At 57.9% G+C, this 121902-nt stretch overlaps 12 protein-coding genes and 1 long non-coding RNA gene across 21 annotated transcripts; 7 read left to right on the top strand and 6 right to left on the bottom strand.

Annotated features, from left to right (window-relative positions):
- The first annotated feature begins 3629 nt into the window (after window positions 1-3629).
- ISYNA1 (inositol-3-phosphate synthase 1) lies at window positions 3630-9966 on the top strand. Its single transcript, XM_056512375.1, has 12 exons — window positions 3630-3750; window positions 4058-4216; window positions 5095-5219; window positions 5302-5463; window positions 6500-6629; window positions 6703-6896; window positions 6995-7144; window positions 7221-7436; window positions 7516-7680; window positions 7751-7864; window positions 8459-8676; window positions 9608-9966. The coding sequence occupies exons 1-12, from the start codon at window positions 3630-3632 to the stop codon at window positions 9813-9815; spliced, it is 1962 nt and encodes a 653-aa protein (XP_056368350.1). The 3' UTR covers window positions 9816-9966.
- A 266-nt stretch (window positions 9967-10232) lies between these two features.
- Window positions 10233-10919, bottom strand: LOC130264527 (uncharacterized). The gene is made up of 3 exons (XR_008842480.1): window positions 10567-10919; window positions 10382-10463; window positions 10233-10288 (listed from the first exon to the last, which is right to left on the bottom strand). It is a non-coding gene; the product is annotated as an uncharacterized LOC130264527 (long non-coding RNA).
- A 401-nt stretch (window positions 10920-11320) lies between these two features.
- SSBP4 (single stranded DNA binding protein 4) lies at window positions 11321-26402 on the bottom strand. Its single transcript, XM_056512768.1, is given in 18 exon segments — window positions 11321-12419; window positions 12727-12828; window positions 14062-14090; window positions 14624-14702; window positions 15283-15353; window positions 15774-15828; window positions 15922-15957; window positions 16072-16117; window positions 16204-16250; window positions 16252-16272; window positions 18362-18432; window positions 18533-18602; window positions 18706-18765; window positions 19029-19118; window positions 23449-23533; window positions 24318-24379; window positions 24499-24571; window positions 26256-26402. Coding segments are annotated over 18 exon segments (1083 nt in total). The 5' UTR covers window positions 26312-26402; the 3' UTR covers window positions 11321-12389.
- A 1543-nt stretch (window positions 26403-27945) lies between these two features.
- LOC130264524 (leucine-rich repeat-containing protein 25-like) lies at window positions 27946-30610 on the top strand. The gene is made up of 2 exons (XM_056512769.1): window positions 27946-28984; window positions 29380-30610. The coding sequence occupies exons 1-2, from the start codon at window positions 28146-28148 to the stop codon at window positions 29498-29500; spliced, it is 960 nt and encodes a 319-aa protein (XP_056368744.1). The 5' UTR covers window positions 27946-28145; the 3' UTR covers window positions 29501-30610.
- A 110-nt stretch (window positions 30611-30720) lies between these two features.
- GDF15 (growth differentiation factor 15) lies at window positions 30721-33971 on the bottom strand. Its single transcript, XM_056512765.1, has 2 exons — window positions 33647-33971; window positions 30721-32998 (listed from the first exon to the last, which is right to left on the bottom strand). The coding sequence occupies exons 1-2, from the start codon at window positions 33969-33971 to the stop codon at window positions 32202-32204; spliced, it is 1122 nt and encodes a 373-aa protein (XP_056368740.1). The 3' UTR covers window positions 30721-32201.
- A 10656-nt stretch (window positions 33972-44627) lies between these two features.
- PGPEP1 (pyroglutamyl-peptidase I) lies at window positions 44628-59448 on the bottom strand. 4 transcript variants are annotated; one of them, XM_056512773.1, is made up of 6 exons: window positions 59366-59448; window positions 56354-56406; window positions 49164-49226; window positions 48677-48793; window positions 47366-47598; window positions 44628-46159 (listed from the first exon to the last, which is right to left on the bottom strand). In XM_056512773.1, exons 3-6 carry the CDS (start codon window positions 49218-49220, stop codon window positions 45967-45969), a joined length of 600 nt encoding a protein of 199 aa, XP_056368748.1. In that variant the 5' UTR covers window positions 49221-49226; window positions 56354-56406; window positions 59366-59448; the 3' UTR covers window positions 44628-45966. The 4 variants fall into 4 exon arrangements, with proteins under 4 accessions (XP_056368748.1, XP_056368746.1, XP_056368747.1 ...); XM_056512771.1 differs by lacking the exon at window positions 59366-59448 and adding an exon at window positions 59039-59151; XM_056512772.1 differs by lacking the exons at window positions 49164-49226; window positions 59366-59448 and adding an exon at window positions 59039-59164.
- A 140-nt stretch (window positions 59449-59588) lies between these two features.
- Window positions 59589-67078, top strand: LSM4 (LSM4 homolog, U6 small nuclear RNA and mRNA degradation associated). 2 transcript variants are annotated; one of them, XM_056512775.1, is made up of 5 exons: window positions 59589-59678; window positions 59894-59935; window positions 60082-60180; window positions 63397-63580; window positions 65670-67078. In XM_056512775.1, the coding sequence occupies exons 1-5, from the start codon at window positions 59676-59678 to the stop codon at window positions 65756-65758; spliced, it is 417 nt and encodes a 138-aa protein (XP_056368750.1). In that variant the 5' UTR covers window positions 59589-59675; the 3' UTR covers window positions 65759-67078. The 2 variants fall into 2 exon arrangements, with proteins under 2 accessions (XP_056368750.1, XP_056368749.1); XM_056512774.1 differs by lacking the exon at window positions 65670-67078 and having other exon boundaries at window positions 63397-65623.
- A 4308-nt stretch (window positions 67079-71386) lies between these two features.
- JUND (JunD proto-oncogene, AP-1 transcription factor subunit) lies at window positions 71387-72986 on the top strand. Its single transcript, XM_056512762.1, has one exon. The coding sequence runs from the start codon at window positions 71546-71548 to the stop codon at window positions 72488-72490; it is 945 nt and encodes a 314-aa protein (XP_056368737.1). The 5' UTR covers window positions 71387-71545; the 3' UTR covers window positions 72491-72986.
- A 1595-nt stretch (window positions 72987-74581) lies between these two features.
- Window positions 74582-77355, top strand: LOC130264522 (mucin-2-like). Its single transcript, XM_056512766.1, has 4 exons — window positions 74582-74694; window positions 75754-76605; window positions 77004-77152; window positions 77247-77355. The coding sequence occupies exons 1-4, from the start codon at window positions 74637-74639 to the stop codon at window positions 77292-77294; spliced, it is 1107 nt and encodes a 368-aa protein (XP_056368741.1). The 5' UTR covers window positions 74582-74636; the 3' UTR covers window positions 77295-77355.
- A 3108-nt stretch (window positions 77356-80463) lies between these two features.
- Window positions 80464-87259, top strand: LOC130264518 (cAMP-specific 3',5'-cyclic phosphodiesterase 4C-like). Of its 4 annotated transcripts, none has more exons than XM_056512760.1 (15): window positions 80464-80717; window positions 82374-82562; window positions 82643-82679; window positions 82789-82853; window positions 82969-83018; window positions 83531-83643; window positions 83740-83833; window positions 84269-84447; window positions 84531-84629; window positions 84705-84869; window positions 84953-85052; window positions 85125-85279; window positions 85365-85487; window positions 85650-85832; window positions 85905-87258. In XM_056512760.1, exons 1-15 carry the CDS (start codon window positions 80569-80571, stop codon window positions 86418-86420), a joined length of 2217 nt encoding a protein of 738 aa, XP_056368735.1. In that variant the 5' UTR covers window positions 80464-80568; the 3' UTR covers window positions 86421-87258. The 4 variants fall into 4 exon arrangements, with proteins under 4 accessions (XP_056368735.1, XP_056368736.1, XP_056368732.1 ...); XM_056512757.1 differs by lacking the exon at window positions 80464-80717 and adding an exon at window positions 80975-81528 and having other exon boundaries at window positions 83528-83643; window positions 85905-87254; XM_056512758.1 differs by lacking the exon at window positions 80464-80717 and adding an exon at window positions 80975-81528 and having other exon boundaries at window positions 85905-87254.
- A 1677-nt stretch (window positions 87260-88936) lies between these two features.
- Window positions 88937-95982, top strand: RAB3A (RAB3A, member RAS oncogene family). The gene is made up of 5 exons (XM_056512655.1): window positions 88937-89032; window positions 91311-91538; window positions 93230-93348; window positions 93427-93551; window positions 93926-95982. The coding sequence occupies exons 2-5, from the start codon at window positions 91311-91313 to the stop codon at window positions 94114-94116; spliced, it is 663 nt and encodes a 220-aa protein (XP_056368630.1). The 5' UTR covers window positions 88937-89032; the 3' UTR covers window positions 94117-95982.
- A 2-nt stretch (window positions 95983-95984) lies between these two features.
- MPV17L2 (MPV17 mitochondrial inner membrane protein like 2) lies at window positions 95985-101690 on the bottom strand. 2 transcript variants are annotated; one of them, XM_056512653.1, is made up of 6 exons: window positions 101496-101690; window positions 100932-101103; window positions 99275-99445; window positions 97949-98025; window positions 97738-97866; window positions 95985-96975 (listed from the first exon to the last, which is right to left on the bottom strand). In XM_056512653.1, exons 1-6 carry the CDS (start codon window positions 101652-101654, stop codon window positions 96937-96939), a joined length of 747 nt encoding a protein of 248 aa, XP_056368628.1. In that variant the 5' UTR covers window positions 101655-101690; the 3' UTR covers window positions 95985-96936. The 2 variants fall into 2 exon arrangements, with proteins under 2 accessions (XP_056368628.1, XP_056368629.1); XM_056512654.1 differs by lacking the exon at window positions 101496-101690 and adding an exon at window positions 101378-101471.
- Window positions 101691-102140: 450 nt separating this feature from the next.
- DUS3L (dihydrouridine synthase 3 like) lies at window positions 102141-108639 on the bottom strand. Its single transcript, XM_056512652.1, has 13 exons — window positions 108588-108639; window positions 107922-108216; window positions 106434-107243; window positions 106024-106065; window positions 105785-105937; window positions 105577-105693; window positions 105214-105279; window positions 105032-105142; window positions 104290-104386; window positions 103110-103185; window positions 102645-102833; window positions 102431-102559; window positions 102141-102312 (listed from the first exon to the last, which is right to left on the bottom strand). The coding sequence occupies exons 1-13, from the start codon at window positions 108620-108622 to the stop codon at window positions 102240-102242; spliced, it is 2193 nt and encodes a 730-aa protein (XP_056368627.1). The 5' UTR covers window positions 108623-108639; the 3' UTR covers window positions 102141-102239.
- Between the last annotated feature and the right edge of the window lie 13263 nt (window positions 108640-121902).

Below are 121902 nucleotides of genomic sequence, written 5' to 3' on the forward strand. Positions count from 1 at the left end.
TTTTTTCTTTTTTTTTTTTCTTTTTTTTTTTTTTTTCTCCTTTCTAGAGACGACGAAGCTTAGGCAAAATTTTGTGCTTTTTGGGTTAATAGAAACCAGTTCTAGGTGATTTAAGTATGATCTTAACTTATTGATACTGTGTTTTACTTTGTAATATTGTACTGTGGATAAAAACTATATTGAGCCATGGAGTTGGAGTTTACAAAAGAGCTTTTCACTTTGCCAAAATGTTACAATTTCAAGGCAGCATAGTCTTCAGCTTTCCTAATCTTTTTTCTTAAGAGCTAGTGTCCTTTTTTTGTACACTAAAAAAGCTGAATGCTGATTTTGCAACATATAATAAATTCACTGTATTGGAAAACAAGCAGACAATAAGGTTGTGGATTTCTTTTCAGTGCTTCTCCCTGCAAGGAAACTCAAAAGGGAAAGGTGATAAATGGCTGGCGTGGAGCTTGGAAGCAGGAAACGGGAAGGAACCGGGTCACTTGAGTGAGCTAAAGTGTCAGAGCAGGGAGTAGGTAAGAAAGAGGAGAGGGAAGAGGTGCCTGGAGCTTGGGCCAGCTCCTTGGAACGCTGCTGGGACCAGCTGGGGGGGCTTCCCACTGCAGCACCCCCGGGGCGTTTGGAGGAAAAGCTGCTTTGGAAGCAGAGCTGGATGCTGCTGTGCCAGCCTGGAGCAGCAGGAGGCTCAGGGATGCTCAGGATCCACCCAGGGCTGTGCTGGAGCAGGAGGTGTGGGGATGAGCCTGGCACGGACCCTCTGGAGCTCCCAGCTGGCTGAATCATCCCGAAAAAGCTCGAGATGCAAACAGCACCTGGGCTGGGTCAGGGCTGGTTGCTCTGGCCCAGCATCCCTGGGGCTGGATGGAGCAGGCAAAATAAAATCCAGGATGAAACTAGTCAGGAGTGTAGTGGCCTTGGAGCAGCTGCCGTGTTCCTGCTGCCTCCCTGCCACAGGTGCTGCACTGCATTCCCTGTGTCCGTAATGTTCACTTGGCTAAGGGGCTGGATTCGGGATTGTCCCTCCAGAACAGCAAACTGTGGAGGTGACAATAATCCAGGGGACAAATAACGTTTTACAGAGTCTTGGTTTATTTTTTAAAAGATGTCCTTGTCCTTGCAGCACCCGGAGGAGACACCGGTGGGACTCAGCCACGGAGCAAGAGCTGAGCCCAGGCTCTTGCAAATCCCCAGATCCTCCAGTTTTAGTTTCAGACGTGGCTTTTGAGCCAAGCTCTGCACCCCAGGCCCCCTTCACCCTCTGTGAGTTTCCCCCGGGGCGCTGAGCGGATCCAAAGGCGGCTCCTGCCCGCGGGGCCGCTCGCACAGGAAGGGTCCCCATTCCCTCCCAGCTTTCCTGGGGAATTCCTCCCAACCGCTGGCAGCTCCGGCGCTGCCCGGGGTCACGCATTGAGCTCATTAACTCGGAGCTGCCCCAGTGGAAATTTACTGGCTGCGTTTGCTGTGCCAGAGCCAGCCGGGCTCCCGCCGCCGCCGCCTCCTTATCGGGACCGGGAGCGCCGCACCGGGAGCATCCCCGCGCTCCGTGTCCTCCCGGGCGGCAAAACCGAGCCGGCTGCAGCCTCAGGAGCAGCCCTGATAATGCACTGATAACTCAGGTCACGCTTGGGAAAAGTCACTTTGCACCGCGTCTTGCACAAACCGCCCCTAATTTGGGGTCACGCAGGCGTGGGAAGGCCCTGGCCAGGTTTTAGGAATGCTGGAAACACGGCGGCAGCACTGTGGGTTTTCCTCCCCCGTGGTTTTTTTCCTCTGTGGGTATTTTTCCCCTATGGATTTTTCCCCCCGTGGGTTTTTTCCCTGGGCACCTTTCGCTGCTCGTGGCTCGTTTACAGGAGGAAGCTCATTAGAATAATTTGTCCTCGCCACGGTCCGATGGCTCCGGTCCCTCTCCCAGAGCAGCTGCTGCACCTCCAGCGCCGGGCACGACCCCCAAAATCACCCAAAAACACTCAAAAACACCCCCTGCCCCCTCCCTTGCAGGCGTGGGTCCGACCTTGGGCACGCAGCGCCGGGAGGGCGATGGCACAGGGAGAGGGAGGAGGATGAGGAGCTGCCAGCAGGGATAATGAAGGGCCAGGGCCTGGGATTGTGTTACACGAGGGGAAAAAACCCAACTGCGGAGGAAGGAAAACGTGGCAAGGGAATGCTGAGGCTGTCGCAAGGCACAAATCTGGGGCTGGCGGTGGGGAGGGGGGGACAGAGACAGGACCCCCCAACCGAGCCCTTCCCAGCATCTCCGGCTCCTGAACCTGCTTAGAATGAAGCGCTGCGGAGTTCAGGAGCCCCCGGGGCGGGGGCTGCGTGGCCAAATCCGGGCTGGAGCGGGGGGTCTGCTGGAAGGGGGGGTGGGCACCATTGCTGGGGGAGCGCGGCCGGTCGCTATGGCTCCGCGGTGGCTCCGCTGGCCCCTCGCCAGCCCCCGGCAGCTGGGGAGCGAAGGCACTGGGCGGCCGGCCCGGGCTCCCGGCCCATGGACGCGTTGGGCGAGCGGGAACAAGGGAGCCCCGCTCATGCGGTGCCGAGCGTGGGAGGAGTGGGAAGGGAGTGGGGGGAAGGAACAATGGTGGGAGTTATGGGAGGGGGGCGAAAGAAAAAAAAAGGAAAAAAATAAGGAAAAAAAAAAAAAAAAGAGGAAAGCAGTGGAAAAATACCAGTTCTGGGCCCCTGGCAGCGCTGCCCGGACCCTCCCCGCCCCAGGATTATTGTACAAAGAAATGTTATTTTTGTTTCAATAATTTGCTGAGGCACTGGCATTCCAGCGCGGGGCTCGTTTTGTCCTCCAGCCCGGCACCAAGGGATCATTGTTCCTCCATGGCCAAGGGGCCGGACGCGGCCCCCCGGCACCGCCGTGCCCTCCACCGCCGCCTCTCCCCGCGGCCGCCGGGCCGCAGGTGCCCTCCGGGCTCGGTCCCGGTGGGTCCCGTCCCGCTGCGTGCCGGAGGGTGGGTGGCGGTGGCAGCGAGCCCCGAGGAGCGGGGTGGGTGGCGGAGGAGGGCAGAGCTGTCCTCGCCGTGTCTGCGGGGAGCGAGGGTGGGGAAGGGGCCGGGGCGTTGCTCCGGCTCCGGGGGCCCCTTTGAAGCGGGGCGGGCCATTGAAAGGCAGCGGGACCCCGGGGGCCGCCAGCGGGGGGGGCGGCCACGACCCCTTTTCTGCGCCGGCCCCGGGCACTCCCCGAGCTCCCCGGGCCCACACGGGGGGTGCGGCCTCACACAGGGGCCGGTGCCCCCCGGCAGCGCCCGCGGGGACCCGGGGTGGGCGCTGGGGGCGGAGGGGACACCGGGGCGGGGTGTCCGCCCTGGGGACTCCGGGCTGCCAGGGCTCCGTTCTAGGGGCTCCAGCGAGCCGTGACTTTTGGGGTGCCCACACCGCGGGTTCTGGGGTGTCCATGGCAGGGGATGTGGGGTGCCATGACCTTCGGGGTGTCCGTGCCGGCGGCTCCGTGATTTTGGGGAGCCCACCCAGGATAAGAGGGGCTGTGGGGTGCCGGGGTGCCCTGGCCGGGGGCAGCTCGGTGCCGGTGCCGGGCTGGCAGCCCCGAGGGAGCGGCGCCGTGGGAAGGCGCCCGCGGGTCCCGGGCGCAGGAAGCCGCCGGCTCGGGGCTGTCAATGGCCGGAAGGCGGCGGCGGGACCCCCGGTCCCGGCCCGGGACCGGCCCCGGCGACACTTCCCCTTCCCGGGTCAGCGGCCGCTTCCCCCTCCCGCCCGTCACCTCCCGCCGCCCCCCCGGTACGAGCGGCCGGCGCGGTGCGGGGAGCCCCGCACGTGCCCCGGGACCGGGGGTCGGGGTTCGGGGGGGTCCGGGGGGTCCGGGGCTGCCGGTGCCGGTGGGCACGTGCGGGGGGGCGGGGCCGGGCGGGGGCGGGGCCGGGGCGGGGCCGCGGAGCCGATTAAGCGGCGGGAGCCGGGGCGGCCGCAGCGCGATCGCATCGTCCCCGCGGGGCAGCACCGGACACCGGGCACGGAACACCGGGCACCGACACGGCGACAGCGGGCACGGAACACCGGGCACCGACACCGGGCATCGGGCACTGAGCACGGGACAGCGGCTGTCAGCACTGGGCACCGAGTACCGGGCACAGGGTATCGCCACCGGACAGCGGGCACCGGGCACAACCACTGGCACCGGGCACCGGCACCGATAGAGGCACAGACACCGGCTCCGGCTCCTGCGCGCCCGGCGCGGCCCGGCCCGGTGAGTGCCCCCGGAGAGGTTCGGGTTTGCGGGTCCGTGTCCCCCCGTGCCCCGGGCGGGGTCAGCTCTCGTCCCGGTGTCCCCCGCCCCCCGGGGTGCTGGGACACCCGCTGTCCCCAAATCCCCTTTCCCCTGGAGAGGGACAGCTGTCGTTCCCACGTCCGCTGTGCCACCCCGGGGTGCTGGGACAGCCCCTGTCCCCGTGTCCCCTCTGCCACCCCTGCGAGTTTTGGTCGCGATGTCCCCTGGGACAGCTCTAGGAGTGGGAACAGCCTGGTCCCCACGTCCCCTGCCCCATCTGTCACCCCAGGGTGTAGGGACCGCCCCTGTCACCAAATTCTCTGCATGCCTGAGAGCTGGGACAGCCCTTGTCCCCATGTCCCCTGCACGCTCTGCCACCCTCCTGGTCCCCGTGTCCCCCGTGCGCCACCCCAGGGTGCAGAGTTGTCCCCACGTCACCTGGAAGCGACCTCCTGTCACCCCCAGGGATCGAGGGAAGACACAGTTCCCAGGTCCCCTGCAAGCCGCATGTCCCCTGGGACCATCCCCTGTCCCCCACGCCTTCCTGTGCCACCCCCGGGGCGGGGACACCGGGGACAGTCCCCGCCTGCCCCGAGCAGGACCCTCGGCTCTCTGGGCCCTCTGTGAGGTCCCGGGGTGAGTCTGTCCCCCCCTAAACCCGCCCCTGTCCCGCGACACGGGTGGGAAGGAGCAGCAGCGACCGTCCCGGTGCCACCAGCACGCTGTGCAGGGCAGGGAGCCAAGGTCCCCACGGGCGGCACGGCCACGTCCCAGCAGGGCGGAGGGCCCGGGGGGGCCGGGGGGGTGGCCCGCAGTGCCAGGCCAGCGGCGCTGACACCCATTTCCTCCAATTGCAGCTCCAGGAACAATGGCAGAGCCGTTCCTCGTGGAGAGCCCCAACGTCACCTACAGCAAGGACTTCATCGAGGCCAAGTACACGTACAGCACCGTGCACGTCTGCAAGGAGAACGGCGTCACCAAGGTGGGCAGGGGCTCCGGGGGGCTGCCGAGGGGGGAGCTGCTCGTCCCCGCTGTCCCCAGCTGTCCCCTCTCTCTGTCCCCAGGTGCGGCCGTGCTCCACCCGCTTCACCTTCCGCACGGGCCGGCAGGTGCCGCGCCTGGGGGTGATGCTGGTGGGCTGGGGGGGCAACAACGGCACCACGGTGACAGCGGCCGTGCTGGCCAACAAGCTGGGGCTGTCCTGGATGACCAAGACTGGCCGCAAGGTGGGTGTCCCCAGCCAGGTGGGTGTCCCCAGAGTGACCTCAGCGAGGGGGTTCCCCCCGGTGTCCCCAGCCGGGTGGGTGTCCCCAGAGTGACCTCAGCGAGGGGGTTCCCCCCAGTGTCCCCAGCCGGGTGGGTGTCCCCAGAGTGACCTCAGCGAGGGGGTTCCCCCCAGTGTCCCCAGCAAGGTGGGTGTCCCCAGTGTGACCTCAGTGAGAGGGTTCCCCCCAGTGTCCCCAGCAAGGTGGGTGTCCCCAGAGTGACCTCCTACAAGGTGTGTGTCCCCAGAGAGATCCCAGTGAGGTCCCCAGTGTGACCTCAGTGAGGGGGTTCCCCCCAGTGTCCCCAGCAAGGTGGGTGTCCCCAGAGTGACCTCAGTGAGGGGGTTCCCCCCAGTGTCCCCAGCCAGGTGGGTGTCCCCAGAGTGACCTCAGCGAGGGGGTTCCCCCCAGTGTCCCCAGCAAGGTGGGTGTCCCCAGAGTGACCTCAGCGAGGGAGTTCCCCCCAGTGTCCCCAGCCAGGTGGGTGTCCCCAGAGTGACCTCCTACAAGGTGTGTGTCCCCAGAGAGATCCCAGTGAGGTCCCCAGTGTGACCTCAGTGAGGGGGTTCCCTTCAGTGTCACCCTTGCCAGATGGGTGTCCCCAGTGTGACCTCAGTGAGAGGGGTGTCCCCAGTGTCACCCCAGCAAGGGGGATGTCCCCAGCCTGATGCCAGCGAGGTCAGTGTCCCCAGCAGGGTCCCTACAAGAGCTGTGTCCCCAGTGTGACCCCAATGAAGAGGGTGTCCCCAGAGTGACCTCAGTGGGGTGGGTGTCCCCAGTGTGACCCCAGCGAGGTGGGTGTCCCCAGAAGGACCCCAGCAATGTCCTGGGACCTGGGGTCATCCCGCAGGGATGGGGACACCAAGCTCAGCTGCCCTGCACCCCAATCTCCTCCCTGCCCCTGCAGAGGGGCTCTGCAGCCCCAGCCCCCCACTCTGGGGGTTCTGCGACCCCTCCTTCCCCTGCCAGCGCCTCACCCTTGCCCGTCCCATCCCAGAAAGCAAATTATTACGGCTCGCTGCTCCAAGCCTCCACCGTGTGCCTGGGCACCGGCCCCTCCGGTGATGTCTACGTGCCCTTCCGGGACCTGCTGCCCATGGTGCACCCCAACGACATCGTTTTTGATGGTAGGTGGGGCGCGGGGGGACCCCACAGCGGCGCGGGGCTCCCCGAGCTCTTGGGTCACCCCGTGTCCCCCAGGCTGGGACATCTCCTCGCTGAACCTGGCCGAGGCCATGAGGAGGGCGGAGGTGCTGGAGTGGCCGCTGCAGGAGCAGCTCTGGCCGCACATGGAGAAGATGAAGCCCCGACCTTCCATCTACATCCCCGAATTCATCGCCGCCAACCAGGAGGAGCGGGCGGACAACGTCCTGCGCGGCTCCATGGCCGAGCAGGTCCTGGCGGGGCAGGGGAGGGGACAGGGGAGGGGACAAGGGAGGGGACAGCCACCGAGCTGACCCGTGTCCCCTCCTCCGCCTCGGCCGTGTCCCAGGTGGAGCAGATCCGCAGGGACATCCGAGACTTCAGGGAGAGCAGCGGCGTGGACAAAGTCATCGTCCTGTGGACGGCAAACACGGAGAGATTCTGCGACATCGTGCCGGGGCTCAACGACACCGCCGACAACCTGCTGAGGGCCATCGAGGTCAGGGGGCGGCCGAGGGGAGCGGGGGGTGACACCGCCGCCGCGGTGGCGCTGAGCTGTCCCCGCGTCCCCGCAGCGAGGCCTGGAGGTGTCCCCGTCCACGCTTTTCGCCGTGGCCAGCATCCTGGAGGGCTGCGCCTACATCAACGGGTCCCCGCAGAACACCTTCGTGCCCGGGGCCGTGGAACTGGCCGCCCAGCGCCGCGTCTTCATCGGCGGCGACGATTTCAAGTCGGGGCAGACCAAGCTCAAGTCGGTGCTGGTGGATTTCCTGGTGGGCGCCGGGCTCAAGGTATGCGGGGGGCTCAAGGAGGGGGTGTCCCCCCACGCAGGGGACAGGGAGTGACCTGCCCGTGCCCCCCCTGCCCCAGACCAAGTCCATCGTGAGCTACAACCACCTGGGCAACAACGACGGCAAGAACCTCTCGGCGCCGCAGCAGTTCCGCTCCAAGGAGATCTCCAAGAGCAACGTGGTGGACGACACGGTCCAGGCCAACCCCGTCCTCTACGGCCCCCAGGACAAGCCTGACCACTGCGTGAGTTGGGGGGCTCTGGGGGGGTCACTCAGGGGCGACAATGGGGGTGACAGGGGCGTGGCTTTGGCAGGTGGTGATCAAGTACGTGCCCTACGTTGGGGACAGCAAGCGGGCGCTGGATGAGTACACGTCCGAGATCATGATGGGCGGCACCAACACCATCGTCATCCACAACACCTGCGAGGTGCGCGCGGGGCCGCCGGGCTGTCCCCGGGCTGTCCCCGGGCTGTCCCCGGGGTGTCCCCAGGGTGTCCCCGGGCTGTCCCCAGGGTGTCGCTGGGTTGTCCCCGGGCTGTCCCCGGGGTGACCCTAGGGTGTCCCCGGGCTGTCCCCAGGGTGTCGCTAGGCTGTCCCCGGGCTGTCCCCGGGGTGTCCCCAGGGTGTCCCCGGGCTGTCCCCAGGCTGTCCCCGGGGTGTTCCCAGTGTGTCGCAGGGCTGTCCCCACGGTGTCCCCACGGTGTCCTCAGGGTGTCCCCACGGTGTCCCCGGGGTGTCGCTGGGGTGTCCTCGGGGTGTCTCCAGGGTGTCCCTGGGCCATCCCCACGGTGTCCCCAGGGTGTCCCCAAGGTGTCCCTGGGCTGTCCCCGGGGTGTCCCCGGGGTGTCCCCAGTGTGTCTCCAGGCTGTCCCCAGGGTGTCCCAGGCTGTCTCCGGGGTGTCCCCATGCTGTCTCCGGGGTGTCCCCAGGCTGTCCCCGGGGTGTCCCAGGGTGTCCCCACGGTGTCCCCAGGGTGTCCCCTCAGTGCCAGGGCGCCTCCTGACCCCCTGCCCGCCCGCAGGACTCGCTGCTGGCCAGCCCCATCATCCTGGACCTGGCCATCCTGACGGAGCTGTGCCAGCGCATCACGTTCTGCACGGAGGCCGACCCCGAGTTCCAGGGGTTCCACAGCGTCCTGTCCATCCTGGCGTTCCTCTGCAAGGCGCCGCTGGTGCCCGAGGGCAGCCCCGTGGTCAACGCGCTCTTCCGCCAGCGCAGCTGCATCGAGAACATCCTGAGGTACCCGAGGGCCCCAAGTGCCACCACCCCACAGTGACACCCACAGCCTAGAGGGGGGTCCCAGTGTCCAAATTCGGGGTGTCCTGGAGCTCAAGGCCTGGGGTGTCCGGTGCTGGCGGGTGGGTCCCAGTGTCACCAGTGGGTTCCAGTATGTGCTGGTGGGTCCCCATTTCCCACCTGTGGGGTGCCCAAGGGGAGCAAGGCCCCAGTGTTGGGGTGTCCCAACACACAGAGCCTGGTACCCAGTGCCCAGGGGGTCCTGCACCAGTGGCTCCCAGTACCGGATGGCCAAAACAAACTGGTCCCAGTGCCCAGCACCAGTGGGTCCCAGTAACCAAAGCTTGGGGTTCCCAGTGCCAGTGGCTCCCAAAGCTTGGGGTTCCCAGTGCTTGGGGTGCTCAATTCCAGTGTCCCCCAATTCCCAACGTTTATCACCAGCACATCCCAGTGCCTGGACCACCCACCCCATCCACTGCATGCCCAGTGCCCCCTCCCCACCCCCTAACCCTGTGTGTGCCCAGTGCCCCCTCCCCACCCCCTGACCCTGTGTGCACCCAGTGCCCCCTCCCCACCCCCCTGACCCCCTGAGCACCCAGTGCCCCCTCCCCACCCCCTGACCCTGTGTGTGCCCAGCACCCCCTCCCCACCCCCTGACCCCCTGAGCACCCAGTGCCCCCTCCCCACCCCCTGACCCTGTGTGTGCCCAGTGCCCCCTCCCCACCTCCTGACCCCCTGAGCACCCAGTGCCCCCTCCCCACCCCCTGACACCCTGTGTGTGCCCAGCGCCCCCTCCCCACCCCCTGACCCCTGAGCACCCAGCACCCCCTCCCCACCCCCTGACCCTGTGTGTGCCCAGCACCCCCTCCCCACCCCGACCCCCCCTGACCCCCCAGCACCCCCTCCCCACCCCCTGACCCCCGTGTGCCCCCAGGGCCTGCCTGGGGCTGCCCCCCCAGAACCACATGCTGCTGGAGCACAAGATGCAGCGGCCGGCGCCGAGCCCCAAGCGCGCCTGTCCCGGGGGCGCCGCCTGCCCCCTGCTCCCCAAGAAGAGCCCGGCAGCCCCCGCCCAGCTCAACGGGCACCCCTGCGCCCCCCGGGCCCCCCGAGCCCCCCTGCACATCGACGGCGCCGACTGACCCCCCCCCCACACCCAATTGGGGGGGTGGGTTTGGGGGGGGGGGGTGGTTCCTTTCCCCCCCCCCACCCCAATTATTGATGGCGACTCCAAACTGTGAAGCTTCGTACCCACCAATAAACCCGGAGCACAGCGCGACCCCCTCGACCCCCCCCGCCCGCTTTTTGGGGTCTCTTCGTTTGGGTTTTGGGGTTCCTCGCTTGGTTCTTGGCGTTTCGTGTGGTTTTTGGGGTGCCACAGGGAATCTCAGCTGGTTTTGGGGTTCCCCTCACCTGGTTTTGGGGTCCTCACACCTGGTTTTGGGGTTCTGTGAGGTCCTCCACCTGGTTTTGGGGTTCCTCGCTTGGTTCTTGGGGTTTTGTGTGGTTTTTGGGGTCCCACAGGAAATCTCACTTAGTTTTGGGGTTTTGGGGTTCCCCTCACCTGGTTTTGGGGTCCCCACACCTGGTTTTGGGGTTCTGTGAGGTCCTTCACCTGGTTTTGGGGTTCCCTCACCTGGTTTTGGGGTCCCCACACCTGGTTTTGGGGTTCTGTGAGGTCCTTCACCTGGTTTTGGGGTCCCCACACCTGGTTTTGGGGTTCCCCTCACTTGGTTCTTGGGGTCTCATGTGGTCTTTGGGGTCCCACAGGTGGTTCCTGGGAATCTCACCTGATTTTGGGGTCCCTTCATTTGATTCTTGGGGTTCCCCTCGTGTCATTCCCCTTCACCTGGTTTTGGGGGTCCCCACACCTGGTTTTGGGGGTCCCCACACCTGGTTTTGGGGTCCCTTCACTTAATTCTTGGGGTTCCCTCACTTGATTCTTGGGGTTCCCTCACTTGGTTCTCTGAGTTCCTTCACCTGGTTTTGGGGTCCCCCCACCCCCAGCGAGACCCAAATATCGCCGCCTTCTGAAAAAAAATCAAATTACATTTATTGATGCAGGGGGGAAGGTGTTGGAGGGGTCGTGGAGTGGTTTTTTTTTTTTTTTTCTTTTTTTTGTCATTTTAGGGCTTTTTTTTTTTTTTTTTTCTTTTTTTTGCTCTTTTTATATTTTTTCTTTATTTTTTTTTGTTCTTTTTTTTTTTGGGTGAGGGGGATTGTCCCCCTTTTCTTTTTTTTTTTTTTTTTTTTTTTTTTTTTGATAAGCAATGGGGAGGGGGGGATTAGAAATGAGGGGGGTCCCTACACAGAACGACTACGCCTATGGGGGGGGGGGGTCACCCCAATGGGGGCTGCCCCCCGTTTTTGGGGGGAGGGGGACACGAGGGGGGCCCCCCCGTTGTGGGGCTGTACAGGGGAGGGGGGGTCTGGGTGTGCAGCGGCATTTTTGGGGGGTCTCTTGAGGAGGGGGAGGGGTAAGGAGGGGCTTTGAGGTCTTTTTCTGTTACAAAAGAGGAAAAAAAAATCAGGAAAAAAAAAAACAAAAAAAAAAGAAAAAAAGAAAAAAAAAACAAAAATCAAAACCACACCAAAAAAAAAAAAAAAAAAAAAAATCCTTCATATTAAAGTGGTCCCTGGGGGGTCGGGGGGGCCCCGGTCTGGCGCTCGGGGGGGGCCGGGGGTCACAGTGCTGGCTGAGCACACAGACGGGGCTGGGGGGGCTGCTCGGCGCTGGGGGGGCGGGGGGCGCTCCACGGGGGGGTCACGGCTTGGCCCCACCCCCCCATCATTCCCCCTCCCCCAGCACAGCTCGGATTTTGGGGAGGGGGCTGTGCTGGTTCTGCCCCCCCCCCCTTTTCCAGGATTCAGTGGTTTGGGGGGGCACTGGGAGAACTGGGAGGGGGCGCACAGCTCAGTGAAACCCCCCCCCCAAAATTGGGGGAGGGAGGGATTGGCACCACCTGCCATGGAGGGGAGGGGGGGCACAATGCCATGAAACCCCCCCAAAAAAATCCCCCTCCCCAGGCTTGGTGGGAGGGCAAAACACCCCAAAAACCCCCTCAGCACCCCCCCAGTGCCAGACCCCCCTCCCAGCACCGACCCCGCGGGTGGGAATGGGGGGGGGGGTCCCCAGTGCTGGAGGAGGGGGGGACAAACGGGGTCCCAGTGCTGGGGGGGGCAATAAATGGGGTCCCAGCATTTTGGGGGGGTCAATCCCAATGCTCCCAGTTCAGGGGAGTGGGGAGGACTGGAAAAGGGGCTCCCAGTGCTGGAAAACTGGGGGGGGGGTCCCAGTGCTGGAAGGAGGAGGGGGGGGGGGGGGTCCCAGTTCTGGGGTGAGAAAGGGGGGGCAGCAAATAAGTCACGTGACTTATTTCTAATCATCATTATTATTCTTTTTTTTTTTTTTTTTTCTTTTCTCCCGCGCTTTTTTTTTTTTTTTGTTTTTTTGTTTTAGTGTTCATTTGGAAAAAAAAAAAAAAAAAAAAGAAAAATAATAAAAAGGAAGGGCAGGACAAAATTTTGAGGGGGGGGGCGCTGATAAAGGTGGGGGGGCGGGATTTGGGTGTGACGGGGAGGGGAGAGTGGGTGGGCTGATCATTAAAATTAATGAATTTTTTTTTTTTTTGTTTTGTTTTTTTTTTGGGGTTTTTTTTTTTTTTTCGGTGGTGGGTGAGGGCGTCTGGCTGTTTTCGGCGGCCTCGGCGCGGGGCTCACACGCTCATTGTCATGCTGGGCGAGTACTATAGAGAGAGCGGAGACACCACAGCGTTAGCCGGGGCTGCGGGGGGGTCCCGGGCGGGGGGCGCACACAGCGCTGCCCCCCCAGCGCCGCCCTCCTCCTCCTCCTCCTCCTCCTCCTCCTCCTCCTCATCCTCACACCTCGCTCGGCCAAGGCGCCGCCGCCGCCGCCGCCGGTGCTGACGCAATTTCGGGGGGTCTCCAGTGGGATTTGGTGGCCGAACCCCCCCGTCCCCGGCCCCCCCGGGCCCCCCGCCCTCTCCTCCTGCCCCCCCGGGGGTCCGCGGGGGTCCCCGCCGGGTCCCTTACGCTGTCGCTTTGGAAGGGATTTAGGAAATTGCTGCTCAGCTCGGCGTCGTCGCGAGGGGTCCCGGGGGGGTTGCTCAGGGCCCCCAAATTACTGGGGGAGCTCTGGAGGAAGGGGGGGAGACAGGAGTTAGTGTGGGGGGGGTAATAAATGGGGTGTCAGTATATGGGGGGGTTCCCAGGGGATTGGGGCGGGGGAGACCCAGTATATGGGGGGCAATAAATGGGGTCCCAGTAAATGGGGTGGTCTCAGGATATGGGGGAACACAAATAAATGGGGTCCCAATAAATGGAGTGATCCCAGGATATGGGGGAACCCAAATAAATGGGGTCCCAGTAAATGGTGGGGGGCACTAAATGGGGTCCCAATAAATGGGGTGGTCTCAGGATATGGGGGAACCAAATAAATGGGGTCCCAGTAAATGGCGGGGGGCAATAAATGGGGTCCCAATAAATGGGGTGGTTCCAGAGTATGGGGGAACACAAATAAATGGGGTCCCAATAAATGGAGTGATGCCAGAATATGGGGGAACCCAAATAAATGGGGTCCCAGTATATGCTGGGGGGCAATATATGAGGTCCCAATAAATGGTGGGGGGCAATAAATGGGGTCCCAGTACATGGGGTGGTCTCAGCACATGGGGGAACACAAATAAATGGGGTCCCAATAAATGAGGTTCCCTATTTATGGGTTGGGGGAATCCCAGTATATGGGGGGAAATAAATGGGGTCCCAACAAATGGTGGAGGGGGGAATAAGTAAGATCCAAATAAATGAGGTGGTCCTAGAACGTGGGGGAACCCAAATAAATGGGGTCCCAATAAATGGGGTGGTCTCAAGATATGGGGGAACCAAATAAATGGGGTCCTAGTAAATTGGGGGGGGCAATAAATGGGGTCCCAATAAATGGTGGGAGGGAATAAATGGGGTCCCAATAAATGGGGTGGTCTCAGGACATGGGGGACCCCAAATAAATGGGGTTCCAATAAATGGGGTGGTCCCAGAAAATGGGGGAGCCCAAATAAATGGGGTTCCAATAAATGGGGGGTGCCAGGACATGGGATACCCCCAGTCAATGGGGTCCCAGTACATGGTGGGGGGCAATAAATGGGGTCCCAGTAAATGGGGTGGTCCCAGAACATGGGGGAGCCCCAGTAAATGGGATCCCAATTTTTGTGGGGGGATCCCAGTGCCTGGAGGGTCCCCAGTAAATGGGGTCCCAGTGCATGGGGGGTCCCAGCTCGTTGAAAAGTCCCAATAAATGGAGTTCCCAGGATTTGGGGGTCTCCCAATAAATGGGGTCCCAGCACTGTGGGGGTCCCAGGGCCCCCAACTCACCTTTGGCAGCCCATCCATGTCCCCGGAGCCTGCCAGGATGACACGGGGCATTAGTGACCCCCAAAGCACCTGTCCCCCCAAACTCTGTGTGTCCCTAATCCATGTGTGACCCCAAAACTGTGTCCTCCATAATCCTGGTGTCCTTCCCAAACCATGTGTGTCCCCCAGTCCATCTGTGTCCCCTCAAGCTGTGTGTCCCCAAATCCATGTGTGTGTGTCCCCAAATCTGTGTGTCCCCTCAATCTGTGTGTCCTCAAATCCCTGTGTGTCCCCAAATCCCTGAGTGTGTCCCCTCAATCTGTGTGTCCCCAAATCCCTGAGTGTCCCCAAATCCCTGTGTGTCCCCAAATCCCTGAGTGTCCCCAATCCCTGAGTGTCCCCAAATCCCTGTGTGTCCCCTCAATCTGTGCCCCCAAATCCCTGCCTGTGTCCCCTGATCCATTCCCCTCCCATCCATGTGCCCCTCCTGCTGCACGAGCCCATCCAACAACAGATGGGGCTCAAATCCCACAGGATCTGGGATTTTGGGGGTGCAGGTGCTGTCCCCAGGGGTGTCACCCACCTAAGGATCCGTTCATGTGGTGCGGCTCCATCGCGCTCATGCCGCCCATGGGCCCCTCGGGTCCGGGCCCCATCGGGAACTGGGGGGAAGGAGGGGGTGAGCAATGGTGGGGGGATCCCCCTGACCCCAATCCCTGTCCCCAATCCCTGTCCCCAATCCCATCCCATCATCCCATTATCCCATCCCTGTACCCATCCCTGTACCCATCCCATCCCATTATCCCATCCCATCCCATTCCATCCCTGTATCCCATCCCATCTCATCCCATTATCCCATCCCTGTATCCCTGAATCCCATCCCTGTATCCCTGGATCACATCCCATCCCTGTATCCCATCCCTGTATCCCATCCCTGCATCCCATCCCTGTATCCCATCCCTGCATCCCTGTATCCCATCCCTGTATCCCATCCCTGTATCCCATCCCTGTATCCCATCCCTGCATCCCATCCCTGTATCCCATCCCATCCCATCCCATCCCATCCCATCCCATCCCATCCCATCCCATCCCATCCCATCCCATCCCATCCCATCCCATCCCATCCCATCCCATCCCATCCCATTATCCCATCCCTGTATCCCATCCCATTATCCCATTATCCCATCCCATTATCCCATTATCCCATCCCATTATCCCATCCCATCCCACCCCACGGCTCACGTTGGGCCGGCTCCCCGCGGGTCCGATGGGGTTCATCATGGTGTACATGTTCTCACTGGAGTTGGTGGAGTCTGGGGAGGGGGGGGACACGGCATGTGGGGGGTGAGGGTGGCCCTCCCAGATCCCACTGACACCCCCCAAATCACATGCACACCCCCAAATCCTACTGCCATTCACAAGTCCCACTCACACCACCCCAAATCCCACTCATACCACCCCAAATCTCATTCACAGCCCCAGATCCCACTCACATCATCCCAAATCCCACTCACACCTCCCCAAACCCCACTCACACCCCAAATCCCACTCACACCCCAAATCCCACTCACACCCTCCCCAAATCCCACTCATATCCCCCCAAACCCCACTCACACCCCCAAAACCCCACTCACACCCCCCCCAAATCCCACTCACACCCCAAATCCCACTCACACCCCTAAATCACATTCACACCACCCCAAATCCCACTCCCACCCCCAAACCCCACTCACCTCCGGGGCTGGGCAGGATGGGGGTGCCGGGGGGGCCGCCACCCCCAGGAGGGCCCTGGAAAGGAAAAGGAAAAAGGAAAGAGGTGGGTTGGGAGGTGGGGGGGTCAGAGGGTCCCCCCAAACCCCAATCGTGCACCCCAACACTCACCACGTAATTCCCAGGGGATGAGGAGGAGTAGGCGATCTGGGGGGGACAAAGTGGGGTCAGCATGGGGGGGGGAACACGGGGGCAGCACCCCCATAGGACCCCCCAGGAGGTTCTACCCCCTCCCACACCCCCCAAAATCCCAAAACTTACGGAGTTGGCGTTGGGGTTGGGCCAGGGCCCGCGGCCACCAGGACCCCTGGAAAGGCAATGGGGGCAGTGAGGGGGGGTCCTGAGGCTCCCCCCACCCTGGGGGGGTCATGGGGGTGGGCACGGGGGTCTTACATGTTCATGGTGGGCATTCCAGGGCCGGCCAGTGAGCTGGGGGGGGGGGCGCATCCCGCTGCCGTAGCTCTGCGGGGAGAGGGGGGACGGGGGGGGTCAGCGGGGCTGGGACACCCCAGAACTGTCCCCAAGCTGCACCCCTGTCCCCATCCTGCACCCATCCCTGTATCCCTGTCCCCATCCCTGTATCCCTGTCCCCATCCCTGTATCCCTGTCCCCATCCCTGTACCCCGTCCCCATCCCTGTATCCCTGTCCCCATCCCTGCACCCCTGTCCCCATCCTGCACCCCTGTCCCCATATCCCTGTTCCCACCCTGCACCCCTGTTCCCACCCTGTACCCCTGTCCCCATCCCTGCACCCCTGTCCCCATCCTGCACCCCTGTCCCCATCCCTGTACCCCTGTCCCCATATCCCTGCACCCCTGTCCCCATCCCTGTATCCCTGTCCCCATCCTGCACCCATCCCTGTACCCCTGTCCCAATCCTGCACCCCTGTCCCCATCCCTGTATCCCTGTCCCCATCCCTGTATCCCTGTCCCCATCCTGCACCCCTGTCCCCATCCCTGCACCCCTGTCCCCATATCCCTGTTCCCACCCTGCACCCCTGTTCCCACCCTGTATCCATCCCCATCCCTATACCCCTGTCCCCATCCCTGTACCCCTGTCCCCATCCTGCACCCCTGTCCCCATCCCTGTACCCCTGTCCCCATCCCTGTACCCCTGTCCCCATCCTGCACCCATCCCCATATCCCTGTCCCCATCCCTGTACCCCGTCCCCATCCCTGTCCCCATCCCTGTACCCCTGTCCCCATCCTGCACCCCTGTCCCCATCCCGGTATCCCTGTCCCCATCCCTGTACCCCTGTCCCCATCCCTGCATCCCTGTCCCCATCCTGCACCCCTGTCCCCATCCCTATACCCCTGTCCCCATCCTGCACCCCTGTCCCCATCCCTGTATCCCTGTCCCCATCCCTGTACCCCTGTCCCCATCCCTGTATCCCTGTCCCCATCCCTGTTGTCACCTCCCCGTCCCCAAAAGTCATCCCCATCTCCATATCCCCATTCCCAGTCCCCACCCCATCCCTACCCACATCTTGTTCCCAGCCCCATCCCTCTATCCCTGTCCCTGTTATCCCCACCCCTGTCCCCACCCACATCCTAATTCATGCTTCCCCATCCCAATCCCTGAATTCCCATTCCCATCCCTTTATCCCTGTACCCCATCCCTGTACCCCTCTATCTCTGTGTCCCCATTCCTTTCTCCCTGTACTCATCCCCATAACCTTGTCCCCCTGTCTCTGTAACCACTTCCACCCCTGTATTCCTGTCCCTGCCCCATCCCAGTACCCCATTATCCCAATATCCCAGTACCCCATTATCCCAATATCCCAGCACCCCATTATCCCAGCATCCCAGTACCCTTTTATCCCATTATCCCAGTCTCTCAGTACCCCATTATCCCAGTACCTCATGATCCCATTACCACAGTATCCCAGCACCCCATTACCCTATTATCCCAGTACCCCACTATCCCATTATCCCAGTATTCCCAACATCCCATCACCCCATTATCCCAGTATCCCAATACCCCAGTACCCACAGCACCCCATTATCCCAGCACCCCATTATCCTATTATCCCAGCACCCCAATATCCCATTATCCCAGCACCCCAATATCCCATTATCCCAGCACCCCATTATCCCCATTATCCCAGTACCCCAATATCCCCCAGTACCCCAGTAACCCATTATCCCAGTATCCCCCAGTACCCCATTATCCCAGTACCCCAATATCCCATTATCCCAGCACCCCAATATCCCCAGTACCCCAGTAACCCATTATCCCAGTATCCCCCAGTACCCCATTATCCCAGTACCCCAATATCCCAGCACCCCAGTACCCCCAGTACCCTAGAACCCCAGTACCCCAATATCCCAGTACCCCCAGTATCCCCCAGTACCCCATTATCCCAGTACCCCAGTACCCCCAGTATCCCAGTACCCCATTATCCCAGTACCCCAGTATCCCAGTACCCCAATATCCCAGCACCCCAATATCCCAGTATCCCCAGTATCCCCCAGTACCCCATTATCCCAGCACCCCATTATCCCAGTACCCCAATATCCCAGTATCCCCAGTATCCCCAGTACCCCAGTACCTGTGGCCCCATCCCGGCCATGCCTCGGGGGGGGTTCATGCGCTGCATCGGGCCCCCCATCCCAGGATGCCCTGCACAAATTGGGGAGGGGGAGCTGTGAGACCCCCCCACAGCCCCCCCCAAAAACCCACTCTGGGGTCAGGGGGAGGGGGGCAGGGACCCCCAGCTCACCCTGCGAGCGCGCAGCCGGGTCCATGGCGTTGGGCAGCAGCGGCTGGGAGCCAGGAACACCCACGGGGGGCTGCAGAGAGGGGGGACAGCAGGTCAGGGGGCTGCAGGGAGGGGTGGGGGGGGTCCTGCACCCCTTATTTTGGGGAGGGGGGTCCTGGCAGTGATCACCTCACCTGGTTGGGCATCCGGAGCGGGGGCCGGGGGCCACCGGGGTAGCGGGGGGACATGAAGGGCTGCAAGAGAGGAGAGGGGGGTTTGGGGGGTCAGTCAGGGCTGGGGGGGGTGTCACACTGGGGGGGCACCCACGGGAGCCTCGGAGAGAAACACAACAGGTTATGGGTGGGGGGTTTGGGGGGGCTGTGACCCCTGGGAGAGTCGGGGGAACATGGGAGGGGCTGTGCCATGGTGGGGGTGTAATCCTGCCCCACTCCCCCCAAAAACCACAGCCACGGGGTTCTGGGGTGTTGCACCCCCCAGGGACACGCGGGGGCGGTACCTGGAAGAAGGCGGGGGGCACGGGACCCCCGGACATGGCATCCCCGGGGGGCAGGTTCCCCATCACCGGGCTGGGCGCTGCCGCCGCGCTCTGCGGGGAGACACGGCTGAGAGAGGGGCTGGGGGGCCCATCCATCATCCATCCATCCATCCCTTCATCCATCAATCATCCATCCATCCCTTCATCCATCCATCCATCCATCCATCCATCCATCCATCCATCATCCATCCATCCATCCATCATCCATCCATCCATCCATCATCCATCATCCATCCATCATCCATCCATCATCCATCATCCATCCATCCATCCCTTCATCCATCCATCCATCATCCATCCATCCATCATCCATCCATCCATCCCTTCATCCATCCATCCATCATCCATCCATCATCCATCCACCATCCATCCATCATCCATCCATCCATCCATCATCCATCCATCATCCATCCATCCATCCATCATCCATCCATCCATCCATCCATCCATCATCCATCCATCATCCATCCATCCATCCATCATCTATCCATCCATCCATCCATCCATCCATCATCCATCCATCCATCCATCCATCCATCATCCATCCATTCATCCATCCGTCCATCATCCATCCATCCATCCATCCATCCATCCATCATCCATCCATCCATCCATCCCTTCATCCATCCATCATCCATCCATCCATCCATCCATCCATCATCCATCCATCATCCATCCATCATCCATCCATCCATCCATCCATCATCCATCCATTCATCCATCCATCCATCCATCCATCCATCCATCCATCCATCCATCATCCCTCCATCATCCATCCATCCATCCATCATCCATCCATCATCCATCCATCCATCCATCCATCCATCCATCCATCCATCCATCCCTTCATCCATCCATCATCCATCCATCCATCATCCATCCATCATCCATCCATCCATCCATCCATCATCCATCCATTCATCCATCCATCATCCATCCATCCATCCATCCATCCATCATCCATCCATCATCCATCCATCATCCATCCATCCATCCATCCATCATCCATCCATTCATCCATCCATCCATCCATCCATCCATCCATCCATCCATCATCCATCCATCATCCATCCATCATCCATCCATCCATCCATCCATCATCCATCCATCCATCCATCCATCCATCATCCATCCATCATCCATCCATCATCCATCCATCCATCCATCATCCATCCATCCATCCATCCATCCATCCCTCCATCCATCCATCCATCCCTTCCCCTGTCCCCCCACCCTCAGCACCGAGCTCGCCCCGCATTCCCCTCTCAGCACAATTGGGGGGGATCCCCGTGGCCCGGGGGGGGGTCGCGGGCAGGGGGCTCCCCCTCCCCGCTCCCCCTCCCCGCTCCCCGGCCCCGCTCCCCCTCCCCGCTCGCCGGCCCCGCTCGCCCCCGGCCCCGTCCGAGGGGAGCAGTTAAGGGAAGGAATGCGCCGCTTTTCCGGCTCGGCCCCTGCGCCACAACTGGTTTCAATTTGGAAACGAGGAGGAGGAGGAGGAGGAGGAGGAGGAGGAGGAGGAGGAAGGGGGGGACCCCGCGCTGCCCCCTCCAGCCGGGGGGCCCTGCGCCCCCCACCCCCAATCCCTGCGGGGGATGGGGGTCCCGCTGTGCCCGGAGGAGATTTGGGGACAGCGATGGGGATGGTGACACCCCGCGGCGCCGGGACACGGGTGACACCCAGCGCTGGTGACAGCGACAGCCAGATGGGGGCTGCACCCCATGGGGGTCCTGGGGGGGTCCCAGGCCATGTCCCCTCTTGGGGACCCCCCACTCCTGCCCCAGACACGGTGACAGTGACAGATCGAGGTCACTGCCGCCCCCCCAGCTGCAGCCCCACGGGGGTGACGGTGCTGCCCCCCCAAAACAGGGACCAAACGGGGCCCCCCCGTCCCCCCCATCACTCGGTGATGCGATGCAGAGTTGCCATGGCAACAGGTTGGGGAGATGCGGCTCCTCCTGCGGGCTCAAGGTCAGGAGGGAGAAAATTGGAGGGGGGGGGACACGTTGGGGGGCTGCTCACGCCAAGGGGGGACCCCAGACCCCGCTGTGGGGCAGCCAATACCCCTCCCCCAATTGCTGTGCACAGGCTGGACCCCCCCCCAATTTTATGGGGTCACCAGGATGCTCCTGGGGGGGGTCCTGATGTGTTTGAGGGGGACCTGGTGGGGAACATGAGGGGTCCTGGCTCCATGCTGGGACCCCCAGTTCAGCCCAGTTGGGCACTGGGATGGGTCCACGGCTGTGTGGGGCACCCCAGCGGGTGTTTTTGGGTGTGGGGGGGGATCGTGGGGCTCCCCCCCAGCGCTCCCCAGCTCTGCCAGGCAGCAGTGCCATGGCAACGTGGCCTGACCCGCGCCATGTCCCCGGCGTCACCGTCCCCGCGCCGGCAGCCTCATTAATTCCGGCATGGAAATCAGCTCAGCGCGGCGCCGGGGGCGGCGGGGGCGGTCCTGCTGCAGCCCCCGCGGCCCCGCGGGACCCCACGGGGCTGAGGGGTGTCCTGGGGGCCCTGAATCCACGGGGCCACGGATTGTCCTGCAGCCCACAATGTCCCGCCCCCACATCCCTGTGTCACCGTGTGCCCCACGGTGTCACCCTGCTGTGTCACCGTGTGTCTGTCCCACGGTGTCACCCTGCATCACCCGGTGTCCTGCAGCCCACAGTGTCCCCCCTCCTGTGTCACCGTGTGTCCCACAGTGTCACCCTGCACCTCCTGGCTTCCTGCAGCCCACAGTGTCCCCCCTCCTGTGTCACTGTGTGTCCCACGGTGTCACCCTGCAGCCCCCACAGTGTCCCCCTGCTGTGTCACTGTGTGTCCCACGGTGTCACCCTGCAGCCCCTCGGTGTCCTGCATCTCACAGGGGCATCCTACACATCACAGCCCCCCACATCCTGTGGGACTGCACATCCCACAGCATCCTGCACATCCCACGGTATTCCTGCAACATCCCACAGCATCCTGCACATCCCACATCATCCTGCACATCCCATGGTATTCCTGCACATCCCACATCATCCTGCACATCCCACAGCATCCTGCACATCCCACGGTATTCCTGCACATCCCACAGCATCCTGCACATCCCACAGCATCCTGCACATCCCATGGTATTCCTGCACATCCCACAGTATTCCTGCACATCCCACATCATCCTGCACATCCCACATCATCCTGCACATCCCACAGCATCCTGCACATCCCACGGTATTCCTGCAACATCCCACAACATCCTGCACATCCCACAGCATCCTGCACATCCCATGGTATTCCTGCACATCCCACAGCATCCTGCACATCCCATGGTATTCCTGCACATCCCACATCATCCTGCACATCCCACAGTATTCCTGCACATCCCACAGCATCCTGCACATCCCACAGCATCCTGCAAAATCCTGCATCATCCCACAGGATTCCTGCACATCCCACATTATTCCTGCATCACTGCACGGCCTCCTGCATCATCCCACAGCATCCCAGAGCACCCTGGGCTCCACAGCATCCCACATCCCACAGCACTGTGGATCCCACAGAACCCTGCATCACTCTTCATTCCACAGAATCCCACAGCATCCCAAAGCATCTCACAGCACCCTACAGCACCCTACAGCACCCTACAGCACCCTACAGCACCCTACAGCACCCTACAGCATCCTACAGCATCCCAAAGCATCCCACAGCATCCCACAAAATCCCAAAGCATCCCACAGCATCCTGTGGGGCAGGGATCCTGCACCATCCTACATCCCCTGGGCTCTGGATTCTGCATCATCCTGCATCCCACAGCACTGGGGACCCTGCAGCACCCCAGGGACCCCTCCCCATCCCAGGGCACGGTGTCCCCCCCGTGTCCCCCCCGTGTCCCCGCCCTGTCCCCTGGCAGGAGCAGGCCCAGGACACACTGGGGGCTGTTGACACCGTGCCAACGATTAAACCTCCAGAGCTGGAGCTGGGAAGGAGCAGAGCTGCTCTGGGGGGGGCTCCCCTCAGTGTGGGGGCTCCCCTCAGTGTGGGGGTCCCCACTGAGCCCCCAGTCCTGCAATGACCCCCCAGGACACCGTGTGGGGACAGGGGGACACCCCCAGCTGGACAGCAAGAGTCTGGTACTGTGCACTGGGGGAGATGAGGGGAGGTCCCTGTCCCCTGGGGGGGGGGGGTGACAGTGGGGGATGGGCACAGCAGGGCACGCTGGGGTCCCCAGCAGGGCGGGGGGGGGGACACACACTGAGCCAGCCCCCAGGGATTAACCCCCCCCCGCCACTGCCCCGTGAAATAGGTCACCCACAGATCCGGGGCTGGCAGCGGGGGGGTCCTGGCTGCGGGGGGAGAGGGGGGGACAGGAGGGGGACAGCGGCACACGGACCCCCCCCGGAGCACTCACGTAGTCATGGAAGGCTTTGGCCTCGCTGGAATGCTCGCAGGTCTCGCGGCGATCCGGGGCGGCACAGTACAGATCCCAAAACACGCTGGGGACGGGGGGAAAGGGGTGAGGACCCCCCCCCCCCAATTCACACCCCTCTCTGAGCAGCGGCAGTGCCACCCGTGGGGCGGGGGGGCTGCGGCCGTGTCCCCCCCTCCTCGGCCGGGGCCTCCCGGCTCCGGCTCCGCCGCCTGTTTTCCCTGGAAACGGTCGCTACGGCCGGAGCCCAAATTCCTGGGACTTTACATCAGGCAGCAGCAGCAGCAGCATCCCGGGCCGGGATGGGGAGGGGGGGGTCCCGTGCCCGCGCCCCCCGCCCTGGGTGTGGGACAGCACAGGGGCCGAGTCTGTTTCTGCGTGCCCCCCACCCCCAAATTTAGGGGGTGCTGGCTGCGTGCCAGCTTAACCCCCCTCCCTGTGTGTGTGTGTGTGTTCTCCCCAAATTATCAACTGATCACTCACTGCCCCCCCCCCCCCAGTGATGTCCACCTGCGGGGTGCCCCCCACATCCCCACTGCCCCCCTCGGGGGGCTCTGCTGGGCCCCCCAAGTGCGGGGGTCCAGCCCCGGGGCTGGGAGCCCCCCCCCAGCTCCACTCCCGGTGCCAAATTGGATCCATCTGGAGGAGCCGGGAGGGGGGGCCAGGATGGGAGGGAAAGGGGGGGGAGCCCCCAAATCGCTGATGGGAAAAGCAGAGGGATGGATTTATGGGGTACGAGGTGATGTGGTGGCAGAATCGGGGGGGGGGAGGCTCCTAGACCCTCTCCCAGCCTCTCTGCCGTGGGAATGGGGGGGTTCCCCCCTTTCCAACCCCCCCAGACCCCAACTCACCACCACCAGGAGTGCAGGAAGCCGGGGGGCTCCCCCAGCGTGATGTTCTTCTCCCATCGGATCTGCGGAGAGGGACACGGGGAGGGGGGGGGGGGGTCAGCAGCCCCCACCAGGGATGGGGGTCCAGGACCCCCCGTGGGGAGGATGGGGGGTCCCGGGGTGCTGCCCTCCCCCCCTTTACCTCCGACAAGAAAGTCTGGGCGGATTTCTGCGCCCCCACGTGCAGCAGGTACTCGTAGACGTAAAGCGCCAACCTGGGGGTGGGGACAGGATGGGGACAGGGACAGCGTGAGGGACCTGCCACCCCCACGGTGACACCCCGAGGGACGCGGGGAACAGCCAGGATTGAACCCCCCCACTCAATTAGTGCAGAATTAATGAGGAGGGCTCGATGTCACCTCCCCGCCAGGGACCCCACCGGTGACACCGGGTGACTCCCACCGGTGACACCGGGTGACACCGCACGCCCCCCCACGGCAACCGGCTCCCAGCGCGGGGGTGGCTCCAGGACAGGTGACACCTCCCACACAGGATGTGGCCCAGGGGCGAGTGCCACCACGGGTGTCCCCTGGCAGGGGACACTCACGGAACGCCCGGGGCTCCATCCGGGAGCAGCAACGGGACCTGCGGGGGGTCCAGCTCCGCGGGGACCGCGGTGGCCCCGGGGCACCGGGACACAGCAGGACGGGGACAGCCGGGAACGGCGGCTGACGGTGCTGGGGACCGGGGGTGGCAGTGCCCGCGCAGCATCAGCAGCCCCGGTGCCATTCCCGGTGCCCCAGGGGGTGGCACGGCCGGGAAGGGCTCACGGTACCCTCAGGGATGCGGCGAACCGGGCACGTCTCGGCTGCCGGTAGCCCCGGTGCCACCGCGGGTCACGGGGGATGGCAGTGCCCGGGGGGATCACCCGGCTCCCGGTGCCCCGGAGGATGGCACAGCCCGTTCCCGGTGCCCTGGAGGATGGCAGTGCCCGTTCCCGGTGCCCCGGAGGATGGCACAGCCCGGTTCCCGGTGCCCTGGAGGATGGCACAGCCCGTTCCCGGTGCCCCGGAGGATGGCACAGCCCGTTCCCGGTGCCCCGGAGGGTGGCACAGCCCGTTCCCGGTGCCCCGGAGGGTGGCACAGCCCGTTCCCGGTGCCCCGGAGGATGGCACAGCCCGGTTCCCGGCAGTCCCCCGGTGCGCTCGCGGGTCCCGGTGCCCCGGGGAATGGCACGGACCAGGGGCATCATCCCGGCTCCCGGTGCCCCGGGGGATGGCACGGTCGGGGAAGGGGCATCCCGGCTGCCGGTGCCTCCGGGGATGCCGCACACCGGGGGGATCATCCCGGGTCGCGGCGCTCCCGCAGCTCCCGGTGCCCCAAGATGTGGCAATAGCCGGGGGGCACATCCCGGCTCCCGTTAACCCCGGAGTGATCGCGGCTCCCGGTGCCCCGGGGGATGCCACGGACCCCGGCACACCGCAGCTCCCGGTGCCCCGGGGGTATCACGGACCGGGGGGATCATCCCGGGTCCCGGTACCCCGGGGAATGGCTCAGATCGGGGGGATCATCCGGCTCCCGATGCCCCCGCAGCTCCCGGTGCCCCGGGGGACAGCACGGACCAGGGGGATCATCCCGACTACGGGCGCCCCGGGGGATGCCGCGGATCGGGGGGGTCATCCCGACTACGGGCGCCCCGGGGGATGCCGCAGACCGGGGGGTTCACCCCGGCTCCCGGTGCCCGGCTGACCCCCGCCAGCTCCCGCTGCCCCGCGGCTGCCGGTGCTCCCCGGCGGGGCGGGGCCGGGGGGTCCGCCCGCCCCCCGATCTCCCCCCTCTTTTCCCGATCCCCCCCCCCCCACCTCCCTTCCCGTTCCGTCCCCGCTCCCCCGGCGCCCGCCCCGGCAAAAACTTCCGCGCCCCGGCCGTTCCCCCGCCGCCGCCCGGCGCCGCACTCACTTCTCGCGGGCCTGGCCGTCCGAGGGCACGCCGGAGCCCTTGCCCTTGGCGTACATGGCGCGGCGGCGGCTGTCAGCGGCCCCGGGCCCGGCCCCGCGCGGCCCCCGCCGCCCCCGCCGCCCCCGCCGCCATCCCGGCCCGGCCCGGCCCGGCCCCGCCGGCTGCGGCCGCGCGCCCGAGGGGGAGCTTGAAACCGCCGCGCCCCCCCCGCGCGGCTGTTCCGGCAGCGCCGCCACCACCCCCCCCGCGCCGCGCGCCGCGCTTAAAGGGGCGATGGCGGAGGGGGGATGGCGGTGGGGTCCGCGCTGGGGAGGGAGGGAGGGGACGGGAGAGGGGTGGTCGCGGGGAGGGGGATGAGGACGCGGGGGAGGCGAGGAGGGTCACGGGCACGGTGGGGGGATGCGGGTGTGACAGGGGGACGCGGACAGGAGGGGGTGGGCGAGGGGGATGTGGGGACACGGGGCCACGGAGGCGAGGATTGGGCACGGACACGGGGGGACGCGCTGACGGGGGGTGGGCATGGAGGGGCAAGGACACGGGAGGGGTGGGCATCCAGGGACGGGGACACCCGGGGGATCAGGGACACGAGGGGGTGAGTTAAAAGGGCAGTGACACGGGGGGACACGGACACGGTGGTCACGGAGGGACACGAGGGGGTGGACACGGACACGGGGGATGCAGGGGGTGGACATGTGCAGGGTGGACACGGACGCGAGGGGGTGGGCACGGAGGGACACGGGCACGAAAGGGTGGATACGGACATGAAGGGGTGGACACGGACACGAAGGGGTGGATGTGGGAGGGGGGACACAGGGGGACACGGGGGACACGGAGGGACACGGATGTGACAGGGTGGACACGGACGCGATGGGGTGGACTTAAAGGGGCAGTGACACGAGGGGATGGAGGCAGGATGGTCATGGAGGGACACGGATTTGAGAGGATGGACGTGGAGGGGACACGAGGGGGTGGCCACAGAGACGGGGCACGGGGGGACACGGATGGGACAGGTGGACATGGACACAGCGGGGTTGGGCATACACGGACACGGACACGAGGGGGACACACGGACACGACGGAGGACACAGGGACAGGAATGGGAGCGGGTAGTCGAGAAGGGACTCGGACACCAGGGGGCGGACACGGACACGGTGTGACACGGGGGGACACGGGGGGACACGGGGGGTGGACAAGGTGGGGGGACATGGACACCAGAGCGGTTTGGACATGGGGGGTGGGCACGAACACGATGCACTCGGGGCTGGTGGGACATTGAGTTACAGACGCGGGGAGGGGACACCCGGATGGCGACACCCATCCTGCCAGGGGACACCGACACAGCGTCCCCCGGATCCCACCCGGTCCCCGGGTCCCCTCACACCCGGGGGGGTCCCTGTGCTGCCAGGGGGGTCGAGTGTGAGTGTCCCTGTGTCCCCCACGCGTGTGTCCCCCACCCTTTGGGGGTCACCGGGGTCACCGTGACACTCACCCAGTGCCAGGGGGATCCTCAGCACCCCAAGAAAGGACTTTGGGGGGGGTCTGGCAGGGGTCAAGGGGTGCTGATTTGGGGGTGCTGCTCCCCCCTGCCCCACCGGGGCCGCCTACGCCCTGACAGGGTGACACGGGACAGCCGGACCCGCCTGTTCCTCTTCCCCACACCAGGCAGCAGCGGCCGGAGCGCAGGCGAGTCGGGCTGCGGTGGTTGGGAGAGGGAAGGGGGGGCAGGAAACGCCCCGTGGGACCCCCAGGACCTGCCCAGCCCTGGAACAGCGGCAGTGGGGCCGGGATTGGACTGGGCTGCACTGGTTTGCACTGGGAGGGGGGATCCGGTGGGAATGGGGGGGTCCTGACTCCCTTATCCCACCAGGGTCTCGCTGCAGTGGGGGGACCATGGGGCTCCCTGCGGCCCCGCTCGTGCTGCTGCTGCTGCTGCTGCGCCCTGTCACCCCCATGTCCACCGTGTCCCCCTGTTCGGCCTTGCTGCTGGACACTCCCGAGGACCTGGACCTGACCAACAGGAGCCGTGGATGCGCCGAGCTGGACTGGAGCCCGTTCCAGCGGCAGCGCCGGCTGGTGCTGAGGCACAACGGCATCGAGTCGCTGAGCCCCCGGGCCCGCCTGGGCCCCAGCACGGAGGAGCTGGACCTGGCGGAGAACCGGCTGCGGGAGCTGCCCCGCGGCTTCTTCGCCAACGCCACGGCGCTGCGGACCCTGCGGCTGGAGGGGAACCCCCTGCCCGCCCTGCCCGCCGCCGCCTTCCAGCCCTCGCTGCGCTCCCTGTCCGTGTCCTGCCGCTGCGACCTGCTGGGCACCGTCCTGGCTCCCTGTGCCCGCGCGGGGATCCTCTGCCACTGCTTCGCATCCCGGCAGCAGCGCTTCAACGTCACGGAGTTCCACGGCCGGGAATGCGGGTCCCGCGTGGGGCTGGTGGCCGGGCTGGCCGGGGCGGCCGCGGCCGTGGCCGTGCTGGTGGCCGTGGGCGCTGCCGTGGCTCGGTACCGGCGGAGGAGAACGGGAGCCGCGGTGGCCGGTGCGGGAAGGGGGAAGCAGGATCCCGCCGGGAACCTCCGGCAGCCCCGTTACATCAGCCGGGACACCGGGATCGGCGGCGCCGATGTCGCCGATGCTCCCGACTACGAGAACGTCTTCGTGAGCCGCGGCACGGCCCCGGCGGCAGCGCAGGGATGGGCGCAGGGATGGGCGCAGGGATGGCAGGAGCAGCGCTACAGGTGAGGGAATGGGCATTCCGGGAATGTTCCGTCCTCTCCCTGCTGAGCTGTGCCCTCGTGTGTTGTCCTGCTCCATCCCATCCCATCCCATCCCATCCCATCCCATCCCATCCCATCCCATCCCATCCCATCCCATCCCATCCCATCCCATCCCATCCCATCCCATCCCATCCCATCCCATCCCATCCCATCCCATCCCATCCCATCCCATCCCATCCCTGTATCCCTGTATCCCTGTATCCCATCCCATCCCATTATCCCATCCCATTATCCCATCCCATCCCATCCCATCATCCCTGTATCCCTGTATCCCTGTATCCCTGTATCCCTGTATCCCATCCCATCCCATCCCTGTATCCCTGTATCCCATCCCTGACATTCCCGCTGTCCCCCAGCCCGCAGGTCCCTCTGGATCAGGATTATTTCCTGGAGAGCGCGGCCGATCCCGGGGACCAGCCCATCTACGCCAACACCCTGTGCCCCACCGAGGACGTTTACATCATCCCTGACCAGTGAGGGGCTGGGGGACACTGGGAGGGCTGGGGGACACTGGGAGGGCTGGGGGACACTGGGAGGGCTGGGGGACACTCTCTGCCCCCCACTGATGCCCTTTCCCGGCTGTCCCCCAGCCCAGAGGGGACAGGGACCTTCCCCACCGCCCCGCAGGGTCACGCGCGGTTCCCCCACGCGCGTCCTGCGGGAACTTCTCTTGCAGGGGGATTTTCCTTTAACAGCCCCAGTCCCTCCTTCGCCCCAGTTCTCACCGTGGGGCGAGGGCTGAGCTGACATTTCCTCCCGGGGCTGCGGCCACCGACCGCGGGGACGCCTCGTGCGCCGCATCCGCCGGCAGCTGCCACCGAGCGGGGGCTGGGACACGCGTGGAGTCCCTGGGACGGGGACACGCGAGGGGTCCCTGGGGTGGGACACGCGAGGGGTCCCTGGGGCGGGGACACGCATGGGGTCCCCACAGACACGCGTGGGGTCCCTGGGGCGGGGACACAGGCGGAGTTCTTGGGGTGGTGACACGCGTGGGGTCCCTGGGGCTGGGACACAATCGGGGTCCTGGAGTGGGGGGGACACGCGCGGGGTCCCCACGGACACGCGCGGGGTCCCTGGGGTGGGACACACATGGGGTCCCCACAGACATGTGCGGGGTCCCTGGGGCGGGGACACAATCGGGGTCCTGGAGTGGGGACACGCGAGGGGTCCCTGGGGTGGGACACAATCGGGGTCCTGGAGTGGGGACACGCGCGGGGTCCCCACGGACACGCGCGGGGTCCCTGGGGTGGGACACACGTGGGGTCCCCACGGACACGCGCGGGAGGAGCCGGGGTTTGGGCTGATCACAGTCTCGGCTTTCTCGGCTTTTCTCTTCCCCTTTTGTGCCGGTGGGGAGCGCCGGGACGCGCTGCTGGTTGGGGACATCCGGTGCCACCTGCGCCCTCCTTTCCTGCCAAACCCGCCCCTTCGGGGAACAAAGAAAAAGCTTCTTTTATTCCTCCTGGTGAGACCCGGAGCCGTCGGGTGCCATGAGGACATAAAGACCCCATGGCTTGTCTGGATGTCCCCCCACCCAGCCCCTGGGAGGCTTCACTGTGTCCCATTAAATGGTTTAATTATCTCTAATTACCTGCATGGCTCGTGGTCTGTGGGGAGGCCTGGGCAGGACGTGGGGTTTTCTCTGGGGTTTTCCCTGGAGCTGCCACAGCCTGTGTCCCCAAAGTGGGGCAAGAGCCCTCAAGGATATGTCCCCAGAGCCTTTGTCCCCAGGGGACCAACACCCTCCAGGACAAATTCCCAAAACAGGGGGTCCTAAGGGACCTTCAGGGACAGGTTCCCAGAGCTCATGTCCCCAAAATTGGGGTCCCAAGGGACCAAGAGCCAGGTGTCTCCAGTCCCTGTCCCCAGAGAGGCCACCTCAGTCCCCAAACCCCACCCCAGAGCAGAGATCCCAAATCCCACCTCCCCCAAGCCCAGACACCCCCAGATCCCACTGGAAGAGGGGACAGAAAGGAGCTGTGACCAGCAGAGCCACCCCATGGAGCCACGAGGAGTCTCTTGGGGACACCACGTGTGCCACCAACCTCCAGGGGGGGTTCCCCCATTCCTTTGGTGCCCAGGGGGGTCCCAGGGCTGGAAATGGGGCAATGGTCACCCCCCAGCTGGATGTCCCCCCAGGGGTCAGAGCTGTGCCCAGAGCCCTTCCCAAGGACACAAACAACTCAAAGGTCTCTGGGAGCAGTGCCCAGGCATTACTCACATGCTGGCACTGGAAAAACCCTGAGGATTTACCAGCAAATCCACTTGGAGTCATCCCAGGGGAGCTGAGGGTCCCAGGAGCAGGGGTCCAGTCAGAGACCCCCAAAGTGTGCAGGAGGAGCAGCCAGAATCCCTGTTACAATCACTTTATTCATCATTATTACATCATTCTGGTTTTATAGAAATATATAAAATAGAAAAACAAAACAAAAAAAAACCTTCCTCTTTCCCCCCCAAAAAGGATATTTTGCTATAAAATATAATAAGTTAGAAATAAATAGCTGGATTGCATAAATAAGTCTCTGAGCAGAGAAGAGGGTTTGGAGTGGGATATGGACACATGGGCACAGACCCACCCTGGGCCATGGGGGTCTCTTGGGTGGGAAGGATCCACCTGCTAAAAATCCTAAAATATGGATTTAAATAAGAGAGGAGACAGAGGAATAAGTTATTGAGGGGGAAGTTCACAACTGGGGCAGAACTGGAGACCCCAGGGCTGAGCTGCACAGCAGAGCCAGGGCAGGAATGGAGTCACTTGGTGCCACAGAATCTGGATTTTGGGATGCTGATGCTGGAGACCCCCATGGCTGAGCTCGTGGTGGATCCAGGGCTGGGATGGACTCACTTGGTGCCACAGGATTTGGATTTTGGGATGCTGATGCTGGAGACCCCCATGGCTGAGCTCAGTGGTGGATCCAGGGCTGGGATGGACTCACTTAGTGCCACAGGATTTGGATTTTGGGATGCTGATGGTGCAGACCCCCATGGCTGAGCTCAGTGGTGGATCCAGGGCTGGGATGGACTCACTTGGTGCCACAGAATCTGGATTTTGGGATGCTGATGCTGGAGACCCCATGGCTGAGCTCGTGGTGGATCCAGGGCTGGGATGGACTCACTTGGTGCCACAGGATCTGGATTTTGGGATGCTGGAGCTGCCAGGAGTGGGGATGGTGGCACATCAGGCACAGTGGCACCTGGTGACCAGCATGTCCTCGAAGAGGCTGGACACCAGCCTGCCCTCGCTGTCCAGGTGCATCAGCACCATGGGGTCGTAGTCAGCAGGGACACAGCAGGGTGGAGGGGCAGCCTTGGACAGGGAGTGCACCCGGGATTGGATCTGGGCGTGCATGCTGGCCGGTTTGTAGTTGTGGGGGCAGGACCCCTCGCAGAACCTCATGTAGTAACTGCTGGGGGCGATCACCCAGTCGGACCAGCCGATGTCCTGGAAGGAAACCTTCAGCGACTTCAGGCAGCACTTCCCATCGCTCCTCCCACACTCCTCATCCAGCCCCCGAGCTCTCCTGGCTGCTCGAGCTGGTTCCTCCTGGGTTTCCACCTCCAGCACCGCCGTTTCCCCCCAGGAGGTGGCCAGGGCAGCAGAGATGTCGGTGGTGAAATCCAGCTCCAGGCTCAGCGTGGCCTCGGGTCCGGCCACCCAGGGCTGGATGGCTTCTGTCAGGTCCAGGCTCTGGGAATCCCCATCCAGCTCTTGGCTGCGCAGGAGTTGGGGGGTCCCCTGAGCCCCCTGCAGGGTGTAGATGGTGACCCGAGGTGGCAGCGAGGCGCCGGGCAGGGACAGCGAGTGCTTGAAGAGTTTCAGCTCCGCCCGCACCACGCGGAGCTGCCGGTGGAAATCCGCGGTGCGGGACAGCAGGAGGTGGTACCGGTAGGGACCGAGGGGCTCCCGGTGTCCCTGAGCGTCCCGGTGTCCTTGAGAGTCCTGATGTCGCTCAGGGATGTCCAACCAGCGCGACACTGCGGGGACAGAAGGGACAGCTGATGTAAGAAATAGCAATTCCCCATCAGCCCGGGCTCGGGATCGGCTCCTGCCCGGCAGCCGAGCCCTCGCTTCCAGGGAATCCCTCTCATCCTGAGGGATGCTGGAAATTCTTTGCTATGCTCGTCCTCAGAGCCACCACCCCCAGGGACCCCCTGGGACGTCCCAGGACCCCTTGGAGCACCCCCACCCACACCCCGACTGTCCCCTCCCAACCCAAGCAGCAGGAGGGGAATTATTTCCCTGAATCCGCCCCCCAGAGACAGATAAACCCCCAAACTGGAGCTCAAGCTGGGGAGAGAGGGATGGCACCTCCCTTCCTCGTTCTGCTCACCCCCAAATCCCTCCAGCCCCCCTCCGAGCCCCCCGAGCTGCCGCTGATCAAATCCTTCATCCCACCCCCTCTGATTTTTTGTGATTTTAAGCAAAACGCCTCCAGCGGTGGCTCCTCCCCACTTCCAGGGCAGAGGAAGGAGCAGGATAAGGATGAGCGTGGCCACCGTGCTGCATGCCCGGTCATGTCCCCGGGCAGCGGGGTGACATTCCCGAGTGCGGGACACGCTGGGACACTCGTGTATCCCGGGGGGATCAGGGTCGGGGGGTGACACCGAACCACGGCCACTTACAGGTGGGGGTCAGGCGGTGCAGCCGCCGGGTTCTGGACACGGATTCCTCCTCCTCCTCCTCCTCCCGGCTCCGGTTCCCCGCCAGCTCCGCCACTTTCTGCTGGTAGAGCCGCTGCGCTCTCTGGATGCTCTCCTGGTCCAGCTGGCGCCGGATGACGGGGGGAGCCGGCATTCCCAGCCGCTCCAGGATCTCTTTTTTGATGGTTTCCAGCTGGAACCTGTCCTGGTCCCACGTGTGGGGCCGGGAATCCACGGCGGAGAGGAGCAGCAGGAGCTGCAGGCAGGTGACGCCCCGCAGAGCGCTCGGCATCGCTCTCCCGAGCATCCTGCAGAAATCCGGCGGCTTCAGGGCAGGATTTGTTCCCAATTCCTGTGCAAAGGCTGGGCGCGCTGCTGCCGGCGGTGCTGCCAGAGGAATGAATGAAGAGGACCAGACCTGACTTTATAGAAGCCGAACTTTGCCCGCCCTCCGTCCCCCCTCCCCGGAGGGTGACGCCGGAGAGAACTCCCAGTAGGAAATTTCTCCTCTCCTCCCGGGATTTCCAACAGGAGCTCTGCCATGCTGCAGCCGGGTGATGTATAAAGTCGTTTGCAGCTGAGGAGATAAAAAACATGGAATAGTCCTTTTCAGGCACAATCATTTCCCTTCTACCTCCCGTTTTTATCCTGTGGATGGCAGGGCTCGGGGAGTGCCCCTCAGCTCCTCCAGCCGGCGGTGGTGATGGACGGGACGGCGAGCGCGGCGCAGCGCTGCAGGCAGCGTTCCAAGCACGCATTTCCCATCCTCGCATCCTCAGCCACCTCGCGTTTCGGCTGGTCCTTATCGCACGGGGCTGATCCGTCCTTTCCCAAAATCGCAGAGGAGCAGGGATAGGGCGGGGAGGAGGAGGAGGAGGAGGAGGAGGAGGCAGCTCGTGCCGGGAGCGTGGACAAGGATCCGCGCTGGACCTTGTCCCACCGAGGACAGGTGCGACAGGGGGGATGCGCTCATCCCGAGCCTTCTGAGGCAACCGTGGCCGGGGTTACGTCATCCCAAACGGGATGGAGCCGGGTGGCAAAAATCCAGCGGGGCCACGTGTGCCGGGCAGCACCGTGCCAGAGCGGGGCTGGGCAGGAGGAAATCCAGAGTGGGAACGAGCCCCGGGGGTCAGCACCGCGCTGCCCCTCTCCCGGCTTCTCCTCAGGGATGCTTAGACCAAAAAATAAACGTGATGAGGTTCGCATGAGGTCCTCCCGGGGCAGGCGAGGCCGTTCTCGAATGTCCCGAAGTTGATGCGAGCGCCGGGTGCTGAGCTGCGCTCCCGCCGGGGAAGAACGTGCGGTAATCCCGTGATTTACGGCTGCTTTATCCCCGCTCCTCCTCGGGACTCCAGCCTTGCCCCGGCTTTTCTCTCCCGGTTTCTCAGGGGGTTGCCTGAGGCAAAGCTGAGTGTTTCACCCTAAAGCAATGGAAAGGAGAAGTTTGTCAGGATGAGCAGGGTCGTGAGGAGGGGATTGAGCCAGCCCTGGCTCGGCTGCCCTGCTCTGGATCCTTGCAGAGGATGGGTGAGGAGGAGCAGGAATCCCCTCAGACCCCCTCCCCATTTCACTGCTTTTCCCTTCCCAGAGCATCCACCTTGGAAGGAAATCCCACAGGAGAACCTCCAGTTTATCTCTGGAGCTTCATCCCCTGTGGATTTGGGCACCATGAGTGGGACACTTCCCATCCCTCCAGCAGCTGGGCAGGGATGAACTCCCCTCCTGGAATTCCCACTGAGAATTCCCAGAGCCCCAAGCCTGCTGTGATCCCTCTCCCAGGGATTTTATCAGCTGGGGTGATTGCAATCCCCCAAATTCAGCAAAGAAAGGAGAGGGAGCATCAAGGGCAGCACCAGCACACCATTCCCTCCCTCCAGACATCTCCGTGCTCACATCAGGCACCAGCCCAGCCCCAGGGCGCCAAATGTGCTGATCCAGAGCCAAAACGGAGCCCTTGGCACATCTGAGTGCAGGAAGAGGCCCCGACCTCTCGGGTGACATTGAGCAAGACCCGGCAGAAACCCCGAAATCCCGAAGTTCTGCTTTTGCAATGGATTTTCTGCCCGTGGGCGCCAGCCCCGTATCCAGGAGTGACGCATTCCCGGAGCATCAAAGTTTGCTGGAGCCGGATGTTTTCCCCCAAAGGCGCCAGCAGTGGAAGTCAGAGATTTACAGTCCAGCAAGAGCCATAAAAGAGGGATTTTGGGAGCAGTGGTTTGATCCTGAGCGAGGATGATGAAATGTCCCGGCGTGTCCTCACCAGCCTGCAACGGGCGATTGCGCAGCCTCTGCATCCCACGTCCCCTCAGCTCTTCCTGGACACGTTCAGTGGTCAGCTCAGGTTAATCCTGTGCCTTTTCCCAGCAGGATGAAGGTTCCTCTCCAGTTTATTCATCCCATGTGGGTCCCTCACCTTGGCATGGATTTGGAGCAGGGATGCCCAGGGGATGGCTGTTCCCAGGGATGAGGAAAAGCTCAGGTTGTGCATTGCTGAGCCTGGAGAGGTGTGGAAATGTCCAAGGCTTGGGGTTCAGAGCACCCTGGGGCAGTGGAAAGTGTCCCTGCCCATGGCAGGGATGGGCTCTAAAGTCCCTTCCAACAAAACCATTCCATGATTCCAAATAAATTAAGTTTTCTCCTTCTCCAGATGCTGGTGGTGAGAGTGGTAAGGACACAGAGCAGGGGGCACCAGAGGGCTCAGGAAATTCCCCACAGCTGCAGAAACTTTGGGGGTTTTTTTGCAGAGTTCCTTATCACAAGTGGCAAGAGGGGAAGTGCTGCCTTCCAGATTTTAGGGCTATCAGTTCCTCACAGTTGTTGAGCAAAGGTTCCCCAAAAAGTGGCCCCTGGGAATTGGTGGCATCACCCTGGGACAGACAGAGTGGGATCAGGCTCTCCCCACATCCTACAGGACCTCAAAACCACTCAGGCTGAGCAAGTTGGGTGCTGCAGGGAGGATATTCCCCAGAAAAAAAGGGAATTCATGCTTTCCCATGGTGTTTTTTCAACCAAAGGATAGGAAGGGAAGAGCAGCCTGGCTGCTGCCACCACACGAAGTTCCAGGGCTTGGCCTCGAGGGAAGTTGGAGCCGGAGGCTCCAGGAATGATTTGGGATGAGAAATCCCTCAGGGTGGGGTTTGCTCCATCCCGTCTCATTTCTGGTCTGCAAAGGGGCACAGAGGGATGGGAGGCAGGGCTGCCCCTCCTCTGCCAGCCTGGGATGTTTGGGAAGCCTCACTCCACGTTTTCCCAGCGCTGTCATGATGAATCGGCCGAGTGGACGCTGCCGTGACCTTTGGATGTTTCTAAATCAAAGACACCCAGGATGGGTCAGGCAAGCAAAAAAAAAAAAAAAAAAAAAAAAAGCAGCTTTTGCCCTGTCACAGCAGGAATCACATTTTTCTCCCTTTGCTGCGAGTTTACAGCATCTCCCAAAAATGAGACTTCTGCTCCACTTGGACAAAGACATTCCTGGCTCGGCTGCACCCGCGGTCAACCATTAACTCGGGTTCCCAGCCCCCTCAGCCCAGGAAGTGCAGGAAATGCCTCTGGTCCCACCACCAAAAATGGAAATCTGGCTTGGGAAACCCTCACTCACGCCACAATCACCTTCCCCTCAGAGATGTTTCTGCCACCAGGATGTTCTCTGCTCCCCAAGGAGCATCTCTCCTGGATGGGCTCCCAGGGATTTCCAGGCTCTGTGCTGCCCTGAGGATGATTTTCAGTTTACTGACATTAAATAGAATCCCTTGAGAGCATCATGGAGTTGGATTTCCTGATCCTTGTGGGTTCCTTCCAGCTCAGGATATTCAGGATGGGGATATTCAGGGAACAAGCTCAGCCTGGGTAGGATTGATGTGGTGGTTGTTGAGAAGGAGCTTTTAAAAGCAGCTTTTCCATGGTGGAAACATCTTCCTGTTCAATCCCACCCTTCCAAAGTGCCAAAAGAGCCCATTCCCTTCATTTTTGGTGTGGATCCAGGAGGTAATCCCAGGCCAAGGATTTTGGGATGATGGTGCTGAGCCCAGGAATGAAGCTCAAGGCTTCAAGGGAGCCAAATCAGCTCTAAATCCTTCCTCCAAAAAGCTTTCCAACGCTGAGCAGGGGGGAAAAAATGGATGCAAGGAACCAAATCGAACCCAGGCACATCCCAGAGCAGCATCTCTTACCATGGACACAATAAAAGGGAAGGACAACCTAGAAAGTTCCTTAAAACAGCAGGATTTTAAGCGTGGATGCTTCAAATGATGGGGAAAAATAGATGAAGGAAACCAAACCCAACTTGGGCACATCCCAGAAAGATGCTACAAGAGAAAGACAACCCCAAAACCTCCTTGAAGAACCCGGATGATTTTTAAAGCACAATTTTGGACGAGGAACGAGGATGGAAGCTGCTGGAGAATTCGGGGAAGTCGCTGTCAGTCCGACCTCCAGGAGAAACAAATGCATTTTTTTGTGAAGCCGGAGACGGGAGAGGCTCCACGTGCCCATCAGGAGGGAATTAGTCACCGGAGCGTGACTCGGGAAAGGGTTGTGTACACAGGGCACGGCGCTCCCGCACCGAGCAGCACGGAGGGAATTTCCCCCCAGGCTGGAGCCGGGCTGCCGGCTGGGAAGTGGCCAAGAAAATCCCACCCCGCAGCAGAGAATATCCATCTGCACCTCCTGGAGCCGCGCAGGGAGGGGAAATCACGGTGAGGAGGCTTGGAGGGGGGAATTACCCAGCCAGAGCATCATCCCTGGAATGGGGAGCTCATCCTGGGAGTTCTGGGATCTCCTAGGAGGGTCCATGCTCGGGTACCCATTGCAGGGGGTGAGAGGTGGAGGATCCTGCGCTGGGATGGATCCTGCACTGGGATATGACTGGGATGTGTCCTGGGATGGATCCTGCTCTGGGACATGCCCACACACAGATCCTGCTCTGGGATGTGTCCTGGGACATGCCTTGGGATGGATCCTGCACTGGGATGTGCTCTGGGATGGATCCTGCTCTGGGATGTGCCCTGAGATGGATTCTGCCCCGAGACGTGCCCTGGGATTCGCCCACACACGGATCCTGCTCTGGTACGTGCCCTGGGACATGTCCACACATGGATCCTGCCCTGGGATGTGCCCTGGGACATGTCCACACATGGATCCTCCCCTGGGACATGCCCACACCGAGATCCCGCCCTGGGACAAGCCCTGGGATGGATCCTGCCCCGGGATGTGCCCTGGGATTTGCCCACACACGGATCCTGCTCTGGAACATCCCCTGGGACATGTCCACATATGGATCCTGCACTGGGACATGTCCTGGGATGGATTCTGCCCTGGGATATGCCCCGGGACATGCCCACACACAGATTCTGCCCTGGGACATGTCCTGGGATGGATTCTGCCCTGGGATTTGCCCACACACGGATCCTGCTCTGGGACATGCCCTGGGACATGTTCACATATGGACCCTGCACTGGGACATGTCCTGGGATGGATCCCGCCCTGGGACGTGCCCTGGGATGGACCCTGGGATGGATCCTGCCCCGGGACATGCCCACACACGCCTCACCCCAGGCAGCCAGGGCAGGAAATTCCAGCCATTCCCGTGCCCCAGAGCCGCAGCTGCGAGGTTCTGGGTGGAAGCTCTGGGGAGCCCTCCCGCAGCACCTTGGCTTTGATTCGCAAGCTGGGAAAACAGGGAGAGGGAGCAGCCTGCCAGATGGACGCTGCCCAAAAATCCCACCTCGTTTAGGAAGGGGCTGGAAAGCGGGAGGAGCTGGGGAGGAGGAAAGAATGGCAGTGGAGAAGAAGAATTAAAATCTTTGAGGAGCCAGTCCACCAAAGGGATCTTCTCCATAAATCGCTGCATCTCCACCAAGGAATCCAAGCAGGACACTCCTCACCACGGACAAAACCTGAAAATCTTGGATCTGTCCCCCCGGAGGGTTCTGTTTGTAAAATGACCTCATGAGCACATGACTTACCCGAGGATGACATCACCCCGGGAACACCGCAGGAAAAGCTTCTCACCTTATAAAGGGAATTAAAAGGGGAGTGAAGTCATCAGGGCTTGGTTCTGCGGAGCTCAAATCCTGGCTCACCTGTGAGGGATATCCCAAAGCTCCCGGTGCCTGGAGTGCTCTGGGTGTTGGTGGGTGGAATAAAAGCTCCATCTCCAAGAACAGGCTGGAGAGCTCAGCAGGATCACCATGGCAGCTCAGGAAAAAAAAAAAAAAAAAAAAAAAATCCTGGAATTAGGGCATAAAAAAGACAGAGAAAAAGCAGAGATTCCAGAGGAACAGTGAGTTTGTCCTTTCTGATCCCTGCTCCAGACAAAAACCACCTGGAGCAGGGGCACGGACCTCCCCGAGCCCCACTCTGCCAGGGTTTGGTTTTAATTACCTCGGGTAATGAATCCGACTCCATCCTGCTGTGCCTGGATCCCGTGGAGCTGCTGGCGAGGGGCGACACCAACACCAGCACGGGGCTGTGCTGCTGTCCCTTCCCCGGTGACACACAGGGAACTGGGAACCAGGAGAAGCCCCTGGGGAGGATCTCCAGGATCAAGCTGGAATTTCCAGCGTGCACCCTCCGGCTGTCCTGGATCACTCTGGATCCCTGCAGGGGTCACACCCTCCCCGTTTCCCGGATCGACCCGCAGCTGCGGAGGGGTGGCACCCTCGGCTGTCCCCGGGGGTGACACCGAGCACAGCGAGCACCATCTGCTGGCACCAGCCAGCCCAGTTTGCTCCCAGTCAGGACCAGTGGCAGCAGGAGAAAGGAGAGAAAAGCCTTAAAGCACAGAGTTTCCATCCCTGGAATCGGGTAAAAGTGTGGATGTGGCACTTGGGGACAGGATTTAGGGTGGCCAGGGCAGCGCTGGGGGAACAGCTTCATACCAAGCACCACCTTTAAAACCAACCAGGACACTCAGAATCAGAGTTAAACTCTTTTATTTCCTTTGAAACAGGGGTTTCAATCCTCGGTTACAAAGCCCAGTCTGGCAGTACAAGCTGGTCCCCGAGCCCACAGCCCCTCCGGGACTTTGGGGATTGTTGGGATTTACAAGGCACTGCAAGAACACACGCACGGGGTGGGGGTGGTGCCCCAAGAGCCCCGACAAGCACGAGGTGACACCTGAGACGCCCACACAGACACCGGTGGCTTCACAAGGGACACACAGACAGGCTGGACAAACACAGCAAATCCCTCAGGAACCGGGGCAGCCCCAGCAGAAGGGAGGATGGAACAGCAAATTCTGGTTTGGGCAGGCCCATGTGTGACAGCAAACCTGGGGAACTCAGTGCAGTCTCAGAGGAGCAGCCACGGATGAAAATGGGAATTCCCACCAATTCTGCCAAAATTTTTCCAGCCACACATCAGGCAAACCCATCCCCATCACCCCCACTCTGCTTCCCAACCGTGAGCCCAGCACAGGACAAGGCACTCCCTGATCAGAGTAAACATTTGTGATTGAAGAGGCTGGTGCAAGGGAAATCCTCAAGGTGGATTTTGAATTACCACGGAGTTTTCTGTAAGGGCAGTGAAAGTTTCATCTCCCATCTTCAATTCCTGTTTGTGGGGAGGCATTTCCTTCCCTACTTTTGTCTAAAATTAGACTGAGCAGAAGCAGGTCCCAGGTTTCAACAAATACCTCGAAGAATTAACAACGCCCTCAGCTCTGGAGCTTTGGCAGAATTTTCCTTTCAGCACATAAGACACTCATCAGACAGGAATACAAGTTTTTTTTTTATGAAAAAGTGCACTTTATACTGCAAAAAAAAAAAAAAAAAAAAAAATAGGGATTCTGGTGCAAAAATAACAATTCCATCTAGATCAAGATGAGTATTTATGGTATCAACAAGGGGGGGGGTTTTCTCCAAGTCAATAAATTCAGAAAGAGCCTTTGCAACTCTGAAATTCCTATAGTTAAAATAAAATTAAATCATTAAAAATATTATTGGATAAAGTATTAAAGTAAAAGGAGACAAGAGGGAGGAAGTTCCTTTGGGAAAGGATCTGTACAAATTCATTGCTGTGGGGTGAGATCTGGAAATCAGAATTAAAAAAAAAAAAACCCCTCAGAAAATACTTTTTATGCCTAAAGATCCTGATTTTCAGTCAGATTTTGGACACCAGCACTCCCTCCTGCAGCAGCTCTGTGTCTGAGCCTTGGCTGGAGTGAGAAATCCAGAAATTAAAAAGTTTGAGGAGTCACAAGGAATTAAATCACAACCCCCAAGGCCAGACTGTCATTGCTGCTGCAGCTCCTGGGGGAGCAGGGATTCACCAAATTCCCTCTTTTCCAAGGTTTTCCCATTTTTGGTTTCAAGAAGCTCCTCCTGCTGCAATTCCTAAAAAAATCCCTAAAAAAATTCCACCCACCAGGGCAAAGAGAGAAACCCCAGGATGGTTTGGGTTGGAAGGGACCTTAAAGATCACCCAGTGCCAACTGAATTCAGGATTATTTAAACATCAGGAGAAAATTCAGTGGATTTTGAACTTTTTTTAGACCTTTCCTTGGCAAAACCAACAAGACTGGGAGCCTGTGCTGTCCGAGCAGGGCTGGAATCTCCTGGATTTTTATTCCAGAGTTCTGGGATAATTCCATTTTCCAGCTGCTGAGGCACTGGAAGGTTCAATATTGCCAGCCTGGGACACAGGGGGGGTTGGATGCCACATCCACACCTGGCCCCAGGTGAGTTCAGCCACAAAACACCTTTTCCTGTGGGATTTTGCACAGCACAAATCCCCTGGAAGGGATAATTCACACACCCCTGGCTCCAAGGGAGTACTGATCCCAAATTTATCCCAAAGCAGAGCAACTTTTTAGTTTTTTTTTTTAAATTTTCATGATGTCTCAAACCCTGCAGCCTCATGTCACAACCACACCCCAAACCTCAAACCCTCTTTCCTGACTTTTCCATCCTTTCCCACCTGTCCCACAGTTTTGGGAGGTTGGGGAATGCTCCAGGTAAGGTGAACTGCCCTAAAAAAATTTCCAAGAACCTTTCAGGTTGGGAGGGAATCCCTAAAAAATCATCAAATCCCACAGGAATCCTTGAAGCCAAAAACCTTCCAAGCTCCTGGGAGAAAAAGGAAAAAAAAATTAATTCCTTTTTTCCTGGGGTTATAAATTCCCAAATTTTGAATTCACCTCTCTGACAGCAGCATCACCAAACTGAGACATTTATTAATCTCTGGAGCTCCTCAAAATTCCTCTGCAGCACTTTAGGGCTGATCAGTGACACCAGACCCAACCCAGCAGAACCTCCCTGATCCTCTCTCCCACACCAAAAATCCTCAGCCTCCTTTTCCCCCAAACCTTTATCCCCAGAGACAATTTTTAAAATTTCACCACATTTTTTTTTCCCCACATTACATGAGAATGAACACTCCACCTGAAGTTCCTGTGCTTTTACTCACTAGCACAAAGTTTTGGGGATTGGTAGCAGGTCTCCCAGTCAGTGCAAATTAGCAAGTTCTATTAAATGATGATGTGGAAAGCAAATAGGATTTAGCAAAAAATCAGGTTTTTTTTGCATCAGTTTGATGTCCTATTCCCAAGGAAAATAGGGATCTGTAGGAAAAGCTTTGTGAAAAAAAACAAAAAAGCTTAAAAAAAACCCCGACCCAACCCCAAAGTATTTAATTTAGGTCATATTAAATAAAATTAGTTTAATGCCATTTTCCCCAAGTTGGGCTACAAGAAATTTCTCTACCACCAAGACACCTTTTATAAACACAACCTCAGGCTAATTTCCCAAAACTCCCCCCTCCCAAAAAAAAAAAAAAAAAGAATATAAAATAAATTATGTTTTCTAAGGAACTGATCACGTGGAGCTTCCCAAAAACAGATTGGGAGGAAAAACAATGCTCAAAGCACTCCCAAAAAATGGGATTTTTAATGCTGACACACCCAAGGCAGCAGGCACAAAACTGGCTCTGGATTTTCAGCAGAGCACTCAGGAAAAGGAATTATTTTTTAGGATATTTTTAGGCTAGAACTCCCTGGGCTGAACAAAGTGTGGGAGGAGCTCTGCCCACGGACCTGCTGCTGTCTGTGCTCCCTGCTGATGGATCCTGAGGCACCAAACACACCCAGGGCACATCCAGGGGGTCTCTGAGCCTGCAGGTTTGGGATTTCTCACTCTGAACCCACCCAGCTCCTGCTCTGACCCCTCTGTGGGTCCCACCTTGTCCCTGCTGAGATTCCACACTCAGAATTTTGGTGTGGCCTCACCAATCTGTTGATTTTCCACTTCTATTTCATCCACAGCTGCATTATAGGTGGATTAAGATTTCCTGGGATTTACTCCATCACCAAACCTTGTGGGATATTCCTCTTCCCCAAGTTTAGCAGCTACAAAACACCCAGGACAAAAAAAAAAACAAAAAACTTCTCACCAACAAAGGAAGAATCCTATGGGGGTAAACAACTCAACTAATCACAAAATAAAATAAAAAAAAAACCACAAAACTGTGTCAAAGATTTCAACAAAATATTAAATAGAATAAATTACTAATCAGGAAATCTGACAAGTGCTACCTCAGATTCAATGGGAACAATATTTCACTTGAAGGCAAATTCCTCTGAGCAGGAAGTCCTGGAGGGTGAACAGAGAAGGAATTTCCTTTTTTTAATCCAAAAAAATCTTCCTGCTCAGGTGTCCTCAGCAGAGTCCTTGCAGCTGCAAAGTCTCTGTCCCATCTCAAGGGTTCCAAGGAGTGGTTTTGTCCTGTCACCAGATTCCTCCTGGCAAGCTCAGGGCAGCTCTCACTGAGAGTTACAATAGCAGAGCCAATCAGCACCAGAGAAATTCAAATTGTGGGGTTTCAAAACCTTTAAAATGCTGTTATATATATATTTATATCTATTTGTAAAAGCATCCATTCAAATCACAGATTTCTTCCTTCAATGGCCTCTCCCACGAGGCCTCAGCTCCTAAATTTGTGTCTGCTCCTGCTCCAACTTTCAGCTGGGTTTTTGCTGAAATCTCAAGAATTTGGCAGCAAAATCTCCACACAAGACCAGCATCACCCACTGCTGAGATGCTGCAGGTGCCCTTCCCCAAAATAACTCCTGGGAAAGCTCCCACAAGCAGCATCACTTTTACCCCCTCCCATTGGGAGGGGACAGCAAGAAAGAGCCTCAAATCCTCCCTCTGAGCACAATTCCTTCATTTCAAATCACTGCCTCTGCTTTCCAGGCACTGGGATTGGGTTGAAAATCTGGAAATATTTGATTTTGCAAGGGTGTCTTTCCACCTGCATTTTTTTTTGCCTCCACTCAACCAATTAGGAACTGGGATCTCAGTTGAGTATTACTCTCCTAACCTGGAACAAGAGGGAAAATCTGCAGCTCAGGAAGTTTTAAATTACTCAAGCTTCACCTCAAAAACAGCATTGAGCACCAAGAGCCCAGGATAAAGATCTGCAGTGGGGAAAGTGGCCCTCAGCAAAGCTCTTTACCCACTAATAATTGGTTTTAGACACACTTGGACTGAGGTGTTTGCTGCAGGAGGTCCATGATTGACTCCAGGGAGGGAGGTGGCCAAGAGAGAGGCAGGAAAAGAGATTTAGAAAGATTTAGGAGTCAGGCTCAACAATTAAAAAAAAAAAGAAAAAAATCCAGCTGGATTTGGGTTCCAAAAGGAACATCCCTTCTGCTGCAGCTACAGAGACCCTGTGGGTATCTGGAGGATGTGGAGTGAGGAATCAGTGCCTAAAATCAGTTTCCACTCCAGCCAAGCAATTTCAGGCTCCTCACAGCCACCAGACTCTGCTCTCCAAGACAATCCCACTCCATCCCAACTCCAGCTGCTCTCCCCACATCATCACCTTGAATTTGGGTCAAGAGAGGGGGGGAAACAAACCCAAAACCAACTGAAAGCAAACCTTCCAACTCAAGAATGAGCCAGGAGAGGGCTGGGTGAGCAATTCCCTGCAGCTGAAGGCTGAGTCCAGGTGAGGAATGTCCCAGGGAGGATCTGGCAGGTGAGGATCCATCCCCTGGAAACTCCTCCCTCAGGAATGAGGAGCTGCAGATGTTTTAGAGAAGAGATTTTTTCAATCCTTTGTTGCTCAGGCTGAAACTCACAGATTCAACAACAACAACAAAAAAAAAAGTTAATTTCTAGAAGTAGAATTTGTTGAATTTTCCTTTTTTTTTTTTTTTTTTTTTTTTTTGAGTCTCCAATTCTTGATCTGGAACATTTTTTTTTTTTTTTTTTTTGCTTTTTTTTCCCCTAATACTTCGGCAGCAGGGAAAAAAAAAATAAAAAATTTTGGAAGTGCAATACTAGGAGAGCTCCTGGGCAGGCTCAGTGTTCATGTTGACAATTGATTTTGTCTTCAGAATGCTCCAAAACATCCAGCATTTCCTCTATGATGGCCTGCAGGGCCCTGCCCAGCTGTTCTGCAGAATAAGGTTTTCCCAGAGGAGGCACGTGGACAAATGCTGACCTCCCATGGCTCTGGTACAAGGAGGTGTAGTAGGTGAAGTCACAGAGGTACCTGGAACACAAAACCAGAGATTATCAGCAAAAAAAAAAAAAAAGGATAAAAATAGATAAAAATGAGCTGTAGGTTCCCATCGTGGTGGCATCTTGGGATTTAGGGGAGTAACGTGGAATGCAAGGCAGGAATTGTGAGTCTGGGGTGGTTTGAATTAAATTTAGGATGAAAAATGTGATTTCTTTTTCTTTTTTTCCCTGAAAAAGCTTTTTTTCCACTGAAAACCAGGTGGTTTAGCCAGCCCTGAGATGTGAAAGGTGTGGGAGGCTCCAGACTCCAGGGGGATGTGGCTCCTGGGGAATGGTTGGACTGGATGACCTGAGAGGGCTTTTCCAGCTCCAGTGGTTCCATGGACAGTGAGTGGATTGCAGGAGCACAAAGGGGACAGGAGTGACACTGTCACAGCAGCTGTGGCTGTCCCTGGAGCCCTGGAAGTGCCCAAGGATAACCTGGATGGGGTTTGGGATGGTGGGAGGTCCCTGCCCCTGGCAGGGTGGGATGGGATGGACCCAAACCACTCTGGGATTCCCTGATCCCAAGGACAGGGTGACAGGATGGTGTCAACCAGGATTGCCTGAGGGATTCCAGGAGATTTGGGATGAGGGATGAAGGGACAGGACACAGGGAATGGCTCTAAACTGGGAAAGGGGAATTTGGGTGGGATATTGGGAATTGTTGCCTGGGAGGATTCAAGGCCAGGCTGGAAAGAGAAGCTCCAGGGAAACCTTGGAGCCACTTCCAGAGCCTGAAAGGGCTCCAGGAGAGCTGGAGAGGGATTTGGGATGAGGGATGAAGGGAAAGGACACAGGGAATGGCTCTAAACTGGGAAAGGGGAATCTGGGTGGGATACTGGGAATTGGGAATTGTTGCCTGGGAGGATTCAAGGCCAGGCTGGAAAGAGAAACTCCAGGGAAACCTTGGAGCCACTTCCAGAGCCTGAGGGGATCCAGGAGATTTGGGATGAGGGATGAAGGGACAGGACACAGGGAATGGCTCTAAACTGGGAAGGGGAATGTGGGTGGGATACTGGGATGGAACTCCCAGAGCAGCTGTGGCTGCCCCTGGATCCTTGGAAGAGCCCAGGGCCAGGTTTGAACAGGGTTTGAAACACCCTGAGATCCAACTGGAGAACCCCCCTAAGGCACCTCCCACCCCAAAGCACCGCAGGACTCCCCCGAGGCCACGCCCCCAGGGGTCACCCCGTACCTGCCAGCATCCTTGGAGATGGTGACAGTGACATCCAGCCCCAGGGCTGACACCCTGCTGCTGACAGCGTCCATGTCGATGATGGAGTCGATGCACTCGGGGCCGCCCTCCACGCAGCACTGCGAGCCCGGGCAGAAGCGGCAGTTGTCCAGCCCCTTGTAGCCCACGTTGTGGCCACACTTCTCCAGGGTGACAGTGGTGGCCATGCCTGACACTCCCACGTGCACCACCAGCTGCCAGGGAAAAGGGATGGGTTGGTTTGTGGGAAATATACAGTTTGATCCCTGTGGGATATTTTTAATTTGGGATATATCTCATAGATCTGTCCTGTTCAGTTGTGCAGCCCCTTGTAGCCACACTTCTCCAAGGTGACAGTGGTGGCCATGCCTGACACTCCCACATGAACTGCCAGGGAAATGGGATGGATTATTATGGGAAATGTGGAGTTTGATCCCTGTGGGATCTTTTTAATTTGGGATATCTCTGGTATCTGTGCTGGTCAGTTGTCCAGCCCCTTGTAGCCCACGTTGTGGCCACACTTCTCCAAGGTGACAGTGGTGGCCATGCCTGACACTCCCACATGAACTGCCAGGAAAAGGGATGGGTTACTGTGGGAAATTTGTAGTTTGATACTCGTGGGATCTTTTTAATTTGGGATATCTCTGATATCTGTGCTGTTCTGCTACTCCCTTCCCTTGTCCCAAAATTCAGTCCCTGAAGTGGCTCCATCTCAGCACCACCTTTGTCACTGTTCATGAAATCAGAGTCCTGTGGGTTTGGGGTCTGGGTGTGGCACTCATGGTGCTCAACCCACGGCTGGGCTCTGTGATCTCAGACCATTCTCAGCTATGATTTTGGGGTTCTCCCCACCCCAAACCACTCTGGGATTCCTCTCCACTCCCAGTGGAGCACAGAGGGGTCGCAGGAATTTTTCTGTGAGTACCAGAGGAGCATTTTTATCAACTCTTCTCCTTTCTCCCCCTCCTGAGCTGAACTGTGATTTCATCAGGGCAAAAAGGAGCCTTGGCACCTCCACAGCTGCTGGAGGAGCCCAGGTGGCACAGACAAACCACGAGCTGTCTAGACAGCCCTCAGCAGTGGCCCCTTCACACCCACTGCTCCTGGGAACTGGAGCACTCCAGAGCTGTAAAATCCTACAAAAAAATGTTCTCACCACAGAAGAGGAAAAAATCCAGCCAGGAACTACCAGGCTGAAGGAACACATTAAAAAGGAGATTTCACATGGTGCCCACTGCAGATCCCAACCCTTTGCTGGGTGTTTTTGTTTTTCTCCTCCCTTTACTCACTCACTTGGGGACTGTGCTTCTTCCACAAGGCAGGGATGAGCCTCTGCACGGTCTGGTACTCAACAGGGACCTCATAGACATGCAGATCCACATCATCCCCCAGCCCCAGCTTCTCCAGCTCCTAAAAACACCAGCAAAGCAAAACCAAGATGGTCAGGCACGAGATGAGCAGAGGATTTAATCCTGCAAGGTTTAATACCAGTTTACACCAGGTTGTGTAACCTCATAAACAGCACCTGCAGTGAGTTTACAGCAACCACTGTAAAAAAAAAAAAAAAACAAAAAAAAAAACCAACAAAACCAAACCCATGATGGGAACAAGAGGCATCTCTCCACCTGTGTGAAGGGTTTCACCCACAGAACCGTTTGTCTGGCTCTGATGTGTGTGTGACAAAGAAATCAACATTTAACTGACAATAGTTATCAGCAACACCCACACCCCCAAGGAAATCTTTGTTATTTATAGAGGGAGAGAGAGTCACAATCCCTACTTCTTTCCAGGAGTGACAGCACAGGGGAGGTGGGACTGGAAGGGTTTTCTCCATCATCAAGGCCTGGAGAGTAATTTCACATTTATTTCCACATAAAGAGCTCTCAGGGCTGGGTGACAGCACTGGTGATTCAACTAACTCAGTGAATTATTTCTCCCTCTCTAACATGAAAACATCCCAAATATCCTGGCAATAAACAGAGCCAATTTCCTTCAAACCTTTTAAAACACAAAGTGTCAGTTAAGTAACTTGTAAAGACTTTAAAACCAAAGGAAAGGGTGGTTTGGTTTTTTTTTTTCCCCCAGTATTTCTGACTGGAAAGCTCTGTTTGATCCCAAAACTGGAGTTTCCCCTACACACAGGTTCTGGATTCTCCTTTTCTCTGTCCAGTCTCACCAGTAAGGCTCCAGTTGGAGCTTTGCTCCTCTGGCTCCTCTCAGAGCCATCAACCCCAAACCTCCCAGAACTCAAGGAAACACCCACATGGTCTGGAAAAAACAGAATTCTTAAACAAAACCATCTAAGCTTTGGAGCCAGGTAACACCAGGAAGATTTTTCCAGTGGGAGAAGAGACCTTGGCCATCACCTAACCTGGATCAAGTTTTCCTCGTCACCAAATGTCCAAAATATCTGTTTTTATGGATCTGAGCTAGGAACAGGTAAAAGCCACCAACCTATCAAAGGACATTTCAAAATATTCCTGAATTTATCTCAATTCCAGGTTTGGATTTGGTGACCAGAGCCATGAGCTGCTCTTTGAAGCAAATCTCAGATTTATTTTCCTCCTTGCAAGCTTCAGGCCAAGGAGTGCAGATCAGCTGTTTTTACTCTCCAACCTTGTATTCCCCCAGGTTAAAAATTAAAAATTAAAGACACTTGAAAGGAGAAGACAAGTTGAGGTTTGAGGCCATCCCCATTTAAACATGAGCAGTGTCTTGCCATCGTTTTTCTGTGTTTTTATCAGCATGAGTGGTTTTCTGCTGAGGGAAAAAAAACACCTTTCACACTTGTACAGCCAAACCACGGCCATGTAACAAGATTTAGGATAACTAAAACACCCTGAAAGGCCAAAGTGACACTTTCACAGAGCAGCAGATATGAGCAATGATGATAAATCACCAGCTCTGGCTCCCAGGGCAAGGCTGATATTAAAGCCTTGCTGTATTGATTAGTGTCTGGCACACTCAGACATTCATTACCAGAGATGGATGGAAGGGATGCTCCATCACAAATTGCACAAATCTGCCTCCAAAACCTCCCCTGCTTTACCTGCAGCTTTCATAAAGTTTACAAATGAGATATTCAAACACCAGCCAGCCTCTTTGGGAACAGGATAAACCCTCTTTAGGAGTGTTAACACTAATGAGGAGTGATGCTGCTGAAGATGAAGGATTAATAAACACACAACTCTTAGGGATGGACGGTGAGAAATTTTGCTCCTGAACTTTACCAAGCCAAAACTTTCCTTTTAACCAAGCCCAGCACTCCATAATGAAGATGTTTGTAATCTTCCCCCCCCCTCCCTGAACAAGTTTCTCCCCCCAGGCCTGTCCACCTGACAAACAGAGCACGCTGAACATGTGTGACCGATTCCCTGACCCCTCCACAATGCTGCTCTTTGTCAGCCTCTAATATCCTTATCAGGTCTGTCTAGACACCCTGACAGCAATTGTCCTTCCTAATGTCACACTGCACTCTGACCCCTCTCCTCCTCCTCAGCCAGAAGTGTTCTGGGGGATGAAGGAGCCCAGCAGCTCCCAGTGCACAGGTCACACCTGTGTCCTCACCTAAGGCACAGCAGGCAGGGCAGAAAAGCTCAGTTTGGGGATTTCTTCTTTTATTTTAGTGACTTCTTCTTTCATTTTAGGGATTTCTTCTTTCATTTTAGGGATTTCTTCTTTCATTTTAGTGATTTCTTCTCTCATTTTAGGAATCTCTTCTCTCATTTTAGCTATTCCTTTTCTCATTTTAGTGATTTCTTCTTTTATTTTAGTGACTTCTTCTCTCGTTTTAGTGATTTCTTCTTTCATTTTAGTGACTTCTTCTCTCATTTTAGTGATTTCTTCTTTCATTTTAGTGATCTTTTCTCTCATTTCAGTGATCTCTTTTCTCATTTTAGTTATTCCTTTTCTCATTTTAGTGATTTCTTCTCTCATTTTAGTGATTTCTTCTCTCATTTTAGTGATCTTGTCTCTCATTTTAGTTATTCATTTTCTCATTTTAGTGATTTCTCCTTTTATTTTACTGATTTCTTCTCTCGTTTTAGTGATTTCTTCTCTCATTTCAGTGATCTCTTCTTTCATTTTAGTTACTCCTTTTCTCATTTTAGTGATCTTTTCTCTCATTTTAGTTATTCCTTTTCTCATTTTAGTGATTTCTTCTCTCATTTTAGTGATCTCTCATTTTAGTGATCTCTCATTTTAGTGATCTTTTCTCTTATTTTAGCAATTTCTTCTTTCATTTTAGGGATTTCTTCCCTCATTTTAGCGATTTCTCCTCGAAAGTCCCTCCCCAGCAAAAGTTAAAAAAAATAAATTCTGAACTGAAACACTAAAATGATGAAAACTCAAAACAGCAAACTAAAATTAACACAGAATGTTTTTGTGTGATTTCTTCTTATTTTAGTGACTCCTTCTCTCGTTTTAGTGACTCCTTCTCTCATTTTAGTGATTTCTCCTTGGAACCCCCCCCAGCAAGAGTTGCACCCATTATAAAAAAAAAAATCCCAAAACATTAAAACAGCAAAAAACTCCAAATTATCACAGAGTTGTTTTTGCTGCAGAAAGGATTTTTTCTTCCTGCTGATTTTATAGGAAAGCTCTTCCCCGTGAGTAAAACCCCAAACATTTCATCAGTTTTTTTTTTTTTTTTTTTTTTTGAGTGGGATTTTGAAACTTTTCATTTCTGCAGCATTATTAGATGGCTGCTGCCACTATTTAAGGTACCCATGTGTAAAAATCAGTCAGCTTGCAAAACCAGACAGAAATCCACTGCACTTCCAGGGAAAACTCACACCCTGTTCTGTGGGAGAAGCCAAATAAAACCAAGGGAGGGGGGGAAAAAGCAAAAAAAATAAAAAAGTGAATTTTATCCTCGGGATGCAGCATAATAAAAGATGTAATAAACCAGAACTAGCTCAGCCTTAGAGCTAGGAAGGATTTACAAAGATTGTTTAATTGATTTTTTTTTCTATTAAGATGCAGATCACAGCGTCTGGGATTCAGGAACTCAGACACGCCTTTGTGTCCACTCTGCTCCATGAAGTCCCCGTCTGAAACTCGCACAATGCCCACCTCAGGCAGCCTCAAAGACATGCTGTTCCTTTTTTGTCTGGGCCTCTGGGGGCTGAGACAGGGGAAGGAAAGGCAAATCCTCCCCGCTGCCCCCCGAGATGATGTTTGCAGTCGCGATAATCCGCCCGCGACGGAGCCGGAGCGGCGCCGGCTGTGCTCAGAGCATCCCAAATTCTGGGATTTATCCAGACAAGATATCCCCAAATTCTGTCTGTTGTAAACTCAGAGCATCCCAAAATCTGAGTGTTGTACACTCAGAACATCCCAAAATCTGAGCTTTACCCACTCAAAACATCCCAAATTCTGTCTGTTGTAAACTCAGAGCATCCCAAAATCTGAGTGTTGTACACTCAGAACATCCCAAATTCTGTGTGTTACCCACTCAGAGCATCCCAAATTGTGAGAGTTGTACACTAAAAACATCCCAAATTGTGAGTGTTGTACACTAAAAACATCCCAAATTGTGAGAGTTGTACACTAAAAACATCCCAAATTGTGAGTGCTGTACACTCAGAGCATCCCAAATTGTGTGATTTATCCAGCCAAGATATCCCCAAATTGTGAGTGTTGTACACTCAGAACATCCCAAATTGTGAGTGTTGTACACTCAAAACATCCCAAATTCTGTGATTTATCCAGCCAAGATATCCCCAAATTCTGTCTGTTGTACACTCAGAACATCCCAAATTCTGTGTTTAGTACACTCAAAATATCCCAAATTGTGAGTGTTGTACACTCAGAACATCCCAAATTGTGAGTGCTGTACACTCAGAACATCCCAAATTGTGAGAGTTGTACACTCAGAACATCCCAAAATCTGAGCTTTACCCACTCAAAACATCCCAAATTCTGTCTGTTGTAAACTCAGAACATCCCAAATTGTGAGTGTTGTACACTCAGAACATCCCAAATTCTGTGTGTTACCCACTCAAAACATCCCAAATTCTGTGTGTTACCCACTCAGAGCATCCCAAATTGTGTGATTTATCCAGCCAAGATATCCCCAAATTCTGAGTGTTGTACACGCAGAACATCCCAAATTGTGAGTGTTGTTCACTAAAAATATCCCAAATTGTGAGTGTTGTAACTCAGGGCATCCCAAATTGTAAGTGTTGTACACTCAGAACATCCCACTCAGAACATCCCAAATTGTGAGTGCTGTACAATTAAAACATCCCAAATTCTGAGTATTGTTCACTCAAAACATCCCAAATTCTGTGTGTTACCCGCTCAAAACATCCCCAAATTCTGTGTGTTGTACACTCAGAACATCCAAAATTCTGTGATTTGTCCAGCCAAAATATCCCCAAATTCTGTGTTGTAGCCAAACATCCCCAACTCTGAGCTTTACCCACTCAAAACATCCCCAATTCTGTGTTTTGTACACTAAAAACATCCCAAATTATGAGTGTTGTACACTAAAAACATCCCAAATTGTGAGTGTTGTATACTCAGAAAATCCCAAATTCTGAGTGTTGTACACTCAGAACATCCCAAAATCTGAGCTTTACCCACTCAAAACATCCCAAATTCTGTGTTTTGTACACTCAGAATATCCCAAATTGTGAGTGTTGTACACTCAAAATATCCCAAATTTTGAGTTTAGTTCACTCAAAACATCCCAAATTTTGAGTTTTGTTCACTCAAATCATCTCAAATTCTGTGTTTAGTACACTCAAAACATCCTAAATTCTGAGTTTTGTACACTCAGAACACCCCAAATTCTGTGTGTTACCCACTCAGAGCATCCCAAATTGTGAGTGCTGTACACTCAGAACATCCCCAAAATCTGAGTTTTATCCAAACATCCCAAACTCTGAGCTTTACCCACTCAAAACATCCCAAACTGTGAGTGTTGTACACTCAAAACATCCCAAACTGTGAGTGTTGTACACTCAAAACATCCCAAATTCTGTCTGTTGTACACTCAGAACATCCCAAACTGTGAGTGTTGTACACTCAGAACATCCCAAATTCTGAGCTTTATCCATCCAAGATATCCCCAAATTCTGTGTTTTATCCAAACATCCCCAACTCTGAGCTTTACCCACCCAAAACATCCCAAATTCTGTGTTTTGTACACTCAAAACATCCCAAATCTGAGTTTTTCCCAATCAAACACTAGCAATTCTGAGCTTGATCCAAACATCCTAATCTCTGAGTTTTATTCACTCCAAACACCCCAAATTCTGAGTTTTATCCATTCAAAACACCCCAAATTCTGAGTTTTTCCCACTCAAAACATCCCCAAATTCTGAGTTTTATCCAAACACCTCAAATTCTGAGATTTACCCACTCAAACACCTCAAACTCTGAGTTTTATCCATTCAAACACCCTCAACTCTGAACTTTATTCACTCAAACACCCCCAACTCTGAGTTTTATCCACCCAAACACCCCAAATTCTGTGTTTTATCCACTCAAAACACCCCAAATTCTGAGCTTTATCCAAACTCCCCAAACTCTGAGTTTTACCAACTCAAAACATTCCCCAGCTCTGAGTTTAACCCACTCAAGACATCCCCCAAGCCCCTAAAAATTGAATTTTAAATGACTTCATCCATCAGCCACACAGCTGAGCAGCCACCAGTGCCTTGAGCTGCTTCTATTTAGATTTTTTTTTTTTTTTTTTTAAGCAACAGCACAACACCCACCACTCCTCCTGCTCCAAAAACACCCTTTTGTCTGTCTCCTCTAAAATAAAAGCAGCTATTTACAATAGCTGGCACTACAACAGCAAGAACAAACCAAAGCAGTGAGCCTCACTTCTGATTTTTAGGAATGTCCTGTACTTTTTCCCCCCCATCCACAACCTGTATATTCCTCCAAAATTTATTCATTCCCAAAAAAAGCTCTTGGAGGCAAAGGTTTTGTCTTTTCCTACCAGCCAACACATTAGGCAGCTGGACATTAGTTGGCTGTAATTGATTAGAGTTTGTGATTTAATTTAAAAGCTTTTGAAAGAAGATATTAATCTCAGAGCTCTGAAGGGGAGAGAGACATGGTGGGGAGAAAAATAGATTTAATTCCCTGGGCAACTGTAGTAAAAGGTACCATGGAATTCCCAGCAGCTTTGCCACAAACCCCATCCAGAAGTGACAAAGAAGAAGTGGGATAATGTGGCAGCACCATCCCTGTAAAAAGTGGTTTTACAGCCAAAAAAAACCTCTTTAATTCCATCAAAAAGAGCTGAATTCTTTCTTCTTGCCTTATTTGTGGGATGGGATTTTGGGGTGTCCTGGACTGGATGATTCCCTGCCAGGATATTCCAGGATTTCAGGAATGTGCCCAGGCAGATTCACAGCTCCAAGTGGCACAAACTTGATTTATCTGAGCAGGGAGGAGCTGCAGGAAAAGCATTTCCCCAGAAACTCTCCTGTCCCAAAAGCCAAGCAGAATAAGGGAGATCCAGGGGGGGAAAAGAGGCAGCTCTGCCTCAGAATCAGATTCCTGACACTCAGACAACTCCACAAAACCTCCAGCTGGAAATCTCCTCTCAGAGATAAGGCTTGGTTTAAAGGTGAACCCACTGGCCCAGCTTCAAGTCAGAACTGAGAGAAAAACATCCAGATTCCCCTGAGTTGGTTTGTTTATTTTGAATTCTCCAAGGCAGAGGAAGATTTTCAAGCTCCCTGCCCCATTTAAAATCATCCAAAGCTGGGAATTCCTTACTTGCCTCAGCTACATTAACTCAATCTCATTAAACTCCACCAGCTAAGGGATTGTTTTCTGAGCAGGGAATCAAACATTATCCAGCTGACCATCTGGATATCTGCACTGAGCTCCCTTAATAAACTGGCAAGAAGTTGGAAGTGATAAAAAAGAGCTGAAACCTCAAATTTGTAGGGATCTGACCTGTGCTTTGACTTCCTAAGAGGAAAATTCAGAGGTTTTTACCTGCACTGCAATCCAGCTGGCATTCACAGCATGTTCTCCAAAAGGCCCAAACCCTGCAAGAGAAGAAAATTTCACAGATTTGACTCAACTTGAAGTTGCAAAAAGGTTTGGGCTCTCCTGGTTTAGTTCAGAAAAAAAATCCAAACTTCTGCCACTCAATCCTTATTTCTTTACACTTGAGTATCAAACAAGGCACCTGTACTAAAATATTTCAACTACAGCCTGGTACAGTGAAGGAAAACAATAACTTGCTTGAAAAATTTGGTTTTTTTATTTGGGGAGAATTTTCCTTCCTGCCCAGGTTAGAAAAACTTGTTATTACCAGCTAACTCACCCCATGTCACAGAATTAGAATCATGATTGGATTTTCTATTCCTGATTGCTTCAGCCCACAGCAGATGCTTCCACAAGCCTGCCTCAAATGTTCCTTCTCCACTCAGGGTCTTCTCCAAGATCTTTGTTAGCATTAATTACACCTCACAAGGAAATAAACAGAGCTGTTGACAACCCACCTACACCACAGCAAAGGCTACCGAGGCGTTATCAAAAATACTTCCTTCAGCACCTCTAAATTCCTAATGAATAACTTTGGAGTTAACTGGTAATCCATAACTTCTCCTTTTTTTTTTTTTTTTTTTTTTTTTTTTTTTTCCCTGAGCAAGCACACAAAGGTTGGGCAATTTATCTGGGCGTAACGTCGATATGCTTTAATTTAAAATGTCAGCGTTGCCCTCCGAGCCTGGTGCAATTAGGAGACATAAATTCTGCAAGGATCTTAGAGGGACCACAAATATCAGATGACACCTTAATGGAAATGTTGGATTTGCCCTCCCCAGCCAGGCTGAGGTGATGCTGCACAGGAGGAATTTCCCAAGCGTGGGCTCGTCCACGCCCGTGGATCTCAACCCAGCGTTGGCAGCTCGGCCAAAATAAATATTCCCACAAAATCAAAAATGTTGGGGGTGTCTTCCTGCGAGCAGAACTGCAGGGGTGTGAGACAAACTATGGCATGAGGCAAATTAATGCTTTCCCAGCTGTTTCTGCAAGTCCCACACGACTCTCTGGAAGCAAACATTGAGACCTGCTAAGTTTAACTCCTAAATAAAGCGTGATAATCCTATAAAAGAAATTAAATCCATATTTTAACCACTCAGACAAAGAAAGGCTGAAATTCTACAGGTGCCCAATCACAGGGCATGATTCCCTTGCTCCAAATCCCAAACTGGCACAAACACAGCTGGGCTTGTGGCTGCTGTGACTCATCTCCTGCCCAGGTCCCTGGTGTTATCCCTTCCTGGGAGCATCAGGAACTTTGTGGGCAGCCCCCGACCCCACGGATCACAGCCCATCCACCACGGGGCCCTCCAAGGCTCATTAGCAGTAAACCAGCTGCAGGGATCGTGCTGGGATTATCTCCTTAACGAGTTCTAAAAAAGAAATTGTGCACAAATAACGCTTATCCTGATCCAGCACAAGCTGGGAACCCACTGGGAACACGACACCATCCCCAGTTTTGAACGGAATTCAGCGTGACATCGATGACATTATCAAACAGGGGCAGAGCTGACAAGGAAACCACTGCATTTTGCAGACTTCCCTGAGAGAAAAAAAAAAAAAAAAAGGGGGGGAAAAAAAAGAGCGTGGAGGAGCCTTGAGCAGCAGAACGTTTCCTGACGCAAGTTTTCTGTTTAGTCACCGCCGCTCCACGCTGGATTTGGGGTTGGGAAAGGCAGGATTTGCCACCTGCTCCTCACAACTGCTCCCTGCAAAAGGCACTTTTGCCTGTGATCACAGCCCCTGCTATTCAACTTCAGCTGCTGGGGGGGGTGAGATCTGAATAGTTTGGGCGAGTTCCCCATTTGTCACAGGAGTGCCTCACCCACAAATCACCCCGAGCTGCCTTTGTACCCCGGGAAGGGGCTGACAGCGCCGGGGCCTCTCGCTGCCTGCGCTCATTCTTCCCCCGGGCGCTTCTGGGGCTGCTCTGGGGAGCAAAAATAAAAAACCTTGGGGGTTCAGGGTGGGGTGGTCAGCAGGGAATTCCCCCCTCCTTGCACCCCCAAAGTGGTTTTCCAATTCCCTTCTTTCAGCGAATAGCAAAGCGCTGGGATGGGGTCACGGGTGGAAAAAGGGGATCTGAGTGGACGCTGGTTGGATAAGCAATAGGAAATTCCCTCACTGCTGTATTCCCTCAGCTCTGACGCCCCTGACCCACAGCAGTCCAGCCCCAAAACCCTCCAGATTCTGTCCTTCACCCCATTTATCATCCATCAAAACAGCCCCATTCCCTCTGATGGGACAGCACACCCCCTGTCTCCTCAGGGAAGGGGTCTCCCACTTATCCCCCACAATCTCAGGGAAGGGATCCCCCTCTGCCATGGGATGACGGTGTCCCCAAAATTACCCCTCTCCCCCACACTCCTCATCGCAGAGAAGGGGTACACTCCAAACCCCCCATCACTTCGGGGAGGGGTCTTACACCTATCCCCAGCCCCTTTCGGTCAGGAAAAAGGTGTCCAGAGCTGCTCTGCCCACCACAGAGCAGGGGCGCCCCACCTGCACCCCTCAGATCTCCCTCAGAGCTGCCCCTCACCTCAGGGAAGGGCTCCCTCAAACCGCCCCCCCCCAAAATCCCCTCACAGGGAAGGGCTCCCTCATCTCATCCCCCTCACACCCGCGCCGTACCCGTCACCACCACCGCCCGCCGCGGCTTCTCCATCGCGGCTCCGTCCCGTCCCGTCCCGTCCCGTCCCGTCCCGTCCCGTCCCGTCGCTCCCGTCCCGCCGCCGCCGCCGCCCCGCACTGAGCGCGGCCCCGCCCCGCGCCGCCCGCCCCGCCCCTCCCGGACCCGCCGCTTCCGCCGCCGCGGCGGAAGTCCCGCAGCGGGACGGCCTGGAGCCCTTCGCCCCTTACCGATCACCGGGAGCTGCCGTGCGCCGCGCAGCCCGAGGGGATCAGCTCGCCCGCCACAGCGCGGGACTCGCTGGGGGGTTGGTTAAATAAAACGCTCACCTTGAGCCTCCTGGGGGTTCCCTGCTTGGTTGTGCGGGAGCACGAAGCGGAACCGCGGTACCGGGAGCTGCGGAGCGCGTCTCGTCCCGTCCCGGCGCGTCCTGTCCCGGGCGGTGCCGCCGCAAAGGCGCGGACCGAGCGGCGCGGCGCGGCCGGGCCGCCATCCGCGCTCTGATTGGTCGCTGCAGGACCGCGCCGCGCTCTGATTGGCTGCGGCGGGACCGCGCTGCGCTCTGATTGGCCCCGCGCTGAGCCGGGGGCGGTTTGAGCGGCAGCGCCCGGCGCGGCGGCGGCTCCCGGCTCCGGCACGATGGTGAGCGGCGGCAGCGGGGCGGGGAACGGGGAACCGGGAACCGGGAACCGGGAACCAGGAACCAGGAGGAGGCTGGGGCGCAGGGCCTGGCTCGTGCCTTCACCCCCGCCAGGGATGGCGTGTCCGGTGCTCGGCTCGGTGATCGGCTCGGTGCCCCGCCCGGTGCCCCGTTGTCGGTCGGTGCCTGAGGCCTTTCTCCTCTCTTCCCCTCGCAGCTGCCCCTGTCTTTGCTGAAGACGGCGCAGAACCACCCCATGGTGAGTACCGGCCGCGCGGCCCTGCCCCGTTCCCCTCACTGGTACCGGGTGGTGACACCGAGCACGTCCCGGTACCGGGTGGTGACACCGGGCACGTCCCGGTACCGGCGCTGGGCCGGCGCCCCGTGACTGCTGTTGTCTCGCAGCTGGTGGAGCTGAAGAACGGGGAAACGTACAACGGGCACCTGGTGAGCTGCGACAACTGGATGAACATCAACCTGCGGGAGGTGATCTGCACATCGCGGGTAAGGCCGGGCACCGGGCACCGGGCAGGGGTCAGTGACCGACAGCCGGCACCGGGCAGGGTCACCCATGGCAGTGACCAACAACCGGCACCGGGCAGGGTCACCCACCCTGGCATGGGACAATGGTCATCACACATTGTGTCCACAGGGAACACCCAGGACCAGGCCATTGTCACCCCAAATAGTGTCCCCAAATGTTCCCTAGCTCTGTCCCTGCTGTAGCTCACATCGCTCCTGTGGAAGTGTGACCTCTGCCTGAAATGTGGATTTAATGTAATTATTAATGATGTCCATATGATTATTGATAATGTCCATAATGAAGGAGCAGCGTTGTGTATGGGTGAAGGTGAATTTCTGCACAGGATGAGGGGCTGGGGTCCCTCATCCCCCTGAGCCCTGCGTGCTGTGATGCTGATTCAGGTTTCCCAAAAAAACAGAGTCTTTACCTGTCCCAGGCAGCCTCAAACACCAAAATCTCTTTTATTCCCTGCCTGTCTCTTCTCTCTACATCCACCCGAGTTCACCCACTGAGGTTGTCTGGGACCTTTGCCCTTGGCCAGAGTTGCTCCAGGAGATTGGGATCTGTGTTTTGGGCTTTGACCTCCCTCAGAAATGTCTGGTCTTGTCCCTGTGGGAAGCACAGATGGATGGAAATCCAGCTGTTGTTGTGCTTTCCCAGCTCTGGAATGTCAGAGCTCCACGGGAGAGGCTGGCAGGGATCCTTGTTCTTCTAAAAATCTCCCTGCAAGCGCCCCAGTTCCTGTTTTTTGGAGTGATGTTGCTGGGGCACATCAGTGTGACCGAGGAGATACCCTGAGTGAGGCTTGGGAGGGAATTTTGGGGTGGAATTTTGGAATTTGTGGCTGGATCATGGTGGGACGAGGAACTGCTGTTGAATTTAGTGGGATGGGGACTCAGAGGAGGTGACAACAAAGCTTTACCCGTGCCCAGGACACAGGGGATGATTCCCTTCTCCTTGGATTTGCTTCCAAAGGCTCAGGCTGTGCCTGGGAAGAGCAGCAGCTCAGGTTTTATTCCCTTGGTGACCTGGAGGGATCACCCTGAAGGACATGGAATCTAAGGTGATCAGAGGGATGGAACAACTCTCCTGTGGGAAAAGGCTGGGTGGGTTGGGATTGTTCAGCCTGGAGAAGAGAAGCTTTGGGGTCACCTAATTGTGTCCCTCCAGGGCTGACAAAAACATGGAGAGAAACTTTGGATGAGGGATGGAGTGACAGGACACAGGGAGTGGCTTCAGACTGGCAGAGAGGGCAGGGTTAGGTGGGATTTTGGGAAGGAATTCCTCCCTGTGAAGCTGGTGAGTGTTTGGGATGAGATTCCCATCCCTGTCAGTGTCCAAGGCCAGGCTGGAACAACCTGAGATAGCAGAAAATGTGGAATTGAACAATCTCTTAATCCCTTCCTACGAAACCATTCCACAATTCCACCAATCTATGGTCTAGAGAGCAGCCTCAGCTGCCTTCAACCACCCCAAAAATCCCAGTTGAAGGGTGGAATCTGCTGGGCTGGACTGGTGGCACTGGTGGCCACTAGATGGCACGGGGACAACGAGCTGGGAGCTGCTTGTTTACTCAGGGGAGGAGGAACCAGGAAGCAGCAGAGCCTGGAGCTCCATCCCTTCCTGCATCCCGAGCCAAGGAGAGCAGCCAGGCACATCCCAGGCAGGGTGGGGTTTGCTGGGTGTCTCTTGGAAGGGAATTGTTGCTCCTCTGCCTCGTCCTGGGCTTGCCTGTGCAGGCAGAGCTGCCCCAAATAACTCCCAGGAGAGCAGGAACGGGCTGTGCTGCTCTCAGCTCCTCTCCACATGAGGGTGGCTGGGCTGGAGCCATCCCAGCTGCAGCCAGGCCCTGCTGGAGCTGGGATGAGGCAGGTCCCAGTCCCTCCTCCCAGTTACATCATGGCCAGGGAGTTGTTGTTCAGCTCTGGGTTTTTATTCTCACAGCCGCTCGCTGAAACCCTGCTGGGCTGAGTGCTGGGGGAGGTATCCCAGGAAAAAACCCTGAAACTGAGTCCTAGGGAATCCCAGGAAAACCCTGAAACTGAGTCCTGGGGAATCCCAGGAAAAAACCCTGAAACTGAGTCCTGGGGAATCCCAGGAAAAAACCCTGGAACAGTCCTAGGGAATCTCAGGAAAAAACCCTGAAACTGAGTCCTGGGGAATCCCAGGAAAAAACCCTGAAACTGAGTCCTAGGAAAACCCTGAAACTGAGTCCTAGGGAATTCCAGGAAAAAAACCCTGAAACTGAGTCCTAGGAAAACCCTGAAACTGAGTCCTAGGGAATCCCAGGAAAAAAACCCTGAAACTGAGTCCTAGGAAAACCCTGAAACTGAGTCCTAGGGAATCCCAGGAAAAAAACCCTGAAACTGAGTCCTAGGGAATTCCATGATATCCCAGGAAAACCCTGAAACTGAATCCTAGAGAATCCCAGGAAAAAACCCTGAAACTGAGTCCTAGGGAATCCCAGGAAAACCCTGAAACTGAGTCCTGGGGAATCTCAGGAAAACCCTGAAACTGAGTCCTAGGAAAGCCCAGGAAAACCGTGAAACTGGGTCCTAGGGAAGTCCATGGTATCCCAGGAAAACCCTGAAATTGGGTCCTAGGGAATCCCAGGAAAACCTGAAACTGGGTCCTAGGAAATTCCATGATATCCCAGGAAAACCCTGAAACTGCTGCTCTAAAACTGGGCCACCTGAAGAAATTTTTAAAAATTTATAATTTTTAATAAATACATAATATATGAGCTCCTTATTTCCCTCAGCTGCACATCCCACAGCCAGCTGGCTCCAGAGCTGCCTCACTGCTCCCTCCACCCCCCAGAGGAGTGGAGGAGTGGGGTGACTCCCAGCTGGAGAAGAATCCTGGCCACAGCTGCATTTTTCTTACCAGAATTGGGTGTTCACCACCATTTCAACTCGTGTCTCTTGCCTCACTTTCAATTCCCTTCTCGTGCAAGAAGGGAAGAAGGACTTTGTTTCCTCACCCTCTTCTTCTGACATTTTCTGCCCAGTTTGAGGGACAAATTGAAACTACAGTTTTTCTGTGAGGCTCTGTGTTTTGAGGAGTTAAATCCCCCTTTTTCACAGATAATACTCCCAGCAACAACAGCTGGAGCTCTCACCCTCTCCTCAAAAACCCCAAAAATGACCCAAAACCACCAGGTTTTACTCATGGCCTCACGTGTTGCTCCCCAACAGGATGGGGACAAGTTCTGGAGGATGCCAGAGTGCTACATCCGTGGCAGCACCATCAAATACCTGCGAATTCCTGATGAAATCATTGACATGGTGAAGGAGGAGGTGGTGTCCAAGGGCAGGGGCCGTGGTGGGATGCAGCAGCAGAAGCAGCAGAAGGGCCGTGGGGTTGGAGGAGCTGGAAGAGGTAAAAAAATCCCATTTTTTTTTCTCAGCTTGGAGAGGGGAGGGAGTGGGATTTTAAAATCTCCCTTTTTGTGCAAGGAGCAGCTCTGTTTTAAAGGCAGGGCTGTGTCTGGGAGAAGCTGGGGCTGTTCCTGAGCAGGATCCAGTTGAGTGAGTGCATAAGGCAGCCCCTGCCAAGGAACAGGGAGGATTGGTGCCAGGGATGGGCCTCCCTCCTTCCTGGGGTTGGGCAGCAGCTTAAGAGAGTCTGAACTTGACTGTTTCAGCTCCTCCTGCCTCGTGGGGAGCGTGGCCCTGCAGAGCTGTAGCTTAGCAAGGCCAGGGAAAAAAAAAAAAAAAAAGGCTGTTCTAGGGTGAAAATTGTGCAAATAGTGAAAATAAACCAGGCTCTGCCCATGGCAGTGAGAGAAAAAAAATATCTTCTCCCACATTAAAATGGAGCTGTGGATTTCTTGATTTGTTAAGGTATTTATATTAAAAAAAAAAAAAAAAAGACAAAACTATGTGAGGGTTTAAGTTCCTCCTGAAACATGAATTATTCATGTTCCTGATAAAGGGGAGGTTGCCACTTCAGAAGAAATAGGTCACCAAAGCAGCCCTTCCCATTTCTCAGGGTTGGGTGATCCCAGGGCACTTCAGCTGGGGGACATGCTGCTCCTTTTTCCCCCAAATTACCCTGCTGGAAGCCTGGGAGGTGTTTGCTCTGGGGATTTGTGGTCACCCCACAGCCCTGGGGCTGCTCTCAGCCCAGGCTTTGCCTGCAGTGGGAGCTTAAAAATCCTGATTTAAATTTTAGAAGGAGCCCTGGGGATGGGGACAGGGATGTGTTGAGCTGCCTTGAGGAGCTTTGTGCCAGGATTCCTGCTGGGATGGACCTGGGGCCATCAGGGTGATTCCCAGCAGCTCCTTCTCCCCAAATCCCCTCCAGGGGGGCTCCTGGAAGCTCCCAGCAGGCAGAAATGACCTTTCCAAATCTCAAGGCTCCCTTTATTTTTGTTCCCCTCCTTGCCATTGCAGTGTCCAGAGCACTTGGCACATTTTTTGGATTTTTTATTTTTTTTTTTTGGGATAAACACCAAAGCCACAGTTGTTTTTTTGGTTTTTATTTTTTTTTTCCTGCTGTGGCAATGCCCACCTTGTGGGGCATTGAGCTCTGAGGTGGAGCTGCTGCTGTTTCCATGTGCAGCCTTGATTTGCTGATGGAATATTTTCAAGGGAAGCTTCAGCATTTGCTAATTAGCTCAAAGGTTTGGCTCTCATTACCGAGACACGAAGGGAGGAGGGGAAAAAAAAAAAAAAAAAAAAAAAAAAATAAAGGCAGGACAATTTTGCTGGGAGGCCAGCAGGCAGGAGGGAAGCTGTAATTGTGCTCACAGTTGAAAGGATTATTGTTTCTGACACTGGTAATCCTCCTCCTTTGACTTCTTGCTTGCCAAACTCAGAAGTCCCCATCCTTTGCTCCAGGAGGAGCATCCCAAGCACTGCAGGGTTGGGAATAATTTATGTTTTGGGCATGTCTCCTCCTTTTAGAGGAGCTCTTGTGCCTGGTGCTTGGATTTGGGTCTCCTTTGGGTTCTGTGCAGCAGGGTGGATCCACATCCCTTCATCCCTAGGGTGGGATTTTGGGATAAATCTGAGGGCTGGGCTCAGCAGTGGGTTTGGGTCTGAGGATGCTCATCTTGCTGTAGCACCCCAAAATCCTGTGCCCAGTGCCCTCTCCAGAGCCAAGGATTGCTCTGGCCAGTTTTTGGGGTGCCCTCACAGCTCCCAGGGGACACCTCACAACCTGGATTTTGAATTTGTTGCTTCCCTGGTTCTGTTTTTTTTTGGAAGAAACTTCAATTCACCACGAGATTAACACAAATTTACACACCAGGGAGATGCTGCTGGACTTGCTGCTGAGGGGGGATGAGTTTATGCACCTCCTAAATAAAGGTGTGGGGACTAGAAAAGGAGAAGTCAAAAAAATTCGCATTTCTGCTTCTAACACTCAAAAATAATCAAGTTTTTGGATAAAACACAAATAACTGAAGCTCTGAGTCACTCCTATCTTACAGGGATGCTGTTACCTCTTAATTTCTGCTCCACAGGTGTGTTTGGTGGCCGTGGCAGAGGAATTCCAGGCAGTGGAAGAGGCCAGCAGGAGAAAAAGCCAGGCAGGCAATCAGCCAAGCAGTGAGATGTCTGCACCAGGCAGGGACAGCTTGGGTTTTGTCACCTCAGGGTTGCCACATGTCCCTTTCCCACTCTTCCATCAGAATCAGAGCCCAGATCATGTTCCTTTGGAAGCTTTAATCTGGTGGAGTTTTCTCTCCCTGTAGTCAGTAAATCATTGGAAATGTTTTTAAAAAAATTCGTTCACGGTTAAGGACCGAGGTTCTGCCTTCTTCTGAGAGTGAATTTTTCAGGCTCACCAGGTTTAATTTAAAATATTTTCCTGTTCAGAAGTACCAGAATGAAGGCAAACACTTTCTGGATTGCTTGGATTTTTTTTTTTTTTTTTTTTTTTTTTTTTATACTTGAAACTTGGGAAATTTGTTTTGTTTGTAACAGATGTGTTTTGGTTTAAAAACACTGAACTTGAGGATGTTGTGTCTGTATGTGAATAGTCCTAAAGGTTTGGGGTTTTTTTAAAACCAACAAACTTTTAAGCTATTGCTTTTCTCCTGGCCAGTGAGTTCTGATTCTCCAATGGCTTAAAGGAGGGTTGAACACTGGCCTTCAAGAGAGCTTTGTGACAAATGAGCATTTCCCAATTAGTTCATTGCTGATTTGACTTCAGATTAGAAGTTTCCTTCAAAGGAACAAGGTTTTTTCTGTGTTTTTGTTTTTTGGTTGTTTGTTTTGTGGTTTGTTTTTTTTTTTTTTTGCGTGAGGCTGGTGCACCCCTTATTCCTCATGGGGGATTTAAAATTTGGTTTTTTTTTTTAAATCAACTTGAGTTGATTCACATGGATTTATTTCCTCCTTGCTTTGAAAACTCTCTCCCTTCTGCTGTGACACCAAGTCCTGAACTCTGACAATATTTCTCAACCTAATTTCTTCCAGTACCTGGTGATTGACCTCACTGGCTGTACCTGTCACTTCCTCCCCAGCCACCAATTATCTTCCCTTGGGGACACAAGCCAGCGTGTGAACGTGTCCCTCCTGCAGGTTCAGAAAACTCCTGGGAATCCCCAGGTCAGGTTGCTCCAGTCTTCCATCCCATGAGCAAAATGCACCCTCAGAATATCCTGGCTGATCCCAGCTGAGGGCACGGGGGGAAGGAGCAGCTCTGGGTGTGCCTCAACCCCCCTGGATGGATGAAACAGCTGAATTTTGGGGAGGAAAGTGGTATTGTGACTTGTTTTGGGGTTGTACAACTGGTTCTGTTATTGGAGCTTCTGGCATCACCACTGTACTGAACAGGAGTGAAGAACATGCTTTTATAGAGTTATTTTTTTAATGTTTATAGCACTGGGCGCAGTGGTGATTGAGAATAAATCTCCAGCCTCTTCCAGCTGCCTCCCTCTGTGTGTCTGTGATTCCTCTGGGCCCTGCCCAACCCAGAGCCCTTCCCTGATCCTGGAATCAGGGACAAATCCCTCAACATTCCCTTTCCAGCACCAGCCACGTGTTCTCCGTGGAGCTGTTCCTTGTCGAGGCTCTCCCTGCTCATCCCAGACTTCTCCCAGTTCCAGGGGGTGGGCTGGTGTGTCCTCCCTCCTGGAAAACTCGTGTGGCATTTTAACAAAGCCCAGGCTGTGTCAGACTTTCCCTTCCCAACCTGCTCCCTCCCTCTGGATCCCTGCAGCTCCAGCCCTGCTGGGATGTCAGGTCTTTTTCTGGCAGGAAAAATCCCGACTGCAACAATGGGACCTTTGGCTCCAGCTCAGGGTAGAGTCCTCTGAGTGCTCCTTATCTCCTGGCCAAGCTCTGGGATCAGGTGATGGAGCTCGTTAAGTTCTGCATTTGTTTAATTACACTGTGCTTTAGCAGCATTCCCTGCCTGCTTCCCCCTTTTTTTTTTTTTTATTTTTTTTTTTATTTTTTTCCACCTCTGCTGGAATATTTTTGTCCCTCTCCCCCAAAGGGCAGCTGGATGGCAGATGGCTCTGTGGAAAGGGCACTCAGAGCTGTCACTTTGGGGCTTTTCTGCCCCAAAAAATGGGTGGCTGGGGCTGTCACTGCCCCGTGGCAGTGACAGAAAAAAAAAAAAAAAAAAAAAATAGGGAGGAGCAAGATTAAAGCAACAACCAGAAAGGAGGAAAAAAAGGTCTGAGCCTGGCTGGCAGTGGGTGGGTGCAGAGCCTGGCAGGGCCAATGCATCCCACACGGAAAGACCCAGCAAAGGCCACCCTGGAAACCCTTCCCGGGATATTTTGGTGGCACTGGAGCTGGTGGCAGCCCCGGGTTGTGTCTCTCCGAGCGCCCCGCGGTGACTCAGAACTTCTGAGCCTCGCCGAGGAGGCAGCACAGGAATAGTTACACACCAGCGACGCGGAGGGAGTGGCTGCCGAAATATTTCAGGGCTGTGCTAAGCAACTAAAAATACACGTCAAACCCTCCTCCTCCTCCTTTTTCCTTTTAAAATCTGTTTTCTTTCTCTCTTTCTGTTTTTTTTTCTTTCTTTTTTTTTTTTTTTTTTTTTTTTTAATTCTTGTTTTTGATTGTCGGAGGGCCCCGCGGCCCCCGGGGGTTTCTTGGGGACAGGGGCAGGTTTGGGGACAGGCGCTGGCAGCTGTGACTTCTTGTTTTCCCGGCTCGGTTCCTCTCTCCCTGCCTGTGGCAATGAGTAAGAGGCAGCTTCCCCAGTGCCTGCTGTGCAAATCCTGGGGTGCAAACCCTCTTTGTTCCCTTTTCCAGGGGGAGTTTGGTATGTGGATGCATCCCTGGTAGCCCTTGTGTCCTCAGTGGCCAGCGCTTTGTCCCGGCTCCTGGCCAGAGCAGGATCTGGTGTGGTGGAGCTGGTGGCACCCAGGGAATGGTGCTGGTGGCACTGCTGGAGCGAGTGGGGACAGCAGGAGCCATGAGGATGCTCTGGTGGCCGTGGGCTCGCTCGAGGCTCATCGTGCCCTGCCGAGATCTGTCAGTGGAACAGGCTCATCCCAAATCGTCGCTGGCTGCTCTGGGGTGAATACAGCCCTGCTGGCAGGTGGCAGGACACTGTGACACCTCTGGGAACCTCATCCACCCTGCCGTGGGGACAGTGGCACTGCCACCCGCTCCCTGCGCGGGTCTGCGAGGCGGAAGGAGCCACTGATTCACGCCCCTCATTAAAGGCTCATTAAGAAAACGAAGCTGCTGGCTCGCTGCAGGCGTTGGGTTCTTGCTTTGGGGACAAGGGACATGCGGGATGAGCAGCAGCGGCGACAGGCTGGCAGCAGGTGGAGGGGGGACACAGCAGGACGAGCCCCGGGGGTGCTGCGACCCTTGCGGGGAGGGATGGCGGGGCTGTGCCGGTGGATCGTGGCTCGTGGCTCGCATCCCTGGCCACTAGCCAGCCGCTCTTCCCGGGAGGCCCCAGGGCCGGCTGGTTCCTCGGCGGAGCTGCTGAAAGCCGGTTCTGCTCGCCCCGATTTCGGTGTGGCTACCCCGCGGGGCGCAGGTGGCCGTGCCCAAGGTGTGTCCCCAGCCCGGGGTCCCCGAGCGGGGTTTGGGGCAGGGGGAAGGTTTTTTTTAGCTCCCACCCTGCTCCCTGTCCCTCGGCGGCCGGGTTTGGTCGGGATGGAAAGTCTGAACCTGCCGGTCCGGCCGCGGCCGCGCCCGTGAAATGAGGGGTTTGGGGCGGAACGGCGGACGGCGGCTTCACCTGGGAGCGCTCCCCGGGACACCGGCACCGGGTCAGGACACCGGGGACAGCAGGCGACAGAGAACTGGGTCCGCTCTGCTTTAGCCGAGATTTAATAAACCGCGTTTATTTGGGATTTAATTAAGAGCAGCTGTTGGAGGGGGAGGGTAGATCCCAGTTGTTCCCTCGTGCCTCAGTTTCCCCAGTGCCAGCACTGCGTGTGCTGCTCCAGCGCTGTCCTGGGTGTCACCCGTGTCCCCTGTGCTGTGCCCTGTGCCATGCTGTCCCCACGCCCCGTGCCACCAGCACAAAGAACGGACACACCGGGCCAGGAGCTCCTGGCACCGGGAGAACCGGGGTCCCCCGAGTCCCCCCACGCCCCCGGCGCTGACACCGCTGATTTATCGCTCTCGTTAGCGCAGCCCGGGAAGCATCTGGCCGCAATTAGGGCCGGCTCAGCGTCACCCGCCCCGGTGTCCCGGGGCCCCGCGTGTGCCGCGGCTCTGGGCGGCGCGGGGGCCGCATCCTGCCCGGTTGGGGGGGGGTTATCGGCGGCCACCGGTGCTGCTCCCCCCGCGCCGGTGACGTCAAGCGCTGACGCCGATCCGCCCCCTCAGCCGCCCGCGGGCTTGGCCGGCCGTGACGTCTGTCACCGCCACCGCCACCGCCACCGCCGTTAACTCCTTCCCCGGTGCCGCCTGCACCGCGCTCATCCTGCCCCTGGCTGACCCACGCAGTGACCGTCCGGTGGTGGTGTAACCCCGCCGCCCCCGGTGAACCGTGGGCTGTCCCTGTTCCGCCCGGTGCCACCGGGACACTCCGGTGACAAACATCGGGGCGGTGACAAGGGAGGCGTGGGGACATGCAGGGATGGTGGCTCTGTCCCAGCAGGGCACAGGACACACAAATTCTGTGCCCGGGCACTGTCAGGCCACGCTGCTGGTAGAGCCGGTCCCGGTCTGACCCACTCGGGTGGTGGCCTGGCTGTCCCCGGTGGTGCTCGTGAGGCCCGGTGGCGGTGCCTGGCCCGGTGTGTTTGTTTGTTTAATTATTTATTTATTTGTTTGTTTGTTTATTTATTTGCCGTTCCCTTTTTATAACCAGGGTCCGGCTCGGTTCCAGTGTCCAGTGCCAGTGGCCATGCAAGTACCAGTGCCCAGTGCTGCTGGCCGGTGCCTATGCCAGGGACAGTCCTGGTGCCGGTGCCCGGTGCCGGTACCCAGAGTCCAGTGCCAGCTGTGCCCGGTCCCGGTTCCCAGTCCAGTTCTCAGTACCCAATTCCCATGCCTGGTTCCCATTCCCAGTGCCTGGTTCAGTGTGCCCGGTTGCCAGTGCCGTTCCCATGCCTGGTTCCCGGTGCCCTGTGCCCGGTTCCCAGTGCCCGGTTCCCATGGCCTGTGCCCGGTTCCCGATGCCGTTCCTAGTGCCCGGTTCCCGGTGCTGTTACCGGTTCCCAGTGCCCGGTTCCCATGGCCTGTGCCCGGTGCCGTTCCCAGTGCCCGGTTCCCGGTGCCGTGCCTGGTGCCCTGTGCCCGGTTCCCATGGCCTGTGCCCGGCGCCGTTCCCGTGCCCGGTTCCCATGCCCTGTGCCCGGTTCCCGATGCCGTTCCCAGTGCCCGGTTCCCATGCCCTGTGCCCGGTGCCGTTCCCGTGCCCGGTTCCCATGCCCTGTGCCCGGCTCCCGGTGCCGTTCCCGTGCCCGGTTCCCATGCCCGGTTCCCGGTGCCGTTCCCGTGCCCGGTTCCCGCCCCTCCCTTTGTGCCCATCAGCCCCGGCGGGGAGCGCGCCACGGGGCCACGTGACCGCCCCTCCCCCGCGCTGACGTCATCCCAGGGCCCCGCGCGCTGTTGTCCCGTTTACCCGCCGGTCGCCGCGGCGACGGGGACGGGGCGTGGCCGGGCCGGGGCGGGGCACCGCCTCCGCGGGGCGAAAGCCACGCCCCGTATGCAAAGAAGGGCGGGCGAGGACGTCATCTGCAGCCAATGGAAGCTCGACGCGGTGAGGTCACCGCGACGGCGCCGCTTATTTAACGCGGCGCGGGGCGCGCGGCGGCGGCAGACGCGTGTGCGCGCGCGCAGGAGCGGGGCCGCGGCCGGTGCGCACCGGGCGCCTCCCCCGCCCTCCCCGCCCCGCGCATCGCCCCGGTCCTCCCCCCGCCCCGGCGCCGTTTCCCCCGCAGCCGGGCGGGGGAGGAGGATGGAAACACCCTTCTACCATGATGATGTGTTGAGCGGCCTCGGCAGCGGCTTCGCCCCGTCCTCCGGCAGCAGCGGGCTCCTCCTGCCTTTCCCCGGCGGCAGCATGATGAAGAAGGACGCGCTCGGGATGGCCTTACCGGAACAGGTGGCGGCGGCGCTGAAAGCGCCCGGCGCGGCCAGCGGCGAGGCGGCGGGGCTGCTGGGCTCCCCCGATCTGGGGCTGCTCAAGCTGGCGTCCCCGGAGCTGGAGCGGCTCATCATCCAGTCCAACGGGCTGGTCACCACCACCCCGACCAGCGGCCAGTTCCTCTACCCTAAAGCGGCCGCCTCCGAGGAGCAGGAGTTCGCCGAGGGTTTCGTCAAGGCGCTGGAGGACTTGCACAAGCAGAACCAGTTGGGCGGCGGCGCGGCGGGGAGCGGCGGCGGCGCGGGCGGCGGCGGCGGGGGAGGAAGCGGCGGCGCGGGCGAGCTGCCCGCCGCCGGGATGGCCCCGGAGCCGCCGGTCTACGCCAACCTCAGCACCTATCCGGCCGTCAGCTACGCCGCCGATCCCGGCCCGTTCGCGGCGCCGCCGCCGCGGCTGCCGCCGCCGCCGCCCCCGCCGCCGCTAAAGGACGAGCCGCAGATCGTGCCGGAGGTGCCGAGCTTCGGGGAGAGCCCGCCGCTGTCCCCCATCGACATGGACACGCAGGAGCGCATCAAGGCGGAACGGAAGCGGCTGAGGAACCGCATCGCCGCCTCCAAGTGCCGCAAGAGGAAGCTGGAGCGAATCTCCCGGCTGGAGGAGAAGGTGAAGAGCCTCAAGAGCCAGAACACGGAGCTCGCCTCCACCGCCAGCCTGCTCCGCGAGCAGGTCGCCCAGCTCAAGCAGAAGGTGCTCAGCCACGTCAACAGCGGCTGCCAGCTCCTGCCCCAGCACCAGCACCAGGTGCCGGCGTACTGACCCCGGGCGGGCCGGGGGAGCCCGAGCCCGGGCACGGACCGAGGGTCCCGGGCAAGGACCTGGGGGAGCGCCCGCTCTGCCCCGGGCATGGACCGAGGGGAACGGGGGGAGGAACCCCCACCCCGCCCCGGGAACGGACCGAAGGGTCCGGGGCACGGACTGAGGAGAGCGGGGAAAGCGCCCGCTGTGCCCCGGGAACGGACCGAGGGGTCCCGGGCAGGAGCTGAGGCGGAGTGCTCCGACTGAGGGGTCGCGAGGGGAGGAAGAAGAGCGATGATCGTCCCCTCCTTCATCTCCCCGGACACAGACTGAGGGGTCTGAGGGGAGAACCGGGACCGGCTCCGGACGGTGCGCACGGACTGCGGGGAGGGAGAAGCCGGGACTTCCCCACCGCGCACGGACTGAGAGAGAGGGGCCCGGGCCGCCCCCCCCCCGCGGCCCCTCCGCGCCCCACACATTCCAGTCAGGTCCCAGTAAAACCCCGCGACACGGAGAATTCGGCCTCTCGCTGTTTGCTGCGCCGGGGATCGGACGGGATGGGCCGGGAAGGGGCGGCGCGGGCAGGAAGTGGCGCGGCCGGGTGCCATTTTGGGGTGGGGGGGGCAGCGGGGACCGGGCGGGTTTGGGGAGTTTTAGGGGGGCGATGGAGGTCCGGGAGTGGAGTGAGGATCATGGAGGGTTGGCAGAGAGGTTGTGGGAATCGCTGGAGAGGGTGGAGTGAGGGGGTTCTTGGGGTTGTTGTTACGGGAGGGGGAGTTTGGGGTAGGTGGGAAGAGGGTGGAGGATGTTGTGGGGAAGGGGTAGTTAAAAGTTTTGGGGGGGCTGTGGGGTTATTTGGGCTCTCTTGGGGTGAATATTTGGGCTCCCCTGGGGCTGAGGAGTCCCCATGTGTGAGGAGGTGGGCGAGGAGACCCCACTGCTGATCCTGGCTGTGGCTCTGCCCTGCCGGACCCTCTCCGTGTTGGGGGGTTCAGCAACACCCCCCCTGTCCTGCCCCCCGGGGGTCGCCCCGAGGCACCCAGCGAGGCCGGGCCTCCGCTGCTCCTCCCAAACTCCAACAGCCTTCCCGGCATCGCAGTGGCTCCTCCTTCGTGTCCCCCATCCCGGGGAGAAGCGCCCGAGGGACCGACCCTGTGTGGTTTGGGGACACTGCTGGCGACAGCTCCAGCAGCGGGATCGCCCGGCTCCCGGGGCTGGCGGGGAGCCGGGTGCGAGAGAGCGTGGGGTCCCTGGGCTGCGTGCCCTGGGGGCTCCCTGGGGTCCCCACACTCTGCAGCGTGCCGTGGGTGGCTCCCCGGGGTCCCCACGTTCGGTGCCAAGCTGTGAGTGGCTCCCCGGGGACCCCACGCTCTGCTCCGGGCTGTGCCGTGGGTGGCTCCCCGGGGTCCCCACGTTCGGCGCCGGGCTGTGCCGTGGGTGGCTCCCCGGGGTCCCCACGTTCGGCGCCGGGCTGTGCCGTGGGTGGATCCCCGGGGTCCCCACGTTCCGCGCCGGGCTGTGCCGTGGGTGGATCCCCGGGCCGCGGTGCCAGCCGGCTGCGGTTTCCCGGAGGAAGCTCCGTCCCCGCCGCACGGAAGCGGCGCCGTGCCGGCGCGGTTGCGCTGCGCCGCGGATGTGCCGCTCCGGCACAAAGATGGACGGGGCAGCCACCTGTCCGGCCCCGTGGCCTCAGTGTCCCTGTGTCACCAGATCCCCCGTGTCCCCAAGTCCCCGCATCCTCATGTTCATAAATCCCATTGTCCCTGCAGCTTGATGGCCTCAGGTCCCTTTGTCCCCAGATTCTCACGATCCAATATCCCTAAAACCTGACATCTCCACTTTCCCCAGATCCTTTTGTCCCCAAGTCCACACACCCCGACGTCCCCACATTCCCTGATCCCTTTGTGCTGTCCCCACGTGTCCCCGGAGATCCCGGGATGCTGCCGGCAGGGCCGGCTCCCGGTACCGGCGGGAGGGAGGTCTCACGGCCCCGGGGTGGGAGGTGAGTGCGGAAAACACCGGCGGGGCTGGGGGGATTTTTTGGGGTGCCGCAGGGTCCCGGCGCTGCGGTGCCGCCCGGTACCGACAGGAGGCGCTGCGGGCGGGGGCGCCCCCGCCTCCCCCGGGGCGGATAAAGGCGGCGGCACCGGCAGCGGCACCGGGCGGGATGGCCCGGGGCGCGCTCCGCCTGCTCTGCTGCGCCGCTGCCCTGCTCGCTGCCACAGGTACCGGGCACCGGGGGGTCCGCGGGGTCCCGGGGACACTGGGGTCTGCAGCACCGGGGGGCTGGGTGCTTCCCGGTGCCACCGGCGGGTGGGTCTGTGGCCTCCCCCCGCCCAGTTCCGGGTATCGGGAGGGGCGTCCAGGTGCTCCGGGGCACCGGGGAAGTTTGGGGAGGTGACCACGTGTTGCCTGGCACTCGGTACTGGTGGCCCAGTGGGGCACTGGGGGGGTCCCGTGTCCCTCCCGGGGTCACCGGGGGGCTACACCGGCTCCCCGGTAGTGCCAGGTTGGTGGTAGTGCCACCCTGCCCCTCCCAGACGGTGGCACGGGTGTTGCCAAACCGGCTGGTCCTGGCACAGGTCCCTTGGCACCGCCTTGGCACTCCCGGGGCAAAGGGCTCCCCGGTATCCCGCGGGCCCCCCGTTTCCAGCCTGGGCTCCCCACGCCCTCCCTGCACCCCGAGGAGTCTCGGTTCACCCATCCTGGCACACTGGGTTCAATGCCATCCCGGCAAAGGGTGGCAGCTGTGTGGGCACAGCCTGGCAGCCGTGGGGACCCCCAGCCACCCTGGGGTGCCCCTGGGTGCTGGCTCTGCCACGGGGCATTTCTGTCCTGTGTCTTCCCGGGGCCAGCCTGGGCTTGCTCCTCCTCTTGTGCAAACAGGATTTGTGCAGATAAGGGGCACTGCCAGCGCTGCCCGGCCAACCTGCTCTGTTCCACGTGGCCACGGGACAGTCCCCACCACGCCTGGCCCTGAGGGTGCCCGGTGGGTGCCACAAGGGCTGGGCTGGCACGTGTCCCCCGTGCCCACTGCTGCCACACTGCTCTGCTTGTCCCCAGCAGTGCTGTGCCCATGCCATGATAGCTTGGGAAACTCTTCTGATTCTGGATTTCTGGGATTATTTTATTTTTTTTTTTTTTTTAATACTGGCTAAATCCCAGTTTTCTGTGTGACAAAACCACCTGGGAAATGATCTCTGTGAGGCTGGGAGGCGGGGCAGGTGCTGCTGCCCCTTTCCAGGGTCCTGCCATGTCCTTTCTGACCAGCTCTCTCCTCCAAGGTGAGGATACCAGACATGGTGCTAATTTCACCACCACAGTGTCTCTGAGCACCTCAGGGGCAGCCTCATCTCCATCCCCTCATCCATTTAACACCTCAAGAACATCAGCACCTCCATCACCTTCATCCAGCACCATCACAGCATCAACTACACCCACTACCCGGGAATCAACATTTCCACCCAGCACCACCACAGCACTAACTCCAAGCAGTACCTTGGGATCAACAGCACCTCCATCATCTTCATCCAGCACCATCACAGCATCAGCTCCAAACAATACCTTGGAAACAGCATCTTCATCCAGCACCACCACAGCACTAACTACAAACAATAACTTGGGATCAACATTTCCACCCAGCACCACCACAGCACTAACTCCAAGCAGTACCTTGGGATCAACATCTCAACCCAGCACCACCACAGCACTAACTCCAAGCAGTACCTTGGGATCAACAGCACCTCCATCATCTTCATCCAGCACCATCACAGCATCAACTCCAAACAATACCTTGGAAACAGCATCTTCATCCAGCACCACCACAGCACTAATTCCAAACAGTACCTGGGAATCAACATTTCCATCCAGCACCACCACAGCACTAACTACAAACAATACCTGGGGATCAACATCTCAACCCAACACCACCACAGCACCATCTTCAGCGAGGACACCGGAATCAACAACAGCTTTGACACCCTCGTCCAATGCCACCACAGCACCAACTCCATCCCACACGAGTGTGTCCGGATCCACAGAGCATCCATCCAACACAACAGCACCAACAGGTCCCAACAGCACCAGCACTGTCACCAGCAGCTCCAGAACCACAGCAGCCTCTGGCAGCACAGCTGGTGACTCTGGTGAGAGCCAGGCTGGGGGGCACTGGGCACATGGGGGACCTGTCTGTGGATCCCCCCTGATCCCCCACTTGGGGCTGCACTCACAGGAGGGCTCAGGGGTGCAGGTCCCAGTGTGAGCCCAGAGCCCCCCTGGCTGCTTCCCACTTTTTGAGGGGATTGTTTAGAGCCCTGAGCTGGTCCCCCATGGTGGAGGTGACACAGGAGCCGAGTGCCAGGTCTGTGATGGGTGGGGTGGTGGCAGTCGGGTGACAGGAGCCAGTCTTGAACCACCTCTTTGTCCGTGGTGCTCGAAGGCCGGGCACGAATCTCAGCGGGGGGAAACAACGGGGTGGCAGGAGGAATAACGGGGTGCCAGGGGGAATAACGGGGTGCCCGTCTCACCCCCACAGAGCAGCACCCCACAGAGCCGAGCCCTGGTGTGGTCATTGTCGTCTCCCTCGCCGTCTGCCTGCTGGTGGCGGGGGTGGCCGTGCTGCTGGTGCGGCTGTCCCGGCGGCGCGGGACCCCTCCCTTCCGCCGCCTGGACGAGGTGCCCATGGTGCGTGGGGGGCCGCGGGGCGGGGGGGGATTTGGGGGGGACAGCGGCTCCCGGGTGTGGGTGCTCACCCCGCTCTCTTTCTCTTCTTCCCCAGAGCAAAGTGACGGAGGGGACCCCTGTCACCCCCCCCGCCATCAGCTGACCCCCCCTCTGCAGCCCCCCGAGCTCCCCACACCGCTGAATAAAGAAGCTGCTGCCCTGCCCCTGGTTTCCCGTCTGCCATGTGCTCTGCAGCCCGCCCGGGGAAAACCCCCCGCTCCCGGGGGAGGCCCCAGCGGCTTTTGGGGTCCCCCTGGCCGGGCTGGGTGTTCCCGGGCCGGCGGGGTGGGTGCGGGGTGGGCCCGGGATGGGGGGAGCGGCGCAGCCCCCCCGGCGAGGTGGGATGGGAGGGAGCGAGCGGCCAGGCACGCACATCGCCTTCCTTCTGCTCCGCTGCACTCGGCCGGGGCCGCGCTCGCCGCGAGGACCGGGCGCCGGTAAGGGGCTGCGGGCGGGGCCGGCGGCGGCGGGGACCCCCGTGCCGGGCATCGGCAGCTCCTGGGGTTGGGATGAGGCGGCTCCCAGCGCTGGGAAATCCCGGGGGGCTCGGTGCTGGTGGAGCCGTGCGCACCGGTGCGCCCCGGTTCGCGGGGATGGTGGGCGGCAGGTGTCCCGCGTGGAGCATTAACGTGGCACCGCTGGCATCGCGACTTGGTGGGTGCTGCGAACCTGGGGTCACCCCCCGTGGGTGTCCCTGTCCCCACCCAGCCCACGGGAGCACCGGGAGCGGGGCGGGGGAGGCCCCGAAACCCGAAGTCGGGGCTGAAACCATAAATCAAAGTGGGTGGGGAGGAGCCCGCGTGTCCCGGCCCCGGGGTGTCCCCGGGGTGTCCCCAAGCGTGGGAGGGGGGTCCCCGCCGGCGAACCCCTCCCGGCCGCGGCTCCCGGAGCTCCCCCCGCAGGGACGGCGATGAGACGGAGCCGGACAGCGCTGTCCTTCCTCGGCGCCGAGGTGAGACCGGCACCGGGGGCTACCGGGGGTGGCGAGGGGTGTCCCGGGGGGCGAGGGGTGTCCCCGGTATGAGCGTCCCAGCGCCGGGCCCCCGGGCAGCAATAACCGGGCTGGCGGCTCTGAGAGGGAGTTAATTATCCCCTTAATGGGCGGTTAATTATTATTCACCTCTGCGTAATTGGCGCGCCGGCTCCGGGGGTTTTTCCGGTGGGGTCCCGGGGGGAGTCAGGGGGTTCCTCTCCGGTGGCGGCGGGAGGAGGAGGAGGACGGGGGGAGTCCCGGTGGCTCTGTGCGCTGGGGTGGAGCCGCTCCCTGTGCAGCGGCTGAGCTTTTCCCCGTGCCCCCCTCGCCCCGGTAAAACTCCGGTAACACCCCGGTGCCCCCGGCGGCAGCGCCGCACCGTGTCCGGCAGGGGGCGCCAGCGCGCTACCGGCGCTCGGTACCGGGGGCGGGCGGGGGGCGCTGCCCGGGCGGGACCCTCGCACCGGGACCAGCCGGGAGCCCCCGGGGCCGCTCCCCGCTCCCCTCACCGCCGCTCCGTTTCCCGGCAGCGCTGCCGCGATCCCGCCGAGGCCGCCCCGTCGGGCCCGGGCCCGGGAGCGGCGGTGGGCGCCGTGCGCCGGCGTTTCTCCGGGACCCCGCTGCTGCCGCCGCTCGGCTGCCGGTTGGCGGAGGCGGCCCGTGCCCCCGAGCCCGAGGCTGCCCGGGTGGTGTTCACCATCGAGGAGAGCGGCCCGAGCAGCGGCGATGAGTCCGAGCCCCCCCGGTAAGGGCAGGACGGGGAGCGGGGAGGCGATGCCCCGGTGGCACCGGGCAGGGGTCACCGGGCAGGGCACGGCCGGCGGGGACGCTCCCGGCTTCAGCACCGGCGGCCGGACAGCGGCAGCGGGGCAGAGCACCCGGTGGGCTGGGGACAAACCCCTCTGTCACCGGCGGCGCTGGTCCAGCCCGGGATGTCCGTTCTGAGCACCGTCTGTCCCTGTCACCGCCCCCATCACTCCTGTCCCCCACTGTCCCCACCACACCGACCCTTTTTACCACCGCCCATCCCTGTCCTCACCCTCCTCACCCCCTCCTTGTCCCCATCCCGTGGCCCAGCCAGAGCCACCGCAGGGCTGGCCTGGCCCTGCCCGAGGTGACCTCGGTCCCTCCCGCAGTGGCTCGGGCCCAGCTGTGCTGCTGCAGGGCTATTTTTGGGCCGTTCCCCCTGTCCCGTGCCTCTCCCAGCCCGGCTTGTGGGGACAGCAAGGAGCTGGCACAGCCGAGGGACACGGCTCTGGTGTCACTTGTCCTCCACCCCTGCACAGACACGTGGGGACAGTGACACTCCGATAAGGACTGGCTGTCCTGCGGCCAGCCCAGCCCCTGGTGCCTCCAGCACAGGGGCTCTTCCTTCTGTCCCACATCCCCTGATGTCCCTCTGTCCCAGCATCCCTCTGCCCTGGTGTCCCCACCCTCGTGCTCGCAGTCCCTTGAAAGCAAAGTGACCCCTCCAGGACTCCCATCCGGTGGGTTTTGGGGTCCCTGCCGGTGCTGTCGTGACAGGGGGGACCCTGTGGCTGTCCCTCCTGGCTCCCTGCCAGCTGCTGGGCATTTTTGTGGCCATCAGGAGCAGCAGGTAGCCACATCCTGCTGCATCAGGCACTGGGCAGGTGGCAGCTCCCACGGCCAGGCCAGTGGGTCCCCCACAGTGTCACTGTCACCAGCTGGACCTCACCCTGCTGCTGTTCTGCTCGGGAGTGGCTCCAGGAGGGGCTGGGGCACAGTGTGGGGTGGGTTTGGCTCTCACAGGTCCCTCAGTGTCACCATGGCACAGCCACACCGTGTGTCCAGAATGCTCCAGACTCAATTGTGTCACTTGTTGTCACCATGGCACAGCCACACAGCATGTCCAGGATGGTCCAGACTCAGTTTTGTCACTTGTTGTCACCGTGGCACAGCCACACCGTGTGTCCAGGATGGTCCAGACTCAGTTTTGTCACTTGTTGTCACCGTGGCACAGCCACACCGCGTGTTTGGGATGCTCCGTGCTCAGCTGTGTCCCCAAGTGTCACCATGGCACGTCCTCTCTGTACGTCCGGGTCCCTGGGGGCTTCGTGGGGCGTTTTCCCCCGTTTTTCCCCGTGTCCAGGCAGAGCACCCCTGCCCTTTCGGGAGCAGCTGCCGCCTCGGGGACAGCAGGGTGGCCGGTGGCACCGGGCCAGCGAGGGGCCACGTGCCCGGGCCGCCAGGCACACCGGGGGGGGACCCGCTCCCTGCGCCGGCTGCCGGAGCCAGACAGTTGTTTAATTTCCCAGGCGCAGGGCGGGAGGGGGATGGAAAGTTTCCCGGCGGGGCTGCCGGGGCCGGGACGGCCGCACGCTTCCTGCTCCGCACCGGGGCCGGCGGGGCCTCGCCGCCCGCCCGGGGGTCCCTGAGCCGGGCCATGCTGCCCACCCCGCGCTGCTCGCCGGGGGCTTCTCCGGCCACGTCCCCCCGCGGTTCCCCCCGCAATTCCCCCGTCTTCTTCAGGAAGCTCCTGATGAACCAGAGCATCCGCCTGCAGCGGCGCTTCACCGTGGCGCATCCCCTCTGGTAAGGGGGGGACGCTGGCGGGTCCCCGCGGGGGTGGCACCAGGCTGTGCTGCCGGGGATGGGGGCAGCGGCTGCCCCCAGAGTTGTGCGCCCGCGGGGATGCGGGGGAACGAGGAGGGGACAGCGAGTGTCCCCCGCATGGTCAGGGGCTGAGCCGGGCAGGGGGAGGCGCCGGACTTGCGGGGCTGAGCACGGACGCGCTCATGGCAGCGATGGCCAGGCGGGGACCCGCGGAGGGGTGGCCCGGTGGGCACGGAGGGGGAATTTGCCCTCCAAATCAAGGCACCAACCCACCGACCGCGGCTCCTCCCTGCCCTCCCCACCTCGGAGCTCTGGGGGCATGTTTTTGGGGGGCCGGCCCCACCTGCGCGGCCGCCGTGGGGCTCAGCACATCCCTCCTCAGCAGCGACAGCATCTATTTATAGCGGCCCCCGGCCCCCCCTCGGCCACGGACACCGCTCGGAGGTCATTAACGAGGGGGGTTAATTGGGCACCAACCCCGCGGCGGGGGCCCGTGTCCCCCGGGGCTGTCCCCTGCGGTGGCAGCGGGGTCAGGGGTGGTGGCACTGGGCCGGGAACAGACGCGGGCATCACCCCGCGGGGCCGTCGGAGGGACAATGCGGCTTTGTGTGGCCGGTACCATCGGGGATGGGAAGGCGAGGCAGGAAAACAAGGGGCTGCGGGATGGCATGACGCGGTGCCGGCTGGCACTGCCACTGCCGGGCACGGCCGTGCCACAGCCACCGCGGTGCCGCGGCGGGACGATGCTGCCGGGCAGCCGCTGCCCGTCCCGGAGGCATTCCTGCATCGGGTAGGTGCTGGGCTCCCGCTGGGGACACGGTGGCCTCGGTGCCATCTCCGCTTTCTTTCCCCCGTGCTCTGGGGTGGCTTGTCGCCGTCCCCGCGGCGGTGGCGGCTGCGGGAGGGGACAGGCGCTGGTGGCTCTCGCTGTGTCCCTGTTGCGTGCAGCCTTTCCCACGACCCCGTGGCCGGCAGTGCAGCGGGGTGGGAGAGGCGGCCGCGGCCAGCTTGGGGACACTGCAGGGTCACCATGGCTGTCCCCTGTCCCCCCTGGGTGTACGCGGCTGCCAGGTGGCTTCGGTTGGGGTGCCCCTGGGCTGTCGCCAGCGTGTCCCCAGGGGCCAGGGCTTGGCTTCTGCGCCGGTTTCTGTCCTTCGATGTCCCCTGGCTCCGTGCCGTGGCTCGGATATTGTCCCCTCCATGGGACACGGCACCTCGAGACGGGGCTGATGGAGGCTTTGGGGCTTTGGAGGATTTGGGACCGTGGTGCTGGTGACAGGTAGGGGGAGGGACAGGCAGGAGCCAGCCCTCCCCGGGCTCTCTGGAGCTGGGAGCTTCAGGGTCCTGTCCCACCTGGGTGTCATGGGACAGCCTGGCTCTGCTGGTCAGTGTCCCAAATCCCAGAGCCCACTGTGCCAGCAGGGAGCTGAGATGGTCCATGTGCACCTAGCAGCAGGTGGAGCAGCCAGCAGGGCCGGACTGGGCACCAGTGTCACCGCAGGGTCACCAAGCCACAGTGCGCTGGGCAGAGTGAGACGGTGGCAGAGACAGCCCGACAAACCCGGCAGCATCCCCCGGGCCGAGGTCCCTGTGCCACCGCGCCCCGTGCCAGCCTTGTCCCCTCTCCCTTCACAGCTTTGACCTGGAGAATGGCCCCCCCGGGCGGGGCGCGCTGGACCCCCAGGCCAGCCCGGGCGCGGGGCTGGTCCTGCAGGGCACCTTCTCGCACGGCCAGCGCCGCGAGTCCTTCCTCTACCGCTCCGACAGCGACTACGACCTGTCCCCAAAAGCCATGTCCCGCAACTCCTCCATCGCCAGCGACCTGTGAGTGTCCCCCAGCCCACATCCCCCGGGACCCCCCTCCCCTCCCCTGGCCGAGCCTCACGCTCCCTGTGCTCCCGCAGGCATGGAGAAGACATGATCGTCACACCGTTTGCCCAGGTAGGTGCCACCGCTGTGCCCTGCCCGCGAGGGGACACGGCCCGAGCCCAGCAGCGGGGCGGGGGTCCCGGGGGGCTCCCCTCGAGCCCAGCCCCCTCTCGCCCCCCAGGTCCTGGCCAGCCTCCGCACCGTCCGCAGCAACCTGACACACCTGCAGGACCGCGCCGGCATCAAGTGAGTCTGCGGGGAGTGGGAGGGCGAGGATGGCACCTGAGTGGGGACCCCAACCCATGGCAAGGTGGGGGCACCGCTGCGGGGTCCCAGCTACTCAGCCCCCTGTGTTCCACAGGCGAGGATCGAGCAGCAGCCTGCCCTCGGGGAGCAAGGCCAGCCTCTCCGGTGAGTGCCTGGGGACAGCACAGGGAGATTTTGGGACGAGCTGGCTGTCCCCGTGTCCCCAGGGTGTGTCCTGCCGTGCCCTGGGGGGTGCAGCAATCCCCCCCACAAGCCAAGGCAGAGCTGCGGCTTTGCCCTTCGGGATCCATGTCTGGTTTTCGGCAGCTCCTCCCGCCTGGCCGCCCTTCGCGGCGGTGGAAAAGCTCCCGTTGACGTCAAACCTTCCATTAATAAAACCCCGGCGGTGAGCGGGGCCCCGCGGGAGCGCGGCTGCCCCCGGGGCTGGCTGTCACCCCACGGGGACAGCGTGGCACGCCGCGTGCCGGGGCTGCCACGCCGTGGGGACAGCGCCCCGCTGCCCGGGGATGTGTGACCCCGACCCCCGCGTCCCCCCGTGCCCCCCGCCACCCCGCTCGGGGGGTGCTGGTGTGGGTTTGGAGTGGCACCAGCCCCCCCGTGCCGGGTGGCCGCGCTGCTGGCAGGTCCCTTGCCAAGCTGGCCGGTGCCCCCAGCAGAAGATGCCCACCAGAAACTGTCGCGGGAGACCCTGGAGGAGCTGGATTGGTGCTTGGATCAGCTGGAGACTCTGCAGACCAGGCGCTCGGTCAGCGAGATGGCCTCCAACAAGGTAAGGCACCGTGTCACGTCACCCTGGCGGGTGTGGGGGACCCCCCCAGGATGTCCTGCCAGCCCCCCACACCGCTGACCTGCCGACCACCCACAGTTCAGGCGGATGCTGAACCGGGAGCTGTCGCACCTCTCGGAGACCAGCCGCTCCGGGAACCAGGTCTCCGAGTACATCTCCAGCACCTTCCTGGGTGAGGACCCCCCGCCCCAGGGTCGCTCCCTGCTGGCAGCAGGGGGGGCTTCCTGTCCCCAGAGAGCTGGGGGATGATGCCAGCTGAGGGTCTCGCTTGCTTCTTGTGGAGGAATGGAATTGGGGAATTAAGGGGGGTTTTCCCAAGTGTCCCAGTGGGATTTGCTGCCTTGGAGGTGTCACAGAATTTGTCCTGGCTGGGAGTGCTGGCTCATACTGGTGTGTGCTGGTGCACTGGGGCCATCCTTTTGCACCTGGAGGAGTGTCCAGGGATCCCCTGGCAGTGTGTGACCTGTGGATGGGGGTGAGGCAAAGTGCTACAGCCCCCCAAATTGTCACAGTGTGACCTGTGCCTGTCCTCAGCGTGACCTGGGTGGGGATACTGACAGTGAAATCTGGGCTCCTGCCCTGCTCACAGCCTCCCCATGTCCCCCAGACAAGCAGCACGAGGTGGAGATCCCCTCAGCGCTGGCAAAGGACAAGGAGAAGGAGCGGAGGAAGCGCCCCATGTCGCAGATCAGCGGGGTCAGGAAGCTCACGCACAGCTCCCGGCTGGCGGCCGCCGGCATCCCCCGCTTCGGGGTGCGCACGGAGCACGAGGCGCTGCTGGCCAAGGTGGGACCCGGCAGGGTGACCCCCCCCGACTGCAGGGTCCCCAGAGCCAGCCCCCCATGGATCTCTGTCCCTCTGGTCCCCAGGAGCTGGAGGACACCAACAAGTGGGGGCTGGACGTGTTCAAAGTCGCCGAGTACTCGGGGAACCGCCCGCTGACCGCCATCATGTACAGCATCTTCCAGGTGAGCATCCCGCCGGGGCGCGCCCGTCCCTGCGCCCGGGGGGGGACACAGGAGCCACCTCCTGCCTCCCCGCAGGAGCGTGACCTGATGAAGACCTTCAGAATCCCCGTCAACACCTTCATCACCTACATGCTGACGCTGGAGGATCACTACCACGCCGACGTGGCGTACCACAACAACCTGCACGCCGCCGACGTGGCGCAGTCCACGCACGTCCTGCTCTCCACGCCGGCGCTGGAGGTGATTCCCGCTCGCCTGAGGCCACCCAGGTGTGCCTGGCGGGGCTGTGACATGTCCCCAATGGCTTTTCCCACCGTTCCTAGGCTGTCTTCACGGACCTGGAGATCATGGCTGCCATCTTCGCCAGCGCCATCCACGATGTTGATCACCCTGGGGTCTCCAACCAGTTCCTCATCAATACCAGTGAGCTGGGGAGCAGGGAAGGACCTGGGGGATATTGGGGGTGACCCTGGGGTGACCAGTGGCATCTCACAGACTCGGAGCTGGCCCTGATGTACAACGACGCCTCGGTGCTGGAGAATCACCACCTGGCCGTGGGCTTCAAGCTGCTCCAGGAGGAGAACTGCGACATCTTCCAGAACCTGAGCAGGAAGCAGAGGCAGACGCTGCGTAAAATGGTCATCGACATGGTACGGGGGGGCTGGACCACCCCAGTGGGGCTCTGGGCTGGGGGATCAGGCAGAGATCTGAGTGTTCCCACCTCTCCCCGCCCAGGTGTTGGCCACGGACATGTCCAAGCACATGAACCTGCTGGCGGATCTGAAGACCATGGTGGAGACCAAGAAGGTGACCAGCCTGGGGGTGCTGCTGCTGGACAACTACTCCGACCGGATCCAGGTGGGGACACACCTGGGGGATCCTTCCCAGCCCTGCACGTGTCCTGCTGGGATGTCCCATTTGGTGCCACCACCCTCCCAAACCCAGCTGGGGGAGCCAAGCGAGTTCGTGGCGCAGCGTGGGTGGCCCTGAGGGACAGAGGACGCGTGTCCATGCCCGCAGGTCCTGCAGAACATGGTGCACTGTGCTGACCTCAGCAACCCCACCAAGCCGCTGGAGCTGTACCGGCAGTGGACCGACCGCATCATGGTGGAGTTCTTCCACCAAGGAGACCGGGAGCGGGAGAAGGGCATGGAGATCAGCCCCATGTGTGACAAGCACACCGCCTCCGTGGAGAAATCCCAGGTGGGGGTGGCAGCCTGGGGACAGGGCTGGGGACACAGCAGGGCAGGGGGCTCAGCTCTGCCCTCCCCCCAGGTGGGATTCATCGACTTCATCGCCCACCCGCTGTGGGAGACGTGGGCGGACCTCGTGCACCCCGACGCTCAGGAGCTGCTGGACACGCTGGAGGACAACCGGGAATGGTACCAGAGCATGATCCCGCGCAGCCCGTCCCCTCCGCCCGAGGCACCCGCCGCGTCCCCCGCCAGCACCGACAAGTTCCAGTTCGAGCTGACGCTGGAGGAGGAGGAGGAGGGTGAGTCGGACACGGAGCTGGAGGGGGCCGAGAGCCCCTTGGATGAGGACAACAGCGGCTCCAAGACACCAGGCACGGATGACTCGGAGTGCGCCGACACCAAGCGCCTGTCCCCCGGCCCCGGGGACCGGGACTCGCCTGCGCCCCGCCCCAGCGACGTGGACAACCGGCGGGCGCTGGAGGGGACGCTGCCGAAGGATGGTGGCAGCGGCTGCTCCGTGCCAGGGCCTGAGGGCACCCAGGGGCTGTGCCTGGACACAGAGGGCAACGTCACATTCCTGTCCCTGGGCACGTAGCGGCACCGGGGGTCCCCCGGGTGACCCCCGTGCTGGGGGACGTGGGGACAGCGGGGAGCTGGCACTGGGGAGCACCGGCACTGCAGGGACTCGCAGGTTGTGTCCCCGTTTGGGGGCTGGGCAGGTCCTGACGGGTACGAGGATGCTGATGGCCTTCACCCGGCTGCCAGCTGCTGGGAAAGGTCGCTGTCCCCTTCGGACACGGCGTGGGGACACCGTGCTCTGGCCCCAGCCCAGCCCTGGGGACATCACGCCCCACAGGGCTGCAGGAAGGAGAATTCCAGCAGCTTTCCCGGCAGGACAGCAGCCCCACGGTGCGATGAGGGGGGCAAAGGGTGCTGGTGACGCCCCCAGCACGGGGCACCCCCAGGCACCGGCGCACGGCACAGGCACGACTCAGTGGTTTATTTATTTGGGGGAAAAGTTCACTTTTTAAAGCCTTTTGTAGCTCACTTTTTACTACGAGCTTCTCCGAGGCTCACACACATTTTTGGGGCGGAAAGATGCGGTTTTTTTGGGGGGGAGGAAAACTGCATTTCCGCTCTGCGATCACTCAAAATACCATTTGTATTTCACATTTCGGACCCTGGCGGGTGCTGTCACCATCCCCCCACCCCTCATCTCCTGGGGCAGTGTCCTTTGGGATTCTTCCTTCACCTTCCAGAGATTAAACCCGGTTTGTTCCACCCTAAACATGAGCCTTGTGAGCGCCTCTTTGTGTCACGGGAGCCGCAGCCGATGTCCCCAGGGGCCGGCGTGGTTGGTGGCCCCGTCTCCCACCGGGCAGGGCCTGGCTCTGTGCTGGAACAAAAGCGAGCTCCTCCCTGGAAACGCCGATCCATCGCTGGCAAACACGACCTGCTAAGGTAAATATTTAATCGCCGGCTTGGCGCGGTGCGGAGCCCGCTGGCGGCTCTTCCGCATTGCTCCCCACGGTGATTTATCTCCACAAACACGTCCCCACCCGTGGCACTGCCCTGGCACGTGGGGCCCTCGCCCCCTCTGCCCGCCCTGGCAGCAGCAGCAGGGCTTCGGGAGCTGCTGGTTTTTCCCTGCCCAGATGTTTTCCAGGGTTTGGTTGGTCCTGAGCAGGGTGCTGGTGGCTCTGTGCCGTCCCTGGTGGGGGCTGGATGTCCCCGAATCTCCAGATAGGGACTGGCTGGGGCTCTGTGCTCACAAAATCCTCCAGTCCAGACCCAGCCCAGGCTCTGCCAGGCTGGAGCAGGGCAGGAGCTGGTGGAAAAAGCTCTGTTCTCTCCTGTGTCTGGCTGAGGGGCTGCAGCTCCAGGAGGGCAGGGGGGCTGCTGGCTGGGGAAGGTGGTGGAAAATACCAACAGCAGCCAGGTCCATCCATAATTCTGGGTCCATCCCTGAGCCTGGATCCATCCCTAATTCTGGATCCATCCCTGAGCCTGGATCCATCCCTAATTCTGGATCCATCCCTGAGCCTGCATCCATCCCTAATTCTGGATCCATCCCTAATTCTGGATCCATCCCTAATTCTGGGTCCATCCCTGAACCTGGATTCATCCTAAAGCTGGTTCCATCCCTAAGCCTGGTTCTATTCCTAATTCTAGAACCATCCTACAGCTGGTTCCATCCCTAAATCTGGTTCCATCCTTAAGCCTGGATCCATCCCTAATTCTGGATCTATCCTGAGCCTGGATTCATCCCAAAGCTGGTTCCATCCCTAAGCCTGGTTCTATCCCTGATTCTAGATCCCTCCTACAGCTAGTTCCATCCCTAATTCTGGTTCCATCCCTAAGCCTGGACCCATCCCTGACCCCGTATCCACCCCCGTGGCTGTGTCCATCCCTGTCCCCTGGTCATCCATCCCATGCCGGACTGTCCGTGTCACTGTCAGTGTCAGTGTCACTGTCACTGTCACTGTCACTGCTCGATATCCCCAGTGGCACGGTGAGGGCTGTGGGTGCGGGATGAACCTGTGCAGGAGCAGAGAGCGGCACCGGGCAGAGCGCACGGAGCCCCCGGCACGGGTGGGGCAGGGCAGGGCCCGGGAGGCTCCGGGGCAGCGCAGGGCAGGCCCGGGCAGGGCAGGGCGGCGCCGGGGCCCTCAGGCCGCCATATGCTGCCGGCCCTAATCCCTGCTGGAGCCCCAGGGCGAGGGAGGACATGGCCGCCCACCTGCGCACCAGCCCCGCCTCAGCGCCAGCCGCCACATCACGGGAAGGATCAGGCTGCGCGCGACTGCAGGCCGGGGGAAGGCGTCGCGATAGCGCGCCATGTCGCGACAGGGAAGCTGTCAAACCTAACCGCCCCCCTTTTGAGCGGGAATGGTTCGCCCTGCACCCCCGCTGGCGCAGCGGATGGTTCATCCCGCGCCCCGCGGAGCGCGGCCGGACCGCACCACTGCGCGCTGCCGGAGGAGGGGGCGGCGCCCACCACCGCGCCGGGAGGGGTTGCTCCCCCCCCGCGTCCGCCCGCTGTCCATCAGAGCGCGCCGCCGAGCCAATCAGCGCCGCCCTCAGGGGCGCGCCCGTGACGTAGGGGTTCATTTGCATAGAGAGCCCCGCCCCTCAGCCGACGTCACCCGGGCTCCGCATCTGCTGCAGTCGCTGCGGGGAGGAGGCGGCGGCGCGAGCGCGGCAGAGGTGAGACCCCCCCCCCCACACCGGGACCCCCACCGGGACCCCCCCCACTGCGACACCCCCGCAGGGACCCCCCCCGAACCCCCTCTGTGACCCCCCCGGCACCGGGAGGGGAGGGGCGGCTGCAGCGGAGGAGGCGGGAGGCGAGGGGGGGATGATGATGATGGTGATGATGATGATGGATGCGGCGCGGGGGGGGCTGCGCAGGGCCTGGGGGGGGTCTCGGTGCGGCGGGGACCGAGTGGGTGCAGCGGGGTCGGGCCTGCGGGGAGGAGCAGGGGGTGACCCCCTCGCCACCAGCCCCGTGTGTACCCCCAGTCAGCGCCCTGAACCCCCCATTCAGCGCCCTGTCCCCCCTCAATCAGCACCCTGAACCCCCAATCAGCAGCGTGACCCCCCCATCATCGCCCTGTCCCCCCCCAGTCAGCACCGTGACCCCCCAGTCAGCACCGTGACCCCCCCAATCAGCACCCTGAACCCCCCAGTCAGCACCCTGAACCCCCCAATCAGCACCGTGACCCCCCCCAATCAGCACCCTGAACCCCCAATCAGCACCGTGACCCCCCCCAATCAGCACCCTGAACCCCCCAATCAGCACCCTGAGACCCCCCCATCAGCACCCTGACCCCCTTCCTTTCAACACTGCACCCCCCCAAACATCAGCACCTTGACCCCCCTGCATCCCCCCATGAACCCCTCCTCCACCAGCACCCCAAAATTCCCACCAGCGCCCTGCGCCCCCTCCCCGAGCTCCCCGCATCCCCTCTGCCCGAGCTCCATCCCCCTGCTCCACCCTCCAGCCTGGGCGAGCAGCCACCTCTGTGTCCCCCCTGCCTGGCATCACCTCCCCGCGGCTCCCTGTGCCACCCCAGTGCTCCATGTGCCACCCCAGGGTTCTGTGTCACCCCAGGCTCCCTGTGCCACCCCAGGGCTCCATGTGCCACCCCAGGGCTCCATGTGTCACCCCAGGCTCCCTGTGCCACCCCAGGGCTCCCTGTGCCACCCCAGGGCTCCATGTGCCACCCCAGGGTTCTGTGTCACCCCAGGCTCCCTGTGCCACCCCAGGGCTCCATGTGCCACCCCAGGGCTCCATGTGCCACCCCAGTGCTCCCTGTGCCACCCCAGGGCTCCCTGTGCCACCCCAGGGCTCCGTGTGTCCCCCCAGGGCTCCGTGTGTCCCCCCAGGCTCCCTGTGCCACCCCAGTGCTCCCTGTGCCACCCCAGGGCTCCGTGTGCTCCCCAGGCTCCCTGTGCCACCCAGGGCTCCGTGTGCCACCCAGGGCTCCCTGTGCCACCCAGTGCTCCCTGTGCCACCCCAGTGCTCCGTGTGTCCCCCCAAGCTCCCTGTGCCCCCCCAGGGCTCCCTGTGCCACCCCAGTGCTCCGTGTGTCCCCCCAGGCTCCCTGTGCCACCCCAGGGCTCCCTGTGCCACCCCAGGGCTCCCTGTGCCACCCCAGGCTCCGTGTGCCACCCCAGGCTCACTGTGCCACCCCAGGGCTCCCTGTGCCACCCCGGGCTCCGTGGCTGTGCGGGGCCATCGCCGCCGGTGCCATTTTGTCACCGGGAAGATGCGGGAGAGGCTGCGGCGCCCCGGCCGCGCCCCCAGCGCCACCGCGGCACGTCCTGGGAGCCACAATTGCCGTGGCAATTCCTGGGAACCATGGCAAATCCTGGGAGCCGTGGCAAATCCTGGGAGCCACGGCAGATCCTGGGAGCCACAGCAATTCCTGGGAGCCACGGCAATTCCTGGGAGCCGCAGCAATTCCTGGGAGCCGTGACAATTCCTGAGAGCTGTGGCAAATCCCGAGAGCCATGGCAGTTCCTGGGAGCCGTGGCAATTCCTGGCAGCCACAGCAAATCCTGGGAGCTGCATCAATTCCCGGGAGCTGCAGCAATTCCCAGGAGCCGTAGCAAATCCTGATAGCCACAGCAATTCCTGGCAGCCGTGGCAATTCCTGGGAGCCACGGCAATTCCTGGGAGCCACGGCAATTCCTGGGAGCTGCAGCAATTCCTGGGAGCCACGGCAATTCCTGGGAGCCACAGCAATTCCTGGGAGCTGCAGCAATTCCTGGGGTGGTGACAAACCCCGAGAGCCACGTGCCCCACGTTGGCTGTGGCGCTCTGGGGGTGACAGGAGGTGGCTTCTCCGAGCCTCCTCAGGGCCGAGTGACCCATCGATGGCCACACCTGAGCTGAAATAACTAAAACAAGTAAAACATTCCTGGTTCGTGCCGCCGGCGCTGGGAACCGGCCCCGCCACGGCCTCTCCCCACCTTGCAGATGGCGTCCGCTACCGACTCCCGCTACGGGCAGAAGGAATCCTCGGACCAGAACTTCGATTACATGTTCAAGATCCTGATCATCGGCAACAGCAGCGTGGGGAAAACCTCCTTCCTGTTCCGCTACGCCGACGACTCCTTCACGCCCGCCTTCGTCAGCACCGTGGGCATCGACTTCAAGGTCAAGACCATCTACAGGAACGACAAACGCATCAAGCTGCAGATCTGGGTGAGCAGGGGGAGCCGGGGGTGCCCCCGGGGCTGGGCTGGGCTGGGGTGGGGTGGGGAGGGGGAGGGTTGGTGTGGGGAGATGGTCAGTGTGGGGTGATGGTCGGTGAGGGGTGAGGGTCGGTGTGGGATGAGGGTTGGTGTGGGGAGATGGTCAGTGTGGGGTGATGGTCAGTGTGGGGTGATGGTCAGTGTGGGGTGATGGTGTGGGGTGATGGTCAGTGTGGGGTGATGGTCGGTGTGGGGTGATGGTCGGTGTGGGGTCAGTGTGGGGCAATGGTCAGTGTGGGGAGATGGTCAGTGAGGGGTGATGGTCAGTGTGGGGAGATGGTCAGTGTGGGGTGATGGTCAGTGGGGGTCGGTGTGGTGTGATGGTCACTGTGGGGGTGATGGTCGGTGAGGGGAGGGTGAGGGTCGGTGTGGGGTGATGGTCAGTGAGGGGTGAGGGTTGGTGTGGGGTGAGGGTTGGTGTGGGGAGATGGTCAGTGTGGGGTGATGGTCGGTGTGGGGTCGGTGTGGGGTGAGGGTTGGTGTGGGGTGATGGTCAGTGTGGGGAGATGGTGTGGGGTGATGGTCAGTGTGGGGTCGGTGTGGGGTGATGGTCACTGTGGGGTGATGGTCACTTTGGGGTGATGGTCGGTGTGGGGTGATGGTCACTCTGGGGTGATGGTCACTCTGGGGGATGATGGTCACTGTGGGATGACAATCACTCTGGGATGACAATCATTTTGGGGTGATGGTGACTCTGGGGTGATGGTCAGTGTGGGCTGATGGTCACTGTGGGATGATGGTCGCTCTGTGTTGATGGTCACTCTGGGGTGATGGTCACTTTGGGGTGATGGTTATTTTGGGGTGATGGTGAGTCTGGGATGATGGTCAGTGTGGGGTGATGGTCACTCTGAGGTGATGGTTATTTTGGGGTGATGGTCACTCTGTCCTGATGGTAACTCTGGGGTGATGGTGAGTCTGGGGTGATGGTTATTTTGGGGTGATGGTCACTCTGGGGTAACACTTCCTTGGGTGACAACCAGTTCAGAGCTGCCCCAGCCAGGATGAGGCTGGCTCTGCCCCCATGGCCCCCTGTGGGGGTGTCACTGCTCCCTGTGGGGGTGTCACTGCTCCCCGGGGGGGGTGTCACTGCTCCCCGTGGGGGTGTCACTGCTCCCCGGGGGGGTGACAGGTGCCACTGTGCTGTCCTGCCCCCAGGACACCCTGTGGGGGTGTCACTGCTCCCCGGGGGGGTGTCACTGCTCCCTGTGGGGGTGTCACTGCTCCCCTGGGGGGGTGACAGGTGCCACTGTGCTGTCCTGCCCCCAGGACACCCTGTGGGGGTGTCACTGCTCCCCTGGGGGGGTGTCACTGCTCCCCTGTGGGGGTGTCACTGCTCCCCCGGGGGGGTGTCACTGCTCCCCTGTGGGGGTGTCACTGCTCCCCCGGGGGGGTGTCACTGCTCCCCTGGGGGGGTGTCACTGCTCCCTTGGTGGGGGTGTCACTGCTCCCCGTGGGGGTGTCACTGCTCCCCGGGGGGGGTGTCACTGCTCCCCTGGGGGGGTGACAGTGGCACTGTGCTGTCCTGCCCCCAGGACACCCTGTGGGGGTGTCACTGCTCCCCCGGGGGGGTGTCACTGCTCCCCGGGGGGGTGTCACTGCTCCCCGGGGGGGTGACAGTGGCACTGTGCTGTCCTGCCCCAGGACACGGCCGGCCAGGAGCGGTACCGCACCATCACCACCGCCTACTACCGCGGCGCCATGGGCTTCATCCTCATGTACGACATCACCAACGAGGAGTCCTTCAACGCCGTGCAGGACTGGTGAGCAGCCGGGGGACACCCCAAAACCCCCCCGGCCGCCCCTCCCCACCCCTCTGATCCCGCTCTGCCTGCCCCAAGGTCCACCCAGATCAAGACCTACTCGTGGGACAACGCCCAGGTGCTGCTGGTGGGGAACAAGTGTGACATGGAGGACGAGCGCGTGGTGTCCTCGGAGAAGGGTCGCCAGCTCGCCGAGCACCTGGGTGAGCTGGGGAGGGGGGACCCCCTGCCAGGGCTGCCAGCCCCCAATTAACTTAATTAAGGGCTTAATTCCCTCCGTGTAATCGCTGCTGTCTGATATCAGCGGTGACTTCACACCTGGAGAGAAACCCCGGAGTCATCACACACCTTAAACTCTCTGAGAGATGCTCTGGGGGGAGGATTTGGGGTGGGAAAAACGAGATTTTGTGGGTGGTGGGGGCGGGTTGGAAACCCTTTAAATAATGAATGAGAGGAGGAGCAGCTGCTGGAGGCCGGGCACGGGGCTGGAAATTTGATGTGCGCGCATGTCCCATATCCCCTCTGTCCTTCTATCTGTCTGTCCCCGCCCTCTCCACGTTGTCCCCTCCCACCTCAGGCTTCGAGTTTTTCGAGGCCAGCGCCAAGGACAACATCAACGTGAAGCAGACCTTCGAGCGGCTGGTGGACATCATCTGCGAGAAGATGTCGGAGTCGCTGGACACGGCCGACCCCGCGGTCACCGGCGCCAAGCAGGGCCCCCAGCTCACGGACCAGCAGGCCCCCCCCCACCAGGACTGTGCCTGCTAGGGGCCAGCCCCCCCCCCAAGACCCCCCCCAAAAATCGGTCAGTGCACCCCAACCCCCCCCAGAGCTCCTCCTCTTGGGGGTCCCGCGGGGGCTTTTGCTGCTGATTCCTCCTACAAGGGCTGCAGCCCCTCTAGGAGCCCCCCACTCCCAGTTCATTAGGCTGTGCCCCCCCCTGCTCCCACCCCTTAATTTATTTTGAAGCCTGGGCTGGTAGAAGACTCCCCAGCTCCTCTCATTCTGCTTTTAATCACTGTTAAGAAACCATCACTCCCAGCCCCATTTCCCTGCTGATTCGCCCTGTCCTGGCACCTGGAGACCCCCCTGTCCTGGTACCCCCTGCCCTGGAGACCCCCCTACTCTGGTACCCCCTGTCCTGGCACCTGGAGACCCCCCTGCCCTGGGACCCCCTGTCCTGGTACCTCCTGTCTTGGGCCCCCCTGTCCTGGTACCCCCTGCCCTGGTATCCCCTGTCCTGGAGACCCCCCTACTCTGGTACCCCCTGTCCTGGCACCTGGAGACCCCCCTGCCCTGGGACCCCTGTCCTGGTACCCTCTGTCCTGGGACCCCCTGTCCTGGCACCTTGAGACCCCCCCCTGTTTTGGCACCCCCTGCCCTTTTTCCTACTCTAGGACCCCCTGACTTGGGGCCCCCCTAGTCTGGGACCCCCTGTCCTGGCACCTGGAGACCCCCCTGCTCTGGGACCCCCTTTCCTGGTACCCCCTGCCCTTTTTCCTGCTCTGGGATCCCTTGTCCTGGTACCCCCTACCCTGGAGACCCCCCTACTCTGGTACCCCCTGCCCTGAAACCCCCTGTCCTGGGGCTCCCCATCTCTGGTACCCCCCATCCTGGGGATCCCCCTGTCCTGGGGCTCCCCCTACCCTGGCACCCCCCATCTCTGGTACCCCCATCCCGGGGCTCCCCCTACCCTGAAACCCCTTCCCACCCTGTGGGTGCTGTGACAGGACCCCCCTCAATTCCCCTCTGTGTGTCCCCCCCCCCTTTTACCCCAGGAGTGGACAGGGGGGGCTCTTTGTGCCCTGTCCCTGCAGCTGGATGGATATTTCCTGACTCTTGTTTATTTGTATAAATAGATGCTAATTTATGCTCCCACCGTCTTCCTCCTTGTACATACAGAAATTCCTTGTAAATAACGTAGGAAGTGATGCTGTGACCTGCTGTGCTGTGGCTGTGGTGGTGCATTTATATATATATATATATATATATATATTCTGATTTTTTTTTTTTTTTTTTTTTTTTTTCTCTCAGTGTGGTAACCTTGCTTGTGAATATCACTTTTAAGGAAAAAAAAAAAATCCCCCCCTCCAACTGAACAACAAAACTCTTATTATTTAAATAAGATATAAAAAGGAAAAAGAAAAAAAAAAAAGGATTTAATCCATCAATGAGGTCGAGACAACTGGAGTGAACCTGCCCTGGGCTGGGCTCGTGGGGGGTGAGCAGGGCTGGGACCAGGGGCTGGTTTGCTCCAGGGATTTGGGATCTCGTGTTCCTGTAGTTCTGTGCTTCTGTGGAGACTGTGAATAAGTGGATATTCCCGTAGCCATGACAGAGCTGCCCTTTATTTATTTTTCCTGGAGCGCTGTGTCTTTATTTTACAGATTTTTCCCTCTATTTCCACCCCCACCCTCCAGTGATTCCATCTCCTTCCCTCCCCTTTTTCCCCCCCCTTTCCCTCTTTTTTGTGAAGTTTACTTATGGAAGAGTTACACTGTACTGTACAATAATGTCAAAAGTGTCAAAAAGAGTACAATTTCCTAAAAATCACTGTATTAAAAGAAATGTTGTGAAGAAATAAAACCGATGCTGATCAGAAGTTCCTGAGTTGCCAGAGAGCAGCAAAATTAATCTAATTTTTTTTTTTTTAATTCTTAAATTATCATCCCCCTGCTGCTGTTGAGGGAGGAGTTGTGTGACCAGCACATTAAGGCACAGCTTTAAAAATCAGGAAAAAAAAAAATTTTAAAAAAATCCCATTCAGGCACTTTTCATTGACAATGCAAATAATAATTCAATCCTTGGGTCGTGCAGGGAGCATCCAGCTCGCCCAGGGCTGGGAGCAGAGGGATGTGATGGCCCAAACTCTGCCAAAATTTGGCTCCAAACCCTTCCCCCCACCTCCTGAGCACTGCAGAGCCAGCGGGTGCAATCACATCCCTATTTATAGAGGATCCAGGTGGCTGCAGCCCCCGCCCGGAGCTGGGGGGAAACGGGAGCTGAGGCAGCCAGGGGGGAGTGGAGTCAATTTATCCCTGAGCTGCAGGAGGAAAAAGCAGGAGGGGAAGGAGAGAGGAGCTGCAGGGAGAGCTGGAATGAATCAGGGAGTGGGTTTGGCTTTGGGATGATCTTAAATCCCAAACTGCCCGGGCAGGGGCACCTTCCACCATCCCAGAGTGCTCCAACCTGGCTTTGGATTCTTCTGGGATCCAGCTCTGGGAATTCCATTCCAGGGTCTCCCCACCCTCACAGGGAAGAATTCCTTCCCAGGTTCTGCTCAGTGGGGATCCAGGTGGCACTGGGCTGGTTTGCTCTGGAGAGGGAACAAATCCAGCCAGGACCTTCCCAGCTCCTCCTCACCCCAGCTCCGGGGGCAAATCCCAGAAGAAATCACTTTACAGGTTATCCTGCAACAAGAGATTGTTACAAGCCCAACCCATGGCTGTAATTAGCAGATGAAATTAATCAGCAGCAGGCAGGTGTAGGGCTGGCCCTGGCCATCCATTCCCTCAGCTGGGGTGATGCACAATGCCCAGAAATCCATTTGGTGCAGGCAGGAGCCTCTGGAATGGCCTCATGTCCTCCCTATGCCCCAGCACTGCGCTGGCTCTGCCGAGGTGGATCCTGGAAAAAATAAAAAATAACAACAAAAAATCAGTGTGGTGGGTTGGTGTGGCCAGAAATGTGGATTCTGTCCCCATCTGTTGGACCCTGATCTCCTGGCACACATTATCTGCTCATGGGCCATCTTTAAACCAGCTGGGCAATCATCTTTATCTTCCCACAGCCCATCCTCCCTCCAGGAGATATCTCCTGTTCATGGCCAGTGAGTCCCAGGGCATGACTGATAAAATTCCATCATCCCACTGGGAGATGCTCCAGCCAGGGGAGGAGCCAAGCCTTTCCTACCCAGATAAAAACTGAGATTTGGGACAGCAAGTTTCCATCTTTCCACTGGATTCCAGAGGAAAGCCAGACCTTTGCACATCATCCCTGGAGCTTCAGAGGAAACTGCACCTTCTCCAGGAGCACTGCTCCAGCTGAACCACATCTGCCCCTGCAGGAGGATGCAGCCACCATTGAATGGGACTGTGCCAACACCCTGACTGACTGACGGGTGTCAGCTTGGATTCTGACTCTGGCAGGGCTGGGATTGTTCTGTGTAATACTGCATTTCTATTTTAATTTTCCTAGTCAAGAACTGTTATTCCTAATTCCCATATCTTTGCCTGAGAGCCCCTTAATTTCAAATTTATAATAATTTAGAGTGTGAGGGTTTACATTCTTAATTTCAAAGCTTCTGCCTTTATTGGCAGACACCTATCCTCCAAACCAGGACAACCAGGGATGAGCTGAGCATTCCCAGGGCTGGGGGAAGGGGCTCACCCTGTGTTTGAGGTAGGACAGGTAGGTGTCCCAGCCCAGGGTCACCACGTTGACATAAACCACACGGTAGGTGGGCGGCACGAAGAGGAAATTGAGGATCTGCGCCGCCGGCCACACGCACCAGTCAGCCTGGAAAGGAGCAGGAGCAGCTGGAAAGGAGCTTCCCTCTGCACCCAGCAGGGAGCACAGGGCAGCCCAGCCTGGGGGGTACCTTGTAGAATTCCCAAAATTTCTCCTTCAGCTCGTCCCAGCTCTCCTGGAGAGATTGGCCCTCCAAGGTGCCGCTGCCTGCGGGGACAGGTGAGGTCAGAGCTGGGGGAACTGGGGTGGGAAGTGCCCCAAAATGGGGAATTGGGGTGGGAATTGCTGGGAAATGCCCCAAACTGGGGAATTGGGGTGGGAAATGTCCAAAAATAGGGAATTGGGGTGGGAAATGTCCCAAAATGGGGAATTGGGGTGGGAATTGCTGGGAAATGTCCCAAAATGGGGAACTGGGGTGGGAATTGCTGGGAAATGCCCCAAACCCCTCCCAGTGTGGGTGGGGAGGGCAGTGGGGCACCATGCAGAGGAAGGGAGTCCCAGGAAATGGAAAAGTGGAAGGGAAGGGAAGGGAAGGGAAGGGAAGGGAAGGGAAGGGAAGGGAAGGGAAGGGAAGGGAAGGGAAGGGAAGGGAAGGGAAGGGAAGGGAAGGGAAGGGAAGGGAAGGGAAGGGAAGGGAAGGGAAGGGAAGGGAAGGGAAGGGAAGGGAAGGGAAGGGAAGGGAAGGGAAGGGAAGGGAAGGGAAGGCACTGATGTGTCTGGGGCCCGAGGGAATGGCTGGAGCTGTGTCAGGGCTTTGGGAAGGAGATCAGGGAAAGGTTCAGGGATTTGGGATGGAAATCAAAGAAAGGTTCAGGGATTTGGGATGGAAATCAAAGAAAGGTTCAGGGGGTTTTGGAATGGTGATCAGGGAGAGGTTCAGGGTTTTGGGATGGAGATCAGTGAAAGTTTCAGAGAATTTGGGATGGATTTCAGGGAAAGGTTCAGGAAATTTGGGATGGATTTCAGGGACAGGTTCAGGGGGTTTGGGATGGAGATCAGGGAAAGGCTCTGGAAATTTGGGATGGATTTCAAGAAAATGTTCAGGGTTCTGGGATGGATTTCAAGGAAAGGTTCAGGGTTCTGGGATGGAGATCAGGGAAGGGTCCAGGAAATTTGGGATGGATTTCAAGAAAATGTTCAGGCTTTTGGAGTGGATTTCAAGGAAAGGTTCAGGGGATTTTGGGATGGATTTCAAAGAAAGGTTCAGGGATTTGGGATGGAAATCAAAGAAAGGTTCAGGGTTCTGGGATGGAGATCAGGGAAGGGTTCAGGGTTTTGGGATGGATTTCAAGGAAAGGTTCAGGGTTTTGGGGTGGATTTCAAGGAAAGGTTCTCCCCCAGAGTGCGGCACTGAACCACCCCAGGGAACGAGCACAACCCCAGAGCTCCAGCCATTCCCAGGGTGGGATCCTGGGGTGTGTGTGTGTGTGCAGGGGCAGGGCAGGGTCCCACCTACCCAGGAAGAACCAGGCCCCCAGGCTGGGGGATGCCACCAGCTGGTCGATCAGGACCTTCTTGAGCACGGAGCGGAGGCGCCGCGCGCCGCGCGCGGGGAAGGCGGAGTCCAGCCACAGGTACCAGAAATGCATCAGCGGCCCCAGGCTGCAGCCCACCACAAACATCCTGCCTGCAACACAGGGGGCAGCAGGGCAGGGGCTCACCCCTCTGAGCGGGGAGAGCTGGGTGGGACACCCACAGGGATCCCTGGAATTGTCCGAGGCTGGAGAGGGGAAAATCCAGAGGAATCCTGGAGCTGTTTTCAGAGCCTGAAGGGGCTCCAGGAATGCTGGAGATGATTTGGGATGAAGGATGGAAGGACAGGACACAGGGAATGGCTCCAAACTGGAAAAGGGGAATTTGGGTGGGATACTGGGAAGGAATTCCTGACTGGGTTGGGATTCTCAGAGGTCCTGGATCCAGGAATTGTCCAAGGATGGAGAAGAGAAGCTCTGGAGAAATCCTGGAGCTGTTTCCAGAGCCTGAAGGAGAGTTGGAGAGGATTTGGGATGAGGGATGGAGGGACAGGACACAGGGAATGGAAATTCCAGGACACAGGGAATGGCTTCAAACTGGGAAAGGGGAATTAGGGTGGGATACTGGGAAGGAATTCCTGGCTGGGCTGGGATTTCCACAGCAGCCCCTGGATCCCTGGACTTGTCCAAGGTTGGAGAAGGGAAAATCCAGAGGAATCCTGGAGCTATTTCCAGAGCCTGAAGGGGCTCCAGGAATGCTGGAGAGGATTTGGGATGAAGGATGGAAGGACAGGACACAGGGAATGGCTTCAAACTGAAGAAGGGGAATCTGGGTGGGATATTGGGAAGGAATTCCTGGCTGGGTTGGGATTCTCAGAGCTCCTGGATCCCTGGAATTGTCCAAGGATGGAGAAGAGAAGCTCTGGAGAAACTTTGGAGCTGTTTCCAGGCTCCAGGAGGGCTGGAGAGGATTTGGGGTGAGGGATGGAAGAACAAGACACAGGGAATGGCTTCAAACTGGGAAAGGGGAATCTGGGTGGGATACTGGGAAGGAATTCCTGGCTGGGCTGGGATTTCCACAGCAGCCCCTGGATCCCTGGACTTGTCCAAGGCTGGAGGAGGGAAAATCCAGAGGAATCCTGGAGCTGTTCCAGAGCCTGAAGGGGCTCCAGGAATGCTGGAGATGATTTGGGATGAAGGATGGAAGGACAGGACACAGGGAATGGCTTCAAACTGGAAAAGGGGAATCTGGGTGGGATACTGGGAAGGAATTCCTGACTGGGTTGGGATTCTCAGAGCTCCTGGATCCCTGGAATTGTCCAAGGATGGAGAAGAGAAGCTCTGGAGAAATCCTGGAGCTGTTTCCAGAGCCTGAAGGAGAGCTGGAGAGGATTTGGGGTGAGAGATGGAGGGACAGGACACAGGGAATGGCTCCAAACTGGAAAAGGGGAATTTGGGTGGGATACTGGGCAGGATTTCCAGGCTGGGCTGGGATTCCCAGAGCAGCTGTGGCTGCCCCTGGATCCTGGGAGTGCCCAGGGCCGGGCTGGACTTTGGTGCTTGGGGCAGTGGGACGGTGTGAAGCTCTCCAGCTCTCCTGCGGGATGGGATCTGCCCAGCCCAGCCCATCCCAGCGCTCACCAGTGCGCCCCAGTTGCCGCTGGCTCTCGGGGTGCTTGCGGCGGTGCCATTCCTGCTGCAGGAGGTCCCCGGCCGCCAGCAGCCCCCCGCAGCTCAGGGTGTTGGTCAGGAGCAGCAGCCGCCCCGTGAACAGCGACTTCCAGGAGCGCAGGAGCATCGTGCGGCCGCGGCCCTGCGCCCAGTGCTCCCAGTCAGCGCCGGGCTCACTCCCAGTTCCCCCCAGTTATCCCGGTTATTCCCTCAGCTGTCCCAGTTAAACCCTCCCAGTCCCCCCACAGCCCCTCCTCGACCCCTCTGCCACCGCCCCAGTGCTCCCAGTGCCCCCCACAGCCCCCCAGTGCCCCCCACAGCCCCCCAGTGTCCCCCAGTGTCCCCCAGTGCTCCCAGTGCCCCCCGTCCTGACCCACTGGGCGCCCCCCCCGTTATCTCTGCACCCCTCCACTTACCCCGCTGGGTCCCCAGCGCCCTTTCCTGGACACCACCCCGGCTCCCGGTGCCTCCAGTTCCTCCCAGTCCCCCCCAGTTCTCCCCGTGCCCCCCCCCCCCGCCACTACCGGGCGTTACCGCCACCCGCACGCGGAACTGGGCGAGTGTCACGTGACAGCAACGACTTCCGCTTCCTGCCGCCGCCATGACACCTACCGAGGCACAGGGCGCCGCCATGACACCTACCGAGGCACAGGAGGCCGCCATGACACCTACCGAGGCACAGGAGGCCGCCATGACACCTATGAGGCAGCAGCTCGCCCGGGGCTCGTGGTGAGGAGATGGGGATGGTCCAGGGGATCCCCGCGGTGCCCCAGCCCTGCCCCGTCCCTGACCCCTCGGTTTTGGGGAGCTGTCGCTCCTGGGGGGTGGCTGTGATGGATGTCAGCAGTGCTGGGATCACTGCTCTCCCCACTCTGCTGGTGGCATTTGGGTCCCCCAGGTGTGGGGATGCTGCTGAGATGCTCCAGGCTGTCCCCAGAGCCTTCAGAATTTTTTGAGAAGCTTCTGTTTGGAGCTTGAACATCAACTCTGTGTCATTTTGCTTGTGGGGTTTTGGATGTTGCTGCTCCTCGCCCTGGGAGTTGGTCACTCCCAAGGACATCCTGGTGGGAACGTTCCCAGCCATGGGGGGCAGCTCTGGATGTGAACTGGAGGCAGAGATCCCTCAGTTTGTCTGCCAGGATTGATGTGGGGCAGGAAGGCAAAAAAAAACTCAGCAGCTTCTAAAAGCATCATTTTTATTGCAGCTGCCAGAGCAGCCCTGCTCCTGCTCCCAGCCCATCCAAACCCCTCCAGGAGCAGGACAGGGCCTGGCCAGCCCTACCTGTAGGAATTGGCCTTGTGCTTTGGCAGGAAGGTGAAGCTGGGCGGGACAGGGCCCAGGAGCAGCTCACTGGGAGAAAGAATCAATTAGAGAATTAACTCACAGACCTTAAACTCATCCAGTGCCATGGGCAGCGACACCTGTGGCTCTGCCACGTCCCTTTTTAAATCTAAATGAGATTTATTACCTTATTCTGATCCAATCATCCACGTTCTGGCTGGCCATGAGGGTCTCCAGGTAGTCCCTGCCCAGGTAATAGGGTGGCCTCTCGTTGATTCTCTGAGGTAGATGTTCCAACAATCCAACTGGAATGTACCTGGAATAAAATGAAATGTGACAGCAGTGAGCACTAGGGATTCATTAATTATTGTTTAGAGATGCTGCTGGCTGGGCAGCATTACCTGCACAGGAAGGAGAGCCATTCCAGCAGGAATTTCCTGGTTTTCTCCACTCCCTGAGTGTCTGAGCCCCAGTGCTCCAGGCCATAGTTGGTGAAGTCCTTGAGGATGTCAAATCTCTCTCTGGAGGAGATATCCCAGTGCCTCTGCTCCTTGATTTCCGTGAAAAGCCAGGGTTTGATGAGTGCCCCTCTGCAGCCAAAAAAAGGGAAAGGGATTGTTATTCCCATCACTGAAGATTTGAGACACTTTCCAGCACTGATCTCCCATCCAATTCTGCTTTAAATCTCCTTTTCCATTCCAACAAGAAGTTCCAACTGCTACAAATGGATTTTACCCATTTTCAGAGTGGTTTCACTGAGAGGAAATTCCATGCTTTGGGTTTGTTTAGGGATTTTTTTTAATTTTTTTTTTTTCCTCCTCTTGAACCACCAGAGCTCAGGAGTGAAGGGAAACACAGACACTTGCCTTGCAATCATGATTCCAGAAACTCCCATCTGCATGGCTCGATTTGCATCTTCATAGGACAAAATATCCCCATTTCCTGCCCAGAAAGGAGGGAGAAGCCAGAGGTCAAAGTGATCCATGAGGACAAGTCAAAGTGAGCTAATCCAGGCATGGGATAAAATTCAAAATGGACACAATGTCCAAGAGCCAGATGGTCCAAAGAGGCTCCTGGTTTGGATTCCCAGGGATGTTTCTCTGATGGATGTTCCCTTACAAGGAAAAAAGGAGTTTTCTCCTCTTTTCTCCTTCACTCTCAGCTCATTTCCCTGAAGGTTTAGGGATTTTGTACCACAGGGGCAAGAAAACACCTTTAAAACCTGAGTAATTCATGTCCCTTCCCTCTGGTACATCAGCAGCACCAGGGATGCTCCAACCTTTTCCCCATGCTAAGCATCCTTGGGAATTGGGGTGTTTTCCCTATTTTTGAAGGAATTTGAAACAAAACATGTAAGAGCCTGTAAGAGGGATGGGAACTCCAGGCTGGGCTCTTTAAAATGCTGTTTGTTGTATTTAAAATGCTGTTTGTTGTATCCACTGGAATCCAGAGGAAAGCCAGACCTTTCCACATCATCCCTGGAGCTTCAGAGGAAACTGCACCTTCTCCAGGAGCACTGCTCCAGCTGAACCACATCTGCCCCTGCAGGAGGATGCAGCCACCATTGAATGGGACTGTGCCAACACCCTGACTGACTGACGGGTGTCAGCTTGGATTCTGACTCTGGCAGGGCTGGGATTGTTCTGTGTAATACTGCATTGCTATTTTAATTTTCCTAGTCGAGAACTGTTATTCCTATTCCCACATCTTTACCTGAGAGCCCCTTAACTTCAAAACTGTAATAATTTAGAGGGAGAGGGTTTACATTGTCCATTTCAAAGAGAAGTTTTGCCTTTACTGGGTGTCAGCTTGGATTCTGACTCTGGCAGGGTTTGGGATTGTTCTTTGTAATACTGAATTTCTATTTTAATTTTCCTAGTCGAACTGTTATTCCTAATTCCTCTATCTTTACCTGAGAGCCCCTTAACTTCAAAACTGTAATAATTTAGAGGGAGGGGGTTTACACTGTCCATTTCAAAGAGAAGTTTTGCCTTTCCTGGCAGAGCTGTCCCTGCAAGCAGCACAGGAGGAGGCAGCCCCACGTACCGAAGAGCGGCATGGGGCGGGCGAGGCGCGCGCACTCGGCGATGTAATCCCAGTCTGCACTCCGTGTGTACCTCTGCTCCCGGGACCTCCCGTGCAGCTGTGGAGACACCCAGGCACACCCTGCTGGGCAGGCAGGGAGGGACAGGGGGCACAGACAGCAGGATGGGGAAAGGAAGCTCGGGAGTGGCTTTGGGATTGCCATCGGGGTCGGTCTCGGGCTAGGTGAGGGATTTTTTGGGATCCACCTCTGGGTTTGACTCTGGGTTTACAGAGCTGGGTGATGTTTGGGTATTTGTGAGCCAGAGTAAGAAATGGCTCTCCCCAGGGGATGTGCTGTGGGCCAGAATTAATCCCCACACAAAGAGCTGATCCCACATTTCCCGCTCCTGACTGGGAGAAACTTCTGCTCCAGAGCACTGCAGGAACCATCTGTGGCTCCCTCATCCCTGGAAGGGTCCAAGGCCAGGCTTGGCAGGGACTGGAGCACAGAATCATAGTGGAATCACAGAAATCATAGTGGAAAGTGCCCCATGGCCCATGGTAGGATGGGATCAGCTTTAAGGTCCCTTCCCAAACCATTCTGGGATTCCATGATCCCAAAGCTCAGAAGCAGGCGGGAAAACACTCTCTGCACCTGAATTTTCCTGTTATTTATTTATTTTAGCAGAGGACACTAAAAGGCAGGGGAAGGTCACCCCCAGCTGATCTCCAGGCCACCAAGCCCACCCGTGTGCCCCCGTACCGTGACCATGGACGCTCCCCACTCCCGGATCCTGGGGATGATTTTGTGAGCCACGTTCACCTTCTCCTGCACCCCAGTGCGAATCTTCACTGTCAGTGGGACATCCAGCACCTGCAGAGGTGGGAAGGTGAGGCCAGGCAGGACTGGGCTCCATCAGCTCAGCTGCAGCTGCTCCAACTCACCGAGTTCATCCCGCGGACGATCTGCTCGAACTTGTTGGAGCGAGTCATCAGAGCACAGCCTCCTCCCTGAGGGACACAACATGGCACACTCAGGGCTTTCCTCACAGTGGACACTCCCTGGAGCTGCTCAGGTTAAGCTTGAAGCATCTCAAGGTTTGGACAAAGTGGATCCTTCAACCAAAAAAAACTCCAGAGTCCCAGATCCCGCCACCATTCCCTGCTCCTTGAGCAGCTTATTCCCCTTCTCACTGAGATCTCCTGAACTGGGAGCTCTGGATCAGACTGGAAAGAGCACTCAGGCAGCAGGGGATGAGGGAGAAGACAAGGATTCATGGAAGGAAAACACATCACAGAACTTCTCACCTTCTTGTAGACCAGGTCAATGGGACACCCGACGTTGATGTCAACAAAGTCCACGTTGATCGTCCTGTTGAGGAGCTCTGCACACTTGGTCATGGTGTCTGGAAAGGCTCCCTCCAGCTGCCAACGGGAAACAGCTTCCCTGAGTTCCAGGGGCAGCTCTTGCCCTGGGAGGTGAGCTGTGGGTGGGTTATGGGGAGGTGACACTCACCTGCACCCCGAAGATGTCCTCGGTGTGGTGGCGCTTGAGCAGAGCCCACTCAGAGGACTGGCCCTGCAGCAGGTTGGTGCACACAGCCATCTCCCCACAGGTGACATCTGCCCCAAAACGTTTGCAGATCCGTCGGAAAGGGAGGTTCCCACACTGCCAGGCACAGCAGGGACAGGGATTGTGAGATCTGCTCTGCTCCAGCTGTGAGTTTTGGCACGAGGATGGAGTGATCGACCTACCGTGGTCAGAGGAGCCAGGTAGAGCTTGCCTTGGATCTCCAGCTGGAAAACAGGGATGGAGGCTCAGGTTAGCAGAGCTGCAATGGTTTTTGTGGAATCACAGAATGGTCTGGCTTGGAAAGGGTCTTAAGGATCCAGTTCCATGCCCTGGCCATGGTTAACAACACCTTCCACTATCCCAGGGTGCTTCAAGCCTGTCCAGCCTGGCCTTGGACACTTCAGGGATGAGGCAGCCACAGCTTTTCTGGGAATTCCATCCCAGCCCCTCCCCAACCTCACAGGGAGGAATTCCTGCCCCATGTAAGCAATGCCCTGCCTGCCTCTCCCAGCTAAAGGCTCTCCAAGGGGTTTCCCTTCCATCTTTCCATGCAAGATCTCCACCATGGGATCAGGACACAAGGGACTCTCACCTTCTTCTTCTCACACGGCCGCAGCTTCGTGATGTCTTCATCTGTCAGTGGGCCCAGGGTTGGGATGGAGGGAGCACCCTCAGCCCTTTGGGAACTCTGCAAGGCCTCAGGTTTGGGATCACTCTCAGCCCCTTGGGAATTTGGCAGGGTCTCAGGTTTGGGATCACCCTCAGCCCCTTGGGAATTTGGCAGGGTCTCAGGTTTGGGATCACCCTCAGCCCTTTGGGAACTCTGCAGGGCTTCAGGTTTGGGATCATCCTCAGCCCCCCTGGAGCTCTGCAGGATCTCAGGTTTGGGATCACCCTCAGCCCCTTGGGAATTTGGCAGGATCTCAGGTTTGGGATCACCCTCAGCCCCTTGGGAATTGGGCAGGGCCTCAGATTTGGGATCTTCTCCCTGCTCCTGCAGCTCTCCCAGGCCCTCCTGGGGTGCAGTGCAGTTGGAGCCCCCCTCTGCGGAGCCCCCCTTGGCTTTGCCTCCCTTCCCAGCACGGAGCCCACGCAGAAACTCCTCAGCCTTGTGGAAGCCGAACTTCCTCTTGCGCAGCTGCTGCTGGAGCTCCTTGGACAGGCTGTTCCTCACCAGCAGCTTCCCTTCCCACTGCTGGGCCAGGGCGGCGTTCACCAGGTTCTGGTGGCCATCCCCGAGGTGGGACTGGCCAAAGCGGCAGGTGAGGCCGTAGGGACAGCGGCCGAAGGTGTCGAAGAGGACGCAGCGCTGGCCCAGGTCGGCCGGTTTGGCCGCCAGGTACTCGGACACGTCGTGCAGGAAGCGGCAGCGCGGCCCGAAGCGGCACTGCCCGCCACAGCCCTGGGCAGGGAGAGGTGGGGATGGAGCAGCACGGCCCAGAACGGCTCTGGGGAGGGTGGGATTGCTGCCAGGGATGTGCTGCAGGGGAGGGTGAAGGGAAGGTGACATTCACTTGTGTTTTTATGGAATTCCTCATTGGTTTGGGTTGGAAACAACCATAAACCCCATCCAGTCCCTCCCACAGAGACACCTTGCACTGTCCCAACATCAGCTGTTGAAAGCTGTTTGTCCTCCTGGAGAGCAGAACAAAGTGTTCTTCCACCCCCAAACCCTCCCCTGGGGCTGCTGGTTCTTTACTAATTTTTCATTTCCACCGGTTTTATCAGAGAAAAATTTGGGATTTTCTTGGTCCTGCCTTGCTGGAGGGTATGGATACACAGGATGCTGTTCCCTGCTCCTGCCCTCATCTCCAGGGTGAAATCTGAACTGGAGGCATCTGATTATCATGGAATTCCAGACTGGGAATTTAAATATCCAGTGCCACCCATGGGTAAGGGACACCTCCCACTGTCCCAGGCTGCTCCAAGCCCCATCCAACCCGGCCTTGGACACTTCCAGGCACCAGGGCCAGCCACAGCTGCTCTGGGCCCCCTGTGCCAGAGCCTCCCCACCCTCCCAGGGATGAACTCCTTCCCAAAACGCCACCTAACCCAGCCAGAGCAGGGCCCTGTGTCACACCTGTGTCACCGAGGGGCACAGCCTGCTCTGCTCGTAGCAGCTGGGTTTCATGCAGGGGCGGCTCTTGTTCTGCCCTCGGGCTCTCTTCTTCTCCGGGCGCTCCTTCTCCTCCTCTCCAGCATTCCCTCGGCTTTCCCCATCCTGCCCGAGCTCCTCTGCCTTCACCCTCTTGGCCGGGGGCTCACCCTGGGCATTGCTGGCCTGCTCCTCTTCCTCCTTCTCCTCCTTTTCCTGCTCCTCCTCCTCGCCCCCTGCCCGCAGGTAGGCGTGGAACTGCTCCTTGGAGGTGAGGAACCTGCGGGAAAGGGGGAGTCCGTGGAAAAAGGGGGTCAGGAGGGGGTTTTTATGGGGCAGGGCATGGACTGGGGGTTTGGAGAAGTCAGGAATGTACTGGGGGGTCACGGAATGTACTGGGAGGGGGATATGGAGAGATGGGGAACGCACCAGGGGGTTGATGAAGGGACAGGTACCAGAGGGGTTATGGAGGGATCGGGCAGGTACTGGGGGGTCGGTAATGTACCGGGGGGTTATGGAGGGACCGGGCAGGTACCAGTGCGGTTATGGAGGGACAGGGCAGGTACCAGAGAAGGTTATGACGGGACCGAGCCCGTTCTGGGGGGGTTCAGCAGGGCTCGGGCAGCACCGAGGCCCCGATCCCGCACTCACCGGGCTCGAACCGGCGCCACGCCGGGCGCCGCCATGCTGCCGCGCGCGGCGATGACGTAATGCGGGGCGAGGGGCACGTGACCGAGCGCGCGCGGCGGGGGCTATAAAAAGGCCCCGCGGAGGCGCGGCCCCCTCAGAGCGGCGGGAGCCGCGGCCGAGTGGCGTGAGCTCTGTGTCGCTTTATCCACTCCCCAAGGCCAACAGCCCCTCATGGGTGTCACGGTTGCCTAAGCAGGAAAGGAAGCCCATTGTAGCCAGGAGAAGTGTCGTCCCTTGTGGCAGCTCCTTAAAGCTTCTCTTCGGGCATACCTGGGTGTGAGGGGGTCCCAGCTGCTGGCCCAGGCCTGGCCCCTGAGGGTGATCCCCTCACCCCTGTGATCACTCTTTTCAATTTAGAACTGAACAGCATCATGTCAGCCAGACACACAAAGTGCCACTTCATCTTTCCTTCAACAATGATTTCTTCTATTTTTGGGGGTGTCTGCCTCTCCCTCCTCCTCACCGCTATCAGGGGAGAGGATGGAGCTCTACAGAGATGCAGGATATTTGTTATATATATTTATTTTTTTGTCATTTTAGGGTTGTTTTTAAGCAGTAAATGCAAGGACTGAAGGGATGAACCAGCTCTTGCTCACAAGCTGCCTGGAGCGTTCAGGCTGCCCTTGCCTTCGGTCCGTGGGTGGAAGTTTGGGCTGAAAACCAAATTAACACGTCAAGCGTGGTGTGCTTGACCTTTCCTCCCTCCCCTGTCGCTGCCACGAGTTCCCTGTGCTTGTGCCAGTCCTTACACCCTCTCCTGGTCCACAGCCCTCCGTGCTCCTGCCGTGTGTGAGCAGGAAAGGTTCTGTGAGGGGGCTGATGTCTCTGGGTGACGTGTTTGGAGCCCTCCTGGATGACGTTTCCTTGGCCTGGGGTGCTGAGAGGGTGAAAAAAGGCTGTGAAATCCAAGTGAAGCAAGGTCTGGGCTCCATCTTTCCCATCCCACACCCTGTGCTGAATCCAAGGAGGTTTTTTAGCTGGGTTAAAACCACCCATGAGGCTGGACATGGGGTTAACCCTGCTCTGTGGATGTACCCACGAGGAGACAGCTTCACTCGTGGGTTTAATCCTAATTTATGAGCTGCTGGAATCTCTGGAATTGTGACTGCTCATGGTGTTGGTGTTGATATTGTTTATGGGCACTGCAGAGTTGAATTCTGGTGTTTTCCTGTTTTAGCTCAGCTCTTTCCAGGTGCTCCACCAGAAACAGCTTTTGGGAGGAGCTGGGAGCCTGCTGTGTGCTCCTGCTGCTGCCAAGGATGGGCAGGTTGCACCATGGGGCCAGGCTGCTGTGGGAAGAGCTTTGGGCTGATTGGGTATTAATTAGTTCTGGAGTGAAATATGAGGAATGCAAAATGCTATTTTAAGCTTCAGCTTGGCCAGGGGAAGGAAGGAAGGAAGGAAACGAGGCTCTGGGGATGAATGAAGTGATTTCACTGCTGTTTTTGTGGGGCAGTAAGCCCAAAGTCAGAGTGCTTTGGGCTGGCTGCACCCAGCTGAGGTCAGGCTTAGCATCTAATCCCTGCTCAGGGCTCTGCCTCGGCAGCTTTACGAGGATGAGCTTCCCAACAAAGCCTTTCCCAGGCTGGACAGGGCTTGGAGCAACCTGGTCTAATGGAAGATGTCCTTGGGTGGGAATGGATGAGCTTTGAGGTTTCTTCCAAACCATTCTCTCTGCTGGGTTTGCAGAGGTGCTGGCTCTTGTCTCCTTGGTCTTTTCACCCCTTCAGGTCATGCTGAGGTTGGAATGAGGAGCTGGATAAATTAGGGTGAATGCAGAGCTTGGAAGGCCAGAGCTGTCACTCCCACATCCTCCAGCAGCACTGAAGCAGCTCCAGAGAAAACCAATACCCACGAACTCACTGGGAAAGGCCAAGGCAGGAAAAAGGGAAAGGTTGATTACAGGAAAGTGGGATATAGATACAGGCAGAGCTAAGTCAGGAAAAGTTCAGCTCCTTCAAGGTCCAAGTTAAACACGGATTAACGAACCTGCCCCTTCCACAGGCTCCCACACAAAAGTCGGATGTGTCAAGCCCCAGGGTCTGGCTACCACGCCTGGAATTAGCCAAAAAACGAGGCTCTGGAGCAGCAGCTGCCATGGGGAGAGAGATTCAGGCTGGTGACACTCATGGAGCTGTGCTGAGTGCTGTGACAAGCGGGGAGGATGCCCCAGGTGTGGGGTGGGCTGTGTGGGAAGGTGGCTGGAGCTGGGAGGGAACCCCTGGGTCCTGCCTGCTCAAACCAGATCCATTCCTCATGTGCTGTCTCCCCTTTTATCCTCTCTCCTTCCAGCAGCACAGCTTCCAGCCTTCTGCAAAGGAGGCTATTCCCATCGCTCATAAATCTCCTATCAGGAAGCTGTTTCCAAGATTAAAGCTCTAAACGTTTCCCCTCTCTGGTTTCACATCCCAGCTCCCAATTCCCTCCCTGCTGTAATCACCAGCTCCATCCCCTCCATCTGGACAGGCTGGGGTCTCTGCCTCACACCAAGCTCTGCTCCAGGGAAACCTGTGCTGGGGCAGTTTGGGATTGGGGTGTGCACCTCCAAAGCTTGGAAAGCTGCTCCAGGCTTTGTGTCACGGAGTCTGGAAAGCTCTTCCTGCTGCAGGTCCCTCCTGGCTGGTTTCAGGGCTGGCTGAGCGTTTGGAGGAGCTAAAGGTCATGATCTGGGCAAGGCCTGTGGATTTGGGATGAGCTCTGAGCAGGGCTGGGGCTTGGGGCTGCTGTGGGTGTCACATCACTGGCACTGCTCGTTCCCAGAGCTGGGATCGTTATCCCAGGCCTGGGGTTGGTGCTGTGGCTGTGGGGTGTGGGCAGGGAAAGGCTGGGAAAAGCAGGGAACAGGGAAAGGGAGGGAAAGGCTGGGAGCAAGGAAAGCATGGAACAAGGAAAAGCAGGGAAAGGCAGGGAAAAGGGAAAGAGGGAAAAGCAGGGAACAGGGAGAGCACAGGACAGGGAAAGGCAGGGAATAGGGAAAGGCATGGGACAGGGAAAGCATGGGACAAGGAAAAGGAGGGAAAGACAGGGAAAAGCAGGGAACAAGGAAAATCAGGGAAAGGCAGGAAACAGGAAAAGAGGGAAAAGCAGGGAAAGAGGGAAGAGCAGGGAACAGGGAGAGCACAGTACAAGTAAAAGCAGGGAAAGATGGAGGAGGGAAAAACAGGGAGTGGGGAGAGGCAGGGAAAGGCTGGGAGCAGGGAAAGCATGGGACAAAGAAAAACAGGGAAAGAGGGAAAAGCAGGGAACAGGGAAAAGCAGGGAAAAGCAGGGAACAAGGAAAGACAGGGAAAAGCAGGGAACAAGGAAAGGCAGGGAACAGGGAAAAAGGGGAAAGCAGGGAGCAGGGAGAGCACAGGACATCTGGGCTCACGTGGGAGTGCTGGGAACGCTGTAGGATCCCCGGGGCTCTTGGCTGTGGCACTCAGCCCTTTGTTGGGAAAGCTTGGAGGAGACCCCAAACCTTTTCATCAGACCCTAAAATTAGAGGCAACCCAAGGCCCCAGTGCTGGCAGAGGCGGATTCCTTGGCAGAGGCTGCTGTGCTGATGGAAGAGGCAGGATGTGGCTTTTCCCAGTGCCCTGGGCATGGAAACAGGGGGAAAGTCCCAATTCTCCGTTCTGGTGGCTCTGGGGGGCATCTCTCAGCAGCCTTTGTCCCTCTCAGCCTTCATCAGCCTCAATCCTGCTGTTCCCAGGGCTGTTCCATGGGAGGCTCCCAGAACAAACCTTCTCTTTTTGGCCTCTGCTGTCACCTGAGGTCACCCTGGCCCCTTTCTGTGCAGGTTGCTTAATCCCTCATGGCTCAGCCTGCTGGGAATTAGGGGAGCTGGACAGGAAAGGTGCTTGCCTTCAACACTTTATCTGGCTTCTTCTAATGCCCTGTGTGCCTCCAGATAAAATCCCGTGTGCGTTTTTAATTTTTATTTTTACACGAGAAAGCAACGCTGAAATTTCCTCCTGACATTTAACTCGCTCAGTCAGTGACAAACAGAATAAACATTCCCATTTCGCTGGGACAAAGGCTCCAAGATCCTGCTGGGACTAAAATGTTTCATCATTTCCGAAGTAAAATGTTTCAGTTAAAAAAATATAAAATAAGAACAACAACTAAAAAAACGACACGTTTCAATGTTTTTCTAATTATTTTCTCCACTTTGGCTGGAGCTATTTGTCAAATCTGGCCTGGCTTCTCAAGTAGCTTTGGAACCTTCCAAAACTGCTATTTTGGGCATTTTTCCTGTTGCTGATGGATAAATTTGATCCCTGCCCTGTACTTTTGTTCATTCCAGGTGTTTTCTGGGGTGTCTTGCAGGTGGATGGAGATTGGTGCCACCCTTGTGGTGCCCTGGGCAGGGACACCTTCCCCCATCCAGCCTGGCTTTGGACACTCCCAGCTGTCCAGGGGCTCCCAGATCCTCTGGGAATTCCATTCCAGGCAGGAACTCCATCCCAAAATCCCATCTCACCCTGCCCTGTGGCAGTGGGAGCCATTCCCTGTCCCTCCATCCCTTGTCCAAAATCTCTCTCCACGTTTCTTGTGGCTCCTCCATGCACTGGAAAATCACAATTAGGTGTCTCTGGAGCTTTTCTAGGTTGGATAATCCAAATTTTTTTTTTTTCCCCCACTGCTCCATCCCTCTGATCATCCTGATGCCTCCTCTGGACATTTTCCAGCAGCTCCACATCCTCCTTGTGCTGGGGCAGCTCTGCAGGTGAGATCTCACCTCAGCAGAATCACAAGAAATAAACCTCCCCACATTTTAATTTAGCTCTGGGGAAAAAGAAACCAAAAAAACCTGGGTGCTATTTTTATCCAGAGCCCTCCCTAACACCGGATTTTTGCAGACTAAGTGTAGATGGTTTTTTTCTTCCTCCTCCTGACTAGGAGGTGGAGAGGACTGGTGCAATGTCATCTAAACTTGGAGCAGCCCATGCTGCAAAGTAAGAACCATCCTAAATTTTTTTTTTTTTCCTGGATGAGGCTGGGCCAGTTTTCCATCCTGCCTTTGTTCTGGAAGATTCACCCTTAAAAGATCCTTAAAAATGGATCTTGAGGATTTCTGTGAGAGACACTCCTGGGGCTGTGACCTTGCTGGTGGGGGGATTCAGATCCAGGTGGTTTAATTTGTGTCCTGTGCTCCTGCAGCCTCAGGGGGCTGTGCTGTGCACTGACCTGCATCCAGAGCATCAGCTCAGCCAGGATCTGTCACTGCCAGCCTAACTCAGTGACAAAAGGAGCAGCTGTCCCTGTCCTGTGGGCATGGCTCTGTGGGGAAAGAGGCAAGGAAGGAGGGGGGTGCTGTCCCTGGAAAATGGTGTTGCTGTGGAGATGGGGAGATGGCACGAGCAGGGAGCGACCCAGCTCAGCTTTATCAGCCCTGATCAAGATCCTGGGGGATTTTGGGGTGTTGATGCAGGACAGACCATCCCCTCTGGCTCTGCTGTGCTCTCACAGCTCTGCTGGGGCTCTCAGGGGGTGAAGGAGCAGCTTTTTCCTTTTTCCAAGCAGACTTTGGGACGTGGGAGGTGCAGGGGAAGCAAAGAGGGTTTGGCTGGGCCTGGGAATGGGGATGTGAGCAGCTCCAGCAGGACTCACTGCAGCCTCCTCACTCCCCTTCCTGAGCTGGAAAAGTCCCTGCCAGCCCTTTCTCCCCCTGTGTCCCCAGATCCCTTCTCAGCAGGGTCTAATGCACTTGCTCTCTAGGCTGGCTTAATTCTGCCATGAGATTACATCTCTGTGTGTGGGTGCACCAGCTCCCTCCCCCTGCTGAATCCCAGCTCCTTCCAGAGAGGAAATGTCTCAAACCCACTGAATTCCTCCAGAATTCCTGGGGGGTGCTGGTTTGATTGAGGGGCTGGGTTTGTGTCCCCTCTGGGGGGTTTTTGGGATGGAGCTGTGATTAGTGGTGTGTGAGGATGTGGGAGCTGTATGTCATTACCCCATAAGGGTTTTCCTGCTCCCAGCAGAGCAGAGGACAGATCCCAAATTGTCCTGTCACTCCAAACTCTTCTATTTCCATGTTTTTTCGTTGTTCCCTTCAGGGCCACAGCGAGGTCACCCCAGAGCTTCTCCAGGCTGAGCAATCCCAACTCTCCCAGCCTCTCCTTGTAGGAGAGATGCTCCATCCCTCTAATCCTCCTCTGGCCTTGCTCCAGCAGGTCTGTGTCCCCAAAAAACACCCTGAACTGGGTCAGGGAAGGGCAGCCAGAGCTGTCCGTGCTCGTTTTCATCTGCAGGGATGGAAACCCAGCCCTGCCAGAGCTCCAGGAGCCTTTGGACAGCACAGGCACAGGCACAGGGGGGTTGTTGGGGTCAGGAGCTGAGCTCTGATCCCCGTGGATCCTTCCCCACTCAGGATATTCCATGGTGGATCCATGCAGGGCTGTAAAATTGCTGCTCCACAGAAATACTGAGTTCTAAAAACAGCTGACAGCTTTCCCAAATATTTCATTTAAGGATTGTGAGCTCTTTCCTGGTTAAATGCAGGATCTTGGTCTCCTCACCACGACTGAACAGCTTGACCTGTCCAAGATCTCCTGTTCCCTCTCCTTCCCCTGCCCCAGCGGTTTCTGCACTCGCAGAACTCTCGGAGCCTCTCCCGCAGCTGCTCTCGCTGCTGCATCTCTGCGGATCATCAATATTCATGTGCTCCAGCAGCAGCGCCGCGGGAAAGAGCCCCGGGACCGGAGCGGGACCCGCCTCGGGAGCATCCTTCGCCCTGGGGTCAGGGAGGCGACTGCTTGCCACGAGAGGGGGATGCGAGCCCGCGGAGGGAGGGGTGGCTCGGGGTTTGCCAGGGGGGGTTTGCCAGCGGTGGCTCAGGGTTTATGGCTCAGGATTTGTCAGGGATGGTTCAGGATTTGCCAGGGTTGGTTTAGGATTTGCCAGGGTTGGTTTAGGGTTTGTTCAGGGTTTGCCATGGGTGGCTCAGGGTTTGTAAAGGATGGTTTGTCAGGGGTGGTTCAGGATTTGCCAGGAGTGGTTCAAGGTTGGCCAGGGATGGTTCAGGATTTATGGTTCAGGGTTGGCCAGGGATGGTTCAGGATTTGCCAGAGGTGGTTCAGGGTTTATGGTTCAAGGTTTGCCAGGGGTGGTTTAGGGCTTGTTCAGGATTGGCTCAGGATTTACCAGGGGTGGTTCAGGATTTATGGTTCAAGGTTTGCTAGGGATGCTTTAGGTTTTGTCAGGGGTGGTTTAGGGTTTGTTCAGGGCTTGTCAGGGATGGCTCAGGGTTTATGGTTCAGGATTTGTCAGGGGTGGCTCAGGGTTTATGGTTCAGGATTTGTCAGGGGTGGCTCAGGGTTTATGGCTCAAGGTTTGCCAGGGATGGTTTAGGGCTTGTTCAGGATTTGCCAGGGATTGTTCAGGGTTTGCCAGGGGTGGTTCAAGGTTTATGGTTTAGGGTTTGCCAGGGATGGCTCAGTGTTTGCCAGGAGTGGTTTAGGATTTGCCAGGGTTGGTTTAGGGTTTGTTCAGGGTTTCCCAGGGGTGGCTCAGGGTTTATGGCTCAGGGTTTGCCAGGGATGGTTTCCCAGGGGTGGCTCAGGGTTTATGGCTCAGGGTTTGCCAGGGATGCTCAGCTGGGATCTGAGCTCCCCTGGCCAGGCACCAGCTCAGCCCTCGGGGATTTACTCCCAGCTGAGCCGGTGTGGGGGAGCTGAGGCAGAGGGATTGTCCTGCAGTCTGGGCAAGGGGTGTGTGCACAGCCCCGCTGCTCCCTGGGCTGCCCAAAAGCGTCTTTTCCTGGGATATATCTGAGTTTTCTGGATATATCTGAGTTTTCTACATATATCTGTGTTTTCTACATATATCTGTGTTTTCTACATGTATCTGTGTTTTCTGCATATATCTATATTTTCTGCTTATATTTGTATTTTCTGCATATATCTATATTTTCTGCATATATCTCTATTTTCTACATGTATTTATATTTTCTGATGTATCTACATTTTCTGCACATATCTGTATTTTCTGCATATACCTATATTTTCTTCACATATCTATATTTTCTGCATATATCTCTATTTTCTGCACATATCTATATTTTCTTCACATATCTCTATTTTCTACATGTCCCTATATTTTTTCCCCACGAGCTGCCCCCACTGCCCCACATCATCTTCCCCTTGGCCCTGATGCAACTCTTTATGATTGTGATTGCACAAAACCGGTTTGAGGAGCTCATCTGGCTCATCCTAATTGATTTTTTTTTCCCTTTCCCAGGTCAGGAACATTTCTTTCCCAGGTGTTTGCTCGAGCATGTTGTGTCCTGGGCTCTGAGCAAGCCTGGCTGGGAATTATCCCAGCTATTCTCTGTTGCTCAGATTTCTCCTGCTGGGTGATCTCCAGGTCACCAAGGCAGATCCATGTACAGAACACTTGGAGAAATTGTTTGATTTCAGTTTCAACTCACACTGGGAATGGAGAGAACTGGAGTTGGGTTTTTTTTTGGGTTTTTTTTGTGTTTTCTCTATTATTATTATTTCATGCTCACATGCACAGAATAAAATGCCCAAAGAAAGGGCTTGCATGTTCAAATATTCCCTCCCACATCAGAGCAGGAGGGATAAAAAAACACAGAAAACCAAAAAATAATCTTATTTTTTTGAGGGGGAAAAAATCCTTTCACATTCACCAACTCAGTTCTGTGATTGAGGCCTGTAATTTACCTTTATAAACCAATTTTTTTTTTTTTTTTTTTATCCAACAAACCCCCTCATTGCAAGGCTGGCTATCCATGGGATCCAAATCCAGCTTGTCTCATTTTTGTGTTTTTTTTTCCTTGGGATTTGAAACCTTGGGAACAGGTTCTGGGTCTGTGGAGTCACTGCTGTGCAGTTGCAGCTGAATTTTTGTGTGAAATATTCTTTCTGCTCCGGCTGCTGCAGGGAGATTAGGAATAATCCCCAGTCCCCCAATCCATCAAACTTAATTAGGGCCATTTCCTAACGAGCCTTTGGACAGCTGAAGGAAGACTGAGCACCTTGTCATCACTTCCAGGAGGGAGAAGAACCAAAAACCTCCTGCAGGGCTGCAGGGTGGGCTGAAAAACCCCAAAAAAACCATCAGGAATCCAAAAAAATCCGCTCAAAAAAATAGAAAATAATTAGATTTAGGATGAAACCAGGTACTCACTGATTTTTGTGCTCAGTGCTCTGCTCCTGACCTGTTTTTCTGCCTCCCACAATCTGGGAGATCCTGGGCAGCTCTTCCCATGTTTTTTTTCTCTGAAGTGGCCATGGTTTATTTTTCCTGAGAAAAGCTTTGTTTTTTAGAAGATGTCAATTGAAATCGAATCTGAATCTGTTCCAGGGAGCCTGTTGGTTGGATGAGTGTCTGGATTTATTTATTTTATTAGCATTTGTTAGTTTTGACATTGTTGAGGAGTCCCTCAGGTCCCATCCCAAGGAAAACACGGAGGGGAGGGGTTAAGCTAAAAAAAATGTCTTTTGAAATGTCCATTAATCTCCATTTATCCAAGGGAGTCACAATCCAAACCTGTCCCAGTTATCCTGGTCAGTTCTTCCTGGAGAGCTGGAGAGGGGCTGGGGACAGGGATGGAGGGACAGGACATGGGGCAGGGACAGCCACTGGTCACACTGGTTTAGGCTGTACCTGCATTGATTTGAGCACTTTGTGCCACCCCTGTCCCCAAACAGCTCCTCAACCTGGAAAATTATCAAATTCTCCTTAAAATTATCAAATTATCCTTAAAATTATGAAATGATCCTTAAAATGATCAAATTCTCCTTAAAATGATCAAAATATCATTAAAAATATGAAATTATCCTTAAAATTATCAAATTATCCTTAAAATTATCAAAGTATCCTTCAAAATATGAAATTATCATTAAAATTATCAAATTATCTTTAAAATGATCAAATTCTCCTTAAAATGATCAAATTATCCTTAAAAATATGAAATTATCCTTAAAATTATCAAATTATCCTTAAAATTATGAAATTCTCCTTAAAATTATCAAATTCTCCTTAAAATGATCAAATTCTCCTTAAAATTATCAAATTATCCTTCAAAATATGAAATTATCATTAAATTATCAAATTCTCCTTAAAATTATCAAATTATCCTTTAAATTATCAAAGTATCCTTAAAAATATGAAATTATCCTTAAAATTGTGAAATTATCCTTAAAATTATCAAATTATCCTTTAAATTATCAAAGTATCCTTCAAAATAAGAAATTATCATTAAAATGATCAAATTATCCTTAAAATTATAAAATTATCCTCCAGGTATTGCTTTTTTTTTTTTTTTTTTTTTTTTTTTTCCCTCAGGATGCATTTTAGTGAGCCTGCCTTCCCTGCCTGGCTGTGCTGTGCTGGGACTCTGGGCTGGCAGAGCCCTGATTCCCAAGGGCTGGGATTTGTAATTCCTGGCACAGGAACAGCTTTAATGGATTTGTTCAGTTCCCTTTTATCAGCTTTTCCAGCCTGCCTCTTATCTCGTTACTTTGGGGAGGGCTGGGATGGGATTAAGGGGAGGGAGACAGAAACTCCAGATCCATCAGGGAGAGATTTCGGGGGTGAGGGGTGGGATGGAGCCCGGCCTGGGGGGAAGGAGCTGCCCTGGAATGGCAGCTCAGGGAGCCAGGAATGTGTCCCAGAGCTCAGGGAACCTGTTGGGCTGGGTGAAAGTGAAGCACAGCTGACACTTGGCCTGAATTCAGCTCTTCCATGAGTATCTTGGCTGGATGGAACTTCCCCAAAAGGAGCATCCAGAGGAACCTCTCCCTCTCCCTGAGGATGTGTGGGACGTGTTGGTCACTCAGGATGGAGCTGGAGGGATGAGGGGAATGAGCTGCTGGAGAAATCAGGATCAGGAAACTTCTCTGAGCTCCCCAAGGGGCGGAGAGCAGGTCTTGTGGGAGCAGGTTTTTCTGCACCTGCAGCAATCCCAGGACAATGACCTTTTCCCTGAATGCTGCCAAGCTCTTGCTGCATCCTCCTTTTTTTTTTTTTTTTTTTTTAATTTTTATTTTTCCTGATCCTTGTAGGCAGAAGGGGAGGATGTGCTCAGGGCAGGGTTTGGAGGAGATTTCATCTTCCTGGGGGCAAGGAGCAAGTGTTGGGCACAGAACCATCCACTGACACTTGGTGTGGTTTTGAGAATTTTTTTGCAGCAGCATTTCCTAGAACTCACTGACACAAAAATGGTTCATCCCCTGGAGCAGGAGGGTCCTTCCCTTGCAGGGCTTTGCCTGCATTCCTGATTCCTGCCAGCCATGGGAAGGGGATTTTCTCCTCCCTCCCAGCCTGCTGGGATCAGCACTCTGTGGACACTGAGGAATTTCTGTGGCATGGCTGCTCTCCAGCCAGGAGTGAAGATGCAGCTCCTTGGTCCCAGTTTTCCTTTAATCCAGTTCTTCCCCTCCTGCCTGGAAGCTCTGAAGAGCACCCAGGACTCTCTTCTCTGGCACCTCATTTCTCCACACGCTTTCCCAGGCTTCCCCTTCCCACTAAAAACCTGGGAACAACTTTCTCTTCACCTGGCGCTGGGCACAGATCTCTGCTCGTTCTCTCTCTCCTCCCTTTCCCTTCCCCTAATTCCCTCCTTTAATTTGCCTTTGCTTATTTTGAATACAAAGCTCCTCCATCTCAGTGTTTACAGTTCACAAAGCCTCGGGCCCATTGCTTATTCTCCTTCTTACATCCCTGCTGAACTGCCTTGGCTGCCTGTGCCCTTTCCCTGCTTCCAGAGCAGCCAGGATGAATCCCAGTCCCTGTCCCAGCTGTCTGCCTGCACGGTTCCCACATCCCAGGGATCCCTTTCCCAGACACTGCTCTGCCTCACTCACAAACCCTTCTCATTCTCAGCCCTTCAGAATTCCTCTCCCTGGGCTCAGCCTCTCTCAGGAGCCTCCCAGGCTGGGCACAGCCTCCTGCAGGTCCCTGTCACCTGCAGGATTCCCAGGATATTCCTGCTGTGGGAATTGGGGTGCTCAGAGCGTTCCCACCTGCCCTGGGAGCTGTGGAGGTGCTGCCTGGCAGTGAATGCCCTCAGCTTGCTGTGGGAGCAGCTCACTTCTCCATATCAGCCTGGTCAAGGTTTCCCTTCAGCTCTTCCCAAAATAGGTCTAAAGCACAAATGCCCCGTTCCCATCTCGCCAGGGGCGTGGTGAGGAGCAAGGGCTGGCTGCATTCCCTCCTCGAGCTCCTGGACCAGGGTGGGGCTTTGGATAGAATTTTCTTGTTGTTTTTACTAAACTGAGTTTTCAAGTCACATTTTATGGCCCAGCAAGAGAAGTGAAACAGCAGGAAAAAGTTGGAGAGCGAGTGGACAGAAAGAGAGAGCAGAAAACAGGTGGGATGAGGATGTGGGATGAGGATGTGGGATGAGGATGTGGGATGAGGATGTGGGATGAGGATGTGGGATGAGGATGTGAGAAGCTTTGGGGTGACACAGAGCAAATTGTGTCCCCTGGTGTTGTGGGGACAGAGCAGCTCAGCTCTGGATGAGCTCAGAGTTTCATTTTCACCCAGAGTTTAATTTTCCTGAGCTGAAATTTCCTCACTGCTGCACTTTTCCTGCCCGTGGCTCAGTCCTCCTCCTCCTCCCCTTGCCCAGGCAAAGCACCTGAGCTGAAACAACTCTGCAGGTGGAGCCCAGCACACTGCACCACTTGTTCCAGTGGGAGCTGAGCTCTGCACAGCCTGTGGTGCTCCCCAGGATCCTTTTGGATGGAAACATTCCCACAAAGGGAGCAGCTCTGTCCCTTCTGTCCTCCAGAGACACCAGATCCTGAGGGGCAGGGAGATGTCCAGCAGGAGCAGCTGAAAATAACTTGCTTGTCAGAGTTTTCCATGAGACTCTGAGGCTCCTTATCTCCCTGCTGCTGTTCTGGCACAGGATGAGATGCAGATGGAGCAGCCCCTGGAGCAGCTCTGAGGTTTCCTTGGGACCTGGGGCCGTTGTCCTGTGGGTCACTGTGGGGTCACAGCAGCTTCTGGTTTAGCAGGAATATTTGTGGGGAGTGAAACCTGCCTAAAATCATGGGAAGGGGATATTGAGAGGCCTGGATTTGCTGTCAGCAGGATTTGAAGCTGTTGGAAAGATGGTTTTGGACCTCTGGAATACCTGCCCTGCTTCCAGCAATGCAAAAGTCACCAGGAACATCCCAAGCTGTCAATAAAGTCTGTGATTTTCTGTGACAATAAATGAGATTCCTGCCAGGAAGCAAACGGAGCTCTCTGGGAAGCTGCTCCCGATTCCAAACCCTGAATTCACGGATCCATTCCCTGCTCAGGTGCCACCAAG

This window comes from Oenanthe melanoleuca, chromosome 28, assembly GCF_029582105.1.
Source record: "Oenanthe melanoleuca isolate GR-GAL-2019-014 chromosome 28, OMel1.0, whole genome shotgun sequence".
In the NCBI taxonomy this organism is placed as follows: domain Eukaryota; kingdom Metazoa; phylum Chordata; class Aves; order Passeriformes; family Muscicapidae; genus Oenanthe; species Oenanthe melanoleuca.

Coding starts and splice junctions, on each gene's coding strand:
- ISYNA1 (XM_056512375.1), top strand. CDS start 3,630: ATGGCCGGAAGGCGGCGGCGGGACCCCCGGTCCCGGCCCGGGACCGGC. Junction 5,220..5,301: donor AGGAGAACGGCGTCACCAAG/GTGGGCAGGGGC, acceptor CTCTGTCCCCAG/GTGCGGCCGTGCTCCACCCG. Junction 7,681..7,750: donor AGGACAAGCCTGACCACTGC/GTGAGTTGGGGG, acceptor TGGCTTTGGCAG/GTGGTGATCAAGTACGTGCC.
- LOC130264524 (XM_056512769.1), top strand. CDS start 28,146: ATGGGGCTCCCTGCGGCCCCGCTCGTGCTGCTGCTGCTGCTGCTGCGC. Junction 28,985..29,379: donor TGGCAGGAGCAGCGCTACAG/GTGAGGGAATGG, acceptor GCTGTCCCCCAG/CCCGCAGGTCCCTCTGGATC.
- GDF15 (XM_056512765.1), bottom strand. CDS start 33,971: ATGCTCGGGAGAGCGATGCCGAGCGCTCTGCGGGGCGTCACCTGCCTG. Junction 32,999..33,646: donor GCACCGCCTGACCCCCACCT/GTAAGTGGCCGT, acceptor CTGTCCCCGCAG/TGTCGCGCTGGTTGGACATC.
- PGPEP1 (XM_056512770.1), bottom strand. CDS start 56,820: ATGCTAACAAAGATCTTGGAGAAGACCCTGAGTGGAGAAGGAACATTT. Junction 48,794..56,353: donor CCAGCTGGATTGCAGTGCAG/GTAAAAACCTCT, acceptor TGGTGTTTTTAG/GAGCTGGAGAAGCTGGGGCT. Junction 47,599..48,676: donor GGAAGAAGCACAGTCCCCAA/GTGAGTGAGTAA, acceptor TTTCCCTGGCAG/CTGGTGGTGCACGTGGGAGT.
- LSM4 (XM_056512774.1), top strand. Junction 59,936..60,081: donor CGGCGCAGAACCACCCCATG/GTGAGTACCGGC, acceptor GTTGTCTCGCAG/CTGGTGGAGCTGAAGAACGG. Junction 60,181..63,396: donor AGGTGATCTGCACATCGCGG/GTAAGGCCGGGC, acceptor GCTCCCCAACAG/GATGGGGACAAGTTCTGGAG.
- JUND (XM_056512762.1), top strand. CDS start 71,546: ATGGAAACACCCTTCTACCATGATGATGTGTTGAGCGGCCTCGGCAGC.
- LOC130264522 (XM_056512766.1), top strand. CDS start 74,637: ATGGCCCGGGGCGCGCTCCGCCTGCTCTGCTGCGCCGCTGCCCTGCTC. Junction 74,695..75,753: donor TGCCCTGCTCGCTGCCACAG/GTACCGGGCACC, acceptor CTCTCCTCCAAG/GTGAGGATACCAGACATGGT. Junction 76,606..77,003: donor AGCCTCTGGCAGCACAGCTG/GTGACTCTGGTG, acceptor TCACCCCCACAG/AGCAGCACCCCACAGAGCCG.
- LOC130264518 (XM_056512757.1), top strand. CDS start 81,335: ATGCGGCTTTGTGTGGCCGGTACCATCGGGGATGGGAAGGCGAGGCAG. Junction 83,834..84,268: donor CATCTCCAGCACCTTCCTGG/GTGAGGACCCCC, acceptor CATGTCCCCCAG/ACAAGCAGCACGAGGTGGAG. Junction 85,833..85,904: donor CCTCCGTGGAGAAATCCCAG/GTGGGGGTGGCA, acceptor CCCTCCCCCCAG/GTGGGATTCATCGACTTCAT.
- RAB3A (XM_056512655.1), top strand. CDS start 91,311: ATGGCGTCCGCTACCGACTCCCGCTACGGGCAGAAGGAATCCTCGGAC. Junction 93,349..93,426: donor TTCAACGCCGTGCAGGACTG/GTGAGCAGCCGG, acceptor GCCTGCCCCAAG/GTCCACCCAGATCAAGACCT. Junction 93,552..93,925: donor CCAGCTCGCCGAGCACCTGG/GTGAGCTGGGGA, acceptor CTCCCACCTCAG/GCTTCGAGTTTTTCGAGGCC.
- MPV17L2 (XM_056512653.1), bottom strand. CDS start 101,654: ATGGCGGCCTCCTGTGCCTCGGTAGGTGTCATGGCGGCCTCCTGTGCC. Junction 101,104..101,495: donor AGTTCCGCGTGCGGGTGGCG/GTAACGCCCGGT, acceptor CACTGGGCGCAG/GGCCGCGGCCGCACGATGCT. Junction 97,867..97,948: donor AATTTTGGGAATTCTACAAG/GTACCCCCCAGG, acceptor GCTCCTTTCCAG/GCTGACTGGTGCGTGTGGCC.
- DUS3L (XM_056512652.1), bottom strand. CDS start 108,622: ATGGCGGCGCCCGGCGTGGCGCCGGTTCGAGCCCG. Junction 106,066..106,433: donor GGCCGTGTGAGAAGAAGAAG/GTGAGAGTCCCT, acceptor CCTGTTTTCCAG/CTGGAGATCCAAGGCAAGCT. Junction 105,694..105,784: donor AGGACATCTTCGGGGTGCAG/GTGAGTGTCACC, acceptor TCCCGTTGGCAG/CTGGAGGGAGCCTTTCCAGA.